This window comes from Heterodontus francisci, chromosome 9 (assembly GCF_036365525.1).
Source record: "Heterodontus francisci isolate sHetFra1 chromosome 9, sHetFra1.hap1, whole genome shotgun sequence".
Taxonomy (NCBI): domain Eukaryota; kingdom Metazoa; phylum Chordata; class Chondrichthyes; order Heterodontiformes; family Heterodontidae; genus Heterodontus; species Heterodontus francisci.
In genome coordinates this window covers 100,271,975-100,416,153 of record NC_090379.1, presented here as the reverse complement: position 1 = coordinate 100,416,153, position 144,179 = coordinate 100,271,975, and the positions used below count along the sequence as shown (strand labels likewise).

Here is a 144,179-nt window from a genome sequence, read left to right as displayed (position 1 = left end):
CTCTCTCTCTCTCTCTCTCTCTCTCTCCCCGACTCCCTCTCGCGCTCGCTCTCTCTCTCTCTCTCTCCCCGATTCCCTCTCGCGCTCGCTCTCTCTCTCTCTCTCTCTCTCTCTCCCCGACTCCCTCTCGCGCTCGCTCTCTCTCTCTCTCTCTCTCTCACCCCGACTCCCTCTCGCGCTCGCTCTCTCTCTCTCTCTCTCTCACCCCGACTCCCTCTCGCGCTCGCTCTAACCCCTTTCATGTATACAAATGTTATAATGTTACAAATATTTAAGAAACCTTAGAAGTACCATTATATTGCTGGGTGTATTCTCTAGGGCACCAACTAGTGGGAAGGATAAAGAGGAAGAAATTTGCAGGGAAATTACAGAGTTGCAAGAACTGTAAACTAGTAATAAATCGGGACTTTAATTATCCTAATATACATTGGGATAATAGTGTTAAGGGCAGGCGGGGAACGAGCTTCTGAAATGGAGAATTTTCGATCAGTATGTTTCTAGCACAACAAGGAAGGAGGCATTGCTGGATCATTCTGGGGAATGAGATGAATCAAGTGTCAGTCGGGGTCCATTTAGGGAACAGTGATCATTGTATTGTATGGTTATGGTTAGCTATAGAAAAGGACAAGGAGCAATCTGGAGTTAAAATACTTATTGGAGGAGGGCCAATTTCAGTGGGATAAGAATGCGTCTGTTCCGGTTAAATTGGAATCAAAGATTGGCAGGCAAAACTGTAACGGAAAAATAGGCTGCCTTTAAAGAGGAGATGATTCGGATACAGTCAAGGTACATTCCCACAAGCGCATAAGGTAGGGCGAGCAAGCTCTCTGGATGACAAAAGAGATAAAGAGTAAGATGAATTAGAAAAAGGGTGTATATGGCAGATGTTAGGTTGATGATACAAGCGAGAATCAGGCTGAATATAAAAAGTATGGGGAGGAAGTGAGAAAGGAAATAAGAGGGACAAATAAAGAGTGTGAGAAGGGACTAGCAGCTAACATTAAAGAGAACCAAATGTTTTCTATAGGCATATAAATAGCAAAAGGAAGGGTGGGACCAAAAGAGACCTATGCATGGAGGCAGAGGGCATGGCTGAGGAACTGAATGAGTTCTTTGCATCTGTCTTTACCAAGGAAGAAGATGCTACCAAAGCAATAGTAAAAGAGGAGGTGGTTGTGATAGTGGCTGGGCTTAGAATTGATCAAGAGGAGGTATTTGAAAGGCTGACTGTGCTTATTTATAAGTTATCAGGGTTGGTTGGGTTGCTTCTTAAGTTGCTGATGAAAGTAAGGGCGGAAATTGCAACGATATTGGCCGTAATCTTTCAATCTCCTTAGATATGGGAGTGGTGCCAGAGGACTGGAGAATTGAAAATGTTAAACCCTGTTCAAAAAAGGGTGTATGAATAAACCCTAAATAAAATCCGAATTGAGTAATCCTGTTCTCCGGGAATTCACAGTTCCTCAAATGAGCTGGAATGGAGGAATAAATCAAAAGTTCTCCTAGAGAAGGAGAATGATGTTTCCACAACAACAACCTGCATTTATATAGTGCCTTTAGCGTAGTGTACTATAAGAAGGTTGTGAGCAGGTAGCTCAGCCTTTGATCCATTTACTCTTAACTCGAACCCTGTTCACTTTTGTTTCAGATATTCCTTTGCTCAAGGATGCGTAAGGTCGTCAGCATGAGGTGACCTGCTCAGCTTCCTCCTCCTCTTCCTCTGCCTCCTCTTCAACACTCGACTCTCCATCTCCAATTAACTGACTTGAATCCCGTAGCAGGAGCTGCGGCAAAGAAGCACCCCTTCACCTCTCCCAAGCCCGGTACGGGACTGACTCAAAGGGACACAGTACTACCTACGCTCTGCACTAGGCGCATTCTGGCTAACTTTATATTGGGGTAATTCTGGGAATGGTGCCTCTAGCAAATAGCAGATAATCCTAACGTCCTTCACAATGCAGGTCTTAGACTAGATGTTGCGTGGTGGTAGCTTCAGTTGAGCATTTTAAATGCTTCTTCCCACCTCTGGTTCAGTCTTCAGTGCCATCCCTGCTTCCACCATCTTTTACTGCTGCCCAGTCCACTTTATGATTGGCTAGTGTGCCCCAGCTACTCCTTAACCCCTTTCCCCATACCAGACAGAACATGGCAATCGTCAAGCCCACAAGCTAAATAGCCAAATTGAACTTTAGCCTTGGCCAGTGTTGCAGCATCGGAACCAGAGCTTCCAGCTGGCACTGGAGTGATTTGCCCCTTTCGTGCTACTCAAACCAGCTGGGTTTCCAAGTCACTGCTGGCAGTAGTTCTCTTGTGAACTCCCTGACATTTGGGGGAATGTAGTGCAGGATGAGCTGGGTAGATGCTCATTGGTGAGACATGCATGCTGCTCTGCTGGAGTGGAATCGGGCAAGAACAGATTGACGAAACATACCTCGCCTGCGATGGAAGACAAACTGAGATGCGTCATTCAGTGGCCGACCTCTGAAGAAAGTTGCTCAGCACTGGGTGTATTTTTAGCCTCCCTGTAAACTGCTCTTGGCCCTGCAAATCTAGCTCTGGCATTTTAGCAGGTGGCCTATTAGTCAGAGGCTGGGCTTCCCCTAACTACACAGGAAATGCTAGCACACCTGATGAGATGGTAGAAGAGAATAGGTTTCTTTAACACAAAAGAAAGAACTTGCATTTATAATCACACCTTTCACAACTTCAGAGCTTCCCGAAGCCCTGAACAAGCAATGAAGTAGTTTTGAAGTGAGAAATTGAACAGTTGTGAGAAATGTGGCAGCCAATTTGCACACAGCAAGCTCCCACAAACAGCAATATGATAATGGCCAGAGAATCTGTTTTAGTGATGGTGGTTGAGAGATAAATGTTGGCCAGGACACCAAGGATAGCTCCCCTGCTCCTCTTTAAAAGAGTGCCATGGGATCTTTTACATCCACCAGAGAAGGCAGACGGAGCCACAGTTTAATGTCACATCAGAAAGGCATCACCTACGAGAGTGCAGCACTCCCTCAGTGCTACACTGGGTGTGACAGCCGAGAACCTGTGCTGAAGTCTCTGAAGTGGGGCTTGAACCCATATCCTCCTGATTCATGTGAGGCGCTGTCACTGAGCCACTGCTGAGATCGATAGATTTTGACGTATTAAAAACATCAAGGGTTAGGGTGATAGTGCAGGAAAATGGTGTTGAAGTAGAAGATCAGCCATGATCTCATTGAATGACGGAGCAGGCTCGAAGGGCTGAATGGCCTACTCCTGCTCTTATTTCTTCTGTTCTTGTGACCCATAAAGGGTAGTCAGTGTGTACTCCCTCTCGACAACCAGTGTGGCCTCCCACAATCATCTCAATGGGTCACTAAGCTCCTTCGATTCCGTAAAATCTGCCCATGTAAGCAGCTGGGTGGGCAGGAAGACTGGGACCTCTATCTGAAATCCATTCTGTTTAATGCCTGCAGTCCTCCACAGCTGGAGTACCAATTACCGGTGGATATTCTCTCCCTTCTATATAAACTACACAAAGGTTAAGTGGAAATCTGTATCTTCTTTTCCTTTTTGCCTTGCTGCTGTAAATGATGTCTGTGTTTCTCCTGTATTGGCCTTCGCTTTAGCTGAAGGGTCAAGGAAAGTGGGATTCCAGGGCAAGGCTATAACAATAAGCATAATAAGGTGATGTGTAGATTTGTTCCCAAAAAAAGGGGAAACAAGACTTGTCCAAATGAAATCAACAACACTTTTATTTCTAAAGTGTTTTAATGTAGTAAAACATCCCAAGGCACTTCACAGGAATGTTATTGAACAAAATTTGACACCAAGCCCTATGAGATATTAGGATGAGAGTGGTCGGTTTTAAAGGAGTGTCTGAAAGGAGTAGGTGGGAAGGGAATTCCCAAGCTTAGAGCTCTGGAGCAGGTGTAGAGATGGGGAGGGGTGAGGACCTTAAGGGATTTGAACACCAGGATGAGAATTTTACAATCGAGGCGTTGCACAGTGCTAAACTCCAAGTGGCCAGGGTCCAGAGAAGTTGGAGCATCCCCACCTTGATCAGTAAAATGTCGTAGCCCCATGCACGCTGGTCACACTGTAACTGCACCCCCTCCTTTCCCACATTGGTGATCCAGTAATATAGGCTGCCTGAAGGCTCAGATATTGGCGGGGAATCCCTCCGGTTTGTTCCTCAGTCTGTGCTGAATACGGTTTGGGAGCCCATCCTAATGGCTGTCTGGTAACCACCAGCTGGAAATGTGTGCAGGGCTCGGGGGTGGGGGGAGGAAACTGTACTGGGCTCTGCCACAGTGCCCCTTTCATTCGAATCGCCTGCTGCCCCTGGCATTGAAGCCTCTCACGTGTGGGCCAATGACTTTCCCTATATCTAAGTGTGGCACTTTTGTTAACTTTAGTGTAACTTCAAAGTTGGGTAACTGAACGTATGAAAAATGATGGGCAGGAAGAGAGCCTCTGGTCCATCTAGCCTGTCCGTACATACTAACACACCCACCCTGCTATCTGATATCCTGGGAGAGGCAATAAACTATATAAAACCCAGGACAATTAGGGGAAAAGCCTGGAAAATTTCTGTCCAACCCCCACAAGCGATCAAAACTAGTCCAGGAGATCACACTGGTCACAATTGTTTACAATTTCCAACCTCTTGTCTGAGGTGATCACTGCACGAGCCAGCAGCCTGTTCCAGAGGTCCATTATTCTTTGGCGAAGAACCACCTCCTGACATCTAACCTAATTCTAGCATTGCATACATTGGGAAGCCAGTATGCATACTCCAGCAGGGACTGGACTCTGTGCACGTGTAAACAGGTATGGATGTTGATGCCCACAGAGATTATATACAAATTACAGCCATTAGCCCACTGGTCTATGCTGGTGTTTATGTTCCATATAAGCATCCTTTCCAACCTACTATCAGCATAACTTTCTATTCCTTTCTCCCTCATATACTTCTCGAACTTTCCCTTAAATGTACCTATGCTATTTGCCTTAACTACCCCTTGTGGTAGTGAGTGCTACATTCGAATCAAGCCCTTTGGGGAAGAAATGAGCCTACCCCTGCTGCTAGCTGACAATCAGATCTACAGCTACTGGTGTCAAAGCAGGAGCACGATAAACCCGAAACCCTGGTGTTTCCACCTTCCTATCCCTGCAGTCTGAGAGGCTTTGCGTGTCCGTGCCAAGGTGTTGTGTGAATGTGTTCCAAATTGTGTTCTTGGATTAACCAGTGCTTTTTTTGTAACCAATCTGTTTCTCGGGCTCTTGGCTGTAGTGAGGAGGTGTGTGTTGATGATTAGATTTCACCATTTTTTTGTTGTTGTAAATAAATAAATAAATTCTCCAGTGTTTCCTGACTGAGGAATGGGATGCTGTTGTACAGCGGTCCCACTGTTGACGCAGAGGCAAGGACAAGGTTTCTTGTGACTTGGCTGTTAGTGTAAGGGAATGGAGCTGTGGAATGTGTCAGGGTCACTCAACCTGTGCATCTTTGGCTTTTGCTTTTAAGTTTCTTTGGAATCCTGTATATTGCAATGGGTGTGAAGATAGTATTTTAATATTTGTACAAAGTTAATTTAAGTTTAATTGTACTATGTATATAACTGCATTTCTAAATAAATTTACTCTTTAAGTGAGGTAATGATCAAGAATGTTTGATTTATTTTCCCTTCCATAATCCAGAAGTGTGTGGCCACTTGAAGTCCCTCTAGCAGTGCCCAGGAATAGAGCCCGAGATCACCCTGGTCTTGTGTGCCTCAGTACCACACTATGCAGGATATGTAACCTGTTGATGCACTGGGGGAAGCATTTTGCGATCTGGGGTTGTGTTGCTGTAGTGTGTTTTCCTACAAGGTGAGGATTGCACTCCATAATGGGCAAAAACAAACCCAGTCATCAGTTTGGAGTCTCTCAATCACAGTGGCAGGATTCTGCCAAGCTGACCAAAAACAAAATGGCGTCACTGAGCTTGGCTCAATTGGACCAAGATCTGAAACGTTCTGATTTTTTTTTTGCACAATTCTCCAGTCATTTTTTTCCCTCTGATTTTACTCCTTGCAATATTCTTCAAACTTAAGGTGGATCACAAAGGAACCAATGGTGACATGAGAAAAACCTTTCTTACTCAGTGTTATGAATGCTGGACTTTGAAACATGATTATGTTTTAAAAATTGTGGATTTTAAAAGTTTAAGATGGAGGTCAAGTGACCTCACATCCACTCTGCTAAAGGACAAGACAGAAATTTTGGTTACCAGGAAAACCGAGAACATAGATCAAAGGCTTTTTTTTTGGAATGAACAGAGTCTGTAAGGGTAATACCTGAAGAACAATGGGTTTTACCCTGTCGGACTTTCGAGTTATAAATGAGGAGTCAGTGATTCTGAAGATGCAAATATACCAAACAGCTGCAACAATGGATGGCCCAGGTGGCTCTGTGAAACCAGACTTCTGGACTTTGCATATTGGAATCGCTAAAACTATTAGCTTTTGAGTCCAGATAAATTTAACAGATTTTCTGAAGGCAGGCAGGATGTAAGAAGGGAACCCAGTGGTTGCAGCCTCAGCAGGCTGTACAGAAAACAACCAGTGGTGGGGAGAGAGAGAGGGAACACCTGCTCTTGGAATCCTGAGGACCGTGAAAGGCTGCAAAGACCTGAATCTGCTTTGAAAGTTGAAGCTTACAGAGACGTAAAAGCCCAACAGGACCAGGAAGGGCCTGATTCACAGACATCCAGGTCGGAAGTGCTCGGAGAAGTGAGCGAAGAGAACATTGATTTTTGAAAAGCTCTGGGAGATCCAACCCATTGCAACTGGGAGGAGTTTGGAACTTTTAACTGCAAAGGATTTCGTCATCAAAAAGGACTGTTTAACATATAAGTGAGATGCAAGGTTTCCAAGTAATTTTTTAAATAAGTAAAGAACATACCCCAAATTACAAAGAAAAGGTATCAGATACTTATAAAGTACTATTTAGCTAATGGGGATTTCTTTGGTTTCATTGTTAAAGTTATAGTCTTACAATGTGAAATCTTGTGTAAATCTTTGAATTGGTCTGGGGCTCATCTTGTATTTTTCATGTGAACAATCTCATTGAGGTAGTAACACTGAGTGAATGATTAGGATCCGGAATGCACTCTCTTGAGAACAAATCTACCTCCTACAATTGCAGCTTTCAAAAGGGAATTGGATAATCACTTGAGGAGAAAAGATTTGCAAGGTGATTGGACAAGGGCAAGAGAGTGTGACCAGCTGACTTGCTCTTGCAGAGAGCCGGCACAGATACAATGGATTGAATGGCCTCATTCTATACTGTAAACATTCTATGATTCTTTTCTATTCTAATCATTACACTTTTTGGCCTTTACTCTTTAGTTTATTATTCTCTCTCCTTGTTCTTTAACACTTCATTTTGTCAGTCAGCTTCATTTGCTAATTTTGTCTCTCGTTTTCACCAAACGTTGCAGCAGAATCTATTTTGACTTCCTCAGTTGAGTTTGTGTAGGATATTGTCATATAATCTCACTTCCCTTATTTGGAGGTATTGCAGAATAGTGTATTATATCCTTTACTTCTAATACAAGTTATTAAATCAAGTCTCTCTCTCTTTGGCCTCCTTATCTCGAGAGACAATGGGTAAGCGCCTGGGGGTGGTCAGTGGTGTGTGGAGCAGCGCCTGGAGTGGCTATAAAGGCCAATTCTAGAGTGACAGACTCTTCCACAGGTTCTGCAGAAAAATTTGTTTGTCGGGGCTGTTACACAGTTGGCTCTTCCCTTGCGCATCTGTCTTTTTTCCTGCCAACTACTAAGTCTCTTCGACTCGCCACACTTTAGCCCCGCCTTTATGGCTGCCCGCCAGCTCTGGCGAACACTGGCAACTGACTCCCACGACTTGTGATCAATGTCACAGGATTTCATGTCGCGTTTGCAGACGTCTTTAAAGCGGAGACAAGGACGGCCGGTGGGTCTGATACCAGTGGCTCACTGAGACAATAAAACACAACCTCTTTGAACAACGTGCATTAACATGGCATAATATCTCTAATGTGCTTCACAGAACCATTAGAGCTACAGCACTGAAACAGGCCCTTCGGCCCACCGAGTCTGTGCCGACCATCAACCACCCATTTATACTAATCCTACACTAATTCCGTATTCCTACCACATGTCCCTATATTTCCCTACCACCTACCTATACTAGGGGCAATTTATAATGGCCAATTAACCTATCAACCTGCAAGTCTTTGGCATGTGGGAGGAAACCAGAGCACCCGGAGGAAACCCACACAGACACAGGGAGAACTTGCAAACTCCACACAGGCAGTACCCAGAACAGAACCCGGGTCGCTGGAGCTGTGAGGCTGCGGTGCTAACCACTGCGCCACTGTGCCGCCCTTATCAAACAAAATTTGACAGGAGGAGATAGCGGGCTGGATTTTGCAGTTAGCAGTGATGCAATGGCCTTGAATAAAGCTGTTGGCCTTGAATAAAGCTGTCCACAAAGATCTAGTGATTACTGTGGTGTAGATTGCCCCTTTCCTGATGGCAGTTTAAATCTGGCGCCAAATCAAGGGGATATTCAGGTGTCTAGCAGCAGGGTAAGCAGCCAATCAGACTGAAGTATTCACACAGACAGCAAACCAGGAAGTTAAAAGTACAGAATCCTTTCATTTTAATTAAAATTTTCAGAATTAAATAATATTTTAGCTTCTATCAATCCAATTAAGCTTTTAAAATGTGGAATTTATCATGGAAAAATTTGACATTACACAAATCTAAAATTAGCTATTGAGGGCCAGTGAGGCTGTTCAGCAGTAATTATGAAGTTAGTACGCAGTTACACATCATTCAACAAGATACAACTTTTACAAGGGAGACTAAATGTAAAAATGGAAGTTCATTGATTCACTGATTGCTTAGGGATTGCATTCTGAGGGTACCTCAACAATACACCCTCTGGAGGAGCATAAAATCACTGAGAGCAACTGCTGGATTTCCACATTATTCTGTGCATGTACAGACTCTTGAAGTTGCAATCAGTTTCAGTGAAGTAACGATGGCGAAAGCTAACAGTTGTGTTGTCATTACCACCACACAATCTGGGCCAGAAGTACATTTGGCCAAAGGCTTGGGCAAAGAGGTCAGTTTCAAGGAACATCTTGAAGGAAGAATGGTGTAGAGAGGCTTCGGGAAGGAATGCCAGAGTTTCGGGTCCAGGCAGCTGAAAGCATGACCGGCAATTGAGATGTGAAAAATTGGGGATGGATAAGAGACCAGATTTGGAGGAGCACACAGCTCTGAGGGTGTATAAGATCTCGGTACCAATAATACTAACATACTGCATGAGATATTGTCTTTACTCCTCTGAAAGAGTGGATTGAAGAGTTTCCCCCTCAGTCTTAGAATGTTGTATGTTTCATTGGATGTGGATCAGATAGCATCACTAACTCCCTGTCTGTGTCCTATTGGCACAGTTGCTGTTACTTTCTCATGTCTACCTTTGATCTCGCATTCCTTCTGCTGGTTATTGCAAAGGAAACTATTGTCTTCTCATTGGCAATCAAAATTCCATCTTTGCACTTTTACCCCTCCTGTTCTAAAAGGCCCTTCTTTGAGCTGCAACTTTCTTTCATGTTTTAATCTAGCTCAATAGTACCAGGATGGCTGAATGGTTAAGGTGTTGGATTTAAGATCCAATGGCTATATGTCTGCATGGGTTCGAACCCCACTCCTGGTATCTGTGCTGACTAAATGTTACTTGTTGGGGCGGCACAGTGGTTGGCACCACAGCCTCACAACTCCAGTGACCTGGGTTTGGTTCTGGGTACTGTCTGTGCGGAGTTTGCAAGTTCTCTCTGCGACTGTGTGGGTTTCCTCCGGGTGCTCTGGTTTCCTCCCACAGCCAAAGACTTGCAGGTTGATAGGTAAATTGGCCATTGTAAAAATTGCCCCTAGTGTAGGTAGGTGGTAGGAGAATTGAGGGGATGTGAGAGAGAAAATGGGATTAATGTAGGATTAGTATAAATGGGTGGTTGATGGTCGGCATGGGCCGAAGGGCCTGATTTGCTGCTATATCTCTCTAATATATAAATCCAAATACCAATGAGCTTATTCTATTTGTCTATATTTGATTAAAACACTAATTAACTAGTTAATAAGTAGAGTAACTAAACCAGAGGGAGGAGATTACTGTATTTAGTTAGCATTCAGTATTTATTGTAGAAATCTAGCAGAAGGGATCACATAGTTAAGTGAATTATAATTTAGTAAGGATTTAATAAGTATTTATTTATTTTATATTAATTAACTAATTAGTGCTAAGAATGTCAGTTAGAGGGGTGAAGTGCTTCACCTGTGAGATGTGGGAGGTCCGTGCCGCTTCCAGCGTTCCGGGCGACTACATCTGCAGGAAGTGTACCCAGTTGCAGCTCCTCACAGACCGCATGGATCGGTTGGAGCGGCAACTGGATGCACTTAGGAGCATGCAGGTGGCGGAAAGCGTCATAGACATGAGTTTTAGAGAAGTGGTTACACCCAAAGTGCAGGCAGATAGATGGGTGACCGCTAGAAGGGGCAGGCAGTCAGTGCAGGAATCCCCTGTGGCTATCCCCCTCTCTTACAAGTATACAGTTTTGGATACTGTTGGGGGGGATGGCCTATCAGGGGAAAACAGCAGCAGCCAGAGCAGTGGCACCACGGCTGGCACTGTTGTTCAGCAAGGAGGGACAAAACGTAGAAGAGCAATAGTTATAGGGGACTCCATAGTCAGGGGCACAGATAGGCGCTTCTGTGGACGTGAAAGAGACTCCAGGATGGTATGTTGCCTCCCTGGTGCCAGGGTCAAGGATGTCTCTGAACGGACAGGGGGCATTCTGAAGGGGGAGGGTGAACAGCCAGAGGTTGTGGTACACATCTGTACCAACGACATTGGCAGGAAGAGTGATGAGGTCCTGCAGGGGCAGTTTAGGGAGTTAGGTAGTAAGTTAAAAAAACAGGACCTCTAGGGTTGTAATCTCTGGATTACTCCCTGTGCCACGTGCCAGTGATGCTAGAAATAGGAAGATAGTGCAGCTAAACACGTGGCTGAGCAGCTGGTGTAGAAGGGAGGGTTTCAGATATCTGGACCATTGGGCTCTCTTCAGGGACAGATGGGACCTGTACAAGAAGGACGGGTTGCATCTAAACTGGAGGGGCACTAATATCCTGGCTGCAAGGTTTGCTAGCGTCACTCAGGAGGGTTTAAACTAGTGTGGCAGGGGGGTGGGAACCAGAGCAGTAGGACAGCTAGTGAAATAAATGAGGAGGAGATAGTAAATAAGGTCAGTAGGACTAACAGGAAGAGCAGGCAGGGAGATGTTGCTGAGGACAGCGGGACTGGTGGTCTGAAGTGCATTTGTTTCAATGTGAGAAGTATAACAGGTAAGGCAGATGAACTGAGAGCTTGGATTAGTACTTGGAAATATGATGTTGTTGCTATTACAGAGACTTGGTTGAGGGAAGGGCAGGATTGGCAGCTAAATGTTCCAGGCTTTAGAAGCTTCAGGCGGGATAGAGGGGGATGTAAAAGGGGTGGGGGAGTTGCATTACTGGTTAAGGAGAATATCACAGCTGTACTGCGGGAGGACATCTCAGGCAGCGAGGCAATATGGGTGGAGCTCAGGAATAGGAAGGGTGCAGTCACGATGTTGGGGGTTTGCTACAGGCCTCCCAACAGCCAGCAGGAGATAGAGGAGCAGATATGTAGACATATTTTGGAAAGATGTAAAGGTAACAGGGTTGTAGTGGTGGGTGATTTTAACTTCCCCTATATTGACTGGGACTCACTTAGTGCTAGGGGCTTGGATGGGGCAGAATTTGTGAGGAGCATCCAGGAGGGCTTTTTGAAACAGTATGTAGATAGTCCAACTAGGGATGGGGCCATTCTGGGCCCGGTATTGGGGAATGAGCCTGGCCAGGTGATCGAAGTTTCAGTGGGGGAGCATTTCGGGAGCAGTGACCATAATTCCATAAGTTTTAATGTGGATAAGGATAAGAGTAGGCCTCGGGTGAAGGTGCTAAATTGGGGGAAGGCTAATTATAACAATATTAGGCAGGAACTGAAGAATTTAGATTGGGGGCGGCTGTTTGAGGGTAAATCAACATCTGACACGTGGGAGTCTTTCAAACGTCAGCTGATTAGAATCCAGGACCAGCATGTTCCTGTGAGGAAGAAAGACAAGTTTGGCAAGTTTCGGGAAGCTTGGATAACACGGGATATTGTGAGCCTAGTCAAAAAGAAAAAGGAAGCATTTGTAAGGGCTGGAAGGCTAGGAACAGATGAAATACTTGAGGAATATAAAGACAGTAGGAAGGAACTTAAGCAAGGAGTTAGGAGGGCTAAAAGGGGTCATGAAAAGTCATTGGCAAACAGGATTAAGGAACATTCCAAGGCTTTTTATACATATATAAAGAGCAAGAGGATAACCAGGGAAAGGGTTGGCCCACTCAAGGACAGAGATGGGAATCTATGTGTGGAGCCAGAGGAAATGGGCGAGGTGCTAAATGAGTACTTTGCATCAGTATTCACCAAAGAGAAGGACTTGGTGGATGATGAGCCTAGGGAAGGGAGTGCAGATAGTCTCAGTCATCTCATTATCAAAAAGGAGGAGGTGTTGGGTGTCTTGCAAAGCATTAAGGTAGATAAGTCCTCAGGGCCTGATGGGATCTACCCTAGAATACTGAGGGAGGCAAGGGAAGAAATTGCTGGGGCCTTGACAGAAATCTTTGCATCCTCATTGGTTACAGGTGAGGTCCCAGAGGACTGGAGAATAGCCAATGTTGTTCCTTTGTTTAAGAAGGGTGGCAAGGATAATCCATGAAATTATAGGCAGGTGAGCCTTACGTCAATGGTAGGGAAACTATTAGAGAGGATTATTCGGGACAGGATTTACTCCCATTTGGAAACAAACAAACTTATTAGCGAGAGACAGCATGGTTTTGTGAAGGGGAGGTCACGTCTCACTAATTTGATTGAGTTTTTTGAGGAAGTGACGAAGATGATTGATGAAGGAAGGGCAGTGGATGTTATCTATATGGACTTTAGTAAAGCCTTTGACAAGGTTCCGCATGGCAGACTGGTACAAAAGGTGAAGTCATACGGGATCAGAGGTGAGCTGGCAAGATGGATACAGAACTGGCTCGGTCATAGAAGACTGAATGGAGGAATATGACTAGTGGTGTTCAGCAGGGATCAGTGCTGGGACCTTTGCTGTTTGTAGTATATATAAATGATTTGGAGGACAATGTAGCTGGTCTGATTAGTAAGTTTGCGGACGACACAAAGGTTGGTGGAGTTGCGGATAGTAATGAGGATTGTCAGAGGATACAGCAGGATATAGATCAGTTGGAGACTTGGGCGGAGAAATGGCAGATGGAGTTTAATCCGGACGAATGTGAAGTAATGCATTTTGGAAGGTCTAATGCAGGTGGGAGGTATACAGTAAATGGCAGAACCCTTAGGAGTATTGACAGGCAGAGAGATCTGGGCGTACAGGTCCACAGGTCAATGAAAGTGGCAACGCAGGTGGATAAGGTAGTCAAGAAGGCATATGGCATGCTTGCCTTCATCGGTCGGGGCATAGAGTATAAAAATTGGCAAGTCCTGTTGCAGCTGTACAGAACCTTAGTTAGGCTACACTTAGAATATTGCGTGCAATTCTGGTCGCCACACTACCAGAAGGACGTGGAGGCTTTGGAGAGGGTACAGAGGAAGTTTACCAGGATGTTGCTGGTCTGGAGGGCATTAGCTGTGAGGAGAGGTTGGAAAAACATGGATTGTTTTCACTGGAACGACGGAGGTGGAGGGGCGACATGATAGAGGTTTACAAAGTTATGAGCGGCATGGACAGAGTGGATAGTCAGAAGCTTTTTCCCAGGGTGGAAGAGTCAGTTACTGGGGGACATAGGTTTAAGGTGCGAGGGGCAAAGTTTAGAGGGGATGTGCGAGGCAAGTTTTTTACACAGAGGGTGGTGAGTGCCTGGAACTTGCTGCCAGGTGAGGTGGTGGAAGCAGATACGATAGCGACGTTTAAGAGACATCTTGACAAATACATGAATAGGATGGGAAGAGAGGGATATGGGCCCTCTGTGCAGAAGGTGTTAGTTTCGGCAGGCATCAAGATTGGCACAGGCTTGGAGGGCCGAATGGCCTGTTCCTGTGCTGTACTGTTCTTTGTTCTATACATGCCTATACTTACTTAGTGTATCTTCAGCTCCGAAATTTTATTTATCTTTCTTCAATGTTAATCGTTAATGTGGCCAGTAGAGTGAAATAACATTTTAAATTATCAAAGCTGATGAATGTAATATGATGTTTTTGTGACCAGTGCGATTGGGCAATGGATGTTGCTACCACGATTAGGCGGGTTAGAACCAAAGAAGGGGAATGGTTGCGTATTGGTACAGCCGTCAGCACGGCAGCCCGGAATAGAAAGGATCACCACCTCACAGAAACACTTAGTAAAAATGATGCAGAACAATGACGGTAGAATGTAGGGAATACAATGGCTAGGCGAGGGACTATATATAATGCAGGCCAACACCCATGGCTCTGGTCTCTGTCCATGTTTATGATACTAACACAGGCCATAATATTAGTACTAGGATTCTTCATGCTTTTTTAAATTCTTCCATGGGTGTTGCTGGCAAAGCCAACATTTGTTTCCCATTTCTAATTGCCTTTGACAACTGAGAGGCTTGCTAGGCCAGTTAAGAGTCAACCACATTGCTGTGGGGCTGGCATCACATGTCGGCCAGCCCAGGTAAGGATGGCAGATTCCTTCCCCAAAGGACATTAGTGAACCAGATGGGTTTTTATGACAATCGATGATACTTTCATGGCATTATTACTGAGACTAGTTTTCAATTCCAAATTTTCATTCATTAATTGAATTTAATTAATTAATTGAATTTAAATTCCACCAGCTGTTGTGCTGGGATTTGAACCCATGTCCCCAGGGCATTGGCCTGGTACTTTGGATTAGTAGTTCAGTGACATTACCAGTATATCACTATGCCACCATCTCCCCCAATGCTACTTGTGACAAGTGTGTTACAAGACACGAAGCTTTGGGCTTGCGGCTTTTCTTGAAAATAGTAAAATAGTTAGTGAGGGGTTGATAAGGATATTTTCCCCCTTAACCAGGAACTGAAACATTACTAATCCGAATACTGACAGTATTCAGCTATTATAAGCTAACATTTAGCTTTTTGTAACCCTTCTTTGTAGTATGGAATTAGGAAAACTTTGGAAATAGGGCACAGAATAGACAAGATGCCAAGGTAGTGGGAGTCTGGGAGATTATGTCAAGTTTTAAAATGCTTCCTTGCAGTAAAAGGGTGAAACCTTCAGAGCAGACAGTGAAAACAGCTTGTGAGAAGAAAATGTAAATTTGTCCCATACAAGATAAGGGACCATCCTGAAGCAACATTTTGGTTTAATAAAACATGAGTAAATTGCACAATGGAGGCTGTTAGAGTTGATAAATATTTACCATCATAATATCTCAGAAATTGGTGTGAAAGATAAAACGAAGTCATGTCAAGTTGCTGAGCATGTCTGGGACCCATTCTTCAATGCATTTCATTTTTCATGTTAGTTGCTTCATATGTAACAAATTACATCTGCACACTTACACCAGTGTCCCAGTATCATGTCACACATTCGTGTCTCTCAAGTGATCTTATCAAAAGATCAAAAAGGTGGGGTGGGGTGTGGTGTCTGTCTGAGATTGTATGATCCCGATGTCTTGGGTAGTGGCCAGACTATCAAATGTAGTTCTCTTTAAAACAAGCTCTTAGACAATGATACAAATATCTCCAAGAAAAAGCTATTAAATTACCAGTCTTTGCTACACTTTCCTGACTTTCACTGGAAAGTTCTGGACTTCTTGGAAATTTCAAACTATATTAATTTGACAGTTTGAATTCTAATTTCACCATTGTGTGTCCCCAAAATTTCTTGATTAGCTCTTGCATCAGCCGGATTTAACTTCCAATTCCTAATAATTATAATTCTATTTCATTTTGAGCCTTGGAGACAATACACTTGACAAAACTTACACCTTTAAAACAGAAATCAAACATTCACATTTGATTCCAGCCATTACCATATTTTGTTTGTTCTTTATCTTATCTTAAAAGTGCATTCATTTTAGTTTCTTAAAAGTAACTTGCTAAATTACACTGGATATTTTGGATCTCAAAATTATCCCAAATTCAAATAAGTGTTGCTGGGGTTACAGGTAGACTGTTTTAGAATTTTTCTCAATTTCATTATCCCCTTAAACTTCAAATAAATTCCTCTTAGAGTGCTTGAAATAACCACTCATATCAATTTAATTTTGTTTATCGATTCCAATTTCTTATGCACAGGGCTGGTGATATTGCATGGTATTTTACATTAAAGACAGAAATGTTTGCAACTAGTTTAGAGGTAACTTCCATATCTCCCATTCCAAAGCACTTTGACTGAGACGATAACAAATAACAAAAGTTTTTGAAAAGGCAAAGCCTTTAGTCCAAATTGTGACTATGCTGTGACATTGAAAGTCTTGAATTCTTGAAGCTGCTGTTGAACTTGCAGTTACCCATGGGGAAAAAAAACAGAAGATCCATTCTGCTCGGAGTTGAATGGGTTAATTCATCCAGACTTATCTGACACTTCAGAAACTTAAAATTTCATAGTGCCCGATATCATTCAGCAAACTAACAGTTGTACTGAGCTAGACTGTTAGCAGAAAGGGTTAACTTCTCCGCTAGTTTTAAAAGGGGCGTAGCTAAACTCTCAGATTGGCGTGATAACATCATCCAAGTCTCTTTTTTTTTTAGACAAGACAACTCCGATTGTTTCCCTTTTCTTCAAATTCCCTTTACATTTTTTTTTACATACAGTTTGAGTTCAAAACACCCAGGACTGTTCCAGGCTCAAACTATTTGTTTTCAAGTTCCAAGTACCAGTTCATTTAATCTCAAAAAATTCCCCTTTTTTTGAAAATTGTGTCTGGAGCAAAATTCCCAAATATTTGCAATAGTATGCGTGAGTTGTAACTCTGGCCAACAGTCACAACTCACTTTCATAACTTGAAATACACTTCCCTGTTAATCCATGCGCTTAACTCCTATTATTGTTTTTTTTATTTAAAGTGTTGAAACCACTACCACAAAATCACAATTTCAGGAAGAAAAATACAATAAAACTTGAAGCACGTAAACAAAATCCTTCTCGCAATTATTTCATTTCACACACAAGCCTTTTGCTGTCCATTGTCCATTCTCACGATGCACAGTTTTTCTTTAAATACAACCTTAACAACTTGCAACTTCAGTCGAACCAATACTTTATCAACTGAACACAAAGCAAAATAGCACGTGCTTTTTTTTGAAACAAAAGGGAGAAAGAAAAGCAAATTACATCACTTTGCCGCCTTTCTTCAGGTTACTTTCAAATCCCTGTCATCAAACTAAAGAAAAAGTTAATTCTCACCAATAAACAATAGAAACATTGTGTCACACAAAAGAAAATCACACAGCAATGCCAAGCATTCACACATTACGTGGCAGAGTTTTCACAGCCACAGGGAGATTCAAACAGAATTTTCCATTCTCCTTCATTTTGTCATAATTTAACTTATACCTTTTCCCACTTAACATCAGGAACTGGAAGTTAGTTTATCTGCATTACCCATTCCGTACTGATTCAAAATCTCAAACTCATTCTCCCGAACACATTACCTCCTACAAAATTCTCTTCTTTTATCTGGGGGAGATGTGACAACACAATAAAATACCAACACAAATCCCATATCCCTTTAGACGTACAAGTCTCACACTTAACCTGCCGTAATATTAAATTAACATAGATGCCTATAATTAATTAATAATTACACTTTCTTAATTCCAAACATAAATATTCCAGAGGTTTCCAGGTTTGACTCCTGGCTAGATTCCTGTAATGGATCTCGCAAAAATATAAACATGAAACAATAGAAAAAGTAACAGACTCATGCTTTCAACATTAAAGCCAGTCTATAAAGTGTTAACAACTGTTAGCGCTATAGAACACAAGCTACACAGATAAGGACATTCAGTTGTGGAAGCCTCCAACATTTACAGAGACTTGAATAAAAGACGCAGTAACTTTCCTTTACTCACTTTAATCTCCCTGCCTGAGGTATTATTTCCTCAGCCTGATCTCTCCTGCACTGTCCCTGATATCTCATCAGCCCACTGCTTCCATCAAGGCCTGCTTTAAACATGGATCCCTCTATCCAGAGTTCCACTTCAAAGATTGGATCACCCGACTTCTCAACGAGTCAAACCCATCCTTCTTTCAAGGGTAACGTATCCCTAAGCTACATCTCTATAGCCTCATCCATGTTCGTCTTCAGACTCCTGGCTGGCTCACCAAAAATCACACTTGGGTTCAGAGTCATACTTTAGACATAACAGGAATGAGTGATTCAACACCAAATAATGTGTTAAAACAGTAATTTTACTGAGTAATTATTAAACAATTATTAATGATAAAAAAGAAAAGAAAGATAACTATTTAAAAGAAAGGGAGGAAAAAACAAAAAAGGACAAAAAAAAAACTCATAGCACACTGCTATAACACCAGATTAGTCTGTTCAGGTCAGCTCCCTGAAATGGTACCGTTTTCCCCCTTGGTACAAACATCACAAACTCTCCAGAGAAACTTACACGGGGTGGACTCTCCGGTCAGTCACTCTGTCGATGTCCCTTCCTCCGTAGTCTTTAGCGGGATCACAGGCACTACAAGGCTGCCCAGGCTGTTTACACATCCTTTGATGGTGTCTCTCACCTGCCATCAATTAGGCTATACTGTCGAATTAAACTCCATCTTCTGATACCACACTGTAGTGGACCACCCCATGTGCAAGGTTATCCATTGTCCTGGCTTATATTTCAAAGGTTCATCGAATACCGCAAGAACTGACTTCTGTTTAAACAATGGGAGATGATCGTTATTTTCAAGAGAAAAAAACAGTAGTTAAGACAAAACAACGACTGTGCATGGCTTGGCCTGACCAGCATGAAAACAAAAGGATAAAGTTTGGGAAAAACCAGTTCATAGTTAATACTAATTCCCATTGATTGCATAATTGATTAATTACATGACTTAATCAGACAAAAATCACACTTAGATCAATGTCTACAAAGTAACCTATAAAAATTCACTACAGGTTTAATAGTTTTTTAAAAAAGCAAAAGCAAAAGCAAGGCAGAAGTAAAATGCAAAAGCACACAAAAGGTAGTAGCTGCAGGCCTCAGGCCTACAACACACTCAGCCAGTATCAACAACTTGTCTTTGTGTGGCTTCTTTCAGGACATTAAATCTGAGACACTTTGCAGCCAATTAAGTACTTTTTAAAGTCTAGTCACTGTTGCAATATAGGAAATGCAGCAGCTAATTTGTGTACTTCAAGATTACACAAACTGCAAAGAGAGGGGGCACAGTGGCGCAGTGGTTAGCCTCACAGCTCCAGCGACCCGGGTTCTATTCTGGGTACTGCCTGTGTGGAGTTTGCAAGTTCTCCCTGTGTCTGCGTGGGTTTCCTCCGGGTACTCCGGTTTCCTCCCACATGCCAAAGACTTGCAGGTTGATAGGTAAGTTGGCCATTATAAATTGTCCCTAGTTTAGGTAGGTGGTAGGGAAATATAGTGACAGGTGGGGATGTGGTAGGAATATGGAATTAGAGTAGGATTAGTATAAATGGGTGGTTGATGGTCAGCACAGACTGGGTGGGCCGAAGGGCCTGTTTCAATGCTGTATCTCTAAAAAAAAAAAATGGACAAATCATCTGTTTTAGTGATGTTGATTGAGGGATAAATATTGGCCCTGACACCAGGGTGAATGCCTATGCTCTTCTTTGACTCCAAGGTGAAAGTACTACCAACTGAGCCATGCCTGTGACATCATGAATCTCAAGGTTAGTATATTCGCATTTACTTGTTTTTAACACCCTTCAACTGGTTTTCACAAAAGAAGTGTTGGGGAATCCCTTCTTTATGTTGGGTTGAGGGGTGAGAAGGAGGTGGATATTCCTTACTCAGCTCTCTCCCAAATGGCAAGTCTACTTTGTTGAGCAACTCAAGTGAAAAATCATCTAAAGTTCGCTTACAGAAGGGAGTGAGTTCAAATGATCAAGGGCAGAGTCTCTTCTGAGGAGAGCATCCCAGCACCTGGGTTTCATACTGTCCACTACCAGACTCTTTCTCTTGGAGACTGATGGTATAAAAGCATAGTCCATGGCTAAAACTGTACTCAGCAGAATTGGAATTGTTAGTTTTACATCACTACATTATTCATATGGAACTAGGTGATGTAATGCAGCTACAAATCAGTAAAGTCCTTTGTCTTTAATGTATCAATACTTCCCCGTGTTCCTCCTAGTCCTACATACACAGAAGAATAAAACTGGACATATCAGCCCAAGGCATCAGATTTGGATATGACAAAGGCACACGCTGCCCAGTCAATCGTGCAAACCCTCTTCACTCACATCTGGGGACTTGTCAATATTGGGAAGACAGTCCCACAGACAAATCAAGCAACAACCTTACAGTCATACTCCTAGAATCATAGCCTTCAGCTAATATCCCAGACTCCATCATATCCCTGGATATGTCCTCTCCTATTGGCAGGGAAGGCCCATCAGAGATGGCAGTACAGTGGTATAGTCCTCAACATTTGACTTTGGACTCCATGAAGTCTCCTGGCATCAGGTCAAACATGGGCAAGGAAATCTTCTAATTACCACCTACAGCCCTCCTTCAGCTGATGAATCAGTACTGCTCCATGTTGAACAGCACTTGGAAGAAGCACTGAGGGCAGCAGGGGCACAAAACATACTCCGTGTGAGGGACTTCAATGTCCATCACCAAGTGTGGCATGGTAGCACTGCCAATACCTGAGCCCTGAAGCAGACAATTACCAGACTAGGCTGACAGCAAGTGGTGAGAACATCAACTGAGGGAAAACCTACTTGTCCTCATCCTCAATGTACCCGCTGCTGATGCATCTGGCCATGACAGTATTGGTAGAAGTGACCATCGCACAGTCCTTGTAGGGATGAAGTCTGTCTTCACATTGAGGACACGCTCCATTGTGTTGTGTGGCACTACCACCATGCTAAATGGGATAGATTTAGAACAGATCCAACAGCTCAAAAATAACCCTCGGCGGCTCATGGATATTCTATCAGCAAAATGATATTCCACTACAATCTGTAACCTTGTGTATCCCTCACTCTACCATTAAGCTAGGGAACCAAGCCTCGTTCAATAACGAGTGTTGAAAAACATGCCAGGGGCAGCATCATTAATGCCTAAAGACATTACTTACCTGAAGACAGGAACGGTGGCTGACGGACCTGGGCGGAAGCTGATCCGGAGCGGGAGCTGTAAAACAGAGTGCGGGGCTCAGGGCCCTCACTTACCTGAAGACAGGAACGGTGGCGGCTGGTGAACCTGCTCTCCCTCAGCGCGTGCTGAGACTTGAACAAAAACTTACTGACATCACGGGAAATCTGCAAGGTGATTGGCTGGGTGAGTAGCAGCTGATAGTGCATTTAAATAGCTTAAAAAAGGGAAATTTTTGTTGTTGTTGAAAAAACCTCTGGTGATAAGGTGAGTACTACTAAAGTGTTTTTTTGAATTCAGTGCAACTTATTAAGGACTTTAGATTGTAGTGGGTAGAGCAAGGCCCCTAGTGTAATTAGTTTTTATTAATTAAGGGAGTAACAAATTAATCTAAAGGTAAGACACGGCAGGAGAGCTCAGCCCCGTGATATGCTCCTCCTGTGCTATGTGGGAAATCAGGGAGGCTTCCAGTGTCCCTGACGACCATGTGTGCAGGAAGTGTATCCAGCTGCAGCTACTGGCTACCTACATTATGGAGCTGGAGCTGCGGGTGGATTCACTGTGGAGCATCCACGATGCTGAGGACTTCGTGGATAGCACGTTTAGTGAGGTGGTCACACTGCAGGTAATGGCAGCCCTGGCAGAAAAGGGATGGGTGACCACCAGACGGAGTAGTAGGCGCAGGCAGGTAGTGCAAGAGTCCCCTGTGGCCATCCCCCTCTCAAACAGATATACCGCTTTGAATACTGTTGTGGGGTGACCTCCCAGGGGAAAGCAGCAACAGCCAAGTTCATGGTACCACGGAGGGCTGTGCTGCACAGCAGGGCAGAAAAAGGGTTGGAAGAGCTAGAGTGATAGGGAATTCTATCGTAAGGGGTACAGATAGGCGTTTCTGTGGCCGCAAACGAGACTCCAGGATGGTATGTTGCCTCCCTGGTGCTAGGGTCAAGGATGTCTCGGAGCAACTGCAGGACATTCTGAAGGGGGAGGGTGAGCAGTCAGAGGTTGTGATACACATCGGTACCAACGATATAGGTTACGAGGGTTGAGGTCCTGCAACAAGAATTTAGGGAGCTGGGTAGCAGATTAAAAATCAGGACCTCAAAGGCTGTAATCTCTGGATTACTCCCTGTGCCACGTGCTAGCGAGTATAGGAATAGGAGGATAGAGCAGATGAATGCGTGGCTGAGGAGATGGTGCAGGAGGGAGGGCTTTAGGTTCCTGGATCACTGGGTCTGTTTCTGGCAAAGGTGGGACCTGTACAAGTTGGACGGGCTGCACCTGAACCGGAACCGGACCAACATCCTTGCTGGGAGGTTTGCTAGTGCTTTTGGGGGTTTTTAAACTAATTGGCAGGGGGATGGGATACAGAGTGGAGGTACAGTAGGGGGTGAGGCACAGCTAAATATAGAAGAGAAAATGAGTCAGTCTGGAAGGCAGAGCAAATATAGACCTTTAAAGGCTCAAGTGAGAAATGCAAGGCTGGATTGCATATACTTTAATGCAAGGAGTCTTACTAATAAGGCAGATGAATTGAGGGCGATGATTAGCACATGGGATTTTGATATTATTGCTATCACAGAGACATGGCTGAGGGAGGGGCAGGACTGGCAACTCAATATTCCAGGGTATAGAATCTTCAGGCGTGATAGGGGAGGGGATAAAAGAGGAGCTGGCATTGCACTGTTGATCAAGGAGTCAATTACTGCAGTAAGGAGGGATGATATCTTAGAAGGTTCCTCAAATGAGGCCATATGGGTAGAACTTAAGAACAAAAGGGGGGCAATTACTTGGCTGGGCATGTACTACAGGCCTCCAAACAGTCAGGAAGAGATAGAGGAACAGATACGTTGGCAAATTTCAGAGAGGTTTAAAAATAATAGGGTAATAATAGTAGGGGATTTCAACTTGCCTAATATCAACTGGGATAGTCTTAGTGCAAAAGGTTTAAAGGGGGCAGAATTCTTAAAATGCATACAGGAGAGCTTTTTGAGGCAGTACGTAGAAAGTCCTATAAGAGAAGGGGCAGTACTGGACCTAATCCTAGGAAATGAAGCTAGACAAGTGGTAGAAGTGTCAGTGAGAGAGCATTTCGGGGATAGTGACCATAACTAAGATTTAAGCTAGTTATGGAAAAGGACAAAGACGGGCCAGAAATAAAGGTTCTGAATTGGGGGAAGGCCGATTTCAATTTGATAAAACAGGATCTGGCCAAAGTGGACTGGGAACAGCTACTTGTAGGAAAGTCTACATCAGGCCAGTGGGAGTCAAAGAGGAAATAGTAAGAGTTCAGAGCCAACATGTACCCTTTAAAGTGAAGGGTAGGACCAAAAAGTCCAGGAAACCCTGGATGTCAAGGGATATAGAGTATTGGATCAGGACAAAAAAGGAGGCTTATGGCAGATTCGGAGCGCTGAAAACAGCAGAGGCATTAGAGGAGTATAGAAAGTGTAGGGGGGTACCTAAAAAAGTAACTAGGAGAGCAAAGAGGGGACATGAAAAAACACTGGAGGGCAAGATAAAGGAAAATCCTAAGACGTTTAATAAATATATTAAGGGCAAGAGGATAACCAGGGAAAGAATAGGCCCCATTAGGGACCAAAGTGGCAATCTGTGCATGGAGCCGGAGGACATAGGTGAGGTTTTAAATGATTACTTTTCATCTGTTTTCACTGTGGAGAACGACGATGTAGGTGTAGCGATCAGGGAGGGGGATTGTGATATACTTGAACGTATTAACATTGAAAGGGAGGAAGTATTAGATGCTTTAGCGGGATTAAAAGTGGATAAATCCCCAGGCCCAGATGAGATGTATCCCAGGCTATTGTGTGAGGCAAGGGAAGAGATAACTGGGGCTCTGACACAAATTTTCAGATCCTCTCTGGCCACGGGAGAGGTACCAGAGGACTGGAGGACAGCGAATGTGGTACCATTATTCAAGAAGGGTAGCAGGGATAGTCCAGGTAATTACAGGCCGGTGTGTCTAACATCAGTGGTTAGGAAACTATTGGAAAAAATTCTGAGGGACAGGATTAATCTCCAATTGGAGAGGCAGGGAATAATCAGGGATAGTCAGCATGGCTTTGGCAGGGGGTGATCGTGTCTAACTAACTTGATTGAATTTTTCGAGGAGGTGACTAGATGTGTAGATGAGGGTAAAACAGTTGATGTAGTCTACATGGACTTCAGTAAGGCTTTTGATAAGGTCCCGCATGGGAGATTGGTCAAGAATCTCCCATTGGTTAAGGGGCGGCACAGTGGTTAGCACCGCAGCCTCACAGCTCCAGCGACCCGGGTTCAATTCTGGGTACTGCCTGTGTGGAGTTTGCAAGTTCTCCCTGTGACCGCGTGGGTTTCCTCCGGGTGCTCCGGTTTCCTCCCACAGCCAAAGACTTGCAGGTTGATAGGTAAATTGGCCATTATAAATTGCCCCTAGTATAGGTAGGTGGTAGGGGAATATAGGGAAGGTGGGGATGTGGTAGGAATATGGGATTAGTGTAGGATTAGTATAAATGGGTGGTTGATGCTCGGCACAGACTCGGTGGGCCAAAGGGCCTGTTTCAGTGCTGTATCTCTAAATAAATAAAATAAATAAAAGGTAAGAGCCCATGGGATCCAGGGCAATTTGGCAAATTGGATCCAAAATTGGCAGGAAACAGAGGGTAATGGTCGAGGGTTGTTTTTGCGATTGGAAGCCTGTGATCAGTGGTGTACCACAGGGATCGGTGCTGGGTCCCTTGCTGTTTGTAGTGTACATTAATGATTTAGACGTGAATATAGGAGGTATGATAAGTAAGTTCGCAGATGACACGAAAATTGATGGTGTCGTAAATAGTGAGGAGGAAAGCCTTAGATTACAGGACGATATAGATGGGCTGGTAAGATGGACGGAGCAGTGGCAAATGGAATTTAATCCTGAGAAGTGTGAGGTGATGCATTTTGGGAAGGCTAACAAGGCAAGGGAATATACAATGGATGGTCGGACCCTAGGAAGTACAGAGTGTCAGAGAGACCTTGGTGTACTTGTCCATAGATCACTGAAGGCAGCAGCACAGGTAGATAAGGTGGTTAGGAAGGCATATGGGATACTTGCCTTTATTAGCCGGGGCAGAGAATATAAGAGCAGGGAGGTTATGATGGAACTGTATAAAACACTAGTTAGGCCACAGCTGGAGTACTGTGCACAGTTCTGGTCACCACATGATAGCGAGGATGTGATTGCACTGGAGAGGGTGCTGAGGAGATTCACCAGGATGTTGCCTGGACTGGAGCATTTCAGCTATGATGAGAGACTGAAAAGGCTTGGGTTGTTTTCCTTAGAACAGACAAGGATGAGGAGGGACATGATTGAGGTGTACAAAATTATGATGGGCATTGATAGTTAGATAGGATGGGACTTTTTCCCTTAGCGGACGGGTCAATAACCAGGGGGCATAGATTTAAAGTAAGGGGCAGGAGATTTAGAGGAAAACTTTTTTCACCCAGAGGGTGGTTGGAATCTGGAATACACTGCCTGAAGGGGAGGTAGAGGCAGGAACCCTCACAACATTTAAGAAGTATTTAGATGAGCACTTGAAATGCCATAGCATACAAGGCTACGGGCCAAGTGCTGGAAAATGGGACTAGAATAGTTAGGTGCTTGATGGCCAGCACAGACACGATGGGCCGAAGGGCCTGTTTCTGTGCTGTATGACTCTGTGACTCAATGACTGTAAGGTGCCAAGCTGGTGAAACTACAGCACAGGATTACATGCATGGTAAACAGCGGAAGCAGCATGCTATAAACAGAACTAAGGGATCCCACAACCAGCAGATCAGATCAAAGCTCTGCAATACTGCCACATCCAGTCATGAATGGTGGTGGACCATTAAGCAACCGAAGGCAGATGCTCCATGAACATCTCCATCCTCAATGATGGCGGAGCCCAGCACAGGAGTGCAAAAATCAAGGCTGAAGCATTTGCAACCATTTTCAGCCAGAAGTGGAATGGATGTCCATCTCAGCATCCTTCCCAGGTCCTTACTATCATAGAAGCCAGTCTTCAGAAAACTCAATTCACTCCACTTGATAAAAAAAATGGGTGAATGCACTGGATACAGCAAAGACAGTATTTTGGCTATAGCGCTTAAGATGTACTCTCTATAAATAGCTGTGCATCTAGCCAAGCTGTTCCAGTACAGTTACAACACCAGCATCTACTGACAAAATAGAAAGTTGCCCAGGTATCTCCTGTCCACACAAAGCAGGACAAATCCAATCTGACCAATTACTGTCCCATCAGCCTACTCTCAATCGGCAAAGTGATGGAAGTGATGGACGACTGCACCATCGTGTGGCACTTACCAACAACCCGATCACCGATCTCAGTTTGGGTTCTGAAAGACCACTCAGCTCCAGTCCTCATTACAGCCTTGGTCCAAACATGGACAAAAGAGCTGAATTCCAGAGGTGAGGTGAGAGTGACTGGCCTTGACATCAAGGCAGCATTTAACCAAGGGGCCCTAGTAAAATTGAAATCAATTGAAATCGGGGGAAAACTCTCCACTGGCTGGAGTCATACCTACTACAAAAGGAAGATGGCTGTGGTTGCTAAAGGCCAATCATCTTGGCCCCAGGACATCACTGCAGTCGTGCCTCAGGGAAGTGACCTAGGCCCAACCATCTTCAGCTGCTTCAATCACCTTCCCTTCATCACAGTTGGTGATGTTCACTGATGATTGCATAGTGTTCAGATCCATTTACAAGTCTTCAGCTAATGAAGCAGTGCAGGCCTGCACGCAAAAGCTGGACAACATTCAGGCTTGGGCTGATAAGAGACAAGTAACACTGAAGCCACATAAATGTTAGGCAATGACCATCACCAACAAGAGAGTCTAACCACCTCCCTTTGACATTCAATGGCGCTATCATTGTCGATTCCCCCACCATCAATATGAACCATAACTAAATCAGCCACATAAGTACTGTGGCTGCAAGACCAAGTCAGAGGTTGGGTATTCTACAGTGAGTAACTTACCTCATGACTCCCCAAAGCCTGTCTACCATCTACAAGGCGCAAATCAGAAGTGTGATGGAACACTTACCTGGATGAGTGCAGATCCAACAACATTCAAGAAGCTCTATACCATCCAGGACAAAGCAACCTGCTTGATCAGCACCCCATTCACCAACTTAACCCTTCACTCCCAGCACACCGTGACTGCAATGTATGCCACCTACCAGATGCACTGCAGAAACTCATCAAGGCTTCTTTGGCAGGACCTCTCAAACCCTTTACTACATGCAGTGGTTGTAGAAGGCAGCTTGCTACTACCTTCAAGGACAATTAGGGATGGACAATAAATGTTGGCCTGCCAATGCCCACATCCCATGAACAAATACGAAAAAAACTCTTCAACCTGCTTCAAGACTCAGATTCCCAGATCTCAACTACTCTGATCTCCTTCTCCAACAGCATTGCGAGTACACTGACCACATGGATTGCAGCAGTTTGAGAAGAAGGCCAACCAGCATCTTCAGGGTGACCAGGGACGGGCAATCAATGCCAGCCTTGCCAGAAATGCACATATCCCAAGAATAACAACTCATTTACCTCATTGGGTCTTCCCTACCTTCTTTCAATTTGCAGGCCTGGCATCACTGAATTTGATGTCTTTTCATTTTTCTCCACTCTCAGAGATGTCCTGCACAATGGGCTGTTCTTATCGATTTATTTAATATAAACCGCACAACAGCAGTTCGGCTGTAAATAGGATTCAGCCAATCCTCAAGCTCCCCTCCTCCCCCACCCCACCAAACATCACAAAGAAATAAGGCTCACTGGGCCAGCACCTAATGGCTTCCTGCAGCATGAATGACCAAAAGAAAAATCCCTTTTTGTCCTTTTTTAAATTAAACCACATCAAGGACCCCTTATAGTGCAACATACTCCACCCTTTCCCCTGTGTTAGAGACACTGCTGAACATTTGCATTTGAATGACTGCAACTGCTGTAATCTCCATTGCCCCATAGAACACATTTTATACGCTCTCAAATCTATTCTTCCAGCAGTAGTGCCGTGTGCAGTTCCGAAACTGAAGACTCTATAGAAAGGCCAGAGAGTAGGAGTGACACTGCAGCCTTTGCCTTCAAAAGACTGGCTTGATCTGAACAGATAACTGGCACCACTGCCTCTGCCCAAACAATGTTGATTTTCTAATCTCAGGATGTGGTCATCACTGGCAAGTCCAGCATTAAGTTCCATCCCTAGTTGTCCTAAGCTTGCTAGGCTACTTCAGAGGGGAATTAAGAGTCAATCATGTTGGTGTGGGACTGGAGTTACATTAATGTCCTTTAGGGAAGGAAACACTTGTAGGTTTTTACACCAGTCTGACTTTTACTGATAAATCTGGACATAAAAAAGCATTTTTTTCAAAACGTGTTCAAATTTGTAAACTGCTATGCTGGAGTCACTCTGGATTGTTTGTTCTGGAATACTAGTCCAAAAATATAACTATTTATAAAAATACACTATGCTACTGTACCCTGGAATTTGAACCTAATAGGTTTTCTGCCCACCCACACAGCCTCAAGTTTTGACTCCCTGCACATACAATTTCATAACTGCCAGACTCTTATTTCACCCAAGTTACTTCTATTCACATCATTCTCAATATGTAGTAGGTACAACTGTGGAAGGTACAGCCTGACACCCAATTCAAGCAGGAACTACTAGGCAGCAATCAGGATTAGTAATCCTGATGGTTGTTCCCTCTCTAGCCCAGTGATGCAGAGGCCAACTAAACACCTCTACTGCCGCTAGTTGCGATCTCCTAACTCAGGCTCAGTAACTCAAGTTGCTGTCGTTGGGGTTGTGGTTGGGCGGGGGGGGGGGGGGGGTGGGGTGTGGGGGCGGGGGCATTGGCGGAGGGATGGGGGCACTGCTAGTGAGGGAACTACCCCTAGCTAAGGGCCAAGTGCAGAGCTCTTAAAGTTCTCCCAGCTGATACCAAAGTTCAATAAGACGGATGTGGAAGCATTTTTCTTCTCTTTTAAAAAGCTTGCAAAACAGTTGAAGTTGCCTACTGAAAGCTGGACCTGCTATTGCAAAGCAAATTAACAGGAAAAGCCCATGAGGTTTATTCACTGTTGCCTGATGAGATGACCAAAAATGCTATCCTGGGTGCATATGAGCTAGTACCAGAGGCGTATCACCCAAAATTCCAAGCCTTCCGAAAGCAGCCTGAACAAACTTACCTCGAGTTTGAAAAAATTAAGCAAATCGCTTTTGACCAATATATACCGGCACTCATGATACAGCCCACATATGAAAACCACAGAAAGGTGATCCTTCTCGAGTTGTTCAAAATCTCACTTCCTTTTTCCATTAAAACACACATGGAGGAACAAAAGGTTCCAAGAGCCACACAGGCAGAAACCCTGGCTGATGCCACAAGCCTTTATCCCAAGGGAACCCCTTCCCTAGTCACCTCCAAAAACCCAAAAAGGATAAAAGGTGGGAGGGTGATAGGATCTGAACAGCCATGGACGTGAAGGTAAAGCTGGATACACAAGGGGGCCTTCTCAGGCCAGAAAGGACACTGCTGAGAGCAGGAGTGATGCCCAAAAGCCTGTGTGTTTCCATTGTAACAAGCAGGTCACCTTCGAACAGACAGCTGGAAGCTATGGGGAAAACCTGTAGGATTAATCAGAGTACACCAGACCAGTGCAGGTAAAGGGACCCTGATGGAAAGCACAGCAGACCAGGCTGTGGCTTTAAATGTGGCAGTAAAACCCAGTAAACATACCAGTGTGAGTGTGGGAAAATGTAACAAAATCCGAGAGTTACCAGGTTATTGTGTCCCAAGGAAAATTGACCCCATGCCACTCGCGTGAGGCAAGCAGGCCCATAGTCAAACTTAGGGATACAGGAGCCACTCAAACCTTTCGGCCAGGAAAAGGCATGACCTTTTCGACAGAGAGTGCACTGAATGCTCGAGTGTTAGTAAACGGTATCAGAGGAAGGTATATGCCCATACCTTTAGATCGGATGCACCTGGAGTGCGACCTTGTTTCAGGACCAGTAACCATGTGGATTGGCCCTAGTTTATCTGTGACAGGGTCAACCTGCTCCTCGGTAATGATCTGGTGGGGGCAAAGGTAGTAGCTTTCCCAGTGGTTTTGGAGAGACCAAAAGAGGTCAGGGAGACAGAGCAATTGCAGGAGAATGTCCCCGGCATTTTCCCTGACTGTGTGGTGACTCAGTCCATGGTCAAGCAAGCTCCATCAGAGGAGGCTGAACTGGCACTGCACACAGATGACCCTACTGTCTAATTATCCAAAACCTTCTTTGGGAAGTTAGAGGATGCAAAGGATGGGTGAAACAGGTCTTCCTTGGTTGAGGCACAGCAAGTTGACCCAGTGTTAAAAAAGTTAACACAGACTGCCCAAACTGAAGCTGAGGCAGAAGGAGTCCCAGTGTGCTACTATTTAAAGAATGAGGTGTTGATGAGGAAGTGGAGACCTCCTCACAGACCTGGGGATGAAGAGTGGACAGTGGTTCACCGGATAGCAGTGCCGTCGAGGTACCGTAAGGAAATACTAAGAATAGCCCACGAACTTCCAATGGCTGGACATGTTGGTATATGAAAAACCCAAATCCGCATAAGACAACATTTTTACTGACCACAACTCCACAAAGATGTGGTGGAGTTCTGTAAAACTTGCTACATGTGCCAGGTTGCGGGGAAGCCTCAACCTGCAATACAACCTGCACCCTTAATTCCCATATCAACTTTTGGGGAACCCTACAGCAGCGTGCTGGTGGATTGTGTGGGACCCCTGCGGAAAACTAAAGGGGGCTACCAGTATCTTCTCACCAATATGGATGTAGCTACTTAATTCCCAGAGGTCATTCCCCCTAAGAACTATCTCTGCCAAGGTAGTGGTTAAGGGGCTATCCCAATTCTTTATTCAATATGGGCTGTCTGCTGAGATCCAGTTGAATCAGGGCACAAATTTCAAATATCTTTCAAAAAGTCATGGGTAATCTGGGCATGGGCCAGCTAAAGTCCTCAGCCCACCACCCACAGTCACAAGAGCTTTTAGAACGGTACCACCAGACTCTGAAGAAAATGAATAGGGCATACTGCTTTGAGTTCCCCCATGACTGGGACAAAGGGCTGGGATTTCTCCTGTTTGCTACCAGGGACCCTCACCCAATGAGTTCACTAGCTTAAGTCCCTTTGAATTAGTTTATGGACATGAAGTGAGAGGTCCTCTTAAAGTAATCAAGGAGAGGTTTTTGGGACACAGGGTTGAGCCTTCCATGTTAGACTACATCTCCATATTCCAGCAACGGCTCACGAGAGCTTGTGCAGTGGCTCAGGAGCACCTGAAAACCTCCCAGACAGCTATGAAAAGGCAGGTGCGTAAACATGCTAAGGCCAGAACATTTTGGTCTGGAGACCAGGTGTTAGTACTCCCAAGATGGGGTGAACCCTTGAAAGCCCAGAACGGTGGCCCCTATAGAGTCGTAAAGAGAATTGGCAGGGTGAACTATTTAATTGACACCCCAAACCATAGAAAGAAAACAAAGTCTGTGCCACATTAATATGTTAAAGCAGCATCACAGCTGGGAAGGGGACAAAGAAGGCATTCAGGAGGGAGGAGGACAAAAAGGACAGTGAGGACAAGTTACAGGGAGGCTTGGAGGATTCCCAAATTGAACTCCCTACTGTCCGTTTAGCCAACACAAAAATGTTAGGAAAACTAGACACTGTACTCTACTATTTAAATGCAGAACGCTGAGAAATCTGCAGGGACAAACCAGGGTGCACAACCCTAACCCTACACGATGTGGATGTGGGAACATAGCAGCGAGTAGGTCATGCATCCCATCAAGGCTGCTCTGCCATTCAATACAATCATGGCTAATCATCCACTTTAATGCCTTTTTCCCACACTATCTCCATATCCCTTTATGTCATTTGTATTTCGAAATCTGTCAATCTCTGCTTTAAACATACTCAATGACTGAGCTTCAGCAGCCCTCTGGGGTAGAGAATGCCAAAGATTCACCACCCTCTGAGTAAAGAAATTTCTCCAAATCTCGGTCCTAAGTGGCCTCCCCCTTATTTTGAAATTGTGTCCCCTGGTTCTAGACTCCCCAACCAGGGGAAACATCCTACCTGCATCTACCCTGTCTATCCCTTTAAGTATTTTATAGCTTTCAATGAGATCACCTCTCATTCTTCGAAACTCTAGAGAATACAGGTCCAGTTTCCCCAATTTCTCTTCATAAGAAAGTCACGCCATCCCAAGAACAAGTCTGTTGAACTTTTGTTGCACTCCCTCTATGGCAAAAATATCCTTCCTAAGGTAAGGGGACCAAAACTGCACACAGTACTCCAGGTTGGTCTAACCAAGGTTCTGTACAATTGAAGCAAGACTTCACTACTCCTGTACTCGAATCCTCTTGCAATAAAGGCTAACATACCATTAACCTTCCTAATTGCCTGCTGCACCTGCATGTTAGCTTTCAGTGACTTATTGACGAGGGCACCCAGGTCCCTTTATACATCTACACTTTCTAATCTCTTACCATTTAAGAAATACTCTGCACATCTATTCCTCCTACCAAAGTGGATAACCTCACATTTGTTCTACATTATGTTCCATCTGCTACATTCTTGTCCACTCACTAAGTCTGTCCAAATCCCCTTGAAGCCGCTTTGCATCTTCCTCACAACACGCATTCCCACCTAGTTTTGTGTCATCCACCAACTTGGAAATACTACATTTGGTCCCCACATCCAAATCATTGATATATATATTGTGAACAGCTGGGGCCCCAAGTACAGATCCTTGCGGTACCCCACTAGTCATAGCCTGTCAACATGAGAATGCCCCGTTTATTCCTACTGTCTGTTTTCTGCCGTTAACCAATCCTCAATCTATGCTAGTATATTACCTCCTATCCCATGTGCTTTAATTTTGCTAACCAACCTCATGTGGGGGACATTATCAAAAGCCTTCTGAAAATGCAAGTATACTATGTCAAGCGACTCCCCTTTATCAATTCTGTTAGTAACATCCTCAAAAAATTCCAATACGTTCGTCAAACATGATTTCCCATTCATAAATCCATGTTGACTATGCCCAATCAGATCATTATTATCCAAGTGTCCATTTATCACATCCTTTAGAATAGATTCTAACATTTCCCTACTACTGATGTAAGGCTAACAGGTCTGTAGTTCCCTGTTTTCTCTCTCCCTCCCTTCTTAAATAATGGGGTGACATTTCCTACCTTTCAATCTGCAGGGACTGTTCCAGAATCTATAGAATTTTGGAAGATGATCACCAATGCATCCACTATCTCATAGCTACCTCTTTCAACATTCTGGAATGTAGAATACCAGGTCCTGGGGACTTATTAACCTTCAGCCCCATTAATTTCTCCAATACAACCTTCTTACTAATACTAATTTGCTTCAACTCTTCATTCTCCCTAGTCCCTTGGATCTCTAATTCTGTGAGATTTCTTGTATCTTCCTCAGTGAAGACAGTCACAAAGTAATCATTTAACTTCTCTGCCATTTCTCTATTCCCCATTATAAATTCTCCTGACTGCCTGTAATGGACCCAAATTTATCTTAGCCTAACGCTTCCTTTTTACATACCTATAGAAGCTTTTACAGTCTGTTTTTATGTTTTTTGGCTAGTTTACATTCATATTCTATTCTCCCTTTCTTCATCAGTTTCTTGGTCCTCCTTTGCTGTATTCTAAAATCCTCCCAATCTTCAGGGTTACTACTATTTCTGGCAACTTTATAGGCCTTTTCTTTTAATCTTATATAATCCTTACCACGGTTGACTGCCTTTTCCTTTTGGATTTTTGTGCCTTGAAGGAATGTATTGTTGCTGTAAACTATGTAATAATTCTTCAAGACTATCCATTGCCTATGTACTGTCATACCTTTTAATGTATTTTCCCAATCCACCTCAGCCAATTTCCCCCTCATATTTAACACCCTGGCTTCAAATTGAACTACCTCACTTTCAAACATAATGTAAAATTCTAGCATATTATAGTCACTCATGCCTGAAGGTTCTTTACAACAAGACTATTAATTAGCCCTTTCTCATTACATAATACTAGATCTAAAATAGCCTGTTCTCTAGTCGGTTCCTCAACATACTGCTCTAGAAAACAATCCCTAACATACTGCAGAAAATCGTCCTCCACAGCATTAGTGCTGATTAGGTTTACCCAGTCTATATGCAGATTGATGTCACCCATGATTACTGTATTACCCATGCTACATGCTTCTCTAATCTCCTGATTAATACCATGCCCCACATTACCATTACTGTTTTGTGGCCTATAAACAACCCCTACCAATGTTTGCTGCCCCTTGCTGTTTCTTAGCTCCACCCAAACAGATTGCATATTTTGTTCTTTCGATCTGAGATCCTCCCTTAATAATGTACTGATCCCATCCCTAATTATCAGCACAACACCATTTCCTCTTTGCCTGTCCTTCCTAAATGTCAAATATCCTTGAATATTCAATTCCCAGTTTTGGTCACCCTGTAGCTACCTTTCCATAATGGCAATTAGATCATACTCATTTTTTTTGTGGGATGTGGGCGTCGCTAACTAGGCCAGCATTTATTACCCATCCCTAATTGCCCTTGACATTAGTGGCTTGCTAGGCCATTTCAGAGGGCATTTTAAAAGTCAACCACATTGCTGTGGGTCTGGAGTCACATGTAGGCCAGACCAGGTATGGAGTGTGTGTGTGGGGGGGGGGGGGGGGGTGGTGTTGTAACCACCTAGACTAACTAGAAGCCCTCTTACAAAGATTACAGTCAGCTGACCTAGTAGTAAAACTTGCAAAAAAGAATTTGCTAAAGCTGAAGTAACTTACTGAGGGCTTGTTGTCAGTCAGGGGCGAGTGCTGCCCAGAGCAGTAAAAGTACAGGCACTGATTGGTTGTGGGGATGGGAAAATCAAACAGGAAATAATGCAATTTTGGGGGATGTGTGGGTTTTACCGCAAGTTTGTCTCAAACTTCAGCACTATAGCCACCCCACTGACAGACTTACTGTAGAAAACAGCAAAGGTAGTGTGGTAGAGAGGTTCCAAACAGCTTTCAAGAGGCTAAAAGCCATCTTAACAAATGAACCAGTGCTCGCATCTCCAAATTTTAATAAACCATTTAAAGTGGCAGTTGATGCTAGTGACCTAGGGGTAGCTGCTTTCATGCTCCAAGATGATAAGTCAGGCATTGAGAGACCCATTGGGTACTTCTGCAAAAAATTAAACTGACACTAAAAGAGATACTCCACTGTGGAAAAGGAAATGCTGGGAATGTTGTTAGCTCTCCAGCACTTTGAGGTCTATGTGCAATGGATACAGGGAGACTATAGTCTATACTGACCATGATCCTTTAACCTTTGCAGAGAAATTCAAAAATCAAAATGCAAGGCTATTTCAATGGAGCTTGCTTTTGCAACCCTACCACTTAAAAATTACCCACATTGCTGGAAAAAACAATGTGATTGCTGACAAGTTGTCCAGAGCCTAACTCGACACAGAATCATCCCAGATGAAAATTAAATCAAGCATAGCTATGGCAGTGTGAGATTGAGAAGTGAGTGTTTGAGGATGAATGGGTGTGTACAGTTTCCTTTTTTTTTTTAAAACCTAAAACCTTATAATGAAATGCTCCTGTTGTCACATTTCATTCCGTGTGGTGTGGAGATGTCATGAACACATGTTATGCCAAATGATTTTTTTAAATTCATAGGTTGGAAACCTGAACTAAACTTTAAAAAGGCAGGAGACAAAGAACTTGAATTAAACTTTTCAAAAGAAAGCAGCTAAAATGGCCACCACAATTTGAATCTAAATACCTCACATACCAAGGTATCGAGGTCGAGCCTGGTTAATCTCTCACCATTACAACAGCTTGCGAATTTTGAATGAGCTACCACCTTACCTGCATTAACAAGACATTCAAAGTCATCTTGGAACATTACACTGGTGGAGACAAACCTCAAAGGGTAAACACAAACAATGAATATACACTGAAACAATGAGACCTGTGAGATTGTAATTTAGACATGATCTAATTAAATTGTAAAAGAGAGAATACACTGGACAATCATGTGACAGTCTCTCCACCTCTGTGAAAACTTGCAGTTTCTTCTTTCCACAACAGACAAGCACCCGAATTTGACCAATGCAGGACCCAAGTGGGGGTCTGTCTCATTCTCTGTCTCTAGGCAACCCTGTAAGTTTTGAACCCTGCCTGCTAGCTGCAAAACATCCACACCTGTCATTGCTGCAGAGACCCCTGGAAGAAAACCATCTGCATCGCTGTCCCCAAGAAAATCCTGAACCAGGTGGCCACTTCTACCAGCCAGAAACTTCAGGACCATGCGTTCATCTGGAAGACAACTGAATTATCAGACTCCATGGACAGTATATTCTTTTATTTGTTCTGGACACTAATCCAACCAATCTACATTCTTCTTCACTCTGTAACCTTTTAGTATGTGTGTGCTTCTTGTGTTTGTTTTGTGCGTGCAAGTTGGAACATACTTTATTATTTTACTTAGATCGGGTTTTGGTTTTAAGTACAATAAACTAACCTCTTTCTTGTTTAAACTCAATAAAACCTGTCTGATTGGTTCCTTTATGATTGCAGCACATAAAAGGGTTAAACACTCACTGAATTGGTAAGTATACCCACCGTTTAAAAGAAATAAACCCTGTTGCGGTCAAACAGGAGGGACAAGAGGGGAGCCTTTCATTTTTTTTTAATTCATTCCTGGGATGTGGGCGTTGCTGGCCAGGTCAGCATTTATTGCCCAGCCCTAATTGCCCTTGAGAAGATGGTGGTGAGCTGCCTTCTTGAACCGCTCCAGGTGGGGTCGGTATGCCTACAGTGCTGGGTTTGGAAGGTGCTGTCTAACGAGGCTTGGTGCGTTGCCGCAGTGCATCTTGTAGATGTACACACTGCTGCCACTGTGCGTCAGTAGTGGAGGGAGTGAATGTTTGTGCATAGGGTGCCAATCAAACAGGCTGCTTTGTCCTGGATGGTGTCGAGCTTCTTGAGTATTGTTGGAGCTGCACCCATCCAGGCAAGTGGAGAGTATTCCATCACACTCCTGACTTGTGCCTTGTAGATGACGGACAGGCTTTGGGGAGTCAGGAAGTGAATTACTCACCACAGGTTTCCCAGCCTCTGACCTGCTCTTGTAGCCACGGTATTTATATGGCTACTCCAGTTCAGTTTCTGGTTAATGGTAACCCCCAGGATGTTGATAGTGGGGGATTCAGCGATCGTAATGCCATTGAATGTTAAAGGGAGATGGTTAGATTCTCTCTTGTTGGAGATGGTCATTGCCTGGCACTTGTGTGGCGCGAATGTTACTTGCCACTTATCAGCCCAAGCTTGGATATTGCTGCATTTCTACACGGACTGCTTCAGTATCTGAGGAGTCACGAATGGTACTGAACAATGTGCCATCATCAGCGAACATCTCCACCTCTGGTTCCAGCATTTCTTGTTTTTATTCCATCTCTGACCTTATGATTGAAGGAAGGTCATTGATGAAGCAGCTGAAGATAATTGGCCCTAGGACACTACCCTGAGGAACTCCTGTAGTGATATCCTGAAGCTGAGATGATTGACCTCCAACAACCACAACCATCTTCCTTTGCACTAGATATGACTCCAACCAGCAGAGTTTTCCCCCTGATTCCCATTGACTCCAGTTTTGCTCAGACTCTGTGATGCCTTGATGTCAAGGGCAGTCACTCTCACATCACCTCTTGAGTTCAGCTCTTTTGTCCATGTTTGGACCAAGGCTGTAATGAGGTCATGACCTGAGTTATTGCTGAGCAAGCGCCACTTGATAGCACCATCAATGACCCCTCCCATCACTTTACTGCTGATTGAGCGTAGACTGATGGGGCAGTAATTAGGGGGATTGGACTTGTCCTGGTTTTTGTGTCCAGGACGTACCTGGGCAACTTTCCACATTGCCAGGTGGATGCCAGTGTTGTAGCTGTATAGGGACAGCTTGGCTAGGGGCGTGGCTAGTTCCAGAGCACAGGTCTTCGGTACTATTGCCAGAGCCCACAGCCTTTGCAGTATCCAGTACCTTCAGTCATTTCTTGATATCACGTGGAGTGAGTTGAATTGGCTGAAGACTGGCATTTGTGATGCTGGGGAGTTCAGGAGGAGGAGAGATGGATCAGCAACTTGGCACTTTTGGCTGAAGATTGTTGCAAATGCTTCAACCTAATTTTTGCATTGATGTGCTGTGTTCCCCCATCATTGAGGATGGGGATATTTGTGGAGCCACCGCCTCCAGTTAATTGTTTAACTGTCCACTACCATTCACAACTAGATGTGGCAGAACTGTAGAGCTCAGATCTGATGCATTGGTTATGGGATCACAAGTAGTCCTGGGCTGTAGCTTCACCACATCAACACCTCATTTTGAGGCATGTCTGTTGCTGCTTCTGGCATGCCCTCCTGCACTCTTCATTGATCCCCCAACTTAATGGTGATGAAAGAGTGGAAGGTATGCCGGGCGATAACGTTACAGATTGTGGCTGAGTAGAATTCTGCGGTTGCCCTACTGTGCCTCAAGGATGCCCAGTTTTGCATTGCTAGGTCTGTTCGAAATATATCCCATTTAGCACGGTGATAGTGCCACACAACAGGATGGAAGGTATCCTCAGTGTGAAGACAGGACTTCGTCTCCACAAGGACTGTGCAGTAATCATTCTTCCCAATCTGTGACAGACAGATTGGTGAGGACTTTGCAGGGTCGACAGGGCTGGGTTTGCTGTTGTTGTTTCCGGTGCCTAGGTTAATGCCAGATGATCTCATTCCTTATTGACTTCATAGCAGTTAGATATAACTGAATGGCTTGTTAAGCCATTTCAGGGTCAACCATATTGCGGTGGGTCTGGAGTCACATGTAGACCAGACCAGGTAAGGATAGCAGATTTCCTTCCCAAAAGATCATTAGTGAACCAGCTAGGTTTTTACAACAATTGAGAATGGTTTCATGGCCATTATTAGACTAGCTTTTTAATTCCAGATTTTTGCTAGTTAAATTCAAATTCTACATTCAGGCATGGTGGGATTTGAAGCCATGCCCCCAGAACAATACCTTGGGCCTCTGTTACAATCAGGGGAGGTGGTGCCAGAGTGGTAATGTCACTGGACCAAAGTGAATATTTGTTGCCCATCTGAAAGGAGTTAATGAATTGCTTTTCAAAAAAGGTGCAATTTGTTCTAAATCCATTCCAGAAAAATGGTCAAGAAATTAAGATATATCAACAACTTTACAAGTGCATAATAAACGACAGCTCAGGGAGATCATTCCAGTTTGATCAAAATGTAAAAAACCAAGCAGCCTAGGAGCATCTCTGGAGGTCCTCTTAATCAGATTTTATAACTGAAAGGTCACCAAATTCTTTGGAGTTCTTTGTTTCCAATTAGTAGGCTGCAGTGTCCCTGTAGCATAAAAGATCAATACTGCAGTGATCCTTGCAGTCAACAGAATCCATAGGGAGAACTTGTACCATTCTCCAGCAATTCAACAGTCACAGGTGGTCAATCTATATAGTCAACAGCACAATTCATTTCAATTCAACTCTATTGAGGTTGCTATAAGTTGTGTTAAACTTGCACAGAACCTTGGTTAGGCCTCTATTCCCATCTCCATCACCTGTGTTTGTACCTGCCTCCACTCATATGCTGTTGAAACCCTCATCCAGGCCTTTGTTACCTGACTATTCCAATACTCACTTGGCTGGCCTACCATCTTTCACCCTTCATAAACTTTAACTTGTCAAAAGCTCAGCGACCCATACCCTAATGAAATTAAGTCCCATTCATCCACCACCCCTCTTCGTGCATACCTCTATGTGGTTTCTGGAATCACAATACCCTAATTTTAAAATTGTTATCCTGATTTTTAAATCCCTCCATATCTCTAATCACCAGTTCAACCACCCTCCGACATCTGCACTCCTCTAATTCAGATCTCTTACGCACCCCCAATTTTAATCACTCTGCTAGTGGTGGTCATGCCTTCAGCTGTCTGGGCCCTAGACTCTGGAATTGCTGCTAAGCATCTCCCTTCTCCTTAAACCCTACTTCTGCTCCTCCTTATGTGGCACTATATAAATGCAAGTAGTTGCTAGCCAACCCTTGGAGTACAGTTCTGATCTACATATTACAAAAAAAAAGGCACTGGAGAAAATACAAGAAAGATTTACAATGGCAATGTTAGAACTGAGAAGTCATTACCAGAAGGAAAGATTAACCAGGCTAGGATTCTTTTCTACAGAAAAAGATAGGAGGTGTGCAACATTTATGAAGGAGTTTATTGGTTACAAAGCCCATAATTGGACTCTTAATAGGGGCCATAAATCTACAATAGTCACTCATAAACTTAAAGAATTCTGGAGAAACTTCTTTACTCAGAGTGGGGAGAATGTGGAACTTGCTACATGGAGTAGTTGAGGCAAGGGGAAGTTGGATAAGTACATAGGGCATAAAGGAATAGAAGGATATCAGACAGAGTTAGATGAAGTAAGTGGAGCAAAATGACCTGTTTCTCTGCTATTGTAATTTACTTGGTAATCACTTAGTTTTTGTTGCTTATTTTAGATTAATTGGGTCACTTGTTCATATTAGTGACACCTTTAAAAAGGGAACCTCTGATGATCCTTGTTAAGTGACTCTAGGGGAAACTTAGTATCACCCTTATTACTCCAGTAAGTGTTGAAAATGTGGAACTTGCTATTATATGGAGTGGCTCAGTAAACAGGGGCAGGGCAAGGCAAAAAGAATGAAAAAAGGTTGGATTGCACGTAAAAGGAAACTAAAAGTCAAATTTTAAATTTTTATATAAAAGTAATTTTGGAACAATTTACCATCTGAAGGAATTAGACTCCATTGCATAAACTATGGTCCATAGCAGTCATTAACGAGCATCACTTTGTACTGTTAATTACCACACAACCTGCTACAGCATGTTTAATGGGCAATTATTGTGCAAATCCAGTCAAAAATAACAGGGGTATTAAGGCTGAGATTTCATTTATGGGTGTAAATTGACTCGCAAGCACTGGAGAATCATAACTCACAGCATATTTCTTAATCCCCTGAATTTGTTAGATGATTTGCACATCAAGAATGTTGTGCATTAGCAGCATGGCACTGTAGTTCCAGCAAGATCTGGTCTGCGAGGCTGTCAAAAAAAAAAACTTAGGAAGTTGTAAGAGCATAGTTATGCAATACATATGTTAGATCATTGTATTCAAGATTTCAAGACACAAGAAAAGATGGAGTATGGTTCAGCAGTTAGTATCTCCGTATTTGAGTGAGCTACTGAACCAGAGGCCCGGATGGGCCACATGTTTGACCCCTAGTTTGCAACAAGTTAGCGGATATAAAAGATGTACTATAATATATATATATATATTTCCCAAAAAAAAGTAGGCAACTTGGATACAATCTCTGACAGAAACCACACCTGCCAAATGGAAACATATCATATGGAACACCATTTGAACATTTACTGGACATTGAACATTGCTCTAGCCATACAGCCAAAAGGACCATAGGCATCTCTCCCCATTAGACACAGTTGGTGATGTATAACTTGAGGGTCATCACTCCTCAAGCGTGGGGCAAGGCGAGGAGGCAGGCCTCCATGAACTACCACAGCCCGTATGGGGATTGAACCCACGCTGTTGACATTTTTCTGCATTTCACACTAACCATCCAGCCAACTGAGTTAACCAACACCCCAGGACATTGAACATAATTGGTTTAAAAAAAGGACCACAGAGTAGTGGCTGAAAACATGGCTGCACATCTGCATTCGGAGACACAGTTGCCTAGAGAGAGACAATGGAAGTGCTCCCTGATTCAATTAGCCATAATGGGTTTTGTCAATAGCGACGATCAAAAGACATTGAGTCATTGTCTGTGTCAGAGCTGGTCACATGACTAACCTGCTCACCAACCTGGGAACTGACTGAATTGTGCATCACAGAAAAGTTGAGACACAGACTACAATTTTGAAGACCAAAGAGAAGTAAGGTCTTTTCTCTCTCATGCAAAGTTCCAAGGACCCATGGAAGTAACTTAAGCCTCAAGACAACAAAGAACAGTACAGCACAGGAACAGGCCATTCGGTCCTCCAAGCCTGCGCCAAAAAGACAGAAGCCTTCTGGTACCAGTGAAACAGGTTTGAAAGCGTGCACTGGACCCCAACGAGAACTGCAAAGACTTAACTGTAAAACTAAAAAAAGTAACCGAATTCCATCTACTACTTCAAACCTTTCCCCTTTAATTCTTTCTCCTCTTCGGTATCTGCGTGTGTTCATCATGTATGCATGCTAGTGTGGTTGCGTCACATATTTTTATTAGTTTTAACAGTTAGAATTTTAAGGTCAATAAACAAAATTTTAAAAATCGGATAAAACCTGTCTGATTCCTTTACAATTACAGTGAGCAAGGACTCACCGAGGTGAAGCTAAAAACACAAAAGTTAAACCCTGTTACGGCCAAACCAGGAAAAGGGCAAGAGGGAAGCCAGAGACCTCTTCCTCACCTGGTCGTAGCAGCAAGAAAGAAAATATATACATGACAACTTTATTCAGTAACAGAAAAATAGGATCCTGAAAGTTTTTAAAAATCCTACATTCACTAATCATAAGGCATCAGGTTCAATATGAAAGCATCATTATACAGAGTTTCATAATCTGGTTCAATAGCTTCTGTCACTGTCTGTCGCAGATCACTCAGTGTAGAAACAGAGGGTGCACCTCCTGCATTCAGAATCTTTTCAAAGAAACTGCTCCATAACTCCATGTACAGCAATTCCATTCTGCAAGAATACAAAAGACTCCATTTATATAGCACCTTTCAGAGTTTCAGGAAATCCTAAAGTACTTTTCAGCCAGTGAGGTATTTTAGAAGTGTAGTTACTGTTGTAATGTAGGGAAATTTGGGAGTCAATGAATCACCAGATAAATCGGTTTCAGTGATAGTTGAGAGATACCAGGACACCAAGAGGAATTCCCTTACTCTTGAAATATTGCTGTGGGACTTGCATCCAACCAAAGGGCAGACAGGGCTTCAGGTTAGCATTCTATCTGAAAGACAGCATTTCAGACAATGCAGTACTCCCTTCCATTTTGCACTGGAATGCCAGACTGGATTAGGGTTTGAATCCACAACCTCCTGACTCAGAGGTGAGAGCACTACTCACCGAGTCAAGGACAACACATTGCATTAAAACATTGTTAGGAGCAGAGCATGATCTTAAATGCAAATTACATCCACGTGCCAAACTAAAATGGAGTAACTGAAAAACAGGCATAAGTTGAATTCAGTTAAAGCACCAGGGAGGAATGCCACAGGATAAAGTTTCAATTCCCCAGTACATGGAGTTCCTGGTCTCTTGTGCTATATGGGTGGCAAAGGTAGGTATGGCACTCCTGCATTGGCCAAGTAGTCACCAAGCTTCTTGTACACCCAGTTCAAGAACAGTTGCATTGACATATCTGGGATCAGGCCACATACTCTAATCTCTCTGGTCACTTGAACCAGTATGGCAGAAGTGAAATAGGAAGTTCTGGTGATGTGGGGGTGGAAAAGAGGGCATACAAAAAAAAACAACCTGAAAAGGGGAGAAAAGTTCAGAGGCTCATGCTTAGCACAGGTCATTTGGTGGGCAAGGGGAATGAGTGGCATATTCATGTAGCGATGGATTTTACTCACATTTTTTGGAGAGCTGTGGAACAGCAACTAAACACTTCCACAAAAGCAGGAGATGAGTGGAGCCTCATCTTCTAGCATCTGGCTCAAAAGATGCATTGCTAGACAGGAAAGCCAGTTCACTCCCAGTGGTGAATGGGTAAATGGCATGATTCTCAACAACAGAAAATCAAGAAAGATATGGGTGGGTGGTGCAATGTGCTGGGAGCAAGATGTCCATTCCATTTTAAACAAGAGCTGCTCAAGCAATTTACAGATCACTGCATTATCAATGGTGCAGACACAACTCATTTAGGAACACAAAACGAGGTTCATTGATTTTATATTTTAGAAAATGCAGCACCAACATTGCACAATACGAAATAAAAGGAACGCCGTTAAAAATACCTGTAGGATGTGGGATTGAGTATCCACAGTGAACCCTCCTTGCAGACGTCTATATGCCCTCCAAACAGCAGGAAATGCACAGTGTTTGCAATCCCAAGGAGATCAACCTATAACAGCCAGTGATGAGGGTTAAAGTTAGAGCTTGCACCCCAACTTGTTAGCTGTAAACAGTGGCTTGGCTTGTGCACAAACTGCATGATTTCTACTTTAAATCTTCCTCACAAGGAAGCTGCAAAAGGTAAGGTTTTTAGTAAATACATTTTCCTGGTTAATAAAGATGTTAATCTTAATTCACCAAACCCATTTCTTACTGATACATTCTTAGTCTTGTGTTGTTGTTTCACTCAGGTAGCTTATCCAAGAGACTAGTTCTTCACTTGAACTGGGACAGCTAGCATCAACAAGTTATTCAAATTATAGAGGGCTTAACAGCCAAGTCTCATTCAGTTCAAAAACATGTACATTCACTTTCTAGTTGGAGTCATGGAATACAAACAGGAATGGGAATAATGTCTGCTTTTACTGCATTCCCTAACCGTATTGTCCAGTAGAAATTGCCGACTGGTCACAGGCCTGGCTACAGAAACACTATTTTAGCCATATGTACTAATCTCAATAGAAAATGGGACAAATGTAACTCATGACCTTGCCTCTTACAATAGTGAGCACACTTAAATAGGACATACTGCGGTCTTGAAAGGCGCTAGATAAATACAAGTCTTTCGTCCTATCTCTGTAATCTCCTCCAACATTAGAATTTTCTCCAGAATTCTGCAATCTTCTGACCACCTGTACCTTTCCCACCTCACCATTTGCAGCTTTGCCATCTGCTTCCTAGGCCCATACTCTGGAAGTTCCTGCTTCAGACCCTCTTCCTGTCCCTCTTTAAAACCTTCTTTAAAATCCATCCCTTTGACCAAACCTCTCAGCTTGTAATCTCTCCTTGGTTCAGTTTGAGTTTCTTCCTTACTTATGCAATAGTGATAGGGATTCTTTAGTTAGGGAAACAGGTGTTTCTGCGTCTGCAGATGTGAATCCAGGATAGTATGTTGCCTCATTGGTACCAGTGTCAAGGATATCACGGAGTGGCTACAGAGCACTGAGGGGGGAGGGTGAACAGCCAGTGGTCATGATTCATGTCAGTACCAACAACATAGATTTAAAAAAAGGGATGAGGTCCTTCAGGCAGAATTTAGGGAGCTAGGAAAGAAAATAGCAAACAGGACCTCAGGTAGTAAGCTCTGGTGCCATGCATTAGTGAATATAGAAATAGAAGGATAGAGCAGATGAATGCGTGGCTGGAGAAATGCTGCATGAGGAAGGGCTTTAGATTCCTGGGACATTGTGACTGATTCTGGGAGGAGATGGGACCTGTACAGGTCAAACAGGTTGCACCTGTAAAACATGGGGACTAATGTCCTTGTGGGGCAGTTTGCTAATGTTATTGGGGAGGGTTTAAACTAACTTAGCAGGGGTGTAGAAACCAGGAGGTAATATTCGAGAGGAAAACCAAGGTGCACCAAGAGAATTGGGAAAGGCAGATGGAATTGGAGTAGGAAATAGAATGTTGTTCCCTTGTTCAAGAAAGGGAATAGGGAGAACCCTGGGAATTATAGACCAGTCAATCTTACGTCGGTAGTGGGCAAATTATTGGAGAGGATTCTGAGAGACAGGATTTATGATTATTTGGAAAAGCATGGTTTGATTAGAGACAGTCAGCATGGCTTTGAGAGGGGCAGGTCATGCCTCACAAGCCTTATTGAATTCTTTGAAGATGTGACAAAACACATTGATGAAGGAAGAGCAGTGGATGTGGTGTACATGGATTTTAGCAAGGTGTTTGATAAGGTTCCCCATGGTAGGCTTATTCAGAAAGTAAGGAGGCATAGGATTCAGGGAAAGTTGGCTGTCTGGATACAAAATTGGCTGGCCCAAAGAAGTCAGAGGGTGCTAGTAGATGGTAAGTATTCAGCATGGAGCTCGGTGACCAGTGGTGTTCCACAAGGATCTGTTCTGGGACCTCTGTTCTTTGTGATTTTTATAAATGACTTGGATGAGGAAGTGGAAGGCTGGGTTAGCAAGTTTGCTGATGACACAAAGGTTGCTGGAGTTGTGGATAGTGTGGAAGGCTGTTGTAGGTTGCAACGGGACATTGACAGGATGCAGAGCTGGGCTGAGAAGTGGCAGATGGAGTTCAACCTGGAAAAGTGTGAAGTGATTCATTTTGGAAGGTTGAATTTTAATGCGGAATACAGGCTTAAAGACAGGATTCTTGGTAGTGTGGAGAAACAGAGGGATCCTGGGGTCCATGTCCATAGATCGCTTAAAGTTGCCACCCAAGTTGATAGGGTTGTTAAGAAGGCGTATGGTGTGTTGGCTTTCATTAACAGGGGGATTGAGTTTAAGAGCTGAGAGGTTATGCTGCAGCTCTACAAGGCCCTGGTTCGACCACACTTGGAATATTGTGTTCAGTTCTGGTCGCCTCATTATAGGAAGGATGTGGAAGCTTTATAGAGAGGGTGCAGAGGAGACTTACCAGGATGCTGCCTGGACTGGAGGGCATGTCCTACGAAGAAAGATTGAGGGAGCTAGGGCTTTTCTCATTGGAGCGAAGAAGGATGAGAGGTGACTTGATAGAGGGGTACAAGATGATGAGAGGCATAGATAGAGTGGATAGCCAGAAACTTTCTCCCAGGGCGGAAAGGGCCATCACCAGGGGGCATAAATTTAAGGTGATTGGAGGAAGGTTTCGGGGAGATGTCAGAGGTCGGTTCTTTACACAGAGTGGTGGGTGCGTGGAATGTGCTGCCAGCAGTGGTAGTAGAAGCAGATACATTAGGGGCATTTAAGCGACTCTTGGATAGGTACATGGATGATAGTAGAATGAAGGGTAGGTAGTTAGTTTGATCTTAGAGTAGGTTAAAGGTTCAGCACAACATTGTGGGCTGAAGGGCCTGTACAGTGCTGTACTGTTCTATGTTCTATGTAAAATACTCAGACTCACAATCCAGGTAAATATATTTCTTAAATATTCAGCAACATTCAGTAACCAAGGAAGTAAAGCAGCTACAATGATAAAAAAAAGCACTTTAACCTTTCTATGCATTTGTTGCTAATTAAGACAAATCAGTGTAATGTTCATATGACAGTGTGCGAATAGAAGTGTTGAAATCCCCTGCCCAATGGTGGTCTCTAGCGCTTGTGTTTTATTTACTAATTAGAAATGCAATTAGCTATATTTGAAGTCTCAATGTGCAGTGGCTAATACTGGTCTAGCACAGGACCACAGAAGTCATCATCTCACTGTTCCATTTTTGGTTCGAGTCCATGGTGAACAAGCTTAGAGTCACAGAGAGATACAGCACTGAAACAGGCCCTTTGGCCCACCAAGTCGATACCGACCATCAACCACCCATTTATACTAATTCTACTTCAATCCCATATCCCCATCTACATCCCCACCTTCCTTCAATTCTCCTACCACCTACCTACACTAGGGGCAATTTTTACAATGGCCAATTTACCTATCAGCCTGCAAGTCTTTGACTGTGAGGAAACCAGAGCACCTGGCGGAAATCCACGCGGTCACAGGGAGAGCTTGCAAACTCTGCACAGGTAGTACCCAGAACCGAACCCAGGTCGTTGGAGCTGTGAGGCTGCGGTGCTAACCACTGTGCCACAGTTAACTTTAATTAAGTGCCAACTGTATTTTAAACCAACTTACAATTAAATGGTCAATAAACATTTAAGGGTCAAGAAGAGTTCCATGCATTTCAACAATAAAGGCTGCAAGCCTTAGACTCATTCCCAAGATGGTCACTTAGACAGTTTATCCTCAAAATGCATATTTAAGTCACACTTGGATAAGAAATAGCTGTTCTTCCCCCCCCCACCCGTGCTGTACATCATTGCTGGATAATTAATTCAGCCAGATCAAACAGCAAGACGCAATAAGCTACTTGTGTTAAACCCTTGAAGCATAATCAAGGTTAAGCAATGTAAAAATTTAAATTCCACTCCTGTAAAGATATGACTCAACCACTTGTGTATCAGAATATACTATGCTCACACTTTGAACTGTGTTGGTCAGTGAAACATACACTGGGAACTGTTCACATCAGAATTTTTTTTTTAAACAATTCATTTATCATGTGATGTGGATGTTGCTGGCAAGGCCAGCATTTAATTGCCCATCCCTAAATGGACCTCAAGGTGGTTGTGATGGTGAGTTGCCACCTTGAACCACCACAGTCCACATGGTGAAGGTACTCCCACAGTGCAGTTCGGAAAATGTAGTTTCTGTTGTAGCATAGAAAACACTGCAGCCAATGAGTGTACAGCAAGGTCTCAAATAGCAATGCAATAAATCAGTATTTTCTCCTTTCCAAGTGACCATTCTAAACCATTGCTACTGCAATTGTTTTATGGGTTAATGCTCCATTGGGGTGATATTTATCTGTGCAGACCAAAACGACCCTGGTTCAATCTCCCCATTAGTTGACTGCAGTGGTGGGAAGCATGCATGCCTCTGGTGAGAAGGGGAAATGCAGAAAAAGGGAGAAAAGTAGCCCATAATCTCTACTAGAAGTTATATTTCAAGGCAGGGACAGCCTGGTCTTCCAAGGTTGAATAACCAGATGCTCGTTGTAGCTGTAATTAGTCAGCTTGCCTAGAGAAATGGAGGAGCTGCTAGTGAAGTGTAGCTATAAACCAATGTGTCATAATCAGATGTAAAGATTGGGGTGTTGGGAAGAAAAAAAAAAAAAAGAGAAATTGAGAATTGTTTAGAGGAGAGCAGTGAGTAAGGGCCAACTCCCCATCAGGATAAACATGCACTGTAAAATCTACAGAGCGTGGTGAAGAGTACCATTGCTGCATGCAGGTCAGCTCCAGTCAATGTTAATTTGCAGTGGCACAACAGGAATAGTTTTGTATTAGTGTGGATTTAGGTTAGTTTCCTATTGCCTGCTTACCTGGTAGGCACTACTGCACTCCAACAGGAGCTCCTTATTGGGTAGTGAATGCATTACAAGAAAATCTGTAAACTTGGCAACAATGGACTGCAGCGTCAGGTCCAAGCTGTGAGTGAAGTCCATGAGCTTCACTAAACTGTCACTGTTGGGGTACATGGAGACACGATCATAAAACCTAGGGAGGAAGGAAGAATAGTCAGGTTAAACAGACCAGTCTTTTAGGAAAAAACTCAACTGTGTTCATTTAGAAAAAGGGAGGTGGCAGGAAATTTTGGTCATTATATTCAGGCTTGTTGCTCTTAAACCATTCTGGTTTACAACAAACCCACAACTTTTTTATTTTTTATAATTCATTCATGGGATTGGGGTGTCGCTGGCTAGGTCAGCATCCCCAATTGCCCTTGAAAAAGGTGGTGGTAAGCTGCCTTCTTGAACTGCTGCAGTCCACGTGAGGTAGGTACACCCACAGCGCTGTTAGGTAAGAGAGTTCCAGGATTTTGTCCCAGCGACAATGAAGGAACGACAATATAGTTCCAAGTCAGGATGGTGTGTGACTTGGAAGGGAGCTTGCAGGTGGTGGTGTTCCCATGCATTTGCTGCTCTTGTCCTTCTAGGTGGTAGAGGTTGCGGGTTTGGAAGGTGCTGTCCAAGGAGCCCCAGTGCGTTGCTGCAGTGCATCTTGCAAATGGTACACACTGCTGCCACTATGCAAACAGTGGAGGGGGTGCCAATCAAGCAGGATGGTGTCGAGCTTCTTGTGTTGTTGGAGCTGCACCCATCCGGGCAAGTGGAGAGTATTCCATCACACTCCTGACTTGTGCCTTGTAGATGGTGGACAGGCTTTGGGGAGTCAGGGGGTGAGTTAGTCGCTGCAGGATTCCCAGCCTGACCTGCTCTTGTAGCCACTGTATTTATATGGCTACTCCAGGTCAGTTTCTGGTTAATGGTAACCCCCAGGATGTTGATAGTGGGGGAATTCAGCGATCATAATGCCATTGAATGTCAAGGGGAGATGGTTAGATTCACTCTTGTTGGAGATGGTCATTGCCTGGCACTTGTGTGGTGCGAATGTTACTTGCCATTTATTAGCCCAAGCTTGGATATTGTCCAGGTATTGCTACACTGACTGCTTCAGTATCTGAGGAGTCGCGAATGGTACTGAACATTGCGTTATCAGCAAACATCCCCATCTTATAATTGAAGGACGGTCATTAATGAAGCAGCTGAAGAAGGTTGGGCCTAGGACACTGCCCTGAGGAACTCCTGCAGTGATGTCCTGGAACAGAGATGATTGACTTCCAACAACCACAACCATAACCATCTGCCTTTGCGCTAGGTATGACTCCAACCAGTGCATTTCACTGGTAATCAGGAATTTGGTACAAGTTACTCTGCTGCTGTACAAATTCATGTTTTCTTTCCTCTGAATGCACAACTCTCAGCAATGTCCAACAGGTGGGACGAGTTCCTTTCATCTGATCGGTCCTTCCCAAACCAAAAGCACAAGCTAGTCTCAACCACAGCTATCTTCCCACAAGCTGAAAGGAACTGTAGCCAAAACTGACTTTGCTGTTTACTTAATAGGAAACAGCAGCAAGCATGGATGTACTGGTTAGCAAAGTTGGGAACTTGCCAAGGATGGTTCAGGTTTATTGCCATTTTATACTGGAATTTGCAACATGGCACTGAAAATCTAAATAGCATTTTATCGACCACTGCATATAATTCTCTGGAATTGAAGGTTGCCAAGGCTCAAATATAAAAGACAGTTGATAGTTGCTGGAAGGACATGGGTTCAAGGCCGACTTCAGAGACTGGAGCACAAAAATCTACACTGATACTCCTAGTGTAGTACTCAGGGAATGCTGCACTCAAGAGGTGCCATCTTTTGAATGTTTTTTTAAAAAAATGTCCCACAGTCTCAGTCTGCCCAGTCAGGTGAACGTAAAAGGTTCCACAGCACTACTTAGAGACTAGAGTTCTCCTTGGTGTCCTGGACAATATTTATCCCTACATCATAAAATAAAAGGTAATTTATCATGTTGCTGTGCCATGCAAATGCAATTTTCTTTTTACTAGGGTTCGGTCTTTCTACCAGTGAATGCCAGGTTAGTCTTGGCTTCTGCCAGAATCTCAAAACATTTCTTTCATTATAAAGATATGTAGAGAAAGGAATAAGTGGCTACCTTTATTGCTTGGCTGCAAATTATTTATAGCCTCAAATCTGTGGCTGACTGATCATTTCAGGATTGGGTAGGTATAGACTTTGTATAGTCTGAGGGAGGAATCCATCACTAAATTCCTGAAAAGTGAGCTCCTGGCCCAATCCATCATAAAAATTATCCCAAGCACATGCAAGAAGAAAGGCATTACTCGGCTACAAACCTTTGTTAAAAAAGTGAAACTGACCTGTCACCCAGAAAGACTGTTTCAGGTGCTATACCCCCATGAACAATTTCAGCTGTGTGCATCAGTTCCACTAGGGTCAGTAAGTCAAGAGCCAGAAACACAACCAGTGCTTCTGGCACAGACTCCCAAATCTGAGACAGACCCTACACAAAAGGAAAACAATGATAACCAGTTATTAGGAGTGCATATAGATGGTTTGGTCCCAATTATTATAGATCGAACTTCATTTTCAAACACATTTTCCAGTGAGTCAAGTAAAAGGATCAAATAAAAATTCTATAATTTGTACAAAAGGAAAAATACTAGCAACTTCAATGTTTAATATTGTGCATTTTGAAAACAAACCCTCCAAAATGCTGACTGGTAATAAACCATGTCATGACATTCACACACCTCCAATGTGGAATTATAATTAATGTAACGCATATAAAATACAGTCAGGAAACTTTAGAAGTTTATATTCTTATCTCTCCTTGCTCAAAAGAATGGCAGATTAAGCTGGGATATGGTTCTACAGCTCTGGCAGCCCTCTGGTTCCTTATCCAAATAGCCATTTTTCAAACATGAGCTGATTAGGTGTCAGCAAGCTAACTAAGTAGCACAAGAGTGCTCAGTTCCACACAACCTTCTAGTAAGGGAGTCACCAGATAATGTTTGGAAGTGGGAACCAGACTGACTTTTCGCCCTTCCTGCGTAGGACATAATTATAGCAGCCTCACTCTGCACTGATCAGGGATCAAGCAGGAAATCTTCCTCTTCTATCTCACTCCGTACCACACTAGGAAGTGCATTTATCCATCAAGTCATTAACCGAAGTTACCAGATTAATGTTTTTCAACAACTACTCATTAGGACCAGTCCACTGGCTGGGGTAATGTATTAGCATGCATTGAGGATTGATTAACACTCAGAAGACAATGAGTCGGGATTAATGGATCTTTTTCAGGTTGGGATGACGTAACTGGTGGAGTGCCGCATGGATCAGTCCTAGGGCCTCAATTATTTACTATCTATATTAATAACTTGGAGGGGGCAGAGTACAATATATCCAAATTTGCTGACGATACAAAAATAAGTGCATGTTGTGATCAGCACATAAGGAATGTGCAACAGGATATAGTTGAGCGAGTGGGCAAAAATTTGGCAGATGGAGTTTAATGTCGGAAAGAGAGGTCATGCACTTTGGTAGGAAGCATCAAAAAGGTAGATTATTTAAATGGAGAGGGACTCCAAAAAAAAAAAAGTGCAGCATGGAGGGACCTGGGTGTTCTTGTGCATGAAAGAAAGTTAGCATGCAGGTACAGCAAGTAATTAAGGCCTTTATTGCTCGGGAGTTGGAGTTTAAAAATAGGGAAATTTGGTTATAACTACAGGGTGTTGGCGAGGCCGTACCTGGAGTACCATGTACGGTTTTGGTCCCCGTATTTAAGAAAGGATATACTGGCATTGGAGGCAGTTCAAAAGAAATTCACTAGGCTGATTACTGGGATGAAGGGGTTGACTCATCAAGAACGGCTAAACAGGTTAGGCTTTTATGCATTAGAGTTCAGAAGAATGAGGGGTGATCTTATTGAAACATACAAGATTCTGAGGGGGTTTGACAGGGTAGATGTTGAGAAGATGCTTCCACTAGTGGGGGAATCTCAAACTAGGGGACATAGTTACAGAATAAGGGGACACTCATTTAAAATGGAGATGCGAAGGAATTTGTTCTCTCAGAGGGTAGTGAATGTCTGGAATTCTCTACCCTAGAGTGTTGTGGAGGCTAGATCACTGAAAGTATTTAAAGAGGAGGTAGATTGATTTTTGAAATCTTGGAGAGTTGAGGGCTATGAGGAGCTAGCATGAAAGAAGAGTTGAGGTCTGGGGCAGATCAGCCATGATCTTATTGAATGGCAGGGCAGGCTTGAAAGGCCAAATGGCCTACTCCTGCTCTTATTTCTTATGCCTCAGTTGCCAAGAGATGTGTGTGAGCCAGCTCACATCCTTCACTAATCCTCCCATAAAAGCACACAGCCCTTGATGGCGAGTGGGATGGAAAATAACTACCGGAAGCAGCCAGCATGAGATTCAGCAAGTTACACCACCAATGTAAAGGATTCTGTTGTGTTCTCTCTATGAAAATTTTCAGATCTCACCTGTAGAGTTTCACAGTTCTTGCCCTGATCCACTGTCACACATCCATTCTCAAACAGGTAGCAGCTGTGATTCTGGCTGAAGTAATTAGTGAACTTGGAGCCAAGCCGCATCTTTAGCTGCTGATTAATGTAGAAGTCCCATGGCACAGTGTATGAATACACCTGTTGGAGGGAAAAATGCTCAGATGTCAATGCATACTTAAATGTTACATGCACTTCAAGTGGAGCAGCCTTCAAAAGCACCAGTACTAGCAGTCTCCAAATCTCTGCTGCCCATATCCTAACTTACTCCATTCACCAATCAGCCCTGTGACACACAGACCTTCATTGGCTCCTGGGCTGGCAATGACTCAAATTTTAAAATTCCATCCTGGTGTTCAATCCCTCCATGGCCTCGCCCCACCTTATCTTTAACCTCCTCCAGCCTGATAACCAACACCTTTGACCACCAATCCATTAGGCAGTGGTTTGCACGGAATGTCCTCAAGGCCCTACGGGAAAAGGAGATGGTGGACCCTGTTGGATGGTTCCCCAAGCAGACTGCCAAAGTCATTTGGCAGAATGCCTCATCACTAGAACTTTCAAACAAGCATCAAGACGTAGCTTGGCTGGCGGTGAGAAGGGCCCTCCCAGTCAGATCCTTCCTGCAAGCCCGGAGGCTCGGCCCCTCCACATGCTGCCCTCGAGGTGGCTGCGGTGGGGAAGAGACAGTTGCCAACTCCTTCTGGAATATGTCTTTGTAAGGCAGGTGTGGAAAGAGATGCAGAGGTTTTTGTTGAGGTTCATCCCAAGCAGCTCTGTAACACAAGAGTCTGTGCTCTACAGGCTGTTTCCAGGGACGCACACCAAGATAAGCATCAACTGCTGCTGGAGAATCATCATTTCGGTGAAAGACACCCTTTGATCGGCCCAAAACGTGTTGGTCTTCCAGCGCAAAGAGTTGTCAACGACAGTGTTGCAGACTGGCACATTCCAAGGTCCAGGACTATGTGCTGAGGAACACATTAAAGTTTGGGGCATGTGCTGCAAAGGCTCAAATGGGGAAAGACCACTGTACAAGGTCCTCCCACCAAAGTGAACTGAGGGGTTGGACCCAGGGGACACCCCTCGGGCTGTATAGACCAAATATGAGTTTGCTGTAAAATATACTGGCATGTAAAATGGAATGGAAGGGTTGAGGCAACTCACTCCTGTATCGAAGAAAATGGATTTCTTTTGCACTTTTTGGACTGTCAACTTGGTGCTGTTTTGAATGGGTTTGGAATTTTTATACAGATTTTAATAAAGTATATTTTTGGGGAAAAAAATTAGGGGGTTGGGTAACAAATACTAGCCTTGCCAGAAACACTCCTATCCCATAAAAGAAAAAACCATTCCATCTTAAACACTGATTGACAGGATACCCACCTTTATTAAAGCTTTGGACAGACTCAAGCTTTGATTGGTTCCGTAGAATACACGGTACTTTTCACGTACTGCTGCTTGTTTGACGTTAAAGGTTTGCGAGCCTGTAGAAAAAAAAACATGCATTTATATAGCACCTTTCACAACCTCAAGACATCCCTAAGTGTTTTACAACCAATTAAGTACAGTCAGTTATAAATGTAGGCAACACAGCTACCAATCTGTATACAATGTCCCACCATCAGCATTGAGATACATAACCAGATAAATTGGTTTGAGGTGTTATTAGCCAGGACTCCAGGGAAAACTCCCCTGGCTCTTTGAAATAATGCCAGTGATCTTTTAATGCACCTAGGACACAGATGAAGCCTTGGTTTAACATGTCATCTGAAAGAAAACGCCTCTGACAATGCGGCACTCAACACTGGAGTGTCAGTCTAGATTATGCACTCAAGTTTCTAGATGGAGACTTGAACCCATGACCTTTTGACTCAGGTGAGTGCTACCAAGTGAGCCACAGCAAACAGAAAAAAAAAGTGAAGCAAAGATTGTAAATTGAGCTACATTGATTCAGCAGTACTACAAAGACCTTTCCTATAAAAACGCTTTGACAGCTGGCCAAAAATCCCATTATAAAAAGGAGAGACATGTTGCAGCAGCATCAGAGACAGTTTCTGGATAATTGAGGTAGCTTATGCTCCCATTTCTCATATTTCAATACGAATTTAAAAATATCATTAACATATTATAGGGAAAGGAAGGCAACATCTTTGAGTAGGGACATTTCCATTGAACATGACCAAAAAAAAATCCTTTTCTAAAAAAAAAAAGAGAACCATTAGATGGATGGCTAATATGCAAGAAATGCGTTCTGTATGAAAACATTAGAGATAAATTTTAGATCTTGAAGATGGGACAGCCTGGCTCAATTTTCATGCAATCAATAGAATCAGAGGTCATTTACAGCATAGGAGGCAGCCATTCGGCCCCATCTAGTCCATGCCCAGCTCTCCATGGAGCTGTCCAGTCAGTCCCACTCCCCTGCTCAATCTTCGTAACCCTGCAAGTTTATTTCCTTCAAGTGGCCATCCAATTTCCCTTTGAAATCATTGTGTCTGCTTCCACCACTCTTGTAAGCAGTGAGCTCCAGGTCATTACCAACCACTGCGTAAAAAAAAATAAAAAATTGCTTTCTCACCTTCCCCTCTGCAATTCCTGCCAAAAATCTTCAATTTGCATCCTAGTCCTTGTACCATTAGTTAATGGGAACAGTTTTTCCTGGTCTAACTTATCTAAGCCTGTCACAATCTTGTTCACCTCTAGTAAATCTCTCCTCAACCTACTTTGTTTTCAAGAACCACAGCTTTTCCAACCTAACCTTGCAACTAAAACCTCCATCCCTGGATCTATTCTGGTAAATCTCCTCTGCACCCTCTCAAGGACCCCCACATCCTTCCTAAAGTGTGGTGACCAGAACTAGACATTACTCCAGTTGGGGCCTAACCAGAGCTTTATAAAGGTTCGGAATGACTTCCCTGCTTTTGTACTCAATGCCTCTATTTATGAAGCCCAAGATCACATATGCTTTACTAAGCAATCTCTCAATAGATCTTGCCACCTTCAAAGATGGATGCACATGCACCCCTAGGTCCCTCTGTTCCTGCACACTCTTTAGAACTGTGCCATTAAGTATATGTTGCCTTTCCCTGTTCCTTCTGCCAAAATAAATCACCTCACACTGATTAGCGTTAAACTCCATCTGCCAACTGTCTGCCCATCGCGCTAGCCTGCGTCCTGTTACAGGCAACTCACTGTTTGCCACACTTCCAAGTTTATCATCAGCACATTGAGATTCTACTCTGTATTCCAAGATACAAGCCATTTATATATAGAAAAAAAAACAATGGGCTCAGCACTGACCCTTGGGGAACACCACTATCTACCATCCTCCAGTCTGAAAACAGCCATTTACTGCAACTCACTGTTAACGCCACTAATTATACAAAACAGGCTGGAGTCAAAAGCATTTTTATGACTTCCTGCATTAAAAAAGGAGCATAAAATTTGTTTTAGTTGCATGGAGTACTACCCGACCCAGTGCAAAGAGTCTGGGTTGTAGCACTGTCAATGCACAAGTAGCAGTCTCAGAGCACTGCAAGAACTGAATGTCTACTTTTAAGACTTATCACACAAAAGTATCTTTGCTATTTAATAGGATAATTACTAATTGCTCTAAATAATTATATTAAAAAAACTACAAGCAATTGCTTGTCCAGACAAGTCACCAACAGGTATTAGGCATCCAGTGATTTTACAGTACATGAGTAGCCCTTTAATGAGAATATAGGTCTCAGTTCAACTGTTCGTAGAAGGAATGAAGTCTGACTGAAAATAGGGGGGGAAAAAATGCCACGTATATTATTCATACTACACAATGAGAGAATATGTAAATCTAATAAAATGGTGTCCGAACTAAAACAAAAAAAGTTTTTGAACTAGTATATGCTGTAGGTATTCAGTTTCATAAACTGAATGGCGAACATTGAAATGAATAGAAAAAAAGGTGTCCATGGTGTGACATGCAACACAAATGCAGTTTCAAAGTACTGTAATAGTATGTTTTAGCCCATGGGGTTAAAAGGGACAGTGGCTGCGTGCATAAGATGTTGGCTAAAGGACAGTGATGAATGGTTGTTTCAGATAGGAGAGAAGCATGTTTAGTATTAAAACCATTTTGGGGAGCACGAGAGCAAGTGCGGGGTGGCTCCTACATCGAGACAGAGGCACACTGGGCTTGGATAGAGAGAGAGAGTATAATTTGAAAGTTTGCAGATGATACAAAACTTGGAAGTGTAGTAAACAATGAGGATAGTAAAAGACTTCAGGTCAGTAAAGACTGGGGGAACACATGGAAAATGAAATTTAATGCAGAGAAGTGTGAAATAATACAATTTGGTAGGAAGAACAAGGAGAGGCAATATTAAATGATACAATTTCAAAGCAGGAACAGAGACCGGGGGCATACATGCACACATCTTTGAAGGTGGCAGGACAAGTTAAGGATGTTGCTAAAAAAGCATATGGAATCCTTGGCTTTATAAATAAATAAATACATAGAGGCATAGAATATAGAAGCAAGGAAGTTATACTAAACCTTTTTTTATAGAATCACAGGTTAGGCCCAACTGGAGTTTAGTGGCCAGCATTAAAGAATGTAAAGGCCTTGGAGAGGATGCACAGGACATTTACTAGAAATTATACTAGGAGATGCAAGAAATCAGTTTTGTGGAGAGGCTATACAAATGGGATGGTTCTCCTTAAAGCAGAAATTGGATAGGAGTTCTAATTCATGAAGGGTTTTGATAAGAGTAAATAAACTGTTTCCAGTGGCAGAAGGGGTTGTAACCAGAAGACAGATTAAAAAAGGTAATGACAAATAGAACTAGCTTCAACATGAAGGACTTAAGTTAAAGTGGACTGCCTGAAAAAAAGGGTGGCAGACGCAGATTCAATAGAGAATTGAATACATACTTGAGAAAAAAAAAGATATAGGACTATATAGGGAAAGAGATCAAATGAAACTAATTGGATAGCACGCTCAAAGAACTAGTACATAAACAATGGACTGAATGGCTGCTTCCTGCACTGCATGATTCTATGACTTTTGGATCCAGGAATTGTCCCTATAGTTTTTCTTTTGCCTAAGAGTTGGATAAGGATTTAATCATATCGAAACACATTCTTTGTTAACTTCCAGTGCTGATCTCAGGTAGGTCAGGTCAGGCCACACCACTTGAACCAGAGGTACACAAGCTTGATGGCTGTCTACAGACATTTGCCAAGTTTTAGAATAATGATACCAAACTGGTATGGTGTTGCTCTCCTGCATTTAGATGCAACTGGTTGTCTCCCAGTTCCTGCAAGCAATAGGACTGGAAAATGTAGACCAAGCACATCTCTATTTCCAATTCAAACTCCTGAAGATGATCCAAAAGGATACTGCCAAATCCTTCATGTTCACAAGGGAATGATGTGATTGCTGTGCAGTTCACAAACATTGAGCTGGTCCAGTACAACTACTTAAAAGTAGATTTTTGAGTGTATGTAGAAGTCTAGATCTACACTTTGCAAATGCTGAAACTGGACATACACCTGGACTGGTATTGGAAATTACTCTGGTGCTGAAAACCTCATCCATGCTTTTGCTTACCTCCAGACTATGATTCCAATGCTCTCTTGTCCAGCCTCCCATCTTCCAGACTCCAAAAACTTACTCACCTAAAACTCTGCCTGTAACCACATCAAATTCTGATCATGCTTACAGTCGCCAACCTACATTAGCTCTTGGTCCATCCCCTTGGTTTCAATTTTCATCCTAGTGTTCAAATTTCTTCATGACTTCACCCCACATCCCTATAACCCTCCAAGAACTCAGCATTCCAATTCTGGTCTCTTGTGCATCTTCTACTTCCTTTGTCCCACCATTAGCAGATGAGAGTTACATTGTCTAGCTCCAAATCCTAGAATTCCCTACCTAAACCGCTCTGCCTCTCTCCATTCCCCCACCCCCTCCATTAGGACACTGATTAAAATCTGCCTCTTAGCAAGCTTTTAGTTACCCATCCTAATATCTCCTTTGGTTAGTCAGATTTTGTCTGATTATGCTCGTATGAAGTGCCTTGGGATGTTTTACTACAGTTAAAAAAAAAAAGGTTTTATAAAAGGCAAGCTACTATTGATTCCAATTGAAATCCTTGCCCACATTTCAATAAACAAAACTGTGCAAGTTACTCTTGCTGGACCCAAATATTGCCATCATGTTAAGTTTGAGGACCAGATAGTTTCCAGCACTGTACAAGACGCAGGCAAACCTAAATCATCCCGTCAAGAAGGCAATTCATATCTTGCAATATTTTCAATTGCAGGGAGCCCATTTTAGGTGTTCAATGCACTCCAAAACATGCAAGTTCTTTCGATGTATAGTAAGCAAAAACTCCTGAATAGCCTAATGGCAACTTTGGTATTTGGAGAATGTTACAATTTGGAAATTAAGTTAATCTAATTTACTTCAATTTCCAATTCCATGCCACCATGGACTCCAAAGCCAAAAGTGTCACCTATCTAAAAAAGGTTGTGCTGCAAAGAGTAGAGAAACCTTCACTGGTGGAAGAAACCTTTCAGGAGCGTAAAGCTAGGAGCTTAGTCCAAAGCTGCATCAGTTAACAGAGTTTCTGGAAGGGTATCTGGCAAAACTCAGCTCATGGTCATCCTTAAGTGAACAGTTTTAAAAAAAATTCCTTTAATACACAAAGAGGGCCTCTTCTCTTTAGATTAAATGGCTAGCCATTTTTAATCTATAGGACTAAGCCCAGAATCAAAACGGACAAAGTTATAAACATAGCTGTAACCTTTTAATGTGAATGCAACATTGAACACTTGGGGCAAGGAATTTCCAATCTGTCCGACAGAAATCCAATCTAAATTTTTTTGGCCAAAGCCAAACACTCGCCCAACATTAACAGTTAAACCACTTTAGCTCAGATCAGTCCATTATGATCTTGCACTCCATAATTTATATCCTTCCTTCCCCCAACCCACTTTTACCAAAACACTGCTAGGTGATGTGAACAGAACTCTGTCTCTTACCCAGATTCAGCTCAAGTCCATCTTCAAATGTAGGTATTGGACAGTTCTGAATGTGGAACTCTGGGAGCGAGCTCAACGGCACTGGAAGGGACAACAGCAATTGATTCTGCACTTCTACATCCCACGGGTTCTCTGGAATTTAATCAGACAGTGGGCATTTCAGAAACAAGAGAAACAAAGCACATTTGGTTCCGTACACTAACAATTCATAGCCAAGGGTGTGGTGTGGTGCACACAGGATATGTCCACTATTATGTTTTGGAGGCAAGAGTGTGCACAATTTTTGGCAGCATGTAATCCAGAGTAGACAAAATATACACCAACTTGGAGGCTAAAGTTTGTGTCTCCAAAAAACAGATAAATTGCACCGTCGAGACAATACAGGCAGCAGTGTTGTGGTGGGAACTGGAAGGCTCCAGAGCAGTCACTGTAATGAAAAACTATTCGTACTGTTATAACTCGAGTTCAAAACCAAGACAAAAATTACTGCTGGCAATATTAGATGAGCATTTAACACATCCATAGAATATTTGCATCAGATATATTCCTGAGCCTGGCAGCATTAGCTGCTACACAACCAGATGAGGCAGATTGTGCTTCACCTGCCCAATGTTTAGTCAAGTGTAATCAAACAGAGGAAACTCAATTATGTGCCATCAAATGATCTCCTTGACATCATTGGAAAGAATAACACCATTCCAGACCTTGGCTCAAGCTTCCAACCCGACTTAGACAAATTTGAGTATTAAACAAGCAAAATGAACAGTTCTGAAATTTACAGCAATTAGAAACAAACAGTCAACATGTCAACCATCACATCTCCTGTACTTGCCTAACAAAACACCAATTGCATCTTTGAGAGTCCTCTGCAGCACAGTGGTATATAGTTGGGAGGGAGTTGCCCTGGGAGTCCTCAACATCGACTCCAGACCCCATGAAGTCTCATGGCATTAGGTTAAACAGGGGCAAGGTAATCTCCCAATTATCACCTACTGCCCTTCTTCAGCTGATTAATCAGTACTTCATGTTGAATATCACTTGGAAGAAGTACTGAGGGTGGCAAGGGCACAGAATGTACTCTGGGTGGGGGACTTCAACGTCCACCACCAAGAATGGCTTGGTAGCACCACTACTGACCGAACTGGCAGAGTCCTGAAGGATATATCTGCCAGACTAGACCCGCAGCAGGTGGTGAGAGAACCAAGGGGGGGGGGGGGGGGGAAAAAACATCTACTTGACCTCATCCTCACCAATCCACTTGTTGCAGATGCATCTGTCCATGACAGCATTGGTAGCAGTGACCACCACGCACTCCTTGTGAAAACGAAATCCCGTCTTCGCACGGAGGATAACCTCCATTGTGTTATGTGACACTAACACTGTGCTAAATGGGATAGATTCAGAACAGATCTGGCAGCTCAAAAAACTGGGCATTCATGAGTAACTGTGGACCATCAGCAGCAGGAGAATTATATTCAACCACAATCTGTAACCTAATGACCCAGCACATCCCTCACTCTACCATAACCATCAAGCCAAGGTATCAACCCTGGTTCAATAAAAAAAAAAAAGAGTGTAGGAGATCATGCCAGGAACAGCACCAGGCATACTAAAAAATGTGTCGTCAACCTGGTGAAGCTACAATACAGGACTACTTGCATGCCAAACAGGGGAAGGAGCATGCAATAGACAAGGCTAAGCAATCCCACACCAAAATGATCAGATCTAAGCTCTGCAGTCCTGCACATCCAGTCAGCAGACAGAGGCGGCAGCTCCACAAATATCCCCATCCTCAATGACCGAGGAGCCCAGCACATTAGTACAAGAAAAGACTGAAGCATTCGCAACTATCTTCAGCCAAAAGTGCCGAGTGGATGATCCATCTCAGCCTCATGAGGTCCCCTGCATCCAATCACCAGCCAATTAGATTCACTCCAGATATCAAGTAACAGCTAAAGGCACTGGATACTGCAAAGAGTATGTGCTCTGACAACATCCCAGCAGTAGTACTGAAGACTTGTCCCTAGCCAAGCCATTCCAGTATATCTACAATACTGGCATCTACCCGGCAATGTGGAAAATTACCCAGGCATGTCTTGTCCACAAAAGCAAGACAAATCCAATCCAGTCAATTACCACCCCAGTCTACTCCTGATCATCAGCAAAGTAATGGAAGGTGTCATCAACAGTGCTATCAAGCACCACTTATACAAACTGCTCACCAATGCACAGCTTGGGTTCTGCCAGGGCTACTCAGCTCTTGACCTCATCACAGCTTTGGTCCAAATATGAACAAAAGAGCTGAACTCCAGGAGGCAAGGAGAGAGAGTGATTATCCTCAGTATCAAGGTACCATTTGACAGAGTGCAGCATCAAGGAGCCCTGACTAAACTGAAGTCAATGGGAATCAGGGGGAAAAACTCTCCACTGGTTGGAGTCATACCTAGCACAAAAGGAAGATGGTTGTTGGAGGCCAATTATCTCAGCCCCTGGACATTGCTGGAGTTCCTCAGGCCAGTGTCCTAAACCCAACCATCTGCAGCTGCTTCATCATGACATTCCCTCCATAAGGCCAGAAGTGGGGATGTTCGCTGATGATAGTCCTCAGATACTGAAGTCCATGTCTGCATGCAAGATCTGGACTGAAAGTAGCAAGTAACATTTATGCCACACAAGTGCCAGGTAATAACCGTCTCCAACAAGAGAGAATCTAACCATCTCATGACATTCATTCAAAGGCATTACCATTGTTGAATCCCCCGCTATCAACATCCTGGAGGGGTGGGTGGAAGGGTGCTACCATTGACCAGAAACTGAACTAGAGCAGTCATACAAGCACTGTGGCTACAAGAGCAGGTCAGAGGCTGGGAATTCTATGGCAGGGAACATGTCCTGACTCCTCACAGCTTGTCCACCATCTACAAAGGAATACTCTCCACTTGCCTGGATGAGTGCAGCTCCCAACACCACTCAAGAAGCTCAACACCATCCAGGACAAAGCAGCCCACTTGATCGGCAACCCATCCATCACCTTCAACATTCACTCCCTCCGCCACCGAAGCAGCGGTAGCAGCGTATACCATATATATGAAGCACTGCAACAACTGAAACCTCCTTTGACAGCACCTTCCAAATCCCTGATCTCTTCCGCTTAGAAGGACAAGGGCAACAGATGGAGGGGAGCTTGCAGATGGTTGTCCCATGCAAGTCATACACTATCCTGACTTGGAATGCTGATGTTTCCTTCACTGTCGCTGGATCAAAATTCTGGAGCTTCCTCCCCAACAGTACTGTGTGTACTTGCAGAAGATGGATTGCAGCAGTTCAAGTAGTCAGCTCACCACAACCTTAAGGGCAATTAGACATAAGCTACAATTGCTGGCCTTGTCAGCAATGCCCACATCCCATGAAACAAAAAACCCTAGACTGGCAGCTGAATAAACCTACTGTTCACAGGGCCCAGCTACAGAACCATCTGCCAAAATCTGCTCAATGCTTACAGCACCTGCTATTGTTGAGAAAGGAGCCAGTCATCAGAATTGGTCATTGAACTGAAACATTAACTCAGTTTCTCTCTCCACAGATATCACCTGATCTGCTGATTATTTCTAGCATTTTGCTTTTGTATTTCAGATTTCCAGCATCTGCAGTATTTTGCTTTTGTAACAAAAACAGAAGTGACTGAAACACAATCACAATGTTATGGCTGGCCTCCACCTGGAACTAGGGAAATATCAGACACGCTAGGGCCAGTGCTTCGAAACCCACTCTGTACAGCACTGACCTCCAATTAAACCGATCAAATACTGGGCTCCTCCCCACCCATAACTCTAATGGCTTTGTACAATAGATGTGAATATACACTTATGTATAACAATGTACTTTGAGAAGCAGTATAAGCTGAAAGAGGTTTCCAAGGAACCATGTCCTGGAAAACCAGACTGGTGCTGTCAATACACTAATAGCTGCCAATCAAACTCATGATCATGTTAAAATTGAATGATTTGGCTGAAATCTGTTCCAAATCACTGACAGATTCTCAAAGCATAATGGTAACAATCACCTTAAATATTTAAGGCCCTGCTCAGAGAATATCCATACCTAGCAGTCTGAGGCATATTCTCTACTGAACAGAGCTAGGAATAATTAATTTTAACCTCTGTGCTGTGACAGCAAGAAAGAATCCAATAAACAATCCACCACTGAGTAACATGCATTATATCACATTATCCCATATTTGCATACAAACATTTGGAAATCTTAAAATATAGCAGCACTCAATATCCAATGTGATTACATTGATAGTTGGAAGATTTGAAAACATATTCAGTGCAGTTAATTTTTGTACTATCCTTCTTTAAATAAGAAGACCTGATGTTGATGCAGTTCCTGCTTGAGTTCTCAGTACTTTGTATTAAATCACCACCAGCTATCCACCCAGTCAGAATGTATTGTTAACTGCTACATCATGATGTTAATCCAGCTGAGTCACACTTGTCAAGCATAGTAACTAAACAGTTGGCTTGCTAACTTGGTTAACCTAAATAGGTCCTAAAGACGAAACACAGACAGCAGGTCCATACCAGAGGTGGAATTCACATTGTTGGCTTCACAAGAGTTCAATTGGCCCAGCTCCAGTTTCTCAAAGACATTCAAGTCACTCATAGTGCAAAGTGCTCCCACTGAAGAGGAGGCCGCAGAAGAAGAGGTAGTTGCAGCAGAGGACAGACCATCTTCATTTGCTTCCTGAATTGGACTGTGGCACAAACAAAAATTAAAATATTGCCCAATCATTTACAACGTTGTAGACTAAGTCACTGTAGCACACTGAATTAGAATGGAAACTTGCAATGAGAATTATATCCATGGACATGGGAAGAACCATTACTGTATTTGAATGGTCAGTTGCAGAATAGTCATGGGAGCAGGAGTAAGCCAGATCAACTGCCTTGATTCCCTATCTAACCTCACCACCTTCCCACCCCCCCCATACCATTATCAAAGAAGAGTCTAGCAATCCCAGTTTTGCAATTTTCAAATGACCTAGCCTCAGCTTTTTGGGATATTTTCACTACCTTTTGTGTGATGAAGTGCTTCCTGATGCCATCCCTGAACAGCCTAGCTCAGTTGGAGGTTATGCCCTCTTGTTCTGAACTCCCCTTCAATGGAGATCAACATTAAATCTTTTAAAATGGTTTAAAACTTTCAAATTGTTGATCACTCAACTTTCCTTACTGATAGTTAACAGCTGCCTTTCTTCTTGTACTGGTCCCCCTACCTACAAATTTGCTATTAGCCCTCACCTACTCTTGGCCTTTCCATACCAGCAAACTACTACCCTATTTCCAACCACCCTTTCCTCTCCAAAGCCCTTGAATGTGCTATCACTTCATAAATCCGTTCCCATCTTTCCCACAATTCCAGCCTAGTCATAGTACTGAAACAGCCCTGGTTAAAACAACTTGCATTTATGCAGTGGCTCTAATGGAATAAAACATCCCAAGGCACTTTACAGGAGTATTATGGAACAAAATTTGACACCAAGCCACATAAGGAGATAATAGGGCAGATAATCAAAAGCTTGTTTAAAGAGGTAGGATTTAAGAAATAACAGGAAAAAGGCAGAGAGAGATATAGGGAGAGAATTCTGAACTTCTGGTCAAGGGAGCTGAAGGCACAGCTACCAATAGTGGAGCGATTAAAAAAAGGGATTTGAAAACAAGGATGAGAATTTTTAAAACACGAGGTGTTGCTTGTCCTGGAACTAATGCAGATCATGGAGCACAGGGGAGATGAGTCAGTGGAACCTGGTGAGAGTTATGACATAGGCAGCAGAGTTGTCAATGACCTCAAGTTTGGGGAGGGTAGAACATGGGAGCTGAGAGTGTTGGAATAATCAAATCTAGGAGGTAACAAAAAGTATGGATAAGGATGTCAGCAAATGACATTTGAGGTGAAATGGGCAGTCTTAGTGATGGTGCAGACATGTGGCTCAAACAGACATGGCAGTAATGTAGCCCTCAACTCCAAATCACACCTCGTCAGTTCCCCTACTTCTCTGGCAACTTCTCCTTAGAGCTCCTTACCTAGTTCCACCCTTCAATTAAAGGCCTTGTTCTATACCACCCACCCAAAGATCACTCCAAATTTCTCCCAGCTTTATTTCCCCTGCCTGCTCACTAAACAATGTCCAATCTATGATTTTAACCTCCATCTTAAATCCTGTCCGGAGTTTATTTTCTTCCTTTCCTCCCTAAATCTCTCCCTCCATAAAAACTCTTCTCCCCACATTCAGCCACCCCCTTCGATCCAGTCATCTCATATGGCCTCATTTCCTTGCATCATTCTGTATCCACATTCCCCTCCCCACCTTTCCAAGCCCACTTCCTTCGTTGTCCAAACTGGAACAAAATCTCTCCCAAGTCATTCTTAAATTGCCAAATGTTTATCTTTGACCTTTGATGCAGTTATTGATTTGCTAAATCACTTTCACTTTTTTTAAAAAAAAAAATAGAGATACAGCACTGAAACAGACCCTTCGGCCCACCGAGTCTGCGCCGACCAACAACCACCCATTTATACTAATCCTACAGTAATCCCATATTCCCTACCACCTACCTATACTAGGGGCAATGTACAACAGCCAATTTACCCATCACCTGCAAGTCTTTGGCTGTGGGAGGAAACCGGAGCACCCGGCGAAAACCCACGCAGACACAGGGAGAACTTGCAAACTCCACACAGGCAGTACCCAGAATCAAACCCGGGTCCCTGGAGCTGTGAGGCTGCGATGCTAACCACTGCGCCACTGTGCTGCCCTTCCCCCCCCACTGGAACTATTTCTCTTTCTTACCTTAATTGCTCCCCCTGTATACCCCTCATCTCCACATTCTCAAGTCCAAGGGACAGACTTAGAATCATGGATTGGTTACAGCACGAAGTGCCAACTCCCTGCAAGGGCAACCTCACCTAGTCCCCCTCATCCTCAACCCTGAAAATTCTCTTCAAATAATTACTGTATTTTATATGGAAAGCCTCAATTGAATCTGCTTCCACCACACTCGGGCAATGCATTCCAAATCCTAACTACTCACTGAAAAAAAAAAGTTCTTCCTCTTGTTGCTGTTGCTTTTCTGTCAACCACTTGAAAATAGGTGCCCTCTGGTTTTCAACCCTTCCGCAAACAGGAATGTCTGTGGCGAACTGCTTTAACCATTCACCAGCAGATCTGGCTTGACTATTTAAAGTATTATCTGGCAATGCTCCCTACTGCCAAAAAGAATTCAAACTAGCCTGGCGAAACTGAATAACCATGGCACTTGTAACAATAACTAGGAGTACTTATGACTAACCATTCTCATTCCTTTCTTGCTCTCCGTCCCCAATCAAGTTATTGTTTTTTTTTAATCTTCGTGTCTCTTCTCCCTCCAAAAGGAGACATACAACTTTCACATGATCATCAATTTAACAGTGTTGCAAGGGACCAGCAGACACTCAATTTGTCCATGAGGGAAGGGTGCAACGAACACAGAAACAGGCCCAATGGCCCAAGAAGTCCACGCTAGTGCTTACCCTGCACATGAGCAATAGCCCTAAAATTCATATGCCTGCCTTGTTGCATTAATCCATTCATTCCACTTTTCTTCAAATCACCTATTCTTAAATGTTGACATGGTCTCTGGTTGTCCATCCCACAGCCTTACAACATACACATTTTCCGTTCTTTTTGCTAATCCAATATTTAATACCTATTTTCTTATGAAACATCAGCCAAACAAAAATGTTCAAAGTTGGTTAGAAAGTTAGTTAACTTAGGGCCCCTGCTGGATGAAGTCAGACATTGAAAAACTACTAATACAACTACTAATGTGGGCGGTACAGTGGCGCAGTGGTTAGCACCGCAGCCTCACAGCTCCAGGGACCTGGGTTCAATTCTGGGTACTGTCTGTGCGGAGTTTGCAACTTCTCCCTGTGACCGCGTGGGTTTTCGCCGGGTGCTCTGGTTTCCTCCCACAGCCAAAGACTTGCAGGTTGATAGGTAAATTGGCCACTATGAATTGCCCTTAGTATAGGTAGGTGGTAGGGGAATTGAGGGAAGGTGGGGATGTGGTAGGAATATGGGATTAGTGTAGGATTAGTATAAATGGGTGGTTGATGGTCGGCACAGACTCGGTGGGCCGAAGGGCCTGTTTCAGTGCTGTATCTCCAAATAAATAAAATAAATTGTATAATAGCACCTTAAAAGGGGATGTTAAATCCAGTAAAAAGGGGGTTAAAAAAAAAAAAAAAGAGAACCACCATCCCCAGATGTATGTTAGTTCACACCAATTGACTAGCTCCATCGTGGTGCTCCAATCACAGCCCAATGTTTCCAAGAACTGTACTGGATACAATCCTGGTTAATAAGCAGTGCTGAAGAGTCAAGGAGAGGGATTCTATGCTGGTAATAAAAATAGTTTGCATGAAAAAAAGCTAAAAGATAAATCTTCCTCTACATAAAATAAGGGACATTGAAGTAGTACTTCATTTTTATTTTACTTTATTTAGAGATACAGCACTGAAACAGGCCCTTCGGCCCACCGACTCTGCCGACCATCAACCACCCATTTATACTAATCTTACACTAATCCCATATTCCTACCACATCCCCACCTGTCCCTATATTCCCCTACCACCTACCTATACCAAGGTAAATTGGCCATTATAAATTGCCCCATCAACCCGCAAGTCTTTTTGGTGGTGGGAGGAAACCGGAGTACCCGGCGAGAACCCACGTGGTCACAGGGAGAACTTGCAAACTCCGCACAGGCAGTACCCAGAATTGAACCCGGGTCCCTGGAGCTGTGAGGCTGCGATGCTAACCACTGCGCCACCCTAGACTTCAGCCACACTTGAATGACAAAGTTGATGACTTCACAGAACATAATTTTCAGTTTAGTTCAATAAAAGTCAATGACCACAAAGCAATTTCTTACCTCAGTTTCTTCATATGTAGTGGTTGGTCAAACAAAGACTCCTTAATGGGCGATGGAGAACTCAGGGCATTTTTACTAGCACCTATAGAGTTCTGTTTGATGGAGCTCTCCTGATCGTTTGGAGGATTGCGGTGGAAAGGGGTCGAGACCAAGTGTGCCCCCCTGCTAAAGTCACATGTGTTTTCAGGATAAGGGCCAAGGGTCTTGTTCGGGTAATTACTGCTCACAAAGTGGTCCTCGTTCAGGGGTTCAATCCCATCCAAGTCATCCTTAAAAATGGAGACACACACACAGAGAGAGAGAGAGAGAGAGAGAGAGAGAGAGAGAGAGAGAGAGACACACAGACAGAGAGAGAGAGAGAGAGAGAGAGAGAGAGAGAGACACACAGACAGAGAGAGAGAGAGAGAGAGAGAGAGAGAGAGAGACACACAGACAGAGAGAGAGAGAGAGAGAGAGAGAGAGAGAGAGAGACACACAGACAGAGAGAGAGAGAGAGAGAGAGAGAGAGAGAGAGAGACACACAGACAGAGAGAGAGAGAGAGAGAGAGAGAGAGAGAGAGACACACAGACAGAGAGAGAGAGAGAGAGAGAGAGAGAGAGAGAGACACACAGACAGAGAGAGAGAGAGAGAGAGAGAGAGAGAGAGACACACAGACAGAGAGACACACAGACAGAGAGAGAGAGAGAGAGACACACAGACAGAGAGAGAGAGAGAGAGACACACAGACAGAGAGAGAGAGAGAGAGACACACAGACAGAGAGAGAGAGAGAGAGACACACAGACAGAGAGAGAGAGAGAGAGACACACAGACAGAGAGAGAGAGAGAGAGACACACAGACAGAGAGAGAGAGAGAGAGACACACAGACAGAGAGAGAGAGAGAGAGACACACAGACAGAGAGAGAGAGAGAGAGACACACAGACAGAGAGAGAGAGAGAGAGACACACAGACAGAGAGAGAGAGAGAGAGACACACAGACAGAGAGAGAGAGAGAGAGAGACACACAGACAGAGAGAGAGAGAGAGAGAGACACACAGACAGAGAGAGAGAGAGAGAGAGACACACAGACAGAGAGAGAGAGAGAGAGAGACACACAGACAGAGAGAGAGAGAGAGAGAGACACACAGACAGAGAGAGAGAGAGAGAGAGACACACAGACAGACAGAGAGAGAGAGAGAGACACACAGACAGACAGACAGAGAGAGAGAGACACAGACAGACAGACAGAGAGAGAGAGACAGACAGACAGACAGACAGAGAGAGACAGACAGACAGACAGAGAGAGAGAGAGAGAGACACACAGACAGAGAGACAGAGAGAGAGAGACACACAGACAGAGAGACAGAGAGAGAGAGACACACAGACAGAGAGACAGAGAGAGAGAGACACACAGACAGAGAGAGAGAGAGAGAGAGACACACAGACAGAGAGAGAGAGAGAGAGACACACAGACAGAGAGAGAGAGAGAGAGACACACAGACAGAGAGAGAGAGAGAGAGACACACAGACAGAGAGAGAGAGAGAGAGACACACAGACAGAGAGAGAGAGAGAGAGAGACACACAGACAGAGAGAGAGAGAGAGAGAGACACACAGACAGAGAGAGAGAGAGAGAGAGACACACAGACAGAGAGAGAGAGAGAGAGAGACACACAGACAGAGAGAGAGAGAGAGAGAGACACACAGACAGAGAGAGAGAGAGAGAGAGACACACAGACAGAGAGAGAGAGAGAGAGAGACACACAGACAGAGAGAGAGAGAGAGAGAGACACACAGACAGAGAGAGAGAGAGAGAGAGACACACAGACAGAGAGAGAGAGAGAGAGAGACACACAGACAGAGAGAGAGAGAGAGAGAGACACACAGACAGAGAGAGAGAGAGAGAGAGACACACAGACAGAGAGAGAGAGAGAGAGAGACACACAGACAGAGAGAGAGAGAGAGAGAGACACACAGACAGAGAGAGAGAGAGAGAGAGACACACAGACAGAGAGAGAGAGAGAGAGAGACACACAGACAGAGAGAGAGAGAGAGAGAGACACACAGACAGAGAGAGAGAGAGAGAGAGACACACAGACAGAGAGAGAGAGAGAGAGAGACACACAGACAGAGAGAGAGAGAGAGAGAGACACACAGACAGAGAGAGAGAGAGAGAGAGACACACAGACAGAGAGAGAGAGAGAGAGAGACACACAGACAGAGAGAGAGAGAGAGAGAGACACACAGACAGAGAGAGAGAGAGAGAGAGACACACAGACAGAGAGAGAGAGAGAGAGAGACACACAGACAGAGAGAGAGAGAGAGAGAGACACACAGACAGAGAGAGAGAGAGAGAGAGACACACAGACAGAGAGAGAGAGAGAGAGACACACAGACAGAGAGAGAGAGAGAGAGACACACAGACAGAGAGAGAGAGAGAGAGACACACAGACAGAGAGAGAGAGAGAGAGACACACAGACAGAGAGAGAGAGAGAGACACACAGACAGAGAGAGAGAGAGACACACAGACAGAGAGAGAGAGAGACACACAGACAGAGAGAGAGAGAGACACACAGACAGAGAGAGAGAGAGACACACAGACAGAGAGAGAGAGAGACACACAGACAGAGAGAGAGAGAGACACACAGACAGAGAGAGAGAGAGACACACAGACAGAGAGAGAGAGAGACACACAGACAGAGAGAGAGAGAGACACACAGACAGAGAGAGAGAGAGACACACAGACAGAGAGAGAGAGAGACACACAGACAGAGAGAGAGAGAGACACACAGACAGAGAGAGAGAGAGACACACAGACAGAGAGAGAGAGAGACACACAGACAGAGAGAGAGAGAGACACACAGACAGAGAGAGAGAGAGACACACAGACAGAGAGAGAGAGAGACACACAGACAGAGAGAGAGAGAGACACACAGACAGAGAGAGAGAGAGACACACAGACAGAGAGAGAGAGAGACACACAGACAGAGAGAGAGAGAGACACACAGACAGAGAGAGAGAGAGACACACAGACAGAGAGAGAGAGAGACACACAGACAGAGAGAGAGAGAGACACACAGACAGAGAGAGAGAGAGACACACAGACAGAGAGAGAGAGAGACACACAGACAGAGAGAGAGAGAGACACACAGACAGAGAGAGAGAGAGACACACAGACAGAGAGAGAGAGAGACACACAGACAGAGAGAGAGAGAGACACACAGACAGAGAGAGAGAGAGACACACAGACAGAGAGAGAGAGAGACACACAGACAGAGAGAGAGAGAGACACACAGACAGAGAGAGAGAGAGACACACAGACAGAGAGAGAGAGAGACACACAGACAGAGAGAGAGAGAGACACACAGACAGAGAGAGAGAGAGACACACAGACAGAGAGAGAGAGAGACACACAGACAGAGAGAGAGAGAGACACACAGACAGAGAGAGAGAGAGACACACAGACAGAGAGAGAGAGAGACACACAGACAGAGAGAGAGAGAGACACACAGACAGAGAGAGAGAGAGACACACAGACAGAGAGAGAGAGAGACACACAGACAGAGAGAGAGAGAGACACACAGACAGAGAGAGAGAGAGACACACAGACAGAGAGAGAGAGAGACACACAGACAGAGAGAGAGAGAGACACACAGACAGAGAGAGAGAGAGACACACAGACAGAGAGAGAGAGAGACACACAGACAGAGAGAGAGAGAGACACACAGACAGAGAGAGAGAGAGACACACAGACAGAGAGAGAGAGAGACACACAGACAGAGAGAGAGAGAGACACACAGACAGAGAGAGAGAGAGACACACAGACAGAGAGAGAGAGAGACACACAGACAGAGAGAGAGAGAGACACACAGACAGAGAGAGAGAGAGACACACAGACAGAGAGAGAGAGAGACACACAGACAGAGAGAGAGAGAGACACACAGACAGAGAGAGAGAGAGACACACAGACAGAGAGAGAGAGAGACACACAGACAGAGAGAGAGAGAGACACACAGACAGAGAGAGAGAGAGACACACAGACAGAGAGAGAGAGAGACACACAGACAGAGAGAGAGAGAGACACACAGACAGAGAGAGAGAGAGACACACAGACAGAGAGAGAGAGAGACACACAGACAGAGAGAGAGAGAGACACACAGACAGAGAGAGAGAGAGACACACAGACAGAGAGAGAGAGAGACACACAGACAGAGAGAGAGAGAGACACACAGACAGAGAGAGAGAGAGACACACAGACAGAGAGAGAGAGAGACACACAGACAGAGAGAGAGAGAGACACACAGACAGAGAGAGAGAGAGACACACAGACAGAGAGAGAGAGAGACACACAGACAGAGAGAGAGAGAGACACACAGACAGAGAGAGAGAGAGACACACAGACAGAGAGAGAGAGAGACACACAGACAGAGAGAGAGAGAGACACACAGACAGAGAGAGAGAGAGACACACAGACAGAGAGAGAGAGAGACACACAGACAGAGAGAGAGAGAGACACACAGACAGAGAGAGAGAGAGACACACAGACAGAGAGAGAGAGAGACACACAGACAGAGAGAGAGAGAGACACACAGACAGAGAGAGAGAGAGACACACAGACAGAGAGAGAGAGAGACACACAGACAGAGAGAGAGAGAGACACACAGACAGAGAGAGAGAGAGACACACAGACAGAGAGAGAGAGAGACACACAGACAGAGAGAGAGAGAGACACACAGACAGAGAGAGAGAGAGACACACAGACAGAGAGAGAGAGAGACACACAGACAGAGAGAGAGAGAGACACACAGACAGAGAGAGAGAGAGACACACAGACAGAGAGAGAGAGAGACACACAGACAGAGAGAGAGAGAGACACACAGACAGAGAGAGAGAGAGACACACAGACAGAGAGAGAGAGAGACACACAGACAGAGAGAGAGAGAGACACACAGACAGAGAGAGAGAGAGACACACAGACAGAGAGAGAGAGAGACACACAGACAGAGAGAGAGAGAGACACACAGACAGAGAGAGAGAGAGACACACAGACAGAGAGAGAGAGAGACACACAGACAGAGAGAGAGAGAGACACACAGACAGAGAGAGAGAGAGACACACAGACAGAGAGAGAGAGAGACACACAGACAGAGAGAGAGAGAGACACACAGACAGAGAGAGAGAGAGACACACAGACAGAGAGAGAGAGAGACACACAGACAGAGAGAGAGAGAGACACACAGACAGAGAGAGAGAGAGACACACAGACAGAGAGAGAGAGAGACACACAGACAGAGAGAGAGAGAGACACACAGACAGAGAGAGAGAGAGACACACAGACAGAGAGAGAGAGAGACACACAGACAGAGAGAGAGAGAGACACACAGACAGAGAGAGAGAGAGACACACAGACAGAGAGAGAGAGACACACAGACAGAGAGAGAGAGACACACAGACAGAGAGAGAGAGACACACAGACAGAGAGAGAGAGACACACACAGACAGAGAGAGAGAGACACACACAGACAGAGAGAGAGACACACACAGACAGAGAGAGAGACACACACAGACAGAGAGAGAGACACACAGACAGAGAGAGAGAGACACAGACAGAGAGAGAGAGACACAGACAGAGAGAGAGACACACAGAGAGAGAGACACACAGAGAGAGAGACACACAGAGAGACACAGAGAGAGACACAGAGAGTTAAAATAGGATATACCCCAATTTACCATGTAACCACATACACATTCAAGCACAATGCTAACAACTACTCCAAAAATGAACCAGAGGAATTTTAAACTAATATATGAAACTGGTCAAGGTATAGCAATGGCTGTAGTCGTAACAGGGGAAAAATATGCTGCAGACATTCACAAAAAACCCAACAACACATTTAAGACACAAAAGGACACTAGAGATCACTATTCAAGGAAAAGCAAAAGTAATAGTGCATCACTATTGGCCAATAGCCCAAATTCAATTAGACATGTGCAATTAAAAAAATGTAATTCTCAATTCAGCAGATTTAAAAAAAAAAAAAGTGAGTTCCTGAAAAGGAATGTTCAAAGATCCCAAGTCTCACTTACACTAATGCATTATTAGGGAACACTTGCCCTTGCAGCAGCTCCTGATCTTGGAGAACAGATCAGTAGAAAGATGAAAGAACATGAATTCCCCCATCCCACTGGCAAAGGAGAGTGTGGTTATAAAGTGACAGTAAAATCTTTTAGCGCTGAAGGAGGCCATTTGTGCCTATGCCAGCTCTTGGAAAGAGCTAGCCAATTACTTATTTAGGAGATACAGCATTGAAACAGGCCCTTCAGCCCACCAAGTCTGCGCCGACCAACAACCACCCATTTATACTAATCCTACAGTAATCCCATATTCCCTACCACCTACCTATACTAGGGGCAATGTACAACAGCCAATTTACCCATCACCTGCAAGTCTTTGGCTGTGGGAGGAAACCGGAGCACCAGGCGAAAACCCACGCGGTCACAGGGAGAACTTGCAAACTCCGCACAGGCAGTATCCAGGATCAAACCCAGGTCACTGGAGCTGTGAGGCTGCGGTGCTAATCACTGCACCACTGTGCCGCCCATTAGTCTCACACCCTTTGTCCTTCCCTATAGCCCTTTAAGTATATAGCCAATTCCATTTGAAAGTTACATGGAAGCAGATTCCACCACCCTTTTGGACAGCGCATTCCTGATCATAACGTTGTTTAAAAAAAAAAAATCTCTCCTCTAGTTCTTTTGCCAATTGTCTTAAATGGTGACCTCTGGTAACTGATGCTCCCACCAGTGGAAACAGTTTCTCCTTAATCATCTAAGCCGTATAATTTTAAGTATATTAAATTTCCCATAACCTTCACCCCAAATACCTCAAGCCCCTTATTCCTCTTGTAGTATGTAGACAAATTCAGAGTTCTTACTTTGCTTCAATGAATTCCAAATTTAGGGATAACTTAAACACTTATTCAACAGTAGTAAAGTATCATCACTTACACATTCAGCAGCACAGGCCCTCTCAGTCAGAACACGCTGCGATGGTACAAGGATTCCAGACAGCTGCCATTGAGTACTGGTCTTCACATAATTTGCTGGTGGCCTTTGAAAGCAAAAAGTAATAATCAACTGGCCAATTGTCCCTAAAATAAATCTCAACTATTGGGAAAGTCTGTATATAGGGGTCTCCAAATCTATAATTTGCTAGTCTCTAAAAGGAACCAGGAAATGAAATCAAAACAAAGTCAAAATACTGAAGGAAATTCCCCAATGGCTGAATTTCTGATGAGGAGCAAAGCCCAGGTTAAATTCCTGGTCTGTGCTGAGTCAGCTAGTCTCAACCAGTATAAAAAGTAGCAGCACTAAAATAGATTTAATGCCTTGGGTTAGGGAGGGATGGAGAAAGGAAATGGCTATTGTACTCATGTCCAATTGCTGGTTGAAAACTCCAGTGAGAGTCATAGGCAAATAGTCTGTTTGCACTCTATCAACATTCACACGTGAATTATGACCACCTCAGCAAGTTATAGGAGACTCCCAAGCCTTTTAAATGGCAGTGTAAAAAGGTAATACCACCTTTGGAAGAGAAAAATTAGGAGGATTAATTACTATATTCAGGGAGCAGATACATATTTCAAGCAGTTAAAGCAATTCAGTTGCTTACATCATCGTGTACAAGCTAAATTTTTAACACTTACATAAAATAAAATATTTCCAATTATCATTTTCATTATCCTATAGGACACCATAGTTGGTAGGGAGGGAGAGGTTATAGAGGTGGAAAAATTCATACAAGTACAATAGGGTGTGCACCTCTGGAGGTTACACCCAAACATGTCGGAATTCAAAATACTGCTGCAGCTGCATGTGAACGGTGAGCCAACATGAAGTTAAATGTTAGCAATGCTACTTTTTGGTAGTTTTCAGTCCTATTCTTAGAATGTAACCAACAGAATCAAAGATAAATGCAGATCATTAGTGTACTTAAAAATACTAAAATTACTCCATAACAGCACAAACAGATGGGAATTCAAGTCATCAAATTTCTTTTGAAAAATGTTTGGAAAAAATTTCTAAAGAGAAAATATTCCAATGTCCATCAAAAAGTAATGCTAGTGAGTAAAGAATATATAACCGTTCCTTCTCCCAAATCTTGACTGAATTATATGCAGTTGATCAAGATACAAATTACATTTAGGAATGCCTGAAAACTCAATCACCCACAACACATGGCATTCCTCAAACAATAGCTCACTTTCAACAGCTGTTGCTGAGTCAATAGGGTCAGCAGTAAATAAGCTCAGTCACAACCATGGTTGAAAGTGTAAAAAAAAATTAGATTACACTGACCTTTAAAAAATTGAAAATTGGAGTTAATGAAAACAGGAACTTTTATTAGTGTCTTCAGCATAGTATTATGTCTCAGTGCTTCACTAGAGGGTTAACAAAGTTTGACACTGCACCACATGAGATATTAGGGCAGGTGATCAAAAGTTTAGTCAGAGGTATGTTTTAAAGGAGCATCTTAAGGAGATATAGGTGAAGAGGTTTGGGAATGGAATTCTAGAGCTTATAGCCTAGGCAGCTGAAGGCACAGCTGCCAATGGTGAGGCTATGGAAAAAAAAAAAAAATCAGGGATGCACAGGAGGCTAGAACTGAAAGTGCAGAGATCGCAGAGCTGGGGGAGGTTATAGGAGATAGGGTGGGATGAAGTGGTGGAGATTTGAAAACAAGGATGGAAATTTAAAATAAAGAGCCTTTGCTGGACTGGGTGAAACAAGGTTTTGAGAATGATTAAGTTAAAATAAGGAGCATTTGCAATGAGTTTGGATTTGAAAACATTAAAAAGGGATACATAGGGAAAACAGTATTTACTTTATGGAGGAATGAGAGCACATTTAAAAAGTACTCGATCAACTTCTTGCACTATCTTGTAGGGGGAGCTAACAATGGATATTTGCGTAAACTTTGGAAGAGGAGAGACAGTAATAGCAAACAGTGATTTTATCTATTTTACGATATTATCTGGTCAAACTCACCTATTCTCCCGATTTTCAATATCTGCAGTCTCATCAAAAATGCTGAAAGGAACTGGTGCAGATGGTAACTCCATGAATGGAGTTACCAGGGCTGGGACTGAATTTGGATGGCTTTTGTCATCTAGAAAGAAAAAAAAAAAAATAGCATTTCATTACATCTCACTACCATGCATTTGTTATGCAAGTTTTGCCTTCCTCCTAAAGATAATTTCTGGGGATATTTTCATATGGCTGTCTTCAGGTCTTTCTCGGCTGTGAAAGGCCAACTGTTGGAAAAAAAAAATCTATATACTGTTCCACAGCCAATGGCCAAGCCACCAGAGGCTCTTCAAGCAGGTTCACAGCAAGACTTTCAACTATACCAGTCAGCAATGCAAAAATGCCTAGTTTTGTGTAACAGATGTCGAGAATCCCCAAAGCATTGTAATCTTTCCTTTCCAAACCAGAATATGCCCTTACCATGGAGCCAATTATAGCAGGTGACAGACTCAAAGAAAGGCCAACAGGTGAACTTTATAAGCTTTTGCATGGACACAATTGATCTGGAGTGTTTTCGTTACAAAAAAAATAAAAATCATGATAGCCATCAAAGCTTCGGAGCTGAAGTGAGAGCCATCTTAAGTACAGTTTATGAATTACTGTCAAGAACCACTAGTCAGCACTGTACTGGCTAAACTCTAGACCATCTCCCTTACCACATTTCATAAATTGTGCTTCAAAGTCCAAGTCCTCCTTGTCACAATTACTAGATGCGGCACCCAGATGTTCAAATGGACTTTCACCACTCATTTGGGAGCAAGTAACTGGGGCATGAAACATGCCGTTTATGGTATCTGCAATAGAAAAGTAGGAATTTTTTTAAGCCAAGTAGCAGCCTGATAGGGCAGACCAGGTACCTTGTAATTTCACATTGCAAAGCGAAGCAAAGCAAATACACCTCGAAACATTTTTTGAATTGGAAGCGTGCTCCAAGTACAGGTTTTGCATTTGTTGCACTAGTACAGCAGATTAAGAGAGACTCCCGTTGCAGCATTACTTCCATGTGAACCTTGCAATTCCTAACCATGAAGGAAAAATAGTTGCAATCAGAGCCCATGGACATCTAACCAACACCCATCCTGTTTCTAGATTAGAATAATGACTACACTTCAAAATGTAGTTCATTGGCTGTAAAACACTTTGGGATGTCTGGTGGTTGCAAAAGGCACTATACAAATGCAAGTCTTTCTTTTCAATAAAAGTAGGTTTTTTTTTTTAAATTAAAGTTTTACTTATTCCTGAAATGACTGAGTGGTAGAAACAATTAACTGTTGCGTACAACTGGAATACTCAGAGCAATCCACCCAAGGAAAAGGCCTAGACCTCTTACCCCTTCCAAGTTAGAAGCAACAGGGGAAAAATAGAGATTGTTCAAGTTGCGTTCCACTATGTATGTTGAACTCAACTGGAAGAGCATATATGCTAGTAAATCTTTAGAAGTCAAATTAAAATACTACAAATCTATGGGCTAGTACACAGGGGTGAACTCACTGCTACTACATTCCAGATTGAGAATAAATGGATTAAAAAAAAAACCTCACTGCAATTGCGCGATTTTGCAACAGGTACCATAACTAAGTTGGCGAAAACAAGTCAGCTTGCAATTTGTTTATTTTGGCTTCCATATATAGATTGGGATACAGATGGGCTTGCGTCAGAAAGGTAGTGAATTTCTAGTGTGTTCAAGACAGTTTGCTGCAATGTGTCCTAGAATCAACAAGGGGGCAAGCCATATTAGATTTAGTAATGAGTCATATTTAGTTAAAAGCCGAACGCTGTGTGCACATTTATTGAATGTAATTATATGAGAGCTATTAAACAGCGTTGAGATACCTGAAAAAGCCAAGATTCTAAATTTGAAAACAAATAAATCCTGTTGAATAAATAGTGATACAAAGAACAGCAAAAGGATGGCAAAGACAGCAAGAGCTACAAAAAGAAATATGAACAACTTTGGCTGGCACAAGAATGAATTGCTGAATGGCCTCCTGTAAATTCTACATGTTTTGTCTAAAACATGACAATTATATTAGGAAAGAGGGTGGTTAAGAATAATGTGAGCCCCTTAAATTTATAAGTGATATAAGTGAAACTATTGAAATGGCAGACATGTTAATTATTTTGGGTCAATATTTGCAATAAAAGGAAGAGGACCATATACCAGACTTCGAGAAAATACTAAATCAGGGATAGGGACTCAACAAAACTAAATGTAGGCAAGTTAACAGTAATGAAGAACATATTAGCACTAAAAGACAGTGATAAATCCCTAGACCCAAATGGTTTCCATCACAGGATACTAAAGCCAGTAGGGGAGAATATTTCAGATGCCCTATGATCTTCCAAAGGGATCAGTTCAGAAACATTTCCTTTAGATTGGAAAACTGAATGTCACTCCACTATTTAAAAAAGGAGAAGGGGAAAACCAAGGAATAATAGAGCAGTTGTTAGGCCAACAAGTGCTGTCAGTTAGAACTCTACTAGTTTCCAAAGATCTATAATTAAGGACAGGGTGACTGAAAATTCAGTTGATCAGAGACAGCCAGGATGGATTCGTAAAGGGTATTCAATCCTGATGAACCCTGTTGAATATTTTTTGAAGGTGACTAACATAGTGGACAGGGGGAATGCCGATGTATTTTATTTATATAAAACTTACCAGAAGACATTTGGTAAAAGTCCCTCATAAGAGGCTGTTTAGCTAAAGTTGAGGCCCATGGAACTAAAAGGCAAATTATCCTGGTTAGGAAATTAGGAACCTGTCATTTCATATCTCCTACCCTCTACCCTATCACAGACCTTCCCTTTTGTTCTTCTCACCATTCCCCATCTTTCACTTGCTCAAAACCCATTACATTTCTAACTTTTCCAGTTCTAACGAAAGGTCTCAGACCTGAACGGTTTCTCTTGCTATAAAAATGCTGTCAGACCTGCTGAGCATGTTTTTATTTTATATTATATTTATTTAGGAAATTGGTTGAGTGGAAGGAGACAGTAGGGATAATGGTCAAGTGCAGGAATTACAGGATGTGAGCAACAGTACCCCACAGGGATGTGTTAGGGTCTCAAATATTCATTGCATATATTAATGCCTTAAATTATGGAATATAGAGTACCAGAGCTGATGACAAAGATAGGTGGCATGGTAAAGTTAAATGGACACATAAAACCATGGCAAATGAATTTTTTAATATAGGCAAGGTGTGAGAGATCATCTGTTTTTGAACCTAAAAATGATAGATTAAAAAGTACTTTCTAAATTGTGAAAGGCTAGAAGCTGATTTTGTCAGGAGATGTCATCTTTTGGATGAGATATTAAAATGTGGCACTGGTGCCTGCTCGGGTAAATGGAAAAGATCCAAGGCACGTTCTGAAAAGAGCAGGGGAGTTTTCTAGGTGGTCTGGCCAATATTTCACTCAAATGACAGGGGGATGGGAACCTTTGCAATGAGTCAGAGGAGGGGGGAATCAAAGACAAGAACAAAAGACAGTAAGGGAATAAAAAAAGTGATAGGCAGAGAAATCAAGGGCCAGAATCAAACAGGGCCAGTGAAAAATAGTGGGAAAGGGACAAGTAATGTTAAAAAGACAAGCCTTAAGGCTTTGTGCCTTAATGCGTGGAGCATTCGCAATAAAGTGGATAAATTAATCGCGCAAATAGATGTAAACGGGTATGATATAGTCGGGATTATGGAGGCATGGCTGCAAGGTGACTAGGGATGGGAAATGAACATCCAGGGAGATTCAGTATTTAGGAAGGACAGACAAAAAGCAAAAGGCGTATGAGTTGCATTGTGGGTTAAAGATGAAATTAACGCAATAGTGAGGAAAGATATTAGCTCTGATGTGGAATCTGTATCGGTAGAGCTGAGAAACACTAAGGGGCAAAAAAATGTTAGTGGGGGTTCTATATAGGCAACCAAACTGTAGTGATGTTGGGAATGGCATTAAACAGGAAATTAGAGACGCATGCAATAAAGGAACATCTGTAATTATGGGTGATTTTAATCTGCATATAGATTGGGCAAATCAAATTAGTCACAATACCATAGGAGTAATTTTTGGAGTGTATATGGGATGGTTTTCTGGACCAATACGTTGAGGAACCAACTAGAGAACAGGCCATCCTAGACTGGGTATTGTGTAATGAGAGGAATAATTGACAATCCAGTGATGCGAGACTCCTTGGGGATGAGCAACCATAATAGGATTGGCACTCTCCATCTTGATGGAGAATTCTTAGTTGATTCTGAGACTAGGGTCCTGAAAAATTGCAAAGGAAACTACCAGGGTATGAGGCAAGAGTTGGCCATGACGGATTAAGAAACGTTACTTAAAGGGATGACAGTGGATAGGCAATGGCAAACATTTAAAGAGCGCATGGATGAACTGCAACAATTGTTTATCCCTGTCTGGCACAAAAATAAACAGGAAAAGTAGCCAAACCATGGCTTACAAGGGAAATTCGAGATAGCATTAGATCCAACGAAGAGGCATATAAATTTGCCAGGATAAACAGACCTGAGGATTGGGAGCAGTTTAGAATTCAGCAAAGGAGGAACAAGGGATTGATTAAGAAGGGGAAAATAGAGTGGGAGAACAAGCTTGCGGGGAATATAAAAACTGACTGTTAAAGTTTCTATAGTTATGCGAGGAGAAAAAGATTGGTGAAGACAAATGTAGATCCCTTACAGTCAGAAACAGGGGAATTTATTATGGGGAACAATGAAATGGCTGACCAACTAAATGCATACTGTGGTCTTCACAAAAGGAGGACACAAATATCATACTAGAAATGTTGGGGAACACAGGGCAGAGAGAGAAAAGGAGAGAGCGATTGAAGGCCGATGAATCCCCAGGGCCTGATGGCATGCATCCCAGAGTACTTAAGGAAGTGGCCCTAAAAATAGTGGATGCATCGGTGGTCATCTTCCAAGATTCTACAGACTCTGGAACAGTTCCTACAGATTGGAGGGTAGCTAATGTAACCCCACTATTTAAAAAAGGAGGGGGAGAGAAAGCAGGGAATTATAGACCAGTCAGCCTGATGTCAGTCGTGGAGAAAATTCTAGAGTCCATTATCAAAGGTTTTACAGCAGAGCACATCGAGAACAGTGGTAGAATCGGGCAGAGTCAGCATGGATTTACGAAAGGGAAATTATGCTCGACAAATCTACTAGAACTCTTTGAGGATGTAACTAGTAGAGTTGATGAGGGGGAGCCAGTGGATTTGGTGTTTGGAGTTTGGTGAGGCACATCTGGAATATTGTGTGCAGTTTTGGTCTCCTGATCTGAAGGATGTTCTTGCTATAGAGGGAGTGCAGCTAAGGTTTACCAGACCGATTCCTGGGATGGCAGGACTGACATATGGAGGATAGATTGAGTCAGTCAGGATTATATTCGCTGGAGTTGAGATGAGTGAGGTGGGGGATCTCATAGAAACCTATAAAATTCTAACAGGAATTGACAGTAGATGCAGGAAGGATGTTCCCAATGGTGGGGGAGTCCAGAACCAGGGGTCATAGCCTAAGGATACGGGGTAAACCTTTCAGGACTGAGATGAGGAGAAACTTCTTCACCCAGAGAGAGTGGTGAGCCTGTGGAATTCACTACCACAGAAAGCAGTGGAGGCCAAAACATTGTATGTTTTCAAAAAGGAGTTAGATATAGCTCTTGGGTCTAAAAGGGATCAAAGGGTACGGGGCAAAAGCGGGAACAGGCTACTGAGTTGGATGATCAGCCATGATAATGAATGGCAGAGCAGGCTTGAAGGGCCAAATGGCCTACTCCTGCTCCCATTTTCAATGTTTCAATCACCAATAATCAGATAATCCTCCCCACCAGTCTCAAAACAAGCCATTCTATAGTTCCCTACAAGGTGAAGTGGTGTGTATTGACTGTTCTCTGCCTGCAAAACATGTGACTAGGCTACAAAAGTAACCTGACTAAAATGCTTGGGATGTCAGCACAAGTGTAAGTTCTTCCTTTTATGTAGTCATACATTCAAGGCACAGAGCTATCAAGCAAATATGACAACCTCTCAACTGACTGAAATATTATGCTGTGTAAAAGCGTGGAGGTAGATGAATAGAGCAGGGTTAGAAAGCAATTTTAAAAAAATAAAGTCTATGGCTAAGGTTTCACCTCTGGTTTGTAGCAGAGGTGAAGATTTTTCTGATTACATCTGGACACTTACAATTCTGCCACTTAAAGTCCTGAATGTTTTCATCCTTTTAATGCATAGCTGCAAGAGTCAATAAAACAATTATGTCCATCTTAGATGAGCATTCTCCTAAAATTTATGGGATTTGATATAGCTAGTGTTCAACATTATAGCCAACAGATGTCTTCAACAAAATAGATAAGGGATATTGACAAAAGGAGCAGGCTCGCTGCGACCCTGGTTAAATATAGTCAGTGATCCCACATGCCAAAGACTTGCTGGTTGATAGGTTAATTGGCCATTATAAATTGCCCCTAGTATAGGTAGGTGGTAGGGAAATATAGGGACAGGTGGGGATGTGGTAGGAATATGGAATTAGTGTAGGATTAGTATAAATGGGTGGTTGATGGTCGGCACAGACTTGGTGGGCCGAAGGGCCTGTTTCAGTGCTGTATCTCAAACAAAAACAAAACAATGTCCAAAAGGACATACTAAATAGACTACATAATTAAAAAAAGGTCATGCAACTACACTTACCCAAAGCCTCCTTGGTGCAGACAGTTGGAGATGGTTGGACAAGTTGTAAGCTTCGATTCCCCGATAGGTTCTGTATCGCCACTGAAATATTTGGTTGACAGCTTTCCATACAACCTGGACCTGATGACCAGTGAATACATTAAACAGCAATTGCTTACTGCATGTGGATCAAGAAGAAGATTGGAAGCTTCCCCCCCACCCCAGCACATTCTTTTTTTTTCTTTTGGGCCTCCTTATCTTGAGAGACAATGGATACGCGCCTGGAGGTGGTCAGTGGTTTGTGAAGCAGCGCCTGGAGTGGCTATAAAGGCCAATTCTGGAGTGACAGGCTCTTCCACAGGTGCTGCAGAGAAATTTGTTTGTCGGGGCTGTTGCACAGTTGGCTCTCCCCTTGCGCCTCTGTCTTTTTTCCTGCCAACTACTAAGTCTCTTCGACTCGCCACAATTTAGCCCTGTCTTTATGGCTGCCCGCCAGCTATGGCAAATGCTGGCAACTGACTCCCACGACTTGTGATCAACGTCACACGATTTCATGTCGCGTTTGCAGACGTCTTTATAGCGGAGACATGGACGGCCGGTTGATAGGTTATAACCCTAACCCTAACCCCACCCCAGCACAACCAATGCGATATAGTGAGGACATCATAGCAACAGATTCTAATCAAAAACACACTGTACTGCTTGCAACATTAGATACATTCAGAATTTAAAGGAAATCAATATAAATACTGGTAATAATGAAAGTGGACAACTTTGTATTTTTGCACACAAAACTGGGCTATCAAGCAAATATGATGGCCTCTCAATTGACTAATTATGCTGGCGTAAAAAATGTTGAGGTAGATGAATAGAGCAGGATTAGACACCAATTTTTTATTAAATGAAAAGGTGTATGGCTAAAGTTTCAGCTCTGGTTTGTAGCAGAGGTGAAGATTTTTCTGGTTAGATTTGAACACTTTCAATTCTGCCACTTAAAGTCTGGAATGCTTTCATCCCATTAATACATAGTTGCAAGTCAATAAAACAATCCTGTACATCTTTAATGAGCATCCTCCTAAAATTGATGGGATTTCATAGAGCAGGTGTTAGAACAAAGAACAGTACAGCACAATACAGGAACAGGCCATTCAGCCCTCCAAGCCTGCGCCAATCTTTATGCCTGTCTAAACTAAAACCTTCTGCACTGCTGGGGTCCATATCCCTCTATCCCCAACCTATTCATGTATTTGTCAAGACTTTGTATTTTTGTATTTTTCAAGATTTGAATTAATATTTCCCCATTTTAAAAAGCACTCATTGTCAACATTTGTAACTCCTGACCTAGGCGTGCTTACCCTAAGCTCCCGCACCAGTCTGACTTCATACTAGCCATTCTATAGCATCTAGAGTGAGATTGTGTCATTTAGTGCCATGGTACAATTTTATGGCCCCAGATACAAGAACTAAACTGATATGAAATTCATTTCACCAAGGACCCTTACAGCCAGCAGGTGAAGGGAATGGTCCATCAGATGGAGCTAGGTTCAAATCCTGATCAAAGTGAAAACAGCCTGACCCAATGCATCCCCAGAAGTGGTAAACTCAATATAGGTGAACAGCTTGCTTGCAAATTCAGTTCTGAATTATAAACATTGGGTAACATAGGACAGAACAATGAACTGTTACCTGTGCAATGCGACAGATTTATATTTTTCAGTCTTGATGCATTTTCATTCAATCTGAAAAACAGGAGTGGGTGAATTAAATTCTAATTTTATAAACAGAAATCAGCACATTCCCAAAAGGATCACTGTTCAAGGTAGCACTAAGGGAGGTTCGAGAAACAGTCAACTAAATTGCCATGGTCACTATCCCAGTTTTGCTTGCGAGTCTGTGAATAGCTAGCTCAAATGTGCCCAGAAACCCTCATCTGTCAAGATATGCGAAGGACAGCCACTTGGCAAGGACCTGTGCAAGCAGGCAGTAACCAATTAAAGACCTGCTCGGGTCTGCATATGAAACCCAACCCGAGCCCAACCCAGCCAGAGTCCTTGCATTTTTTTCCCGCGCCCAACCCGACCAGAATAAAGTTGATCATATTTGAAAAAAAAAGAGGTTGTGCTCTACCTTGGATGGAATCGCTCACTGCAAACTAGTACAGAATGTTTCCCACCCGGATGTCCTGGCTATCACTGTGTCCCAGCCCGAAAGAGCGACCCGACTCAAACCAGACGCTGGTCGTTCACAATCTATCCTTCCACTCACCCATTTTCCCTGTAGATTTTATAACCTGGTATATTTAGCTCCCAGTCCTGACCATCTTGCAGCCAATAGTGGATAGCGATGCTAGTTTTATCTAACCAGCTAAGACAGGACACTGGTAAATGGTATTAGGTGTTTAGATTGTGGAATTTAAAGTAGGGTTGGAAAATGAAGGGTTCTTGGGAATTACTCTGTTGGGGGGGGGGCTTTATTGCCCATAACATGCAAGGCTGCTACTTGAGCAATTTGTTACTCAAGAAGCTACAGATGTAATTATTTAACCATATGAAGATACTTTTGTTCCCCTACAGGCCACACAGACTCCTATATAGGTTTATTGCTATGTAGTTAGGTCAGCAAGATTTAGTCAGCAAATGAAGTATTATAAACAAGATAATTTCCGGCCATCAATTTAATTAATTGCACACTGACTCAGAGGTAGATAGTAAGCTAGGAGAGAGATGGATGAAACCAGTATATGGATTTAGAAACTAGCTGCACACATATCAATCCTGCCAGATACAGCATTTAAAAAAGGAAACTATGAAAACCAAGACATGCATTAAAAAAAAAACTTGCTAAGCAAGCAAAAGGCAAGTAACCTACTTTTTCCTAATTAGAGACTCCATTGATTGGTGGGTGCACAGGTAAGGGCTGTGCATAAACAATAAAATTAAAAAGGTAGTTACTGTTTACATAGGACTAGAGTTAAGGATATCCTCAAGAGTATGAGTTTCTTGGAGGGATGGATGGAACTGATGTGGACACTAATTATACAAACAGCTGCTTTTAGAAAATGAGACAGCTGTGCTGGCACCACTGTTCCATTACCACTTGTATAGCCAGCTGTAAATCATAGCTAAACCAGAGATGTTAATTAAAAAAGTCTTCAATAACTGGCTGTTAATTTAATGCCTGGAGAACTGGCAGTTAGTATGGGTTCCACATAGTATAAAAGCAGCTCATGCATAAAAAGTTCACAACACAAAAGGAAGCAAAAATCAGACCATGTTGCATAAATTTGAAACAAAATGGGTTAGTGATTAAGGATCCTCTGACAATCCTGAAGGAGTAGTAAGAATTTTTGGTTTGAATGATTGACAGCAGAGGTTAAGTAAAATTACATCTACAGGTAGAGATGGAATTTCTGAGACATTTAAATTAGGTTCTGGGCCAAGAAACTAGTGCAGAAAGTTGAAATAATTGGAGCATTTAAACAAAGACAAGAAAAATAGCTCAAATATGATTGAAGAACAAAGAACAGTACAGCACAGGAACAGGCCATTCAGCCCTCCAAGCCTGCGCCGATCTGGATGCCGGTCTAAACTAAAACCTTCTGCACTTCTGGGGACCATATCCCTCTATTCCCATCCTATTTATGTATTTGTCAAGATGCCTCTTAAACGTCGCCATCGGACCTGCTTCCACCACCTTCCCCGGCAGCAAGTCCCAGGCACTCACCACCCTCTGTGTAAAGAACTTGCCTCGCACATCTGCTCTAAACTTTGCCCCTCACACCTTAAACCTATGTCCCCTAGTAACTGACTCTTCCACCCTGGGAAAAAGCTTCTGACTATCCACCCTGTCCATGCTACTCAACTTTGTAAACCTCCATGTCACCCCTCCACCTCCGTCATTCCACTGAAAACAGAGTTTATCCAACTTCTCCTCATAGCTAATGCCCTCCAGACCAGGCAACATCCTGGTACAGTGGCGCAATGGTTAGCACCGCAGCCTCACAGCTCCAGCGACCCGGGTTCAATTCTGGGTACTGCCTGTGTGGAGTTTGCAAGTTCTCCCTGTGTCTGCGTGGGTTTCCTCCGGGTGCTCCGGTTTCCTCCCACATAGGTGGGAGGAATTGGCCATTATAAATTGCCCCTAGTATAGGTAGGTGGTAGGAAAATATAGGGACAGGTGGGGATGTGGTAGGAATATGGAATTAGTGTAGGATTAGTATAAGTGGGTGGTTGATGGTCGGCACAGACTCGGTGGGCCGAAGGGCCTGTTTCAGTGCTGTATCTCTAAACTAAACTAAACCTCTTCTGTACCCTCTCCAAAGCCTCCACGTCCTTCTGGTAGTGTGGCGACCAGAATTGAACGCAATATTCCAAGTGTGGCCTAACCAAGGTTCTGCACAGCTGCAGCATGACTTCCAATTCTTGTACTCTATGCCCCGACCGATGAAGGCAAGCATGCCGTATGCCTTCTTGACTACCTTATCCACCTGCGTTGCCACTGTGACCTGTATGCCCAGATTTCTCTGCCTGTCAATACTCCTAAGGGTTCTGCCATTTACTGTATACTTCCCACCTGTATTAGATCTTCCAAAATGCATTACCTTACATTTGTCCAGATTAAACTCCAACACATACACACACATCTTGCCAGCTCACCTCTGATCCCGTGTGACTTCACCTTTTGTACCAGTCTGCCATGAGGGACCTAGTCAAAAGCTTTACTGAAGTCCACATAGACAACATCCATTCCCCTTCCTTCAATCATCTTCATCACTTCCTCAAAAAACTCAATCAAGTTAGTGAGACACGACCTCCCCTTCACAAAGCCATGCGGCCTCTCACTAATAAATTCATTTGTTTCCAAATAGGAGTAAATCTTGTCCTGAAGAATCCTCTAATAATTTCCCTACCACTGACGTAAGGCTCACCTTTCCTGGATTATCCTTGCTATCCTTCTTAAACAAAGGAACAACATTGGCTATTCTCCAGTCTTCTGGGACCTCACCAGATACAAAGATTTCTGTCAAGGCCCCAGCAATTTCTTCCCTTGCCTCCTTCAGTATTCTAGGGTAGATCCCATCAGGCCTTGGGAACTTATCTACCTTAATGCTTTGCAAGACGCCCAACACCTCCTCCTTTTTGATAACATGACCCAGACTATCTACAGTCCCTTCCCTAGACTCATCATCCACCAACTCTCTCTTTGGTGAATACTGATGCAAAGTACTCATTTAGTACCTCGCCCATTTTCTCTGGCTCCACACATAGATTCCCTTCTCTGTCCTTGAACGGGCTAACCCTTTCCCTGGTTACCCTCTTGCTCTTTATAGATGTATAAAGAGCCTTGGGATTCTCCTTAATCCTGTTTGCCAATGACTTTTCATGACCCCTTTTAGCCCTCCTGACTCCTTGCTTAAGTTCCTTCCTACTGTCTTTATATTCAAGGGCTTCATCTGTTCCCAGCCTTCTAACCCTTACGAATGCTTCCTTTTTTTTTGAAAAGGCTCAATATCCCTAGTTATCCAAGGGTCCCAAAACTTGCAAAACTTATCCTTCTTCCTCACAGGAACATGGCGGTCCTGGATTCTAATCAACTGACGTTTGAAAGACTCCCACATGTCAGATGTTGATTTACCCTCAAACAGCCACCCCCAATCTAAATTCTTCAGTTCCTGCCTAATATTGTTATAATTAGCCTTCCCCCAATTTAGCACCTTCACCCGAGGACTACTCTTATCCTTATCCACAAGTACCTTAAAAACTTACAGAATTATGGTCACTGTTCCCGAAATGCTCCCGAGACTTTGAGCACTTGGCTGGGCTCATTCCCCAATACCAGGTCCAGTACGGCCCCTTCCCTAGTTGGACTATCTACATATGGTTTCAAGAAGCTCTCCTGGATGCACCTTACAAATTCTGCCCCACCCAAGCCCCTAGCACTAAGTGAGTCCCAGTCAATATAGGGGAAGTTAAAATCACCCACCACTACAACCCTGTTACCTTTACATCTTTCCAAAATCTGTCCACATATCTGCTCCTCTACCTCCTGCTGGTTGTTGGAAGGCCTGTAGTAAACCCCCAACATTGTGACTGCACCCTTACTATTCCTGAGCTCCACCCATATTGCCTCACTGCATGACCCCTCCAAGGTGTCCTCCCGCAGTACAGCTGTGATATTCTCCTTAACCAGTAATGCAACTCCCCCGCCCCTTTTACATTCCCCTCTATCCCGCCTGAAGCTTCTAAATCCCTGAACATTTAGCTGCCAATCCTGTCCTTCCCTCAACCAAGTCTGTGATAGCAACATCATAGTTCAAAGTACTAATCCAAGCTCTAAGTTCATCTGCCTGACCGGTTATACTTCTTGCATTGAAACAAATGCATTTCAGACCACCAGTCCCACTGTGCTCAGCAACATCTCCCTGCCTGCTCTTCCTTAGTCCTACTGGCCTATTTACTAGTTCCCTCAGTTATTTCACTTGCTGTCCTACTGCTCTGGTTCCCACCCCCCTGCCACAGTAGTTTAAACCCTCCCAAGGGACGCTAGCAAACCTTGCAGCCAGGTTATTTGTGCCCCTCCAGTTTAGATGCAACCAGTCCTTCTTGTACAGGTCCCACCTGTCCATGAAGTGATCCCAATGATCCAGATATCTGAAACCCTTCCTCCTACACCAGCTGTTCAGCCACATGTTTAGCTGCACTATCTTCCTGTTTCTAGCCTCGCTGGCACATGGCACAGGGAGCAATCCCGAGATTACAACCCTAGAGGTCCTGTCTTAACTTTCTACCTAACTCCCTAAATTCCCCCTGCAGGACCTCATCACTCTTCCTGCCAATGTCGTTGGTACCGATGTGTACCACAACCTCTGGTTGTTCACCCTCCCCCTTCAGAATGCCCTGTTAGTTCAGAGACATCCTTGACCCTGGCACCAGGGAGGCAACATACCATCCCGAAGTCTCTTTCACGTCCACAGAAGTGCCTATCTGTGCCCCTGACTACAGGGTCCCTATAACTATTGCTCTTCTGTGCTTTGTCCCTCCTTGAACAACATTGCCAGCCGTGGTGCCACTGCTCTGGCTGCTGCTGTTGTTTTCTCAATAGGCCATCCACCCCACACCCCCCTCCCTAAACAGTATCCAAAATGGTATACTTGTTAGAGAGGGGGATAGCCACAGGGGATTCCTGCACTGACTGCCTGCCCCTTCTAGCAGTCACCCATCTATCTGCCTGCACCTTGGGTGTAACCACTTCTCTAAAACGGCTGTATGACGCTTTCCGCCACCTGCATGCTCCTAAGTGCATCCAGTTGCTGCTCCAACCGATCCATGTAGTCGGTGAGGAGCTGCAACTGGGTACACTTCCTGCAGATGTTGTCGTCCGGAATGCTGGAAGCGTCACGGACCTCCCACATCTCATAGGTAAAGCATTTTACCCCTCTAACTGACATTTCTAGTACTAATTAATAAATTAATTTAAAATAAATACTTATGTAGTGCTCATTTCGGGAAGAGACAGCAAAAAAAAAAAAAAAAAAAAAAATGTTTAGCCAGTTAAAAACATAGGAGAATGCAGTTGAAGGAATGGAGCAATGAAGAGTCCAAATATATCAGGGTCACAGAATCATTACAGTATAGAAGGAGGCCATTTGGCCTGTCGTGTCTGCACAGACTCTGAAAGAGCAGTTTACCTAGGGCCACACCCCCGCACATTCTTCCTTTTCAGATAAACAATCCAATTTCTTTTTGAATGTCTCGATTGAACCTGCTTCCACCACACTCTCAGGCAGTGCATTCCAGATCCTAACCAGTCACTACATGAAAAAGTTTTTCCCTCATGTCACTATTGCTTCTTTCGCCAAATACCTTAAATCGTTGCCCTCTTGTTCTCAATCCCTCCACCAACAGGATCAACCTTGCCTAGACCCCTCAAAATTTTAAATACTTCTATCAAATCTCCTCTCGACCTTCCTTTCCCCCAGAGAAAAAAAAAAGTCCTACTTCTCCAATCCATCCATGTAACTGAAGTTACTCAACTCTGGAACAATTCTCACGAACCTTTTCTCCACTCTGTCCAATGCCTTCACATCTTTCCTGAAGTGTGGCATCCAGAACTGGACACAATACTCCAGTTGAGGCTGAACCAGTGTTCTATACAAGTTTATCACTTCCTTGCTTTTGTATTCTTTGTCCCCATTAATGAAGTCTAGGATGCTATATTAAATCAATCACCTTCAATCTGTCCTGCCACCTTCAATGACATATGCACATATACACCCAGGTCCCTCCACTCCTGCACTCTTTAGAATTGCACCCTTTATTTTTATTGTCTTGCCACATCCTTCCTACCAAAATGAATCACTTCACACTTCTCTGCATTAAATTACATCTGCCACATGTCTGTCCATTCCACCAATGTGCCCACATCCTCCTCACAGTTCACAATGTTTCCAAGTTTCATACCATCCCCAAATTTTGAAATTGCGCCCTGTACACAAAGGTCTAGGGCATTAATATACATCAGGAACAGCAAGGGTCCCAACACTAACCCTTGGAGAACTCCGCTACAAACCTCTTTCAGCCCCAAAAAACATCCATTAACCACTACCCTCTGCTTCCTGTCAGTCAGTCAATTTTGTATCCATGCGCTACAACTTTGCTCAAGTCTATTGTGTGGCACTGTGTCAAATACCTTTTGGAAGTCCATGTACACCACATCAACATCATTGCCCTGATCAACCTTCTCCGTTAGCTCATTAACTAACCTGCTGGAGTTTTTTTTTAAAACACAATTTGCCCTTCACAAATCGTGCTGGCTTTCCCTAGTTAACCCACATTTGCCCAAGTGATTATTAATTTTGTCCTAAATTAATCAGTTTTAGAAGCTTCCCCACCATAGAGGTTAAACTGACCAGCCTGTAGTTGCTGGCCTTATCTTTACACCCTTTTTTGAACAAGGGTGTACCATTTGCAATTTTCCAGTCCTCTGGCACCACCCCTGAATCGAACAAAGACTGGAAAATTTTGACCAGTGCCTCTGCAATTTCCACTCTCACTTCACTCCGTAACCTTGGATGCATCACATCCAGTCCTGGTGCCTTATTAACTAAGTACAGCTAGCCTACCCAACACCTGCACCGTATCAATTTTAAACCCAAGTGTCTGAATTACTTCCTCTTTCACCACGACCTGCGCAACATCTTCTTCCTTGGTAAAGGCAGAAGATGCAAAGTATTCATTTAATACCTCAGCAATGCCCCCTGCCTTGTGTGTAAATCCCCTTTTTGATCCTTAATCTGCCCTAGTCTTCCTTTTGCCAATCTCTACTATTAATATGCCCATAGAAGACTTTTGGATTCTGTTTTATATTAGCTGCCAGTCTCCCTTCATACTCTTTGCTTTCTCATTTCCCCGCTGAACCTTATATATTCCGCCTCGTTCTCGGTTGTGTTATCCACCTGACATCTGTCATAAGCATGCTTTTTCTTCATCTTAATCTCTATCTTTCATCCAGGGAGCTCTGGATTTGTTTAACCCTACCTTTCCCAGTCATGGGAATATACCTCGACTGTGCCCGGACTCTCTTTAAAAGGCAGCCCATTGTTCAGTTTCTACACAAATGCCGGAAGTAATATCCTGCTGGAATGGAGTGGTAAATAAAAGTGGCAAGTGAGAATTTAGATTTAATTGAAGTCACAACACAGAATGGATGCAGAGGAGGAGGAGAAGAAATGTTTCAAATTGATAGAATAGGCCCAGGGTATAAGACTAACAGAAAGCAGAAGGAAGGAAAGATCTTTGCACGAAAACAAAAAAGTGGTAAGGAGAGATCTAATTTTGTGCACCTCATTTGGAAGTTTTCATAATGGAAACTGGGGAAAAACTATTTCTACTGGCTGGTGAATTAGCCACAAGAGGGCATAAATTTGTAGACCATTGGCAAAACAAAGATAAGCCAGGAGAATTGTTTTTGTTCATGTTGAGGATTAAGAGATGGAATGCACTACCAGGAAAATTGCTTTAAAAGGGAAGTAGAAATTTTAAAAAAGGAGATAGGAAAGGATAGGGGAAAAGGGGCTAAGGGGATAGCTTTTAGAAAGCCAGCACAAGACAAAGCAGTTTCCTTCCACGTTGCAGAGTTCTACAATTCTATAATTTGAGCAAGATTTATGTAATCATGAGACATGTGTTGTGCTGGCTTGATTATAGCTGGAGTCCAGGGCAGATCCCAAGTTGATCATACTATGCTATTGACTTCCAGGACAACCAGCTGAAGTGAAGGTGGTTTTGTAAGTAAATTAACAAAGTAATGCAAAGCCAACTTTATGAGTAGTCTGGAATGGGGCAGTCAAGTGAGGATGAGAAAAAAAAAAGAGAGCAAACTATTGACAATGGTTCTCAGAAACCCAAAACGAGCAGAGGTTCCACTTCAAAAATAAATCGATATTCAGCAGCAAGTTTGAGATGGTGTGGTCTCAGCGAATGTCTTAAGCCTGCTTGATTGAACGTTTAGCCAAGAGATGCAGGGGGAAATATAAGAACATTTTTACGCAGCAGATGGTAATGACCTGAAACTCTCTTCCCAAAAGGGTGATGGAAGCGGAGACCAATCACTTCAAAAAGAAATTGGATAACCACTTGAAGGAAATAGACTTGCAGGGCTAGAGGGATTGAATGGGGGAGTGGGACTGACTGAATAGCTCTGTGGAGAGCCGGCATGGACACGATGGACTGAATGGCCTCCTTCTATGCCGTAGATAAAATGATTGATTGGTATCCCATCCACCACTTAAAATATTCTCTCCCGCCACCACTGACACCATGGCTGTAGTGTGCATTATCTACAAAATGTACTGCAACTACTTACCAAGACTTCTCAACAGAACCTCCCAAATCTGTGACCCCCAGAACAAGAGCAGTAGGTGCATGGGAACACCAACTCCTGTAAATTCCCCTACAAGTCATACACCATTCTGACTTGGGATTATAATCATCACTCCATCATTGCTGGGTCAAAATTCTGGAACTCCCTACCAAACAGCACAGAGACTGCAGAAATTCAAGCTGGTTTACCACCACCTTCAAGGACAATTAGGGATGAGCAATAAATGTTGCCCTGGTCAATGACACTCAGATTCCATGAACAAATAAAATATTAATATTCAGCAGTGAGAGATAGCATGATCGCCACGTGGGTGAACATCTGGATTAATTAGTGACCAATGAGGAGTTGCAAAACCAGGAATATTGGTGCAGCAAACTTTAAAGGCATAAAACAAGTTGAGCAGATGATGGACTGGGACAATGATCATTACAATATTGAAAGTATTGATGGATTTTTTTTTAAAAAGCCTTATAATTACCCCAGGAAAAAGGATTGAAGATGACCATAACCTCAACCATTAAAGCTTTAAGGGAAGTAAGATATGTACAAAATATCAAATCATTGAGAAACAGTCAAAAAATAACTATAGAAGGATAAAATACAACTGTAAATAATGGAAAATGGGACAAGACAAAACAAATCAGGAACCACTGCAATGGATTAGAAATGAAGATGAGGAAAATAGACATCTTGCATTTCTTTTCCCCCCTCAATGTAGCAATCTTGTTTTTAACATGGTAGAATGTCTAGGCAAAAACCAGAAGCAACATATAGTAGATAGTCAAGGTTAAAATGGATAAGATGAATAGTGCTGAAGGATCTGATTCAATTTATCCTAGATTGCTTAAAGAAATAGAAGTGTAGATGGGAGATTGGTTGATATTTTCAATTGTTTAAATGTAGTCTGGTATTGGTTCTAGAGACTTTGAATATAGTTAACGTGGTATTGCCATTCAAATAGAGGCATCGAGATTAGAGGTTAGAGTGCTTAAATTCAGCTGTACAGAAGATATTGAGCCATTGTGAAGATGAGACACTAAGAATGAACAACTGGAGTTCTAAAATTAATAAAAGGATGGAATTTGAGGAAGTAAGATCAGGAAATATTGATTTTTTTTTAGAAAACTAGTGACATTCATTCTATGTGAAAATGTATTAAAAGCAATTGGTCGTGCTATTAAGAATTTGCATCAACTGAGCATGGTCGTCAATAGCAAGGGTTCAGGTTGGAGCTGGACTTCCTAAAGCCCTCAGATATCCATTATCTTGAAGGCATTAGTTGAACTGTTCAAATGCCAGATCATGCAGTAATAGAAAAGCTGTTCATAAGATTACAGGATCGCAAGCCCAATCTTAAGTTGTTGACTGGATTCAAATGGCAAATGCCATTAATGTGTAGAAGTGCACAAAGTTGCACATGGATCCAGGTAACACACCTGTTCCATACGTGCCCTATTTTGCAAACAGCCAGTGGAAAATTAGGCCATGTAAGCCTAGCCTCAAAATAATCGAATACCTCTCCTTAAAAAGTGAAGATGTCACTCAATATTGCTTAAAATCTGTTGGAGCAAACTAATTTGGAAGTAAAACATTTAAACAGCAAAAAGTTAGGTGAAACCAAAAAAAAAACCTAATCATAGAAGGCATTCAGCAAAAGAAAAAAAATTAGTGCTCAGAGGCATAAACAATAGCTCAAAATATGGGCAGTCAGGAAAAGGCTACCTAGAAATTATCTGTTTATTTATTTCTGCTTTTAATAAAGTTATTTTAAAAGAACCACAGATGCAGATTTAGCCTGTCCCTGCAAGGGCGGGGTGGGGGTGGGGCAGGGAAAAGAAAAATCAGGAGAGGGGCTCTGTGGTGGTCATTAAAAGGAGTCATGTGCATTGAGGTCACTTTTATTTAAAAAAAAGTGAAAATAAAGTTGAAGTAATGCTAGAAATAAACTTGATCAGAGATCAAAAGCCCATTTGGTAGCTGCCGCCAATGTATTTCAATGTTGCCCACATTATTAAACAATGAATTTTGTTTATTTCTCTTGAGCAAAGGCTTGAATTCACTGAAGCAGCAATTCTGGTTGAGCAGCTGAAAATGTCCACTCTGCTTCATATCATTGCTGGTTCCCAATTACATGCAGTGAAAAAAAAAAGCAAAGAGCTCTAAAGGCAACAATGTACTTACCCATCTCTACAAGGATCCTCAGCTTTCATTTCTGAAAAGTTCGACTCGGTGCCAAATTCCCTGGTGGTGATGCCTGAATATGGCATGGCGTTATCAACTGCCTCGTTCTGAAAGTTAGAATGAGGATTTGAACAGAAAATCAGACAAAAACACTTTTCACTATAAGGATGGACTAGGGTTATGCAGCCAGATATGCTACTAGGGATCTAGGTTTGAAGATCCTATTTGTACTTTAAAAAAAAAGTGAATGTACTTATTAAAACTAAGGCATTTACAGTTATCTTACACGCAGTTACACCACAAATATGAAAATCCACCTCTGATTCTATGCCGAAAAAGGTAGAAAATTAGACATTACAGTACAATGTCCAGTTTTCAGAAGTGGTTCGCATGCAGCAAAGTTAGAAGCTGCATCTCCATTGATAATAAACCAGAAAGTAAGTTCATTTATATGCATCAACTGTCCACATGTGTGTGTTTTGGGGCACTGTCCCAGGTATATGGACAAACTCAGTGAATATATATCACTACAATCGGTGGATGGGACTTTCCAATCTTGCCACATTCACTACCCATAGTATGGACGAGAGCTTTGGAAGACTAAAGGAGCAAGGACTGGAAAGTCTTAAAGCAGGATAATCATACCTCTGAACTGGTTTCTGGGAGGTGTGCAGCACATCTTAGAACTGGACCAGGCACACATTGCCATAAACTGTTGGGGTTGGGACTAATTATTTTGACTCTTCACTGTGCCAGTGTAAAAGGAGATCAGTTGGAAAATAGAATACAATAGAACGTTTGCATTTTTGAACCAACATACCACATAAAAGCAAAAAAAAAAAAATATTTAAACTGTTCAGGGAAGCACACCTCTGGGAAATTCACAAAAATCAGTGTGGGGGCAGGGCAGGGGCACATTTGGAAGAAATGCGTACAATTCTAATGTATGCTGGCCACAGCTCTAAGTGGAAGGATCCTATGCCAAATTAAGGCAAGAGACCACATTTTCAATTTTTGTTTTGGAAACAAAACTCAATAGAGAGACTACTTGCTGCTACTGGAAGAAAAAGTGAAGCAAAATAATTCCCAATAACATTGAATGAGTCTCTCCCTTGATAGATAAAAATAGGGCGCATGCTCAATGTACATTCTGATTACTAGGAAATGCAATTGATAAAGGGTCAAAAAAGGTTCTGGGGAACAGAATTCCAGACATGTCCCCTCCGCCTAAGAGAATGGAATCTAGTGACTTCAACACTTGTATTCCACTTCAGGTTTTCATGCATTATGTTGTTTAAAGTTACAAGCCTGTACCCACTTTATTTCTCAGTACAATTAATTGTTGCCACGTCACAGGTTTCTATTCAGGGTCATTTGAGCAGTCAGATTTTTAAGCTGTTGCCTTACTTTTCTAGAACATCTATGCATTGCCCATTTGAGAGGGATTGCTATTACAGAATTGCTGCCACATCATAGCCAATGCACTGCAAGAAAATTATAAAGTGCTGAAACCTCTCTTGATAAAAAGGTGCCATAAGAATACAAATATCATAATCCAAAGACGTAATGTTTTCTGCCAGTCCATTTATTACATCAATAGGAATAGGAGAGAACTGGATTGGTCAAGGTCATTTTTTTTTAATAAATTGAACGTACTGACCAAATCACATTAATTTTGTAAGTTGTCCACAGTAGGAATCTCAAAATCAGGAAGTCTTACTACATGTATACTCAGTCAACAAACCTGTTGTGAGAGTTGACTATGTTCTTCCTGCTTCATAATTCTCATTTCTACCATGTGGATTAATTGCTCCATCTCCTCCTTTTCCTGCTTTAACTTCACCAACTTCTGTTCCTGTTCTGTATAAACATACAAGTTAGTCACTGCTTCTCTTGCCAGCTGTAAGACTTTGCAGCAATTCTAGGCTATAACAGCATACAGAACAGCACTAAATGTTTTTGGAAAAAAGTGACCAGGCTAGAACAAGATCATGTCATTGCTGAGACAATACAATTCATCTACTACCTGGAGTCTAAATTCAAAAAAAAAAAAAATGGGGTAGAATCTGCCCACTTCCTGTTGCGTGCAAAGCCTCAATACAAAATTACCACGATGCGGTCTTACTCAGATGCTGCATTACAGCTGACGTGGGAAATCAGTAGTCACATTGGTAACTTTGGTTTTGGGGGGTGGGAGGGGGTGGTGGTGGTTGAGTGGGACAGAGGCATGCAGAGAAGCATTCCTTGTGTTTGATGTACACAATTGCAAGGAGTTATAGTTTTGCATTGTTCAAGCAAGTTTCACCTAGAAAAAAAAAACCTTAAAGTGTAGATTATCATGCCAGTTGTTACTAAATAGAAAACATTTCATTTCCCAACTTGGGTGATTGAAATGATTATTAAAAGCACAATGATATTCTGTGCCAAAGCACTGCCTGCCCAAGAGAAGTCATTTATCAACATTAGTGTAGAATAAAGTTCACTCAATGTATGCAAGATTGCATACAGTATGTCTGCAGTCTAGGGTGGCGTGGCTGTGTGTTGTGCATTGGGGATTTGGGGGCAGCCCTCCATGGGGCACAGGGTGCCCAATCAGGAGGACCCCCTCCCAGCCTGCAAGGCAGCCATCTGGTTTTACCAGGCAGAGTTCTTGAGGCTTTTGTCGCCTGGCCACTGAGGGTAAAATACCTGCAGCAGTGGGAGGAGGCACTCAAGTGCCTGTTAATTGACCACTTAAGGGCCTTAATTGGCCTGGATGGGCAGTGTAAAATTGCAGCAGGAGGCAGGAAGGGGTTAGGAGTGGTCCCCCCTGCCTCACACTCAATTTTATGCACCCCACCCCCCCACTCCAGCCTGTTCATTTGGGGCCGTAAAATTCTGGTCAATATCTTTGACAACTTGATGAAGTACCCCATTGAAAACATGGTTCCCTGCTCTATATGACAGAGTACTGATTCTACTCAGTGGCATCATCTAACTAAGATGAGTAAGGAAGATGATCTTCCTTCTAAAGAAAATAATGATCGCATTCAGAGTATTTATGGATCCACAACTTTGCAGTAAGTTAATACTTGCCTAGATCAACATCCATGCATTTAACAACCAAAGTTGTTTTCATTTACCTTCTGGCATCAACCATGACATAGTTGCAGCACTCTTGCCAAAGTTTACAGGTAGCGGGTTCAAGCCCCACTCCAGCATTAAACAGAAAATATAGACCAATACTTTCAGTATAGTACAGAAGGAGTGCCACACTGACAGAGATGCCACATTTTAGATCGGACATTAAACACCTGCCCTCTCAGGAAGAGCTCTTGGCACTAGTTCTCACTATTATCCCTCAATCAACCTTATATCTCACTGCTGTTGTGGGACATTGCTGTGCACAAATGGCTGCAGTGTTTTCCTATATAAAACAGCGACTACACTTCAAAAAAGTACTTGGTCACGCCAAGGTCATGAAAGCTACTATATTAATGCAAGTCCTTTCTTTCAAGTGTTCAAATTGACAATTAAGACTGTACAGACATCTATACCTTTGATGCTAGCTTTATATTTCTTTTTGAATTCTTCTGCTCGGAGTTCTTCAAAAGAGAACTCGCGTAGTCCAGCGTAGATCTGGTCTTTTGAATACATGGACACTTCCTTCTTTTCATTGCAATTTTGTACTTGCACCCTGACCAACGGATTCAATTCTTTGCTGGGCTTCCGAGCACTCAAAACTGGGGTGAACAAGGGTTCAATCTTACGAGGTGTCCTGCAACAGATCAATGCAAATATTATCCCTAGATTTGCAAGTCATGTTCTGGTTTACACACTTGGTATATAATGAAACAAGCCCATATTTCTGTATCCCAGAAGTAGCACATGAATCCCATATCATCTGAGATTCCAACTACTTCACTAGTTTAGATTCAACTTGTTACATTGTATTTTGTGTCCAAGAGGGACTTGCTACATTATCATGGTGAAGCTAAAAATCTAAAAGGACTCACTAAAATGAGAGAAGGATTATAACCAAATTGTTAATTTCTGGCATAGCACAATTGAGCACATTTGCTGTTTGATACATTGATTTCTTGCACTTGACCAATCAGCTCATAAAGCTTATAGTTTGATAAATTAAAGGTTACAACCCTCATCCTCAACTGGAAGGAATAAACTCACTGCCTTGTATAGTGCTACGCTATACAAATCAGAATATCTATGGTTTGAATCTTATAACATTGCTGACTTGGGCAATTTCACATGAATCAGCTGATGGGTTGTGCTACAATTTATCGCAGTACCCCTAGGCTAGAGATGAATGAACAGGTCAACCAGAGTTCCCAGTTCTGACTCCTTTCCAGTGATCAGCTGGAAAGTGCCTCTGGTGAGGAAAAAAAAACAAGTAGCGCTCTCAGCAATCATAAAGCCTTGCCAAGGATCAGAGATGGAAAAAGGGCACCTGGGCAGAGCATCAGAAAAACAATGCAGAACTGACTCTAAAGAAACTCTTCCCAGGCAAGAAAATGTTAAAACCCAGTCACTTGAAAAGTGCAAGATGATGACTGGTTAAGATTAGACCCATTAGCCAACAACCTAGCACTCCACTTAAGAGATGATCAGTACAGTTTAGAATTAAACAAATTCTGTGCAAATGAAAATTTAACCTAACCTTCTGCCCTGCCCATACTCGTGAAATAACAAGATGAAAAGCAATGAGATTGGAAAAATGTTGTAGAGGGCTTTTAAATTTCTGTTTTGGTATCCAAGATCAATTGGAAATTTGTTTTTAAAAAGAAAACATAGGTTGAGCCTTCTCCCATCTTAAAAATTGAAGTAACTCAAGTGGAAAGAGCAAATCAATTCAGGAAATGGGGCACTTTGCAATTTCAGGCATCCCCCTCCTGCTCCCCTTGCCAATTCAAGACAGGGTGCTCCCAGATCAGGAACTGTATAGCCAGCTGCAGTGTCTAATCACTTCACTCTGCTTCCAAAAAAAAGTATCCCTCTCCCTACACCACCAGTGGGAGGTTTCTTTTTCAAGCCATACTTGGGAGATGGTTAACACACACCCAATATCAATCTTAAATAACATTCACTAGTTTAAAACATACATAGTCTCATTAGCAGATTCTTCCTCATAAAGCTTGAAGTCAGGCTTGTTGGCTGATAAGCCTGTAGAAAAGGGAACTGCATGCATGTTGGAACGGCGAGGTATCTGATGGAAGGAACAAAACTTGATAAACTGAATGGTATTTCAATTAACTGAATATCAATGCATAAGATGGTTTGAGTGACAGATGCTTTATAAAAAAAAAAATCAAATGGCATTGTTGACAAATGGTTAGGTCTAGGACATCAGATTACAGGAGAACAATATACCCACAAGAGAAAGCTCACCAAACCCCTGATGGGAAGACAAATAGGATTATCGCCACACATATCAATCGCCCCAATGTTACTTGCCAAACAGGAAGATCATACATCAGCCATGATGCATCCTAGCTTCAAAAGGTAAATAAATGAAATATCTCTTATTCTGAAGAGTGTAAACAAATATTTTACTGGTCATATTTAAAGCATCCAAGATGACAACAAAAATGTAGAAAACATCTATTGTCAAAAACAAGTTAGATAGTTACATGATTTCCCATTTTGAATGTTATTCTTTGAGTCCTAGAGGAAAATCTCCAACACCATAAATTATTGCTTAAATTTAAAAAAAGTAAATTTAAGTACTGAAGTAGATCAACAAAAGCCTCATCTGGGCAGTTTATATTAGGCTCTTAGTTTCTACATTCAAGAAATATATATAACTATATATAAATAAAAAAACTAAAGTAAGAGTCAGGTGTGGCACAGTTGGTAGCACTCTTGCCAGTCAGAAGGTTGTGGATTCAAGTCCCAGCAGAGACTTCAGTACAAAAAAAATAATCTAGACTAATATTCCAGTGCATTACTGAGGGAGTACTACACTCAAAAGGTGTCATCTTTCCGATGAGACGTTAAGCCCTGCCAGCTGAGGTGGACGCAGAAGTTCCCATGCACTATTTTTTTTTTGAAGAGGAGCTCTCCTTGGTGTGCTGGCCAATGTTTATCCTTCACTCAACATTAAAATACAAAAATGTTGTCATCATATTGCTGTTCATGGTACCTTGCTGTGTGTAAATTAGCTGTGGAGTTTCCTACAGACAAGTAACTACACTTCAAAAATCACTTGATTGACTGTAAAGTGCTTTGTTTTGTCCTGAGGTCATGAAAGGTACTTCTTTTTAGTATTTTGCAAAATGATTCAGATCACCTGTGCAAATGGACAGATGTCCAAAGTCATAGCCAGTCGAGTCAAGTCTGCTCTGGAGTTGGTGATTCACCCCGATCAGACCTGTACTGTACCCGGCAGGAAGATCTCTGATAGTCTCGCGCTACTCAGGGATACGATCGCCTACGTACGGGACAGGAGGGTGGACACCTGCCTCATCAGCCTGGACCAGGAGAAGGCTTTTGACAGGATATCGCACACCTATATGATGGACGTACTTTCCAAAATGGGGTTTGGGGAGGGAATCTGCAATTGGATCCAACTGCTCTACACAAACATCAGTAGCGCAGTGTCAATCAACGGGTGGGAATCTGAAAGTTTCCCGATCAAATCTGGAGTCAGACAGGGCTGTCCTCTGTCTTGTTTGTTTGCTGTATTGAACCCTTTGCTGAGTCTATTAGGAAGGATGCGAGCATAAGAGGGGTGACAACCCCAGGCAGTGGAGGCACTCAGGTCAAAACCTCCCTGTACATGGATGACGTCGCCGTCTTCTGCTCGGATCCGCTGTCCGTGCGCAGACTGATGAGCATCTGCGACCAGTTCGAACTGGCCTCGGGAGCCAAAGTTAACCACGGCAAGAGCGAGGCCATGTTCTTTGGGAACTGGGCTGACCGATCCTTTGTCCCCTTCACCGTCAGGTCAGATTACCTGAAGGTGCTGGGGATATGGTTCGGAAGTGCCGGGGCGTGCACCAAAACATGGGAGGAGCGAGTAGCCAAGGTACGACAAAAGTTGGGCATGTGGGGGCAGCGATCTCTCTCCATTGTGGGTAAGAACCTGGTCATCAGGTGCGAGGCGCTCACGTTGTTGCTCTACGTGGCGCAGGTCTGGCCCATACCCCACTCCTGCGCCGTGGCAGTCACCAGAGCCATTTTCCACTTCGTCTGGGGATCTAAAATGGACCGGGTCCGGAGGGACACGATGTTCAAATCTCTGGACATGGGCGGGAAAAATGTACCCAACGTGGCCCTCATCCTGATGACCACCTTAGTGAGCGGCTGCATCAAGCTATGTGTAGATCCCCAGTACGCAAACTCCAAGTGTCACTACGTGCTGAGGTTCTATCTGTCCCCAGTGTTGCGAAGGATGGGCCTGGTCACATTGCCGCGGAACGCACCATGCAGTTGGGCGGCGCCGTACCACCTATCCTTCGTGGAGCAGTTTCTGCGGAAAAACACCTTTGACCACCGGTCCATCAGGCAGTGGTCTGCACGAAATGTCCTCAAGGCCCTACGGGAAAAGGAAACGGTGGATCCTGTCGGATGGTTCCCCGAGCAGACCGTCAAAGTCATTTGGCGGAATGCCTCATCACCAGAACTTTCAAACAAGCACCAAGACGTAGCTTGGCTGGTGGTGAGAAGGGCCCTCCCAGTCAGATCCTTCATGCACACCCGAAGTCTCGCCCCCTCCGCACAGTGCCCCCGCGTTGGCTGTGGTGGGGAAGAGACGGTCGCCCACCTCCTCCTGGAATGTGCCTTTGCAAAGCAGGTGTGGAAAGAGATGCAGTGGTTTTTGTCAAGGTTCATCCCAAGCAGCTCTGTAACACAGGAGTCTGTGCTCTACGGGCTGTTCCCAGGGACGCACACCGAGACAAACATCAACTGCTGCTGGAGGACTATCAATTCGGTGAAAGACGCCCTTTGGTCTGCCCGAAACTTGCTGGTCTTCCAGCGCAAAGAGTTGTCCACCACCGAATGTTGCAGACTGGCACATTCCAAGGTCCAGGACTACGTGCTGAGGGACGCACTAAAGCTTGGGGCAGCCGCAGCAAAGGCTCAATGGGGAAAGACCACAGTGTAAGGTTCCCCCACCAAGCTGGACTGAGGGGCTGGATCCATGGGAAACCCCTCGAACTGTATCGTTAGTATTCTCAATTGCTGTAAATGTAAAACTGTAATTGACATGACAATTGTGAAACGGAAGGGTTGGGAAGAAACTCATGACAGTATTGAAGGAAACTGATCTCCCTTGCAATGTTTGTATTTTTTGGTGCTGTTTGGAAACTGTTTGGCAATGTAATTTTTACAGATGTTTATGAATAAAGTATATTTTGGATATAAAAAAAAGATAAGTGGTAAATAAAATTTAACACTGAAAAATTCAGTAATGAATGTTGAATGGGGTGGGGGTGGGGGAAGAGGGAAAGAGAAGGGGGAGGGGAAGAGCGAGGTGAAGGAAGAAAGCGTATATGATGAAGGGGAGTACAATTAACACCAGGAAACTTTGAAAGGGACAGACCTGGGAATGACAGTCGGTTCATTGCATTGAAATCAATGCAGAGGAAAGGAAATTCAAAAGCAAAATATAAATGAACTAGAACATTGAAACAAATCTTCAGAGGTCAATTAAGTAAACAAATTGGTGTAAATAAATTTGAAACAAATCTTTAAAAAAAAAAAATCTCACAAGGCAATAAATGTTTGCAATGACCTCAGGCAAGGTAGTGGAATCAATTTAGGAGAAACAAAGAGGAGTTAGATGCCAGGCATTGCAAGCTGAAATACTGGAAGGGATTTTCCATTCTTTGACAATAACTAATTGTCACTCCTACGGAAAAGAGTGAGGGGTAAAATTCACCTCCTTTCAAGAGATGCATTTCATGTTAAAAAGCTGACAAATATCCCAAGAGAACAATATAAAAACTTAAAAATAATTATGCACAAGCACCACTTTCACATGCTCAGTGGTTTTAATAAAATGTTAATCATTAACTACAATTTCCTTAAGGAAACTCACTGCTTTGCTAGGGAGGTGGAGGAGAGCCTCATCCCATCTGTAATTGGTTTTCATTTTACTCCTGGCTATATTGATACAACCTATTTGTTTTGTTGACATTTGGAGACCTACTCCAGAGATGGTTCATATATAAAATCATATTTATTGACTCAGATTTGCTTCCAGTTTCACCAATTAAGCCAACTGCAGATTGGCAAGAAATAAGCAAGAAAGGCTCATTTATACAGTGTCTTATAACCTCAACATGTTCCAATGAAATATTTTAAGAAGTCCAGCAGGTTATGTAGACAAACACAGCAACCAATTTGCATGCTTTGAGGTTCCATAATTAGCAATGAGATAAATGACGAATTAGTTTTGATGGGGTTGGTTGAGAGAGAAACGATGTTGGGGATTGAGCAAACTCCCACCTATTCTTCTATAAAGTGTCCTGGTTGTTTTTTTCCCCCTGCACAGTGCAACATTGATCTGAACAGGCTTTTGCTTTAACACTTCATCCAAAAGACAATGCAGCACTTCCTCAGTATTGCAGTGAAGTGTTAACTGACATATTGCACTCAGGTTCTGGAGTGGGATTTCAACTCAACCTTCTGACTAGGATGCCAGAATGCCAACACTCAGCCAAGCTAACACTATGAAGAGGGTACCAGTTCAAAAACTCCCCACTCCACTGACCCGTATCCCAGATGCATTCCAGGGTCCAGGCACAATTTCATTTTCTTTAGCAGAAGTTGAAGGAAGTGTGGACCACTGCTTTTCTCTCGATCTCTGTTGGTCTGCAGGTTGATCGTGCAATCGATTTTCATTGAATACTTCAAAAGTGCCACACTGTTCTTGAGTGGGAGCCACCTGCTGGCCAAGCCCTTGGCTTTGTGCTAAAATCAAAAAAAAGTTAGTTCATCCATGCAAGGCACCAGAACAAACTGCCTTCCATAAATCAACTCATCTTCTCTGATTCCATTTAATCACTAGGCTTACATGCAACAGGAAATAGTTTCTCCAGTACGCAAATGAAATCCAGCAGGTCAGGAAGGAGAGACAGTTAGAGACAGAGAGCAAAGCCTTTATATGAAAAAAAAAATCACCGATTAGATGTCATGCAGACCCCCCCACCTGCCAAGAATGAGGAACATTAACTTCAAATTGTTGCTGGGAAGATAAAGCCTATTACAAGGGCTTGCCAAGCCCCTGGCTGGAAGGACATTTTTGCATATTAACAGACACTGACTGGAACAAAAGGACCATTCCCTGACCCACCCAACACACAAAGCCAGAAGTGGTTATACCAGTCAGGTGAATAGCCTGCTGGCCAACTTGGGGAGTTTTAAATTGTAGAGACAGTGTTTGAACTGGCAGAAAGTTCAGTGCTCCTGAATTGAAATGACCTCCCCTGCCCTCCTGTCTGCTCCCATCTCTTTCTCACAGAACTGAAAGATGAACCCCAAGAGAGCAAAGTCTCCTACAGTGAACAGGATCTAAGAATACTGGGCTTCAACGAAAAGCAAGATCGACCTACAAAAAAAAAGGACTCTACAGTAAGCTCGAAGAACTGTAACAAATTCTTCAGATATTGGGGCAGCACAGTGGTTAGCACTGCAGCCTCACAGCTCCAGCGACCCAGGTTCAATTCTGGGTACTGCCTGTGTGGAGTTTGCAAGTTCTCCCTGTGTCTGCGTGGGTTTGCTCCGGTTTCCTCCCACCGCCAAAGACTTGCAGGTTGATAGGTAAATTGGCCATTATAAAATTGTCCCTAGTATAGGTAGGTGGTAGGGAAATATAGGGATGGGTGGGGATGTGGTAGGAATTATGGAATTAGTGTAGGATTAGTATAAAATGGGTGGTTGATGGTCGGCACAGACTCTGTGGGCCGAAGGGCCTGTTTCAGTGCTGTATCTCTAAACTAAACTAAATTGTCTCAAACCTTTCCACTTTATTTTTCTTCTCTTTCTGTCACTATCTGCACGCGTGTATCGCATATGCATGCTAGCATGGGGCGCCGTGTAACCATAGGCGTCAACCAAATTAGAGTTTAATAAAATTTAACCTTCTTTAAACCCAAGAAAGCCTGTTTGTGCTAGCTTCTTTGCCTTATAATTGGAAAGCAGTGAACAAGGATTCATCAAGGGGGAAGCTCAAAACACTGTTTAAAATTAAACCCTGTTACAGCAAGACCAGGTGAAGACCGAGAGGGACCTGTAGACAACTTTCTCACCTGGTTGTAAAATAGGGTCTCACATTCTGGGTACTACACTTTAGGAAGGATGTTAAGGTGCAGAATGGTACCAGGAATGACAAACCAATTATGTGGAAATGAGAGAAACTGAGATTATTCAACTTTGATCCCTGCCCCTCTTTTCTTCAGTGAAGATAGGAGGAGAGATGGAGTAATGACAAGAAATTTACAAAAGTAGTGATGTCAAGTTCAAATAATTATATTATGCAGTTCTATTCAGCAGGAAAGTCTTACATCTTACTGAACAGCCAACCCGGTTGACTGGAGCCATAGTTCTCTTTTGTCCACGGCATTTCAGATCTCCAAGAAGAGTTCTTTGCGGTTGAACTGGCTCAGGAACCAAGTTGTCATTTGTTCCTTCAGCTATGGAGTCCACAACCTGCTTAAATACTCGGGATTGAAAGTGCCTGAGGAAAAACAAACAAAAAAGATAAAAGCACCAAAAACAGCAAATGGCCTTTGATGAACACACTAGCAAAGTGTCCCTGTCAGTGCAGTCATGGGGATTGTTAAATATACACGAGCTGATACAGATTGTCCATGAGCAACACCACAGTGTAATATAGAAACAAGATTAGCTAAACATAACCTAAAGCCATTGCTTGGGAAAGTGGTCTGAACTAGCATAGCTTGGTTAATTAAAGGCTATTTACAGTTTCCCAGATTGACAGTTGCTTGGGAGAGACTTGATTACTTAAAGGCTAGAAAAGCAACAGGAAGTGCTTATACTGTATAGTTTAAAGCATGTGATGTTGCTGATCAAATCCCAAGCGCATAGCTACTTAAACATTAGTAACTTGCTCTTTAGGGAAAGATATCAACCTTGGGTTGGATCTTGCAGGGCTCCAGGCTGAAAAGGCAGGACACATGGTTTGTCTCTTTACTTGTCCCATTACCACTGCCTGCAGCCTTGCAACATCAACCCTTTTGTCATTTAATCTCCAGCCTTCCACCCATCACAGAAATTCTCTTCTTTCTTCCGAACCGCCTCCCCCATTCCTTGCTTAAAACCTTCTCCAACTTTTCAGTTTTGATGAAACGCTGTTTCTCTCTCCATAGATGTTACCAGACCTGCTGAGCATTGCCTGTTTTTATATAGAAAAATAGGGAGATGTAAATTATTAAAGTGTTGTTTTGCTTGAAGACAGACTGTACTTCTGAAGTGTAGTCACTTGTAATGTAGGAAGTGCAGTAGCCAATCTGCACAAGCAAGGTTCCACAAAACAGCAATGAAAAATTAACATTATCTGTTTCAATGATGTTGGGTGAGGAACAAATATTAGGTCAAGACACTGGAGAGAACCCCTGCTCATCTTTGAATAGTGCCATGAAACTTGTACAACCACCCATGTCGGAACACAAAGTCTGGGTATAATTTCTCATCCAAAAGAAAATACCTCTAATAGTGCAGCACTCCCTCAGTAAGACTGCAGTGAAAGCCTAGATTTTGTGCTCAAGTCTCCAGAGCGGCACTGGAACCCACAATCTTCAGACTCAGTCAAGAGTGTTACCCAGTGAGCCACAACTAACACTCAAGCATACAAAAGGAGTTGGAAAGAGAGTCATCCATTGTCCACTTCTCCCCACCGTGCAAAATAAACAGTTCTACAGTTTCCAGATACCACATTTAATGCCTGAACTTCAAAAACAGACAACTTTGTTTACTCTATTTTTGACTATCGTTTGCTGGCCGAAATAATTAGTATGGAGTCCTGTTAGACACAACACAGCAAGCAGTTACCTCAGATGGTGCTGCAGTTTTTCAAGCGGTTCAGCCTTGAGCAAAATCCCTTCTTGCAAGGTGGCTTCTGCCTTTTTGTTGTTCCCTAGGAGCTCATACCGTTCAGCCCAGGCAATGTAGAGAGCAGCATGTGATACACCAATTCCTTTGCTCTTTAAGAAGTCAAAGATTTCTAGTGGGTCAACACAGTAGTCAACCTGGAAGGGATTAACATATTTGTAAGGAGTAGGAAATTAGTTTTAGAATGGAAGGTCAACCCTTACGCAGGGAATTAATGACTAAACCAACTGTTTGGATAGGCAATGCAGTGCTTCTTGTCACTCGTGTTGGATTGCACCAAATCATTGCTTCAACCAACTAAACTGCAGTAAAAAAAAAGATCAGGATTGCACATGATTCTTATTTATGATCGCTCATTCTCCCCATTACAACATTTCGTGTGGTATTTGACTACCTGTCCAGTTTTTTATTTTTGAAAAGAGTTTTAACTGGAGGGGTTCATTTATTATGAATGCTTTGCTGAGGGCATAACCAAATTTAGGAAAGGCACCACAATTGGTTTTAGAGCACATTAGTGCTAGGGTTCCCACTCTTTATATTGAGAGAGTGAGCAATTGAAGTCTGATTTACCCTATAGGGTAAAATAACTCCATATTTACTGTGTACTCATTCGTGAGGAATTGTTGCTTAGACAAGTATGGAAGATTAACAGCACTCATTTATAATTCAGCACAAGTCACTGCCATTATGAGGAGAGGCAATGGGAGAAAATTAGGAAAAGTAGTTCTCAAAAGCTAGCTCAAAATTTAACTGAATCAATTAACTAATATTCATTACTGAGGTTAAAAAAAAGCCAGATGTTGAAAACTCAGCACTGCAATAAGTATCCAATTTTATTGAACAAAAGCACACTTACAAACTTTAACCAATGACCAAGGTACCGCAGGTCACTGTAATATCGCTCATCTTTCAGGAAGAGTTTCAAATCCCTCTCCAATAGAGCTAAGTGATTACTATCTGTTCCACCATGTGGAAACACCTGTTCTGTCCATTTGATATACCTGTTCAAAAACCAAAAACAAAGGCAGCAGTATTTAATCAATGCGACACACATTGCACCCCCCAACTACCCTTTAGGCTGTCAGCACTTGAACAGCTAACACAGCTAGTTGCACTAGTTTGTGGACTATGCATCACAAATTTACACGTTATGCAAGATGTCTTTAGCACAAAATTTATTAGAAATCAAATGATCCAACATAGAAGGTGGCCATTCAGCCCACTGTGCCTGCACTGACTCTCTGGTAGAGTTAACCCGACTCCCCATTTTCCCCCCCAGCCCTACAAGATAATAGGAGCAGCAGTGGACCATACAGCCTGTCGAGCCTGCTCTGCCATTCAATATGATCCTGGCTGACCTTGGGCTTCAATTCCATTTTCCCGCCTGCTTCTCATATCCTTGGATTTGCTGAGACCAAAAGTCCATCTATCCCAGCCTTAAATATATTCAATGATGGCACATCAACTACCCTCTGGGATAGAGGGTGCCAAAGATTTACTGCTACACTGGCAGCATCCTTCCCACTAACTGGTAGCCTATAGTATAGACCTAGCAGTGTAATAGCTGCTCTATCCTTTAATTCGAGAGATCAATGCAAAGTACTTATTACTTCAACCATTCCGTCTACCTCTACAAGAGTTTCTTTATTGTCCCTAATTAACCCCACTCTTTGAAGTACCTTTTTACTCTTTATAAAAAAAAGACTTTTGCATTCACCACTACTCTACACTCATTCTCTTTGGCCCTCATTCATTTAGATATTCTCTGAACTTTCTGTATTCAGCTTGGTTCTCTACTGTATTATGAACTTTACATTTGACATAAACTAAGTTTCCTTTTAAGCTCTACCTTTAGCCACCCAGAGAGCTCGAATTGTAGATGCCCCTCCTTTCCCCTTTGTGGGAACATGTATATTCTGTACTTGAACCAACTCTTCCCCAAATGCTCCCCCACTGAAATACTTCACTTCATTCCCCAGAACTAGATCCGGCACTGCTTGCTTGCTTCCTGGTTGGGTTGGGAACACTGTGGCACAGTGGTTAGCGCCGCAACCTCACAGCTCCAGCAACCCAGGTTCAGTTCTGGGTACTGTCTGTGTGGAGTTTGCAAGTTCTCCCCGTGACCGCATGGGTTTGCGCTGGGTGCTCCGGTTTCCTCCCACAGTCAAAGACTTGCAGGTTGATAGGTAAATTGGCCATTGTAAATTGCCCCTAGTGTAGGTAGGTGGTAGGAGAATTGAGGGAAGGTGGAAATGTGGTAGGGAATATGGGATTAATGTAGGATTAGTATAATTGGGTAGTTGTTGGTCGGCACAGACTCAGTGGGCCGAAGGGCCGGTTTCAATGCTGTTACTCTCTGACTATGACAACTGTTCAAGAACATTTCTCAGGCATTTCAGAATTTTCCTCTTACACAATTACCATCCTAGTCTTAATGGGGGATTCAATTATCCTAGTAATCACTTTCATTTGTGTAATTTGTCTGCATATTGTTACGCTCCTTCCCACAATTTGGTAGCTTACAGTATACAGCTAGCAGCAGAACAGCTCCTCTATTCTTTAATTTTAACCAAATAGGTTATCTTTGACCCCTCAACTACCTCATTCCTTTCCAGTGCTACAATAGTTTAACACTGCCATACCTCCTTTCTTTCCTGAATACCTTGTGGCCAGGAATATTAAGTTATCTATCCTTCCCTTCTTTGAGTCCTGTTTGCTATTGCCACAAAAATCATAGTCCCATGTGGCAATTTGTGCCTGCATCTCACCAACCCTAGTCACACTACATGCATTTATGCACATGACCTCTAATCCCATCTTGGACTACCTTGCATTTTCTCCATCTAATTCCTCCTATTTCTGAACTACTTTGTTCTACTGCTGTTTGTCTCTCCCAGTCCCTAGTGCAGCTTTTCCACCCCCCCACCCCCAAGTTTCAACGTGGTACCTATCCCACTAGTTAACCACCCTCCCCAAAGATATTAGCCCCAGCTGTGCTAATGTGTACTTGTCTGTATTGAACAGCTTCCTCCTGTCCCAGAATGTGTCCCAAACCCCCAGAAAACTGAACCCTTCCCTCCGGCACCATTTTGCCAGCTACACATCAACAAGTTTTATCCTACTATACTCAGCAAGTGACACTGGGATTAATAGAGATTACCATCTTTGGAGATCTTGCTTTTTAACTTCCTTCCCAATTCCTGAAACTCTAATTGCAGGACATTAACCCTTTTCCTCCTTCTCCCCATCCTGCATCACACCCTACACTTTCTCCACCCTCCCACCCCCTCAAAATGTTCTGCATCCTTTATGATTTCCTTTACTTTGGCACCAGGGAAGCAACACCATATGGGACTAAGTCAACAGTTGCAGCAACGCTTGCCTGTCCCCCTGAAAGGTCCTGTCCCTACAGATAGGTGACCCACTGTATTTGTTTTATTGTTAACATGTCAGTGGTATGTACAGAAGCTTAGTATCATTTGATTATCAGGTTATCCATTAGACTTTGACAAATAAATTTAAGAGGAGGCCTTCAGGGAATGTAATGTCTAGGATAACATGGAATCCCAAATTCTTGTGCTTCTAGTGAAGCAGAGGATTAAAAAGCTAGCTTACCTGTCCCAGACATCCAGAGGGTCATTGCCAGAATAAAATCTGATTTCTGCCTCAAAAGCCCTGAAAAAACACATTAAATGAACTGACATTGTTAACTATGATGATGCAAGGCTCAGTCTTAACATTTATTGACCATTGACAGCTATCAACATGCGGTGACATTAATTTTATTGCTATTAAATGACTGCAAAACAGACAATCCACATTTGCAATGTGATAGAAGACGACTACATTTCTTGCTACATGATATGAACAACGTGATTAGTAAACCATGAAGGATCACTGTATATTCTCGAGGGGAAGTGCTAAGCAATGCAATGCCATTTTAATACAGCCTAGCGAGCAAACCTTCCAAGCGTCACTTAGAAGAACAATGGCAGCAGCAGCAGCATGGAAACACCATCACCTCCAAAGTTACCCTCAGAGTCACACACCACTCGATTTGTTCCTCCATTGTCACCAAGCCAAAATTCTAGAACTTGGGAGCACCTTCACCACACAGGCTGGAGTGGTTCAAGAAGGTGACTCACCGCCACCTTCTGAAGGGTAACTGGAAATGGGCAATAAAAGCTGGCTTTGCCAGCAACTCATGTATCCAGAGAATGAATTGTAAAATCCTTTACCACTATAATGCCCACATAGAACTAAGATGACCTTATATAAAATATTTGATGAGCACTAGCAGCAGAAAGTTAGTTCTGACCCAGCAGTATCTACTCAACAGCTATTTAGAGTCAACAGAAGAAAAAAAAAGGACTGCTGAGCATTAAAATCAACTTCACAAATTGGAGTTTACTTCAACAAAAGCTGAAATTTCCCAAGACTTTCCACTGCTCAGTGCAATGTCACATCGTAAAATATCTGCATATCTGAATTTGCCAATGACAGTCACAGAAAGCTTACTCCTTTAATTTATTTAAAAGAGCCCTCCATACAACAGTTGGAGTTATTCCACATCCACGCAGATGTTTGACAATTACTTGCTATTTGTCTTGTGAAAGTATTCAACCCTTCCAATGTAAATCTGCCACTAAACAAAGGAATAGGGATCAGGATCAGATGGATTACTGTGACCTCTGAACAGGAAATTACTAAATACTGCTTCCCCAACCCCCAAAATGCCAACCTGCCTTTCCCCCATTTCTGAAGTAAATGCTATTTATCATTTAAATCAGGTCTTGTTTACACAGCCAATTGATTAGAGTTCTAAAGCCATATTTGCTAGAAGATTCAATTAAAAAAAAAGACAAATTAAATTTGCTAAAAGGTGTATGAAATAAGAGACAATATTTTATTGCCCAGGGCAGACTGGGCAGTTTGATTCGCTGAACATGGATGATATGAATGTTGGACTAAGAACTGCCATGCCACGAGAGGTCATAGTTCAAATACCATCACAGCAAGTTGTAAAACTAAATTCAAGAAATCTGGTGACTTGTGGACTGACACCAATGAAGTGGCTAGTTTGTGGCTGGGACCTAACTGATGCACTGGTGTCTTTAGAAAATGAAGCTGCCAGTCATTCCTGCTGTGGAATGGATGGGACTAGGACCCATACAATGCGACTGGCTCTCAATGCCACCTGGATTGGGCTTGCAAGCCACTCAATTGTACAAACAATTGCTATGAAGTAAGGCAGCAGCCTTTCCTTCTCAGGGCAAGGAGGGAAAGACAATGACCATTGTCAAAAACATCCCATTCCAAAAACAAAATATATATACTTCTTTTAAAAGCTATCTTGAACCAACCTACATCAAGAACAAAATATTTTTAAAAACTGGGTAGAACAACAGCACCTTTCCCAGCAGCAATACATCTCAAAGAGATTTATCTCTGTATGGGTAATGATGTTCTCCTAACAAGATCAATTATTCAGGATAGGTGTAGTGGAAGTGATATATTCTCTTCCTATGGGCAGAGACCTTCAGAAGCTGGTGACATTTCAAATGCTGCAAATTCTGGCATTTAGGAAAATGGCATTTAAATTTTAGGTCTCAATTATCAGGGTGTTTCATATACTGAACTTTTAACTCATTACCATAGTTCAAGCTACAATGCAAAGGACTCCAGTCTTAAAGACATGCCCAAATATAGCATGCTTGTTCTCTTTCTAAATTCACAACGATACTGAAATCCCAATAATGTAGTAGTGCCTAGCCTCACCTTACCACCAAAAGTCAAACAAACAAAATTACTTACAGCTTCTGCTCCTGGATACCCATCTGACTTGGGCCTTCATGCTGTGCAAGTACTTCCTGAAGTTTACCCATGTCCCGGCCTTGTTTCAAAGGCTGCACATTCTCCTTGCTCAGCTCCCAGTCTGCCTCTGCCATTTTACCAGGTTACAAGCAGAATCCTGCAATAAAGACATGTAGTTTTTTCTACCCATCATAGGTGGTTACAACCTGAGATTATTGACATCTGAGGGGCTGGTGGGGTAAAAAAGAGGGGTGGGTGGGGGGAGAAGAGAAAAAAGCATTTAGAGAAAGCACCAACACAAATTGCCTGCGAGCCAGAGGTTTGATGCAATTCTACACTAATTTTAGACATTGAAGTCACATTCCATTCCATTTTAATTAATGCCAAAAATATATATCCAGTTACAAATGCATCTTTTGATTACAGTATCACTAGGAGAGATCACATTTATGACCAGAGCTTTCTACTTACAACGGGAGAGGGTTTTGACACAGCAAGCGGTCATGATCTGCAATGTACTGTTTGAAAGGTTGGCAGAAGCAGAATCAGTATCATCAACTTTCAAAAAATTATACTTGAAGGAATAAATTTTGTATAACTATGGGGAAGAGCAGGGAGCTGAACTATTGGATGGATTGTTCAAAGAACTGGCCTCCTTTTACAAAATTCCAAGAACAACTTCACTATGTACTAACAGGGGAAAAAAGACTGAGCTGAAAAGACCTAGAATTTGTGCTGTATTGCATTTGTCGCATTTCTAAAAATTTTAGGCACAAAGAAGGATTGCAGTCAGTTCTATTAATCCATTGAATACAGTAAGCTCTTCCAATGGCCATGAAGGCAAAGACAATGGGCTGAATTTTACCGGCCCCTTAACGCCACGGGTTGCAGCTGGTAAAAGTTTGCGGGAAAGGCCCACCTTGACCTGCAACGTTGAGAAGGACCCTCCGCATATTACTGGCGGCGGGGGCACGTCAGTGCGGCATCCCCCCCACCACCTGACCCTTCAACAGCATATGCAAATAAACTTACCTGTAGGCGTTGGTCGTCCCATGCCGATATTATGGCCGCCATTCGTGCTTTGTGCGTCTTTGGAATGCCGCATGGCATTCCGAAGAGAGAACTTAGTGTGGCAGTGTGGGTAAAAAAAAAGAGGACGAATAATCAATTTTTATTGGAGGTGGGAAGGGGCTATTGGCCAAATGTTAGAAGGTTTGAAGGGGGGGGGGGGGGGTGTGGGGGGTAAGTTCAGGAAGGGACTAAAGTATTTTTTGACAATAAGTGCCACTTAAATGACAATTGGGGGTGTTGGGGAAGGGCCTCAACATCTTATTAATTGTTAATAAAACATTGCTTACTGTACCTGTAAAACAGTGGCGCAGTAGTTAGCACCGCAGCCTCACAGCTCCAGCGACCCGGGTTCAGTTCTGGGTACTGCTTGTGCGGAGTTTGCAAGTTCTCCCTGTGACTGCGTGGGTTTCCGCCGGGTGCTCCGGTTTCCTCCCACAGCCAAAGGCTTGCAGGTTGATAGGTAAATTGGTCATTGCAAACTGCCCCTAGTGTAGGTAGGAGAATGGTGGGGATGTGGTAAGGGATATGGGATTAATGTAAGATTAGTATAAATGGGTGGTTGTTGGTCAGCACAGACTCGGTGGGCCGAAGGGCCTGTTTCAGTGCTATGACTGACTAATTCCAAGGGCTTAAAAGTCCTTTAAAAATTGCGCCTGCACACAGTGGCGCCAGACGCCGTTGTCAGGGATCGGTGGCCACCCCCTACATGGCATCTGGGACGGCCACCCGGCACCCTCAATTTAGAATCATAGAAAGTTTAAGGCACAGAAAGAGGCCACTTGGCCCATAGTGTCTGTGCCAGCCAAAAAACAATCCACCTTCCAGCATTTGGTCTGTCGCCCTGCAGGTTACGGCACTTGAGCTACATATCTAGGCTCCTTTTAAGTGAGTTGGGGGTTTCTGCCTCAACTACCCTTTCAGGCACTGAGTTCCAGACCCCCACCACCCTCTGCGTGAAAAGGTTTTTCCCTCATCTCCCCTCTAATTTTTCTACCGATCACTTTAAAATCTATGCCCATCATACAGCCTAGGGTATATTTCATCTGGCCCTGGTGATTTTCAACATTCAAGGATGCTAATCCCATTAATACTTCCTCTCTCCCTATGTTGATCACATCCAATACTTCACACTCCTCCTCAACTACAATATCTGCACCGTCCTCCTCTTTTGTGAAGACAGACACAAAGTATTCATTAAGAACCATACTAACACCTTCCGCCCCTACACATGGGTTACCCTGTAAATATTACATTTTAAACAGTTAAAATGAGCCCCCACACAATATCACGAGGGCTCCTCAGCGGCCGTTGAATGCAGGCACACCGCCGAGTTCAAAGGGTGCTGCCGCAGAGCGCGGTGCCCGAATAAAATTCAGGCCAATGTCTTTCAAACTAAAGGTTCCAGGTTCAGATTATTTTTTCTTAGCAAGGATCAAAGTGTAATAAATACCAGGGAAGCTACAATTAATCTTAGCACTGATGGAATAATAATTCCACTTTTATTCTTTAATTTCAGGAAACTGAAGAGTGATCGACATATACTTTATACATGTGGAAATACAGTTGTAAATGAATTGGAGGAAGAGCTTTTTCTGGGGGTGGATACGGAAGGAAGTAGGGTTTGGAGGTGGAAGCAGGAGTGGGTGGACGGAGAGCAATACAAGAAATAAAAGCAGCCTTTAAAAGAGGGGCTTTGGTGTGTTCTAGTTTTCACAACAGGTTGGAAAAGCTGGGGTTCTCCCTGCAACAAAGAAAATTGAGGGGAGATTTGATAGAGGTGCAGAGTATTTTTTTTAAAAAATTATTTAGAGATACAGCACTGAAACAGGCCCTTCGGCCCACCAAGTCTATGCCAACCAACAACCACCCATTTATACTAACCCTGCAGTAATCCCAACCACCTAATTTACAATGGTCAATTTACCTATCAACCTGCAAGTCTTTGGCATGTGGGAGGAAACCGGAGCACCCGGTGAAAACCCAAGAGGTCACAGGGAGAACTTGCAAACTCCGCACAGGCAGTACCCAAAATCGAACCCGGGTCCCTGGAGCTGTGAGGCTGCAGTGCTAACCACTGCGCATGATAGGTTTTGATAAATTAGACAAGGAAAAACTTCTCATTAACTGATGTAGAAGGACTAGGGGACATAGATTGAAGGTTTTGGGCAAGAGATGCACAGGGAATGAGGGGAAGAACTTTGTTATGCAAAGTGTAGTAATGACCTGGAACGCGCTACGGGATCGAGCAGCAGAGTGGGACTGACTGGATTGCTCCATTGAGAGTCAGCATGGACTTGATGGGCTGAATGGCCTCCTTCTATGCTGTAAATGACTGACAATGAGGAATGGATTCGTTCTTGGTCACAACCTACAAAACAAAACAGCCATCAAGAAAACCTTTTCCAAAAGAACCTCTTCCTAAAGGCAGAACGTGAAAACCAAACTAGTGAACAAAGGAATTCACTTGTTACACAATGGAAATGCTGCTTTTGGACAAGGAGATTATTTTGTCATCACATTGCTGTTTGTGGGACCTTTCTGTGCACAAATGTGGTTGCTGCGTTTCTTACGTTATAACAGTGACTACACTCCAAAAGTAATTAATTGACTGTATAGCACCAAGACATCCCATGGTTACAAGAGGTACTACATAAATACAAATTTTTTCCCTTTTCAAACGGCCATTCACTGAATGAAGTCGGCAGTTGCATTGTGGTTTCTGGTTGCATTGCAGTTTCCAATTGATGCGCCAATCAAACCATTCATATAATAATGCACAACCTATTTAGGCACACAAATTCTTGGTCTCCCCAGCGAGCACGAAATGTTTGCTGTCTATGGCATGTATATTCTAGCTAGACTGCCCACTTCCTCAACATAAAAGTGACAAGGAGCACAAGTGGATATTAAACACAATGTTTCTTCCAATTTGAAATAGAACTCAACACCTAGTTACAAAAAAATGGAAATTGAGAGGATGGACAAGTTTTTAAAGAGAGAGCTACAACACTGAAACAGGCCCTTCGGCCCACCGAGTCTGTGCCGATCATCAACCACCCATTTATACTAATCCTACATTAATCCCATATTCCCTACCACATTCCCATCTTCCCTCAATTCTCCTACCACCTAATGACACTAGGGGCAATTTACAATGACCAATTTACCCATCAACCTGCAAGTCTTTGACTGCGGGGGGAAACTGGAGCACCCGGCAGAAACCCACACGGTCACAGGGAGAACTTGCAAACTCCACACAGGCAGTACCCAGAACCGAACCCGGGTCGCTGGAGCTGTGAGGCTGCGGTGCTAACCACTGCGCCACTGTTAAAGTGTCAGATGCAGACCCTTCAACATTGCTACAATGGGTTAATGGCGTGATTTATCTAAACATTTGTTCCTTGAAAATTTTCAAAACAAAACCCCTGAATTTTAAACATTTAAAAAAATCTCAAATTCCTGTGCCCAAAGGAGAACAGCCCTAGCTTCTCCAATCTATCCATGTAACTTGAGTACCTCATCTCTGCTGCCATTGCAGTAAACTTTTTCTGCACCCTCTCCAGTCGTCTTAAAGTGTGGTGTTCCTAATTAAACAATACTCCAGCCAAGGTCTAACTAGCGATTTACAAAAGGTTTAACACAACTGTCAAAGCACACAAATAGGTTTGTTACAATTCTACACCAATTTAATTTTAGCCATAGGAGTAATACTCAATTTTTGGCACCAACTTCAGGAAACAGTGCAGACAATCCCTTCTTACATTGCTTTGTGATCTCACAAAAGCCTTCAACTCAGTGAATTGAACTGCCCTTTGGAAGGTGCTATAGCGATATGGGTGCCCAGCTAAGTTCACAAACATCACCTGTCTCCTAAATGACAACGTGCAAACTGTACTCTGCAATAGCTCCACTACAGACCCCTTCCCTGTCAAACAGGGGTGTCATTGAGAACAGTGGTGCAATCTTTGTTGCTCCCGTCAGATCTGGTAATAATTTATCGCACTGATGACAAACTCTTCTGCCTCAACCAGCTGAAGGCCAAAACCAAGCCCACAACCATTTCTGTAATAGAAATACAGTTTGCTGATGACACAAAAGTCACTGCTTACTCTGAAGAACTACAACAGATCATTGATGTTTTCACCAAAGAAAACAAGAGCCTGGGACTTGTCCTGAACACCACAAAATCCAAAGTCATCTACGAACCCACACCAAATGTATCAAATCCAACACCTTCAATTGAAGGTATTGGAAAATATCCCTCAAATACAAGAAATAGGAGGTGGCCATTCAGCCCCTCTAGCCTGCTCCAGCATTCAAGAAGATCATGGCTGATCTAACTGTGGCCTGAACTCCACTTTCCTGCCTTCCCTTCATAACGCTAGACTCTATTTTAGGTCAAAAATCTGTCTAACTCCGCTTTGAATATATTCAATTACCCAGCCTCCACTTCTCTGGGGAAGAGAATGCCAAAGATTACTGACACACAGAAGAAATTCCTCCTCATCTCAGTCTTAAATGGGAGACCTTTATTTTGAAATTGTGCCCCGAAGTTCTAGATTCCCCACAAGGGGAAAAACATCCTCTCAGCATCTACCCCATCAAGCCCACTCAGAATCTGGTGCTTCAATAAGATCACCTCTCATTCTCCTAAACTCCAATCAGTATAGGTCCAACTTGCTCAACCTTCCCTCATAAAACAACCACTCCATCCCAAGATGGAGCCTAATTTTTCCAATGCAAGAATATCCCTCCCAAAGTGATTACTGACAACACAGCCGGCAGCTGACGTCAGACTACGCCAATCTGTGCACATGCGCTGCGCTCTACATTGCCAGGACTGATTGACGTCATCTGCGCATGTGCCATCGCCTAACGCGGGGAGAGAGAGCGGGGGATGGGGGAAGCAGGGAGAGCGCTTGGTGGCGGATGCGCTCTCCTCCACCCCGCCCGCCTGCTCGCTGTGCCCCCCCCACTCGCTCTCTCCCTCCAGTCACTGTGTCCTGCCATGGGTTTAGATTGTCTTTGTGTGATTATTTGAGCAGTGCCATCTTTAATCCTGGCAGCTGCCAGACGTCACAGACTGACGTTTTAGTGGCACAGGCTGCATTTGCCAGTGCAACGCCACCTAGTGGTTGCGTTGTCAGCAAATGCAGCCTAGCCCTCCTTAAGTAAGGAGGCCAAAACTGTACACAGTTCTCTAGGTTCGGTCTCACCAATGCCCTGTACAGTCGTAGAAAGATTTCCCTACTTTTATACTCCACCCCCCTTGTAATAAATGCCAACATTCCAAATTACTTGCTGTACCTGCATGCTAACTTTGTGATTCATGTGCAAGGACACACAGATCCCTCTGTACTGCAGCATTCTACAGTCTCTCTCCATATAAAATAATATTCTGCTTTTCTATTCTTCCTACTAAAGTAGGCAACCTCACATTTTCCCACATTATGCTCCATCTGCCAAATTTTGCTCACAACCCATCTATATCCTTTTGCAGACACCATCTCCTCCCAACTCATTTTCCTACCTATCTTTGTATGGTCATCAAATTTGGTTGCAATGCACTCAGTCCCTGCATCCAAGTCATTAATATATCCTAAATATATCAAATAATTGAGGCCCCAGCACTGATCCCTATGGCACTCCACTAATTAGTCTGCCAACGCCAAAATGCCCTGTTTTTCCTGACTGTTCCCTGTTAACCAATCCTCTATCCATGCTAATATATTACCCCCAACGCCATGAGCTCTTATCTTGTGGAGTAACCTTTTACTTGGCACCTTATTGAATGCCTTTTGAAAATCCAAATACATTACATCTACCGGTTCCCATTTACTAACCCTCAAAAGAATGCTAATACATTTGGCAAACATTATTTCACTTTTATAAAACCATGTTGACTCTACCTGATTGCATTATGATTTTCCAAGTTGCACAGGCACTGGCCATAATTTTTCAGTCTTCCTTAGACTCTGGGGTGGTGCCAGAGGGCTGGAGTATTGCAAACATTACACCCTTGCTCAAAAAGCCCAGCAACTACAGGCCAGTCAGTTTAACTTCAGTGGTGGGAAAACTTCTAGAAAAAAATAATGCGGGACAAAATCAATAACCACATGGACAAATGAGATTTAATTAAGGAAAGCCAGCATGGATTTAAGGGGGGGAAAAAAATCATGTTTAACTAACTTGGAGTTTTTTTTTGAGCTGGTAAACAGAGGGTTGATGAGGGCAATGCTGTTGATGTGGAGTACATGGACTTTAAAAAGGCATTTGATAGAGTGCCACACAAGACTTGTGAACAAACTTGTAGTTCATGGAATAAAAGGGACAGTAGCAACATGGATACAAAATTGGTTCAGTGATAGGAAACAAAGAGTAGTGGTTAATGGATGCTTTTCGGGCTGGAGGAAGGTTTGTAGTGGAGTTCCCCAGGCATGTGTTGGGACCCTTGCATTTCCCGATATATATTAATGACCTTGACCTTGGTGTACAGGGCACAATTTCAACATTTGCAGATGATACAAAACTTGGAAGCCTTGTGAACTGTGAGGAGGATAGTGTAGAACTTCAGAAGGACAGACAGATGGCAGATGAAGTTCAATGCAGAGAAATGTGAAGTGATTCATTTTGGTAGGAAGAATTTGGAGAGACAATATAGAATAGAGGGTACAATTCTAAAGTGGGTGCAGGTGCAGAGCGACCTAGGTGTATATGTGCATTAGTCATTGAAGGTGCCAGGACAGGTTGAGAGAGCAGTTAATAAAGCATATAGTATCCTGGGCTTTATTAATAGGGGCATAGAGTACAAGAGCAAGGAAGTTATGTTGAACTTGCAGAAGACACTAGTGCAGCATCAGCTGGAGTATTGTGTCCAGTTCTGGGCGACGCACTTTAGGTAGGACGAGGGCTTGGAGAGAGTACAGAAAAGATTTGAGAGAATGGTTCTAGGGATGAGGAATTTCAGTTATAAAGCTAGAGTGGAGAAGTTAGGATGTTTTCCTTGAAGAGAAGGCTGAGAGGTGATTTGATAGAGGTATTCAAAATCATGAGGGGCCTGGACAGAGTATAGATAGAAACTGTTTCCACTCGTGAAAGGATTGAGAACGAGAGGGCACAGATTTAAAGTATTTGGTAAGAGAAGCAAAAGTGACATGGGGAAAAACTTTTTCAAGCAACGAGTGGTTAAGGTCTGGAATGCACTGCCTGATAACATGGTGGAGGCAGCTTCAATTGAAGCATTCAAAAGGGAATGAGACAGTTATATGAAAAGGAAGAATGTGCAGGGTTATGGGGAGAAGGCAGGTGAATGGGACTGAGAAAACTGCTCTTTCGGAGAGCCAGTGCAGACACGATGGGCCGAATGACCTCCTTCTGCATTGCAACGATTCTGTGATTCTATGTCCTGCTACTACTACTTCAATAATGGATTCTTGCACTTTCCCAATGACAGATGTTACGCTAACTAGCCTACAGTTTCCTGCTTTCTGTCTCCCCCTTTTCTTTAATAGAGTGTTACATTTGTAGTTCTCCAATCCATTGGGACCTTTCCAGAATCTAGGGAATTTTGGAAGATTCCAACCAATGCATCCACTATCTCTGCAGCCACTTCTTTTCAGACCCTAGAATGCAGGCCATCAGGTCCAGGGAGATGTCCACCTTTAGTCTCAGTTTCCTTAGTACTTTTTCTCCAGTGACAGTGATTTGGTTTTAAATTCCTCCTTCCCTTTTGCCTCAATTTTCTCCTATTCTTACTTGTTCAAAGTCTCTGCCATTTCCATACCATCCATTATTAATTCCCCAGTCTTATCCTCTAAAAAGGGACCAACACTTACTTTAGCTACTGACTACCTTTTAAAATTTGTAGAAGCTTTACTGTCTGTTTTTATACTTTTTGCCAGTTTATACTCACTCTTTCAAGTCATCCTCTGCTGGTTTCCAAAATTTCCCCAAACTTCTGGCCTACCACTAATCTCCACAGAATTGTACACCTTTTCTTTCAATTTGATACCATCCTTCACTTGCTTAGTTAGCCCTGGATGGTGCATCCTTCTCTGTCTTTCTCAATGGAATATATCTTTGTTGAGAGTTCTGAAATATCAAATGTCTGTCAATGCTGCTCTCCTGTCTTACCTTTCCACTTAAAAATTTCCAGTCGACTTTAGCAAACTGACTTCATGCATTTGTAATTGCTATTTAAGTTTAAGACACTATTTTCAGACTCAATCTTCTCACCCTCAAACTGAATGCAAAATTTTATCACGTCGTGATCACTCTTGCCGAAAGGATCCTCTACTATGAGATCATTTATTAATCCTGATTCATTACACATAACCAGGTCTAAAATATCCTACTCCCAGATTCCAGAATGTACTGTTCTCAAAAAAAAAATCCCTAATACACTTATAAACTCATCCTCCAGGCTACTTTTGCTAATTTGATTAATCCAATCTATAAAATTAAAACCCCCACAATTATTGCAATACCTTTGCTAAAAGCCCTCATTATTTCTTGATTCACATTCTATCCTACAGCATAGTTACTGTTAGGGGATCTACAAAATACTCCTACTAATGACTTCTTTCCTTTGCTATTTCTTATCTCCATCCAAAATACATTTTTATCTTCGAGCCAAAATCATTTCTTACTACTATACTGATCTTGCCCTTTATTAATACACCTATCCCACCTCCTTTGCCTTACTTCCTATCCTTCCAAAATGTCAAATACCCTTGAATTTTTAGTTCCCAGCCTTGGTCACCTTAAACTATGTCTCTGTAATGCCCATCATATCTATTTATTTCTATTGGTGCTATCAATTCATCTCTCTTGTTAGGAATGCTGCATGCATTCAGATAAAGAGCCTTTAATTCTGTCCTTTTACCATTTTTCCCTATTCTGACCGTATTTGATGGTGCATTCTTTGATATGTATGCTCTGTCCCTTTCTGGTTATCATTATTACCCATATTGCTACCCTGCGCTATTGCCTTGTCCTTTCTCAAACTTGCAAATTTTCCTTCACCTGAACCTCCTCACTATTTAGTTTAAAGCCCTCTCTCCAGCCCTAGTTATACAATTTGCCAGGACACTGGTCCAGGTGAAGGGAATCCAAAGGGTACAGCTCCCTCTTTACTGATGCCAGTGCCCCATGAATCAAAACCCATTTCACCCACTCATTCAACTCTCTGACCTTATTTACCCAATGCCAATTTGCTCATGGCTCAGGTAGTAATCCAGAAATTATCACCTTTGTGGTTCTGTTTTTAAAAAAATTTAGCCTCCAACTGCCTAGTCCCTCAGCAGAACCTTCATCTTACTTATGTCATTGGTACCCACATGGACCATGACAACTGGATCCTTCCCCTCCAGCCCCAAGGCACCTTCCCCTTGGCACCAGAGCCTTTGGGACTCTTACTCTCAGCTGCAGAGAACAGTATCTATCCCTCTGACTAACTGCTGTTACTACTACTACTACAACTAACCACAGTGCTGTGGTCAGTTTGCTCATCCTCCCTGCAGTCCCTGCTCTTGTCCACACAAGCTGCAAGGACTTTAAAACTGTTGGACAAGTGTAAGGGCTGAGGTTCCTCCACTGCTCCCTTCTGGATCCCTATACCTGCCTCTCAGTCACACCCTCCTGTTCCTGAGAACAGACCAAATTTGAACTACCTAATCTAAGGGATGTGACTGTCTCCTGGAATAAAGTGTCCAGGTAACTGTTCCCCACCCCGATGCATCGCAGTGTCCAAATCTCAGACACCAGCTCATCAACTCAGAGTCAAGGCTGCTCAAGCTGCAGACTCTAACTGCTGATGTGGTTGCAGTGGAACACACTGTCCACTAGATTCCATATGCTACAAATGCAACACATCACCTGCCCTGCCAGCTCGACTGTGTTTTATTTAACTAATTAGGTTTCAAGTTTAGAAATATCACTGATAATTTGTAGTTACGCTAGAAATTGAATACCACATATCTCCCTAGTACCAGTTTAAAACTACTGCCCTAGTTTCAAAATGTTTTAATGCAGCTGTCGCCTAGTTGCCTGTGCCAATGCTAATCATCTTCCTATCTGACATGAAGGCGTTGTCGTAGTAGAAGTATAAACATCCAGCAGGATAACGGAGACCCAGTGACCTGTTCACGCCACAAAAGGTCTTTAGGTATACAGCTGTCATCTATCCGAAGAACGCAGCCAAACCATCGCAGGTGCCATTGGCTTTGTAATGAGTGTACTCTTGACCCCTGACCTCAAGCCCTGACTCCCAGCTCCTGCCGACCCCAGACCTCAAACCCTGACTCCCAGCTCCTGACCGCCACGCCCACCCCCGGCAAAAGCTCCAACTTGAGTCAAGAACCCCCTGACATCAATGCTCATTGTGAAATCATTGGCTACGCGGCTCGAGATATAAAAAGGGGCCGAGCTGTCGATGGGGGAAATCAGTAGATTCAGACCCTGGGCGCCGACACCCGCATCAATAAAGCATCCGTGCAAGGAGCCTCCCGCACAGAAAGCGGATCTATGACACGGCCAACACCAGGACCAAACCGGGCCGGGCCGGGCCACGCCACCGACAACCCGTACTTACCCCCCACCAGGCCTCCCAACAGAATCGCTCACTCAGCTCAACAATCCAACTCGCTCTGCCCGATTTGAATCCAAACTGCCACTTACCCTCCTCCCTTATTGGCTCTCGCGGCAGGCCAGCTCCACCAATTAAAACAAAGCTCCGAATTCAAGAACGCGGGCGAGGAATTATTTTATAGCGGCTACGCAATACTAGAATTTTTTTTCTTTCGTCTTCTTTCTTGTTTGCGATTTTATCTTTTTTTTTAACGTCAGAATTCCAGCACCCGCTATCTTTTTGTTGCTGTCCTTAGATCTGATTGGCTGACGCTCCCGGAAGGGGCGTGAAACTGGCGCAAGGCATTCTGGTAAATGTAGTTTCTCTGTCTGGGATTCCTGCAGTGATTGTTGAGCTGCTGCTTGACCTCCCTGGACACCTCTAGTCAAATGTTTCTCTTCTAAATACACATTTGACTGGCTCAGTTGGAAGTGTTTTCTTCGCCTCGGAGTCAAATGGTTGTGCGTTCAAGTCCCACTCTAGAGACCCCAGGACAAAATCTAGGGTGAAACTCCTCATGTAGCACTGAGGGTGTGCTGCATTGTCTGATGTGCTGTCTTTCAGATGAGATATTAAACCAAGGCACCACTTACCCTCTCAGGTGGATTAAAAAAAATTGTGCTACTGCAGCCCGCTTTCACCAGCAGCACTAGACTGGGGACCTGCCACTATTTCCAACAAGAGAAGGGGAGTTCTCCCTGGTTTCCTGGCCAATTTTTATCCCACAATCAACATCACTAAAACACATTAACTGGATATCTATCTTACTGCTGTTTGTGGGAGTTTGCGGTGTACAAATTGGGTGCTGTGTTTCCTACATCACAACAGCGAGTACAGGGACAGTGAAAAACTTAATTTGCTATAAGGTGCTTTGGGACATCCTGAGGTTGTGAAAGGTGCTATATGCAGAAGGACAGCAGAAAACATGGAGTGATAAAACAGCTCAACCTTCACCAAAGGGCCCTGAGCTACAATGCCTCCTGTTGCAGACCCATGCCAGAGTCACACTGCAGGCTGCTCCCGAGGCTTCCTTTCACTGCACCCGAGGTGAGCCAGAATACAACCAAACAGTAACCTGCAGATCTGACTGTTCTAATGCATGCTGGCTGACCTTCTATCCTCCATAAACTTTAGGTCATCCAAAACTCAGCCTAGATCCCAGCAAACCCCAGTATGGCAAGATTCTGGCCACACAACCCAGTACTCCCAAGCCTAATCTAGCTGGTACTAGTACCCCCTCCCCACCACCCCCCCCCCCAACCCTTTCCCTGAATTCCACCCTCTAGTCCTCTGGGATACCCTCTTGGTACTCCAAAAGCCCCATGACCATATTTCCAGCACTTTCTGATCGGGAACTGCCTGAGTGCTCTAAGAAGCCCATTCTGCACTGGGCAAGGATACATCACGTTCCCAGCAGAAACACGAGGAGGTGGCTGCACATGGCTTCGGAGACACTGGAACCCAAAACACAGGGACACTAGCTGAAAAGGATGATATTCAAGGAACATTACATGCATGCACAGACTCTGTGGTCAGTCGCTGCGGGTGTACAGCAACTGCTAGGGGTGACTCTGGCATCTAATTAGTGGGAACATCAGGAAAGCTTCTTTGTTGCAGGGACCAATGGATGAGGTGAATAGCATAGATGCCTTTGAGGGGAAACTAGATAAGGACGTGAGGGAGAAAGGAATAAAAGGTTATGTTGATAGTGTGAGCTGTAAAATTCAATGTAATTCCGTGTAAACCTGGGACCTTATGGTTTGTGACCCTCAGCGGTAGGCTATCTTAGCTGAAACATCAGGGAAGAGAAGGTACATCCCTCACTTTTCATCACCTCCCCCAACCCTTCTCCCTATTTCTGTTCGGAATCCAACTTTGCTCCTCCTCCCGCTGTGTGAACCAAGTGGAATTCTCCACTATTTCAAAGGCGCTATAATTTTTGACAATTTGGCAGACATGCGTGTTTCCTCTCGGTGTTCACCCTGGACATGTTTGGGGACCAAATTCCCACACTACAACAGTGACTACTTGAAAAGTCTTTATTGGCTGTAATTTGCTTTGGGACATCCTGAGGTCACAAAAGGATGTTATATAAAGGCAAGTTCTTTCTTTACCCTAGTACAGCTGATGGTTCACCTGGGTAGGACATTATGAGGCTTGGAGGAATTTGTAAACAAGGGTGTGAATACTGAAATCAATAGGAGGGGGTGGGGGAGATGGGTGGTCAATGAGGAGAAGGGTGATAGGGGAGTGGCATTTAGTATTGGAGGGCATGCAGATGGCAGAGCTCTGGATTTGAGGCTCTCATTGCTTTCTGCAAAGTTTCAAAATAGTTGCTACGCATTTTCTGATTTTAAATAGGTTTTACAAGTTCTGTGCACCATTCAACTTCCATCATTAGCCATATAATTGTTTGTGATTCCTTTACTGTTTAGCAGAAGCTTCCTAAACAATACAGCAGGAGGCAGTATTGAATGGAACTTATAATAACAGTACTTGCATTTATGTTAGGTCTATCGCATCAACATATCTCAAAGCAGTTCAGTCAAATTGATTTGTTCTGGGTGAAGTGGCTTATTGTGTAGGCAAGTGCATTGATCATTCTCCACCAACAATCTCCTGCAAACAGCTGTGATCTGGCTGGTCAGCTCACTTTTTTTTACTCCTGGTATTAATTGATGGGATGAATGTTAGCCAGGACACTGAGAACTCGAAAACAAAAGCAAAATACTGCAGCTGCTGGAAATCTGAGAAAAAAATAGAAAATGCTGGAAATACTCAGCAGGTCGGACAGCATCCGTGAATAGAGAAACAGAGTTAATGGACTGAATTTTGATCAAACAGCATGGTTCTCGGCAGCAGCAAAGGAAGCAGGTGCTGTCGCCATCCGAGGGAAGTGCAGCTGGCCAACCACGATAATGCGGCAGCGGGCCTATTAAGCAAAGGGAGGCGCGAGGCCCATGCAATAAGAGCCTGAAGGGGAGAAGGGGACGACGGCACTGACACCTCATGCATATGCAGGTGCGGGCGCCATATTTAAAGGGCCACCAACCTGCATTAACTATTGCCTGGATGAAAAATATAAGTTTCTGAGTGCCCGCTGTTCTCCCAGGACCTTGTCTGCTGTCTGTAGAGCATCTGGTCTTTGCTGCCTGTAAGCCTCTGGATTTTGTCTGTTGTCAGTAGAGCCCCTGGGCCTTGTCTGCTGCCTGTACATCCCCTGGACCTTGTCTGCTGCCTGTACAGCCCCTGGACCTTGTCTGTTGCCTGTATAGCCCCTGGACCTTGTCTGCTGCCTGTATTGCTCCTGGAACTTGTCTGCTGCCTGTATAGCCCCTGGACCTTGTCTGCTGCCTGTATAGCCCCTGGACCTTGTCTGCTGCCTGTACAGCCCCAGGATCTTGTGTGCTGACTGTATAGCCCTGGACCTTGGCTGCTGCGTGTAGAGCCCCTGGGCCTTGTCTGCTGCCTGTACAGCTCCTGGACCTTGTCTGCTGCCTGTACAGCACCTGGACCTTGTCTGCTGCCCCTGCAGCCCCTCAACCTTGTCTGCTGCCTGTTTAGCCCCTGGACCTTTTCTGCTGCCTGTATAGCCCCTGGGCCTTTGCTGCCTGTATAGCCCCTGGACCTTGTCTGCTGCCTGTACAGCTCCTGGACCTTGTCTGCTGCCTATATAGCCCCAGGACCTTGTCTGCTGCCTATATAGCCCCTGGACCTTGTCTGCTGCCTGTACAGCTCCTGGACTTTGTCTGCTGCTTGTACAGCCCCTGGGCTTTGGCTGCTGCCTGTACAGTCCCTGGACCTTGTCTGCTGCTTGTACAGCCCCTGGACCTTGTCTGCTGCTTGTACAGCCCTTGGGCTTTGCCTGCTGCCTGTACAGCCCCTGGACCTTGTCTGCTGCCTATATAGCCCCAGGACTTTGGCAGCCGCGTGTACAGCCCCTGGACCTTGTCTGCTGCCTGTAGAGCCCCTGGACCTTGTCTGCTGCCTGTACAGCCCCGGAACCTTGTCTGCTGCCTGTACAACTCCTGGGCCTTGTCTGCCGCCTGCACAACTCCTGAGCCGTGTCCGCTGCCTGTATAGCCCCTGGGCCATGTCTGCTGCCTGTACAACTCCTGAGCCTTGTCTGCTGCCTGGATAGCCCCTGGACCTTGTCTGCTGCCTGTACGGCCCCAGAGCCTTGTCTGCTGCCTGTAAACATCTGGGCCTTGTCTGCTGCTTGTATGGTCCCGGAGACTTGGCGGCCACGTGTAGAGTCCCTGGACCTTGTCTGCTGTCTGTAGAGGCCCTGGACCTTGTCTGTTGCCTGGACAGCCCCAGGACCTTGTCTGCTGCCTGTACAGCCCCAGAACCTTGTCTGCTGCCTGTACAACCCCTGGCCTTGTCCGCTGCCTGTAAACATCTGGGCCTTGTCTGCTGTTGGTACAGCCCCTGGGCCTTGTCTGCTGCCTGTACAGCACCTGAGCCTTGTCTGCTTCATTTACAGCCCCTGGACCTTGTCTGCTGTCTGTAAACCTCTGGACCTTGTCTGCTGTCTGTACAGCCCCTGGACCTTGTCTGCTGCCCCTGCAGCCCCTCAACGTTGTCTGCTGCCTGTTTAGCCCCTGGACCTTGTCTGCTGCCTGTACAGCCCCAGAACCTTGTCTGCTGTGTGTACAGTCCCTGGACCTTGATCTATTGCCTGTACAGCCCCTGGGCCTTGTCTTCTGCCTGTAAACATCTGGGCCTTGTCTGCTGCTTGTCCAGCTCCAGGGCCTTGGCTGCCGCCTGTGCAGCCTCTGGCCCTTATCTGATGCCTGTAAATCTCTGGGCCTTGTCTGCTGCCTGTACAGCCCCAGGGCCTTGTCTGCTGCCTGTACAGTCCCAGGACCTTGTCTGCTGCCTGTATAGCTCTGGACCTTGGCTGCCGCGTGTACAGCCCTTCGACCTTGTCTTCTGCCTGGACAGCCCCAGGACCTTGTCAGCTGCCTGTACAGTCCCAGAACCTTGTCTGCTGCCTGTACAACCCCTGGGCCTTGTCTGCTGCCTGTACAGCTCCTGAGCCTTGTCTGCTGCCTGTATAGCCCCTGGACCTTGGCTGCCGTGTGTAGAGCCCCTGGGCCTTGTCTTCTGCCTGTATAGCCCCTGGGCCTTGTCTTCTGCCTGTATAGCCCCTGGACCTTGTCTGCTGCCTGTACAACTCCTGGGCCTTGTCTGCTGCCTGTACAACTCTTGAGCCTTGTCTGCTGCCTGTATAGCCCCTGGACCTTGGCTGCAGCGTGTAGAGCCCCTGGGCCTTGTCTTCTGCCTGTATAGCCCCTGGGCCTTGTCTGCTGCTTGTACAGCCCCTGGACCTTGTCTGCTGCTTGTACAGGCCCTGGGCTTTGGCTGCTGCCTGTACAGTCCCTGGACCTTGTCTGCTGCCTGTACAGCCCCTGGGCTTTGGCTGCTGCCTGTACAGTCCCTGGACCTTGTCTGCTGCCTGTACAGCCCCTGGACCTTGTCTGCTGCTTGTACAGCCCCTGGACCTTGTCTGCTGCCCGTACAGCCCCTGGACCTTGTCTGCTGCCTGTACAGCCCCTGGACGTTGTCTGCTGCTTGTACAGCCCCTGGACCTTGTCTGCTGCCCCTGCAGCCCCTCAACCTTGTCTGCTGCCTGTTTAGCCCCTGGACCTTTTCTGCTGCCTGTATAGCCCCTGGGCCTTTGCTGCCTGTATAGCCCCTGGACCTTGTCTGCTGCCTGTACAGCTCCTGGACCTTGTCTGCTGCCTATATAGCCCCAGGACCTTGTCTGCTGCCTATATAGCCCCTGGACCTTGTCTGCTGCCTGTACAGCTCCTGGACTTTGTCTGCTGCTTGTACAGCCCCTGGGCTTTGGCTGCTGCCTGTACAGTCCCTGGACCTTGTCTGCTGCTTGTACAGCCCCTGGACCTTGTCTGCTGCTTGTACAGCCCTTTGGCTTTGCCTGCTGCCTGTACAGCCCCTGGACCTTGTCTGCTGCCTATATAGCCCCAGGACTTTGGCAGCCGCGTGTACAGCCCCTGGACCTTGTCTGCTGCCTGTAGAGCCCCTGGACCTTGTCTGCTGCCTGTACAGCCCCGGAACCTTGTCTGCTGCCTGTACAACTCCTGGGCCTTGTCTGCCGCCTGCACAACTCCTGAGCCGTGTCCGCTGCCTGTATAGCCCCTGGGCCATGTCTGCTGCCTGTACAACTCCTGAGCCTTGTCTGCTGCCTGGATAGCCCCTGGACCTTGTCTGCTGCCTGTACGGCCCCAGAGCCTTGTCTGCTGCCTGTAAACATCTGGGCCTTGTCTGCTGCTTGTATGGTCCCGGAGACTTGGCGGCCACGTGTAGAGTCCCTGGACCTTGTCTGCTGTCTGTAGAGGCCCTGGACCTTGTCTGTTGCCTGGACAGCCCCAGGACCTTGTCTGCTGCCTGTACAGCCCCAGAACCTTGTCTGCTGCCTGTACAACCCCTGGCCTTGTCCGCTGCCTGTAAACATTTGGGCCTTGTCTGCTGTTGGTACAGCCCCTGGGCCTTGTCTGCTGCCTGTACAGCACCTGAGCCTTGTCTGCTTCATTTACAGCCCCTGGACCTTGTCTGCTGTCTGTAAACCTCTGGACCTTGTCTGCTGTCTGTACAGCCCCTGGACCTTGTCTGCTGCCCCTGCAGCCCCTCAACGTTGTCTGCTGCCTGTTTAGCCCCTGGACCTTGTCTGTTGCCTGTACAGCCCCAGAACCTTGTCTGCTGCGTGTACAGTCCCTGGACCTTGATCTATTGCCTGTACAGCCCCTGGGCCTTGTCTTCTGCCTGTAAACATCTGGGCCTTGTCTGCTGCTTGTCCAGCTCCAGGGCCTTGGCTGCCGCCTGTGCAGCCTCTGGCCCTTATCTGATGCCTGTAAATCTCTGGGCCTTGTCTGCTGCCTGTACAGCCCCAGGGCCTTGTCTGCTGCCTGTACAGTCCCAGGACCTTGTCTGCTGCCTGTATAGCTCTGGACCTTGGCTGCCGCGTGTACAGCCCTTCGACCTTGTCTTCTGCCTGGACAGCCCCAGGACCTTGTCAGCTGCCTGTACAGTCCCAGAACCTTGTCTGCTGCCTGTACAACCCCTGGGCCTTGTCTGCTGCCTGTACAGCTCCTGAGCCTTGTCTGCTGCCTGCATAGCCCCTGGACCTTGGCTGCCGCGTGTAGAGCCCCTGGGCCTTGTCTTCTGCCTGTATAGCCCCTGGGCCTTGTCTTCTGCCTGTATAGCCCCTGGACCTTGTCTGCTGCCTGTACAACTCCTGGGCCTTGTCTGCTGCCTGTACAACTCCTGAGCCTTGTCTGCTGCCTGTATAGCCCCTGGACCTTGGCTGCCGCGTGTAGAGCCCCTGGGCCTTGTATTCTGCCTGTATAGCCTCTGGACCTTGTCTGCTGCCTGTACAACTCCTGGGCCTTGTCTGCTACCTGTATAGCCCCTGGACCTTGTCTGCTGCCTGTACAGCCCCAGAACCTTGTCTGCTGCCTGTACAACTCCTGAGCCTTGTCTGCTGCCTGTATAGCCCCTGGATCTTGTCTGATGCCTGTGCAACACCTGAGCCTTGTCTGCTGCCTGTACAGCCCCAGGACCTTGTCTGCTGCTTGCACTGTCCCTGGACCTTGTCTATTGCCTGTACAGCCTCTGGGCCTTGGCTTCTGCCTGTAAACATCTGGGCCTTGTCTGCTGCTTGTCCAGCTCCAGGGCCTTGGCTGCCGTCTGTACAGCCTCTGGCCCTTGTCTGATGCCTGTAAATCTGTGGGCCTTGTCTGCCGCCTGTACAACCCCAGGGCCTTGTCTGCTGCCTGTACAGCCCCTGGACCTTGTCTGCTGCTTGTACAGGCCCGGGACCTTGTCTGCTGCTTGTACAGCCCCTGGGCTTTGGCTGCTGCCTGTACAGTCCCTGGACCTTGTCTGCTGCCTGTACAGCCCCTGGGCTTTGGCTGCTGCCTGTACAGTCCCTGGACCTTGTCTGCTGCTTGTACAGCCCCTGGACCTTGGCTGCCGTGTGTAGAGCCCCTGGGCCTTGTCTTCTGCCTGTATAGCCCCTGGGCCTTGTCTTCTGCCTGTATAGCCCCTGGACCTTGTCTGCTGCCTGTACAACTCCTGGGCCTTGTCTGCTGCCTGTACAACTCTTGAGCCTTGTCTGCTGCCTGTATAGCCCCTGGACCTTGGCTGCAGCGTGTAGAGCCCCTGGGCCTTGTCTTCTGCCTGTATAGCCCCTGGGCCTTGTCTGCTGCTTGTACAGCCCCTGGACCTTGTCTGCTGCTTGTACAGGCCCTGGGCTTTGGCTGCTGCCTGTACAGTCCCTGGACCTTGTCTGCTGCCTGTACAGCCCCTGGGCTTTGGCTGCTGCCTGTACAGTCCCTGGACCTTGTCTGCTGCCTGTACAGCCCCTGGACCTTGTCTGCTGCTTGTACAGCCCCTGGACCTTGTCTGCTGCCCGTACAGCCCCTGGACCTTGTCTGCTGCCTGTACAGCCCCTGGACCTTGTCTGCTGCTTGTACAGCCCCTGGACCTTGTCTGCTGCCCCTGCAGCCCCTCAACCTTGTCTGCTGCCTGTTTAGCCCCTGGACCTTTTCTGCTGCCTGTATAGCCCCTGGGCCTTTGCTGCCTGTATAGCCCCTGGACCTTGTCTGCTGCCTGTACAGCTCCTGGACCTTGTCTGCTGCCTATATAGCCCCAGGACCTTGTCTGCTGCCTATATAGCCCCTGGACCTTGTCTGCTGCCTGTACAGCTCCTGGACTTTGTCTGCTGCTTGTACAGCCCCTGGGCTTTGGCTGCTGCCTGTACAGTCCCTGGACCTTGTCTGCTGCTTGTACAGCCCCTGGACCTTGTCTGCTGCTTGTACAGCCCTTGGGCTTTGCCTGCTGCCTGTACAGCCCCTGGACCTTGTCTGCTGCCTATATAGCCCCAGGACTTTGGCAGCCGCGTGTACAGCCCCTGGACCTTGTCTGCTGCCTGTAGAGCCCCTGGACCTTGTCTGCTGCCTGTACAGCCCCGGAACCTTGTCTGCTGCCTGTACAACTCCTGGGCCTTGTCTGCCGCCTGCACAACTCCTGAGCCGTGTCCGCTGCCTGTATAGCCCCTGGGCCATGTCTGCTGCCTGTACAACTCCTGAGCCTTGTCTGCTGCCTGGATAGCCCCTGGACCTTGTCTGCTGCCTGTACGGCCCCAGAGCCTTGTCTGCTGCCTGTAAACATCTGGGCCTTGTCTGCTGCTTGTATGGTCCCGGAGACTTGGCGGCCACGTGTAGAGTCCCTGGACCTTGTCTGCTGTCTGTAGAGGCCCTGGACCTTGTCTGTTGCCTGGACAGCCCCAGGACCTTGTCTGCTGCCTGTACAGCCCCAGAACCTTGTCTGCTGCCTGTACAACCCCTGGCCTTGTCCGCTGCCTGTAAACATCTGGGCCTTGTCTGCTGTTGGTACAGCCCCTGGGCCTTGTCTGCTGCCTGTACAGCACCTGAGCCTTGTCTGCTTCATTTACAGCCCCTGGACCTTGTCTGCTGTCTGTAAACCTCTGGACCTTGTCTGCTGTCTGTACAGCCCCTGGACCTTGTCTGCTGCCCCTGCAGCCCCTCAACGTTGTCTGCTGCCTGTTTAGCCCCTGGACCTTGTCTGCTGCCTGTACAGCCCCAGAACCTTGTCTGCTGCGTGTACAGTCCCTGGACCTTGATCTATTGCCTGTACAGCCCCTGGGCCTTGTCTTCTGCCTGTAAACATCTGGGCCTTGTCTGCTGCTTGTCCAGCTCCAGGGCCTTGGCTGCCGCCTGTGCAGCCTCTGGCCCTTATCTGATGCCTGTAAATCTCTGGGCCTTGTCTGCTGCCTGTACAGCCCCAGGGCCTTGTCTGCTGCCTGTACAGTCCCAGGACCTTGTCTGCTGCCTGTATAGCTCTGGACCTTGGCTGCCGCGTGTACAGCCCTTCGACCTTGTCTTCTGCCTGGACAGCCCCAGGACCTTGTCAGCTGCCTGTACAGTCCCAGAACCTTGTCTGCTGCCTGTACAACCCCTGGGCCTTGTCTGCTGCCTGTACAGCTCCTGAGCCTAGTCTGCTGCCTGCATAGCCCCTGGACCTTGGCTGCCGCGTGTAGAGCCCCTGGGCCTTGTCTTCTGCCTGTATAGCCCCTGGGCCTTGTCTTCTGCCTGTATAGCCCCTGGACCTTGTCTGCTGCCTGTACAACTCCTGGGCCTTGTCTGCTGCCTGTACAACTCCTGAGCCTTGTCTGCTGCCTGTATAGCCCCTGGACCTTGGCTGCCGCGTGTAGAGCCCCTGGGCCTTGTATTCTGCCTGTATAGCCTCTGGACCTTGTCTGCTGCCTGTACAACTCCTGGGCCTTGTCTGCTACCTGTATAGCCCCTGGACCTTGTCTGCTGCCTGTACAGCCCCAGAACCTTGTCTGCTGCCTGTACAACTCCTGAGCCTTGTCTTCTGCCTGTATAGCCCCTGGACCTTGTCTGATGCCTGTGCAACACCTGAGCCTTGTCTGCTGCCTGTACAGCCCCAGGACCTTGTCTGCTGCTTGTACTGTCCCTGGACCTTGTCTATTGCCTGTACAGCCTCTGGGCCTTGGCTTCTGCCTGTAAACATCTGGGCCTTGTCTGCTGCTTGTCCAGCTCCAGGGCCTTGGCTGCCGTCTGTACAGCCTCTGGCCCTTGTCTGATGCCTGTAAATCTGTGGGCCTTGTCTGCCGCCTGTACAACCCCAGGGCCTTGTCTGCTGCCTGTATAGCCCCTGGACCTTGGCTGCCGCGTGTAGAGCCCCTGGGCCTTGTATTCTGCCTGTATAGCCTCTGGACCTTGTCTGCTGCCTGTACAACTCCTGGGCCTTGTCTGCTACCTGTATAGCCCCTGGACCTTGTCTGCTGCCTGTACAGCCCCAGAACCTTGTCTGCTGCCTGTACAACTCCTGAGCCTTGTCTGCTGCCTGTATAGCCCCTGGACCTTGTCTGATGCCTGTGCAACACCTGAGCCTTGTCTGCTGCCTGTACAGCCCCAGGACCTTGTCTGCTGCTTGTACTGTCCCTGGACCGTGTCTATTGCCTGTACAGCCTCTGGGCCTTGGCTTCTGCCTGTAAACATCTGGGCCTTGTCTGCTGCTTGTCCAGCTCCAGGGCCTTGGCTGCCGTCTGTACAGCCTCTGGCCCTTGTCTGATGCCTGTAAATCTGTGGGCCTTGTCTGCCGCCTGTACAACCCCAGGGCCTTGTCTGCTGCCTGTACAGCCCCTGGACCTTGTCTGCTGCTTGTACAGGCCCTGGACCTTGTCTGCTGCTTGTACAGCCCCTGGGCTTTGGCTGCTGCCTGTACAGTCCCTGGACCTTGTCTGCTGCCTGTACAGCCCCTGGGCTTTGGCTGCTGCCTGTACAGTCCCTGGACCTTGTCTGCTGCTTGTACAGCCCCTGGACCTTGTCTGCTGCTTGTACAGCCCTTGGGCTTTGGCTGCTGCCTATATAGCCCCAGGACCTTGTCTGCTGTCTGTAAACCTCTGGACCTTGTCTGCTGTCTGTACAGCCCCTGGACCTTGTCTGCTGCCCCTGCAGCCCCTCAACGTTGTCTGCTGCCTGTTTAGCCCCTGGACCTTGTCTGCTGCCTGTACAGCCCCAGAACCTTGTCTGCTGCGTGTACAGTCCCTGGACCTTGATCTATTGCCTGTACAGCCCCTGGGCCTTGTCTTCTGCCTGTAAACATCTGGGCCTTGTCTGCTGCTTGTCCAGCTCCAGGGCCTTGGCTGCCGCCTGTGCAGCCTCTGGCCCTTATCTGATGCCTGTAAATCTCTGGGCCTTGTCTGCTGCCTGTACAGCCCCAGGGCCTTGTCTGCTGCCTGTACAGTCCCAGGACCTTGTCTGCTGCCTGTATAGCTCTGGACCTTGGCTGCCGCGTGTACAGCCCTTCGACCTTGTCTTCTGCCTGGACAGCCCCAGGACCTTGTCAGCTGCCTGTACAGTCCCAGAACCTTGTCTGCTGCCTGTACAACCCCTGGGCCTTGTCTGCTGCCTGTACAGCTCCTGAGCCTAGTCTGCTGCCTGCATAGCCCCTGGACCTTGGCTGCCGCGTGTAGAGCCCCTGGGCCTTGTCTTCTGCCTGTATAGCCCCTGGGCCTTGTCTTCTGCCTGTATAGCCCCTGGACCTTGTCTGCTGCCTGTACAACTCCTGGGCCTTGTCTGCTGCCTGTACAACTCCTGAGCCTTGTCTGCTGCCTGTATAGCCCCTGGACCTTGGCTGCCGCGTGTAGAGCCCCTGGGCCTTGTATTCTGCCTGTATAGCCTCTGGACCTTGTCTGCTGCCTGTACAACTCCTGGGCCTTGTCTGCTACCTGTATAGCCCCTGGACCTTGTCTGCTGCCTGTACAGCCCCAGAACCTTGTCTGCTGCCTGTACAACTCCTGAGCCTTGTCTTCTGCCTGTATAGCCCCTGGACCTTGTCTGATGCCTGTGCAACACCTGAGCCTTGTCTGCTGCCTGTACAGCCCCAGGACCTTGTCTGCTGCTTGTACTGTCCCTGGACCTTGTCTATTGCCTGTACAGCCTCTGGGCCTTGGCTTCTGCCTGTAAACATCTGGGCCTTGTCTGCTGCTTGTCCAGCTCCAGGGCCTTGGCTGCCGTCTGTACAGCCTCTGGCCCTTGTCTGATGCCTGTAAATCTGTGGGCCTTGTCTGCCGCCTGTACAACCCCAGGGCCTTGTCTGCTGCCTGTATAGCCCCTGGACCTTGGCTGCCGCGTGTAGAGCCCCTGGGCCTTGTATTCTGCCTGTATAGCCTCTGGACCTTGTCTGCTGCCTGTACAACTCCTGGGCCTTGTCTGCTACCTGTATAGCCCCTGGACCTTGTCTGCTGCCTGTACAGCCCCAGAACCTTGTCTGCTGCCTGTACAACTCCTGAGCCTTGTCTGCTGCCTGTATAGCCCCTGGACCTTGTCTGATGCCTGTGCAACACCTGAGCCTTGTCTGCTGCCTGTACAGCCCCAGGACCTTGTCTGCTGCTTGTACTGTCCCTGGACCGTGTCTATTGCCTGTACAGCCTCTGGGCCTTGGCTTCTGCCTGTAAACATCTGGGCCTTGTCTGCTGCTTGTCCAGCTCCAGGGCCTTGGCTGCCGTCTGTACAGCCTCTGGCCCTTGTCTGATGCCTGTAAATCTGTGGGCCTTGTCTGCCGCCTGTACAACCCCAGGGCCTTGTCTGCTGCCTGTACAGCCCCTGGACCTTGTCTGCTGCTTGTACAGGCCCTGGACCTTGTCTGCTGCTTGTACAGCCCCTGGGCTTTGGCTGCTGCCTGTACAGTCCCTGGACCTTGTCTGCTGCCTGTACAGCCCCTGGGCTTTGGCTGCTGCCTGTACAGTCCCTGGACCTTGTCTGCTGCTTGTACAGCCCCTGGACCTTGTCTGCTGCTTGTACAGCCCTTGGGCTTTGGCTGCTGCCTATATAGCCCCAGGACCTTGTCTGCTGGCTGTACAGCCCCAGGACCTTGTCTGCTGCCTGTATAGCCCTGGACCTTGGCTGCCGCGTGTATAGCCCCTGGACCTTGTCTGCTGCCTGTAAAGCCCCAGGACCTTGTCTGCTGCCTGTACAGCCCCGGAACATTGTCTGCTGCCTGTACAACTCCTGGGCCTTGTATGTTGCTTGTACAACTCCTGAGCCTTGTCTGCTGCCTGTATAGCCCCTGGACCTTGGCTGCCGCGTGTAGAGCCCCTGGGCCTTGTCTTCTGCCTGTATAGCCCCTGGGCCTTGTCTTCTGCCTGTATAGCCCCTGGACCTTGTCTGCTGCCTGTACAACGCCTGGGCCTTGTCTGATACCTGTATAGCCCCTGGACCTTGTCTGCTGCCTGTACAGCCCCAGAACCTTGTCTGCTGCCTGTACAACTCCTGAGCCTTGTCTGCTGCCTGTATAGCCGTGGACCTTGTCTGCTGCCTGTACAGCCCCAGAGCCTTGTCTGCTGCCTGTAAACATCTGGGCCTTGTCTGCTGCCTGCATAGCCCCTGGACCATGTCTGCTGCCTGTACAGCCCCAGAACCTTGTCTGCTGCCTGTACAACTCCTGAGCCTTGTCTGCTGCCTGTATAGCCGTGGACCTTGTCTGCCGCCTGTACAGCCCCAGGGCCTTGTCTGCTGCCTGTACAGCCCCTGGACCTTGTCTGCTGCTTGTACAGGCCCTGGACCTTGTCTGCTGCTTGGACAGCCCCTCGGCTTTGGCTGCTGCCTGTACAGTCCCTGGACCTTGTCTGCTGCCTGTACAGCCCCTGGGCTTTGGCTGCTGCCTGTACAGTCCCTGGACCTTGTCTGCTGCTTGTACAGCCCCTGGACCTTGTCTGCTGCTTGTACAGCCCTTGGGCTTTGGCTGCTGCCTGTACAGCCCCTGGACCTTGTCTGCTGCCTATATAGCCCTAGGACCTTGTCTGCTGGCTGTACAGCCCCAGGACCTTGACTGCTGCCTGTATAGCCCTGGACCTTGGCTGCCGCGTGTACAGCCCCTGGACCTTGTCTGCTGCCTGTAGAGCTCCAGGAGCTTGTCTGCTGCCTGTACAGCCCCGGAACCTTGTCTGCTGCCTGTACAACTCCTGGGCCTTGTATGTTGCCTGTACAACTCCTGACCCTTGTCTGCTGCCTGTATAGCCCCTGGACCTTGGCTGC

General features: G+C 44.5%; 3 protein-coding genes and 1 non-coding gene across 11 annotated transcripts in view; 2 read left to right on the top strand and 2 right to left on the bottom strand.

Moving 5' to 3' along the window:
* The window catches only part of LOC137373939 (sushi domain-containing protein 6-like), a 60,321-nt gene extending 54,682 nt beyond the window's left edge, over window positions 1–5,639 (top strand). For all 3 annotated transcript variants that reach the window (XM_068039596.1, XM_068039597.1, XM_068039594.1), the window contains exon 6: window positions 1,649–5,639. In XM_068039596.1, coding sequence (XP_067895697.1) covers window positions 1,649–1,674 — 26 coding nt within the window. In that variant the 3' untranslated portion in view covers window positions 1,675–5,639. The remainder of the gene's footprint in view (window positions 1–1,648) is intronic.
* Window positions 5,640–9,655: 4,016 nt separating this feature from the next.
* trnal-uaa (transfer RNA leucine (anticodon UAA)) lies at window positions 9,656–9,738 on the top strand. The gene has a single exon. It is a non-coding gene; the product is annotated as a tRNA-Leu (tRNA).
* A 30,546-nt stretch (window positions 9,739–40,284) lies between these two features.
* bub1bb (BUB1 mitotic checkpoint serine/threonine kinase Bb) lies at window positions 40,285–129,741 on the bottom strand. Of its 6 annotated transcripts, XM_068039589.1 has the most exons (26): window positions 129,529–129,599; window positions 124,847–125,016; window positions 117,867–118,023; window positions 115,668–115,727; window positions 112,909–113,053; window positions 111,993–112,189; window positions 110,486–110,658; window positions 108,694–108,893; window positions 104,078–104,181; window positions 102,515–102,735; window positions 100,723–100,838; window positions 98,979–99,085; window positions 87,603–87,655; window positions 85,938–86,057; window positions 79,894–80,031; window positions 79,199–79,319; window positions 77,159–77,261; window positions 70,171–70,439; window positions 65,779–65,951; window positions 61,196–61,327; window positions 55,553–55,653; window positions 54,146–54,307; window positions 52,008–52,150; window positions 49,599–49,773; window positions 44,626–44,732; window positions 40,285–43,345 (listed from the first exon to the last, which is right to left on the bottom strand). In XM_068039589.1, exons 3-26 carry the CDS (start codon window positions 117,998–118,000, stop codon window positions 43,165–43,167), a joined length of 3,435 nt encoding a protein of 1,144 aa, XP_067895690.1. In that variant the 5' UTR covers window positions 118,001–118,023; window positions 124,847–125,016; window positions 129,529–129,599; the 3' UTR covers window positions 40,285–43,164. The 6 variants fall into 6 exon arrangements, with proteins under 6 accessions (XP_067895690.1, XP_067895691.1, XP_067895689.1 ...); XM_068039590.1 differs by lacking the exons at window positions 124,847–125,016; window positions 129,529–129,599 and adding an exon at window positions 129,615–129,741; XM_068039588.1 differs by lacking the exon at window positions 124,847–125,016 and having other exon boundaries at window positions 129,529–129,616.
* Window positions 129,742–132,625: 2,884 nt separating this feature from the next.
* On the bottom strand, window positions 132,626–140,639 carry LOC137373351 (hornerin-like). The gene is made up of 7 exons (XM_068038173.1): window positions 140,502–140,639; window positions 140,011–140,397; window positions 138,295–139,906; window positions 137,526–137,733; window positions 135,377–137,391; window positions 133,512–134,815; window positions 132,626–133,465 (listed from the first exon to the last, which is right to left on the bottom strand). The coding sequence occupies exons 1-7, from the start codon at window positions 140,637–140,639 to the stop codon at window positions 132,626–132,628; spliced, it is 6,504 nt and encodes a 2,167-aa protein (XP_067894274.1).
* Between the last annotated feature and the right edge of the window lie 3,540 nt (window positions 140,640–144,179).

Excerpts from the sequence above, each read along its gene's own strand:
- LOC137373351 (XM_068038173.1), bottom strand. The coding sequence starts at position 140,639 with ATGTTTACAGGCAGAAGCCAAGGCCCAGAGGCTGTACAGGCAATAGAC. Across the intron at positions 139,907-140,010 it reads TTGCACAGGCATCAGACAAG|GTAGCAGACAAGGCCCAGGA; the intron begins GTCCAGGGGCTA and ends GGGGCTATACAG. Across the intron at positions 137,734-138,294 it reads GCAGACAAAGTCCAGGAGCT|CCAAGGTCCAGGGGCTATAC; the intron begins GTACAGGCAGCA and ends TACACGCTGCAG.
- bub1bb (XM_068039590.1), bottom strand. The coding sequence starts at position 118,000 with ATGGCAGAGGCAGACTGGGAGCTGAGCAAGGAGAATGTGCAGCCTTTG. Across the intron at positions 113,054-115,667 it reads CCTCTGGATGTCTGGGACAG|GTATATCAAATGGACAGAAC; the intron begins GTAAGCTAGCTT and ends GTTTTTGAACAG. Across the intron at positions 61,328-65,778 it reads CAATGTGAATTCCACCTCTG|AGAACCCGTGGGATGTAGAA; the intron begins GTATGGACCTGC and ends ATTAAATTCCAG.